Source organism: Pseudonaja textilis, chromosome 1 (genome assembly GCF_049901715.1).
Source record: "Pseudonaja textilis isolate UNSWEBS1 chromosome 1, rPseTex1.2, whole genome shotgun sequence".
Classification (NCBI taxonomy): Eukaryota; Metazoa; Chordata; class Lepidosauria; order Squamata; family Elapidae; genus Pseudonaja; species Pseudonaja textilis.
This window is the reverse complement of record NC_141990.1, coordinates 220,270,890-220,403,492: the sequence shown is the minus strand read 5'-3', so window position 1 is coordinate 220,403,492 and position 132,603 is coordinate 220,270,890. Positions and strand designations below refer to the sequence as shown.

The 132,603-nt window shown below is 39.4% G+C and overlaps 7 protein-coding genes and 1 long non-coding RNA gene across 14 annotated transcripts; 4 read left to right on the top strand and 4 right to left on the bottom strand.

Moving 5' to 3' along the window:
- The first annotated feature begins 2,557 nt into the window (after nt 1-2,557).
- Nucleotides 2,558-20,824, top strand: LOC113441104 (protein lifeguard 3-like). Its single transcript, XM_087920567.1, has 12 exons — nt 2,558-2,687; nt 6,370-6,449; nt 6,853-6,938; nt 7,561-7,625; nt 8,808-8,861; nt 10,332-10,382; nt 12,519-12,558; nt 14,730-14,767; nt 15,868-15,955; nt 16,920-17,015; nt 17,320-17,373; nt 18,561-20,824. Exons 2-12 carry the CDS (start codon nt 6,386-6,388, stop codon nt 18,702-18,704), a joined length of 780 nt encoding a protein of 259 aa, XP_087776693.1. The 5' UTR covers nt 2,558-2,687; nt 6,370-6,385; the 3' UTR covers nt 18,705-20,824.
- An 894-nt stretch (nt 20,825-21,718) lies between these two features.
- LOC148128026 (uncharacterized) lies at nt 21,719-25,985 on the bottom strand. The gene is made up of 3 exons (XM_087920568.1): nt 25,700-25,985; nt 23,452-23,647; nt 21,719-22,646 (listed from the first exon to the last, which is right to left on the bottom strand). Exons 1-3 carry the CDS (start codon nt 25,803-25,805, stop codon nt 22,481-22,483), a joined length of 468 nt encoding a protein of 155 aa, XP_087776694.1. The 5' UTR covers nt 25,806-25,985; the 3' UTR covers nt 21,719-22,480.
- An 8-nt stretch (nt 25,986-25,993) lies between these two features.
- On the top strand, nt 25,994-39,926 carry AAMP (angio associated migratory cell protein). Its single transcript, XM_026707912.2, has 11 exons — nt 25,994-26,230; nt 26,904-27,029; nt 28,152-28,271; nt 30,287-30,426; nt 31,890-32,034; nt 32,243-32,326; nt 32,892-33,007; nt 33,794-33,882; nt 35,890-35,980; nt 37,647-37,801; nt 39,183-39,926. The coding sequence occupies exons 1-11, from the start codon at nt 26,101-26,103 to the stop codon at nt 39,256-39,258; spliced, it is 1,272 nt and encodes a 423-aa protein (XP_026563697.2). The 5' UTR covers nt 25,994-26,100; the 3' UTR covers nt 39,259-39,926.
- Nucleotides 39,927-40,659: 733 nt separating this feature from the next.
- GPBAR1 (G protein-coupled bile acid receptor 1) lies at nt 40,660-48,823 on the bottom strand. Of its 4 annotated transcripts, XM_087920561.1 has the most exons (4): nt 48,135-48,823; nt 46,810-47,076; nt 44,783-45,050; nt 40,660-44,221 (listed from the first exon to the last, which is right to left on the bottom strand). In XM_087920561.1, the coding sequence occupies exons 2-4, from the start codon at nt 46,885-46,887 to the stop codon at nt 44,043-44,045; spliced, it is 525 nt and encodes a 174-aa protein (XP_087776687.1). In that variant the 5' UTR covers nt 46,888-47,076; nt 48,135-48,823; the 3' UTR covers nt 40,660-44,042. The 4 variants fall into 4 exon arrangements, with proteins under 4 accessions (XP_087776687.1, XP_087776684.1, XP_087776685.1 ...); XM_087920558.1 differs by having other exon boundaries at nt 40,660-45,050; XM_087920559.1 differs by having other exon boundaries at nt 40,660-45,046.
- An 8,281-nt stretch (nt 48,824-57,104) lies between these two features.
- On the bottom strand, nt 57,105-72,011 carry LOC113441169 (keratin, type II cytoskeletal 8-like). The gene is given in 10 exon segments (XM_026708017.2): nt 57,105-57,481; nt 59,471-59,520; nt 60,801-61,021; nt 62,132-62,257; nt 64,099-64,263; nt 64,840-64,935; nt 66,518-66,578; nt 67,565-67,773; nt 71,660-71,773; nt 71,775-72,011. Coding segments are annotated over 10 exon segments (1,383 nt in total). The 5' UTR covers nt 71,955-72,011; the 3' UTR covers nt 57,105-57,320.
- A 518-nt stretch (nt 72,012-72,529) lies between these two features.
- LOC113441062 (keratin, type I cytoskeletal 18-like) lies at nt 72,530-88,908 on the top strand. 3 transcript variants are annotated; one of them, XR_015740824.1, is made up of 9 exons: nt 72,538-72,998; nt 80,518-80,600; nt 84,110-84,266; nt 84,562-84,726; nt 84,818-84,943; nt 86,259-86,479; nt 87,521-87,549; nt 88,420-88,593; nt 88,626-88,749. XR_015740824.1 is itself a non-coding variant. In XM_026707855.2 (8 exons), the coding sequence occupies exons 1-8, from the start codon at nt 72,630-72,632 to the stop codon at nt 88,515-88,517; spliced, it is 1,248 nt and encodes a 415-aa protein (XP_026563640.1). In that variant the 5' UTR covers nt 72,538-72,629; the 3' UTR covers nt 88,518-88,908. The 3 variants fall into 3 exon arrangements, 2 of the variants coding, with proteins under 2 accessions (XP_026563641.1, XP_026563640.1); XM_026707855.2 differs by having other exon boundaries at nt 88,420-88,908; XM_026707856.2 differs by lacking the exon at nt 87,521-87,549 and having other exon boundaries at nt 72,530-72,998; nt 88,420-88,908.
- Nucleotides 88,909-89,109: 201 nt separating this feature from the next.
- ARPC2 (actin related protein 2/3 complex subunit 2) lies at nt 89,110-116,745 on the bottom strand. Of its 2 annotated transcripts, none has more exons than XM_087920537.1 (10): nt 116,295-116,745; nt 104,419-104,453; nt 102,251-102,363; nt 99,593-99,638; nt 98,814-99,000; nt 97,506-97,599; nt 95,875-96,001; nt 92,460-92,560; nt 92,025-92,125; nt 89,110-89,560 (listed from the first exon to the last, which is right to left on the bottom strand). In XM_087920537.1, exons 3-10 carry the CDS (start codon nt 102,305-102,307, stop codon nt 89,536-89,538), a joined length of 738 nt encoding a protein of 245 aa, XP_087776663.1. In that variant the 5' UTR covers nt 102,308-102,363; nt 104,419-104,453; nt 116,295-116,745; the 3' UTR covers nt 89,110-89,535. The 2 variants fall into 2 exon arrangements, with proteins under 2 accessions (XP_087776663.1, XP_026563642.2); XM_026707857.2 differs by lacking the exon at nt 116,295-116,745 and adding an exon at nt 116,042-116,267.
- LOC148128025 (uncharacterized) lies at nt 116,411-119,095 on the top strand. The gene is made up of 2 exons (XR_015740825.1): nt 116,411-116,503; nt 117,248-119,095. It is a non-coding gene; the product is annotated as an uncharacterized LOC148128025 (long non-coding RNA).
- The last annotated feature ends 13,508 nt before the right edge of the window (nt 119,096-132,603 follow it).

Genomic DNA, 132,603 nt, shown 5'->3' with positions numbered 1-132,603 from the left:
TGGAACAAGAAGACATAGCCCAATGTCTTTTAGGCAGATTTAAATATTTGCTCAGGCATAGTCCTGATTACCTATGATTTTAGCTTTGTTTAGCGTTGAGCATAATTCTTAAACTATGGCTCCTTTTTTACTGGAAAAAGATGTTTTAGCCAGTTTTTTCTTTTTTTTTCTTCTTGCTTTTTCTTCCTTCCTTCCTCTTTTTCTTTTTCTTCCTTCCTTCCTCTTTCTTTCTTTTTCTTTTTTTCCCCTCATTGTTTGATATGATAATTGCTATCAACTTTCAGAATCACCTGGCCGGGTTCTCAGTCTACTTGTCTCACCTTGATTAGCAAAGTGGATTGTAACCAAAAGAAATCAGGAAGTGAGAAAAGAGTATCATCATGCCAGTGAGGTGGGCTATTCAGGGGATGGTTCCAATACTCCTTCAAAACCTGGAACGAACATTAGTAACTGGATTTTGAGAATGTGTGGTATGTCATTTTGTTAAACTATAGGACAACTTGCAAGTTTCCACTAAATGCTAAGATTAGTAGAAGACACAGTATTTTTGTTGCTATTAGTTTTTTGGCTACATCAAAGGGTTTCCTGACCAGCAAATTACTGCATCAAGTTTTGACTTTTTGCCTTTAAATAAATCTTTGACAACATAGCGGGATACGATAAATGTGGAATAAAAAGCTAGGGCAATGGAGAACAAAAACCAGTCTTTAATTTCATAATTGTTTCAGTTTGTAGACTGATTAGAGGATTTAAGCACATGCAATAGAATTTTTTTAACTTGACAATTTACCATCAAGTATGTTAAATTTGTATTAAACCCATTTTGCTAAACAACACATTTACGTTTTTTATCCTTTCCACTTGATCCCTACTACCTTGGCTTTTAAGATGTTGAAACTGGAATTTGGAAGGTTGAGATTTAGACTACTTCATAACCATGAGCTCACTGAGGGGCCCAGTCGTTCTTCCTTGACCAAAAAGCTTCAGATCTGAAGAAAACCCTACCAATACAATACGAAGAAGCTGGGGCCTACCTAATTCCTGCCTTTACAGTTTAGATGTAGCAATGTCTTTAGTCAAACTTTGATCACAAAATAATTGTTTCAGGCTAACAAGGAACAAGAGTAACAGGAAACCCCATCTATACTTGTGGTAAAATTATAAATAGTAAGAAATTAGGGATACATGATGAAAGAGAATATGAACGAAAAGTTTTTGGAAAGTACAAAACTGCCAGAAGAAATCGCTAGCTTAACCACAGACGTAAATAATTAGTATAACAGGAAAGTAACTACAACTCCCAAGAATACATAGCATAACTACCAGAAGGGGCTTCAGAGTGTGGAATAGAAACATTTGAGCTGTAGAATACCTGCCAGAGGAAATCACTAGGAAGCAAAGCACATGAATATATAATTAATTATAAGGCATATGTGATGTAGCAGGTATAGGGAGTATCTTAGGAAACGTGGGAGGCGGTCCAGAAAGTATAACCTCATAGTACCTCAGCCAATGGGGAATGAGGGAGGATGGGCAGCCAGTGCAGGGAATGTATAAAGATGTTGATTTTAGATTATGAACTTCGTGCTATGACAGCTTCCCTCCACTTATTGCAATAAATGAAACAAACAGACTTCACTGTGACTTGGCTGGTTATTGGCCAGGCAAATTTGCCATTGGTTGTGAAGGAAAGTAGCCGAGAACACATAACATTGAGGTACTCCATCATTCAAGGCTTAAGACATCAAATGGCTGTAATCAAAAGACGGTATAAGCATATAGGTAGGTCACAGGTGAAATATTGAGATTTTGGTGTTCAATGAGCTTGCTTTTTACCTTGCCAACATTTAATGGCCAAACTAGGGGAATATCAGCGCTTTGCAGGAACAACCACAAATCACACATACAGGCAAGCCAATCACAAATAGGCATATAACAATTCTGATTAAGATATACCAAGTCGAACTAAGATCTAGATTGCAATGAATGATCTGAAAGAAGAAAACTGGGCTGAGCAAACGCCAACATCCCAGTGCTGGCAGTTGCTGCAATAGTTCTGCGTTGCTTGCACTGTCTTTTGGTTTGAGCCATTTGGAATCTAAGTCTAAATATCTCAAGAATCCTTAATGTCTCGGGCTCAGGACTGCACAGAATCTGGGGTCCAGGCTTAAAAACCAGAAACCATCTCTGCTGGTGCACTCTCACAATTCTTCGTTCCGGATTCCTATTGAAATAGGAGCTTGCAAACATCACTTTCGCCTCTTAGAGGCACTGGAGTTGCATCTCAGGGCTTCTCCCTCTCTCCCCATCACCTTCTCGAAAACAATAGGAAGTTGATCAAAAAGTCCCTTGGCCGGGGTTCTCCACACGGGCGTATTTCTCCTCCCCGGTTGTCTGAATTCCACCAATCCACGATCGAAGCTCAATTTCAAAGGAGCGGAATTTGGAAAGAGTTTCCGAGGAGGCCTGGAGGAAGGGGACGCGCGGGTAAGGATTCTGGGGCAAAAGCGTATGGGGTCTTGCCGCAATCGTCCGAACAAAGGCTACTATGGCTAGGAGGAGGAGGAGAAAGAAGGGTGGGAGCCTTTCGCCTATGTGAGGCTTCGCTCGGCGCGGAGGCCTGGCTCTTTACTAGGAATCCCTACTTCTTATCTTGTGATTCTAGAACGACCCGAGAGTTCGATCAGGTGGGAGTAGCAACTAGGCTTCCGTTACTGGAGCTTCCCAAATAAGCACACGGTACTCTGTCCGTGCGCTATCCCTTCAATTAGACTGGGCGGAACTCCGTCAGTACATAACCTATCCTGCGCAGCGGGGTGACGGAGGTGGTCCCGTGTAACGGATGCAACTTGAATTGGGAGCCTACGGTGGGTTCAGTATTAGGGCTTCTTCGCTCTTTTCTCGCGGTGCAGTCTGGTTCTTTTGACCTGGCTGGCGAGATGTTGAATAAAGCAGGAAGGAAGGACCAGACCCGGTGTTTATTTCAATTAAGGATTAGATAAGGGATTGAGGGGTTCACTCGAAAGGCATCTCTTGGTCTTTCCTTCTGTAACAAATGTTGGATTTGGGGAAAGGAAGGAGGGGGTCGAAGAAAGAGAGTGAGAGAAGAAAGGAAAGAGAACCAACAGAAGGGACATTCTGAAAAAAAAAATATCCTGAATGAGGTAGAGCAATTGCATAATAACCACTGGTTAGTACAAACATGAATGAATAAATAAATTAGGTAAGGTTTAGCCCTGCTAGACTTGCATTACGTTGCCCCAGGGACTGCTTGGATAAAAAAACACACAATTGCACAAAATTCTCAGAAGAAGGGTAGAATTCACAGGCTAAACAGGTGGTTCCCTATAAATTGTTATAAAGTGCCAACACATTCTGGACCCTAACTTTGAAATCTTTTATCAGAAGATGTTTGAATCTGAGATAGTTTCTTTTAATGGTTTATAATCTTTACCTCAGATAAATATGAACTGTACAAGTGATAGGCCTGTTTCCTTAGTGAATCTGTTGTTATATATCTATATATACACAACAAAACTCACAAGGCCATCACACAGCCCGTTATACCAACATCAACTCCATCAAGCAATCAAGAGGCAGCAGCGCAGCCAACCAGCCCAGCACACCAGCCCCCACCACCAGTATTTATAGAGAGACGGCAGCTCCGATCACACACTGCTTGCACTGGCACGAAGCTGAAAACACCAGCCTGAGGATGGCGAGTAGCACCTCGCCAAAACGTCGCCAAGATACTCTTAATCTTACACGGGAAAAGACCCGAACACACCTAGACCTATATATATATATTAATTAGAAATCTGAAGTTTAAAATGTAATATTGGTTCATGTGATGCAATCAATACAGTATAGTTTCTTTTTTCCAGATAGAATTTTTTTCATACATTACAGTAATTTTATTCTGGAAGGTTCATGGGATTTTTCTAGATGTTTTTTTAGAAAGTATAAGAGCATAACAGAGTTGGAAGGGGCCTTCGATAGAGATTCTATACCATTTCAGACCAGTGGTTGCCCAATCCCTTCTTAAAAATCCCCAGTGTGGGAGCGCCCACAACTTCTGGAGACAAGACTTTCCACTGATTAATGAATATGTATATGAATTATCCATCCTTCCGTGGTGGGTCAAATGAGGACCCAGATTGTTGGGGGCAATATGCTGACTCTGACACCGCTTAGAGAGGGCTGCAAAGTTAATATGCTATTTCTATAGGAATGGTTTGGAAAGCGATACGACAACAGTAGAAAGGGACGTTGCACATTCTTATAATTGCCAAGAAATATTGATGTAAGTCTGGAAAGTTGCACATTTGTCATCATATCACAGCTGTGGATTTTAGAACGGAGGTCCTTCCGATGACACTTTCTCTTTCTCACTTGTGTGAGCTGATATTTATGTGCAGTCAGTTTCAGAAAGTAAAGTTTACTGGCTGCAATCCTTATATGTAAAGTAGTTGTTACCCAAGGGGAAACATATCGAACAAAAATCTAAAATTTGCATGCATGCGTCATATTTACTTTTGCTTCCTTAAAATGGAGTTAGAAACATTCTAACCCACAAGTATATGGGTGGGGGTGGTTTCCTCAATTGCTGTGATTTCATCTTTTTATGGCAAGTAGAAAATAGACCACAAAGAACTGAAAATAAGTGTGTGTACTGAATAGATACTCATATTTATTTAACTGTCCTGTTTTTCTTTCTCTTCATTTCTAATTGAACATTAACGTACATGTTTCTAGCTGATTAATAGCTTCCAAATGTGTTCTCTCTAGAGACGTATCTATTTTTTCTCTTACCTTTACACATGTGTATGCTGTATTTTATATCATATTTCCATAGTAATGTTTTAAATTGCTGTTTATTGCAAACATCTTAGAATTCAGTAGAGAATTGGTGAGATAAACATATTAAATACTTGGTGAGATACAGACATTTGCACTATATAGCAGACTTGTGATGGTTTTACACTGATCAAAAATATTCACTATCAAATCACTCTTAGTTTCTCAGTTCCCTATTTCTTACACTTACCTGTTTGCCTCAGCTTGTTGTTTAGTTCAAATTCCTTCTCAGAACAAATTACAAACTAGATCTCATAAGCAGAAATTTGATTTTGTCACATACCAGTTTTGCGGACAGGCATGAAATGAAATATTGTCAAAAACATTAATGATTGCAGACATTCTGTTCGTTATTCTTCTGAGCAACAGTTTCCTCTGCTTATTTTTGCAAGCAAAGGTTGAACTCACATTTACCATCTCTTATCCTTAGTCATTATTTTTATTTGGGGGAGGTGTGCAGATTAAATGGCCAAATACAGTATTAGGTTTTAGTTCACCTTGCTGCTTGGTGTTGTTGTTTTTTCTATTGAAATTTTATTCTCAGATTTCATGTGTTTTAAAGAAGCTATTCAAAATATTAATTACATCAGTAAAGCAGCTAGCTTCCTTGGGCATACTTGCATCCTAGCACATTATCTCTAGGCTTGGACAACAAAGTTACCTTAGACTAAAGATAGTAATAAAAATCCAGCCATTGCTTTGACATAAACCATTGCTTTAAGGCAGGGGTGTCAAACTCAACGTGTTAAGTCTGGTAGATCGGTCCCGGGTAGATCGGGTCGCATTGAGAGGTGAGACTCAAAGTGCACATTCAGCTCTTTATTGAATATACAGTTCGGTTCAAGACCTGCAAGCCGCTTGGCTTTATTTAGCCAGCCGGCGGCTCGGCGGCCAATGGCAGCGCTTTGAATTTCCCGCGATTGGCTCAGCCAATCGCAGTGGATCCTTAGTGCACCAATCACAGGGATTTAGTTAGCCAATCAAGTTGCGGTCTGCATGGACCAATCAGGATTCAGGGTTTCAAGAATGTTAATATAGAACACAAGGCCTGCAGGCCTGTGAAGTGGTCAGATCTGGCCCGCAGGGCCGTCCTGTTCTACCCAATGTGAACAGGAAAGATTGGGCCAGCATAACTTCAGCCTGGTCCACCTGGTGCAAAGAGGAAAGATCAGGCCAGTGTAGCTTTGGCCTGGTCTACCCAATGCAAACAGGAAACAGTTTGGGGAGTGGTGTCAAGTTGGCCATGCCCACCTGGTTGGCCACACCTACCCAATTGGCCTCCCACCCACCCCACAGTCAACCACAGCCCTGAGGCAGCCCTCAATGAAATTGAGATTGACACCCTTGCTTTAAGGTGTAAAAACAATGGTTTGGACATAGCATTTTATAGAAATAAAACAATTGTGGGTTTTGAACATGAATGTAGTCTATGTTTCATATTGTGTGTGTGTGTGTACATTTTTGCATATGTGCGTGTATTTTAAGCATCTTAAATGTCACTTATTTTCCCAGGCGCTGTACACCAGCCATGAACAACATGGAAACTGTTGGTCCTCCACCCCCCTATGATGACAAGAGGTCTGGAGCTGAAGGTGGGAGAACACAATCAGCACAGTCGATTTACATGAAAGAGCTGTTAAATGAAAATATTGTAAAGGGTTAAGGGACAGGTGAAATTGTGTCGGTAGTTAGGAAAACTGTAACTTAGGACTGTAAAGAGAGGGGCAAACTATAGACAGGAAGTGTTACATGCATATTTTTATTTAGAATTGAGACAAGGCTGTTATTGAGGTTTCAGAGTACTAATAAGTGAATAATAAATTATTTTAAGAAGGAGTAGGTTCAGCCATTGTGGTAATTTGCATCCAGTTAAATACATAAAGCCCTGCTACAATCACGCCTAGGAGAGCTACTATGAATCCATCCTGTCACAACTACAATTGCTGTTTTGTCTCATAGATAGGGTTGATCAATGTTTTCCTCTTCTCTTCGCAGGTGATAGAAGTTTGGAGATGGAAGAAGGGGGCTTCCGAATTGCATATTGGGTGGAAAAAAATGTTCGGCAAGCCTTCATTCGCAAGGTAAGTCTCATACCAGCCCCCGGTTGTAGGCCAGAGCAGGCAATCAACTCCTGAGATTGGCTAAAATAACAAAATCTTACAAATCTGCTTTTCTCGCTTCTTATACTCCATTGAATGGGAGAGGTGTCTGCCTGAGGCATTTTCAAATGTTACCTCATTATTCTGGGCATAAAAAATGTTTCAACCCCTTTTGCTTAGCCTTAGGCAATAGCTCCTGTTTATTTCCTTCAGGTCGTCTTCCTTACATTCTACATATACTGATGCAAACTACAGAATGGACCTGAACAACCTAGGTCTCACCAAGCAGCCTTATGTGGTCTGCTAGTATTTTTTTTTTCATTTAGTCAATAATTGTGCCCAAAGTATGTGCCTCTAAGTGCTTCCAGTGCCTTGCTGCTGCCACTCTGCTAATAGCTAAAACAGCTGATCGACGCACCAGTTATTTCTTGGTTGAGAAAAGATATGGCAAGATGAAAAAAATACCCCATATAATTCAGCAAAAGGCTTTCATTCTTACATCCGTTCTTGCTACCTTCCTGTGGGGGCATCTGAATAGGGTCACCCCACAACTTGGTCTTCGTTTTGCATTTTGAATGGGCATCTCTTTTGTCTTCTCAAACAGGTTTACAGCATCATCACTCTTCAGCTACTACTGACTGTAGCAATTGTTGCCGTCTTCACCTTTGTGTAAGTTTTCATGGGTCCAAGATAGACAAAGCCACCATGCAAGTCAGAGGTCTCCAAACTTGCCAACTTTAAGACTTATGGAGTTCTGGGAGTTGAAGTCCACAAGTCTTAAAATTGCCAAGTTTGGGGACCCCTGATGCAGGTGGACCTGGGACTGAGAATGTGTGATGGGTAATGACTGTTGACACTCCTCCAGACCGGTATGTGCCAGGCAAAAGAAAGAGAAGGGCTACATCTTTCCTCCTTTTTTGTGAGGATTTTTGGCTCTCCCCTCGCTTACTTTACCCTACTACTGCTTCTGATTGTATGAAAATAAATTACATTAACTCCAGGGGAGCAGAGGGAAACTTAGCTCCTGATGCTCCAAAGCCTTCTGAAGCTTGTCATGTTATCAAAGAAACAATGGTGATAACATTGTATGATGTTTCCAGTGGCAGAGTTCCCTCTCTATTTTTGGAGAGTAGATTTTTTTAGATTTCCCCAAAAGCCTATTATGTTCTAAAGATAGGGGTTGGAATTTATTTCTTTATTTTTATTTGGGCTTTTTTTTTAATCCCACCTTTATTGCTTTTATAAATAACTCAAGGTAGCAAACATACCTAATGCCCCCTTCTTCTTCCTATTTTCCTCATACCAAGAAGCCATGAGGTGGGTTGGTCTGAGAGAGAAGGACTGGCCAAAGGTCACCTATCTGGCTTACATGCCTAAAGCAGGACTAGAATCCTGTATGGACTAGTAGAGTTATTGGTATATATAATGCATCCAAGCAGCTGTGAAGAAATGTATTTCCCTTTGGCTCTTTTTTTGTTCATATACGAAAAGCCTACAGTCGTGCAAAAATTTTGGTAAACTTGATAAGGAAATATCTCTTTGCTTGAAGGCCTCTTCTTTGCATTACGTATATGTTTCAGTAATTGCATACCAAAAATACATAGTGAATACGGGCTAATCATCAGCTAGATACAAGCCAAGCTCTGGGTGTGGCCCAGTTAATGGGTATGTATTAATGTTCTTGACCACAAAAGGGGAAATGAAACTATGAAATAATTTTAATGGAATTTTGGGCTAACTTAGGTCAAAAGTGGAAGAATTTTAGCCTGGGGTGCTTGTAGGGAGGCTGGCTGCAAACACCTCATGCTTCAAGTTTACTAATACTTGATCTCATGCCATTCTTCTCCACAGGACTCCTGTGAACACTTACGTGATCAATCACATTCCAATCTATTATGCATCTTAGTAAGTATTAATCAAAATGCCATTGGTGATCTATTGCTTTGCTGCAATCTTTCCTAACTTAGTGCCTTTTAGATAACACAGTCAAGAACTCCAAGCCAGGAGGGAATTTACAGGTAGTCCTTGAATTATGACTGTTCATTCAGCAACTGTTCGAAATTATAATGGTGCTGAACAAACGGACTTACAACTTTCCAAGTGAATTTACAGCCACTGAAGCAGCCCTGCAGATATATGATTGTGATCTAGACTCTTGACAACCTATTTGCACTTAAAATGGGTTGCCAAGTCCTCCATGATAATGTATTTGATATTTGCAATTTTCCCTGCTGACGTTTTTCAGCAATCGGCAGTGAAGCTGGCAGGGAAGGTGGCAAACTGCTCCTTCTGGTTTCTGGGGGCTGACTGGCAAAGGTCCATCAGGATCCTTCAGGATCTTTTTTCAGTGAACATCTTGGACAGTGGAAGGGCTTTCTGCCAGATTGATTTCACCCCATGTCAGGTAGAGTGCTTCTGCCGAGCAGCCCTTCCACTCTCAGAGAAGATGACTGGAATCGTTCATGGCAAAAGCACTACCAATTGCACTTACTTATTATATACCACTTCATGCTGCTTTACAGCCCCTCTGCAAGTGGTTTACAGATCCAGCATATTGCCCCTAACAATATGGGTCCTCCTTTTACCCATTTTGGAAGGATGAAAAGCTGAGGCAACCTTGAGCCGGTCAGAATCGAATTGCTGGCAGTTGGCAGAAATAGCCCGCAATACTGCATTGGCCACCAAGGCCAAGAAGAATTCTAGCCTGGGGTACTTGTAGGGAGGCTGACTGCAAACACCTCATGCTTCAAGACTCCCATATTAAAATCCCTCTTGACTTTCACCGGGGACTTTTGCAGCCAGAATTTTTGAGAGTGATAGCTGCCTGTCAGATGGATTTCATTTCTCCAGTTCAGTGCTAGAATTCCCTTCTCTCAAGAGGACCCCGCCTCCCTCTTGACAGGCAGCTCTTTCCTTCACTGTTTAACGACCCACACAGTCCTGTTTAACGACCCACACAGTTGCTTAATGATTGCACCTGGGAGAGACAGGGTAGCAGTCATTGAGCTAAATGACTGGGCATCTTGGTTAATGACCCTCATGGCATACAACTGCAATGGGCGTGCTCTATTATAGTTGTAAGACAAAAACTTCCTGTACCATAATGAATACTTGACAAGTTGTATAAGATTCTTGGCTCTGTTTTGATTGCCATCACCACCACTCCTAAGTATGTTTGATACCACTTTTCAAATGAAATACGTTCTACCTTCTTAACTTGGCATAAAGCCTCTGGTAAAACTTTAATATACACGTTCAATTGTATGGCTTAAAGGACTTTCACTGAAAAAAAGTTTACTAAATGTAAGAGGGTAGCTTGCTGTTTAGACTTGTTGCCTTTCAGTTTGCAGTAATTTGTCTTTTCTACCTTCCCAGTGGTGTATTTTTGATCTGTTACCTGGTGCTGGTGTTTTGCCAAAAGATCCAGTAAGTATCCCCCACAGGTAACATCTGTGATTTGATGATGCATTACATTCAAAATTTGCTGGGAATTCTAGAATGAAGGATGGAGAAGTGGTTAAAAGGATTGGCATTCTGACTGTGGAAATACAGCCTTGATAAATAATTCCTGCCGTTGTTTTTTTTGGCTCTGCAATAGAAATGAGAGATGTAAAAATGAGGCCTGGATGAGGCACTTCTCTTATTTGCAAATAATGGATGTGCACACATAGCAATCATGTTCATAGGTTTAGGTTTGTTGCAGCTAAAAAATAAATGTCCATGAAAAGCAGAATAACAAGAATCAAAGGGCTTAGAATAGGTAAGCACTGAAAAATACATGTTGCTAAGTGAGACATTTGTTAAGTGAGTCCCCATTTTACAATTTTTCTTGCTACATTTTTCAAGAGAATCACTGCAGCTGTTAAATTAGTAACACTGTTGTTAAGTGAATCTGGCTTCCCCCTTGACTTTGCTTGTCAGAAGGTCACAACAGGTGATCATATGGACCCAGCACACTGCAACTCTCATACATATAAGCCAATTGTCAAGCATCCAAATGTAAATCATGTGACCATGGGGATGCTGCAACGTAAGTGTGAAAAAAGGTCATAGCCACTTTTTTCAGTGCTGCTGAAAACTTCAAATGTTGTAAATCGAGGACTACCTGCAATGCAAATTTTGTCTGTAGGATGGTAATACAGTAGTATTGCAGTGAAGGTGCACTGTTACAACCCAGGGATCCAAAACATTTCAGGAAAAAAAGTTGCGTGTTCAGAAGAACTGTAGTGTAAAACAACTTTCTATCATAGGAAAATACCTATATAATCCCTCTGAAGCTTTTTTTTAATACTGTGTTTCCCTGAAAATAAGCCCCAGCCTGGTTTTATGTGTGCACTTAATATAATCCTTACCCCCAAAATAAGCCGTAGTGAAAGGGTGGGCATGGTCAAGTATGCACAGGCCAATGGTGTCTGGTAGCAGAGCTGATGGTGTCATTTCCTGTGCAATTGCTGGCTGTTATGTGTGCATTGGCAGGGTGGGGCACCCAGCCGAGGTGATCACCCTGAAACCATGTTTTCCCAAAAATAAACCCTAGCGCTTATTTTAGAGCCCAAAATAAAATAAGACCAGGTCTTATTTTCGGGGAAAGCTAAGTATATCCCTTCATCAAAAGGTGTTCATTATTGGCTTTCTTGGTGATGAGACACAAGTTGCTAATTTTCCCTACATATAAATTAGATTTATACCTTCTTTACTAGGGAAGCTCTTAACCTTTTTTTCTAGATGGCTTTAAAAGATTTTTATTATATTACTTTTTCCGGCTATCATTTCTTTTATTTTTTAAATTGTTTGTATCCTTTATTATTTTTACAAATAGCTCAAGGCGGCAAGCATATCCAGCACACCTTCCTCATCCTATTGTCCCACAACAATAACGCAGTTAAAGTCAGGATGCAGAATCTTTTTCAGGTTAAAGATTTCGAGCTACAGTGGCTTTGCTTAGGAATGATGAAACTAGAAATCAAAATGTACCATGTTTCTCATATAATAAGGCCGGGTCTTATTTTTTTTTTGAGCCCCGAAAAAATGGCTAGGTCGTCTTTTCGGGGGTGACTTAATTTCCCCCCCCCCCTTGCATCTTAGGGCAGGCGGCGACGGCTTGGATGTTGACCTCGGCGTTGGTGGGGCACTTTGTATGAGGGTCAACGCAGGCAGCACCATATCCGGGTGTGCAACAAAAGTACTTCCTAACAGCAAGCCCCCCCCACCAAATCCCCCCCCCCCATTTTGCATGTTTTAATATAGGCCTTAATTTGGGGGGAGGGGCTTAATTTCATTTCATACCTATAAAACATGCTGGGACTTCCTATTGGGAGAGGCCGTATTGTTGGAGAAACAGGGTAGCTTTTGAAAATCTTGGTTTGGGAGTTTCCTGTTGCTAAATAACTTATCCGTTTAGCTCTTAAGAAGCTTCAGATAGAACTGTCCTACTAAGGAAACTGCTTGGAATAGAACAAGTGGAAGTCTGGTATATCTTTGAAAAAGTTCTGCCAAAATAATACTTTTTCTTAAAGTGGGACCATTTGTATAGGCACTGACGCATTCTTTGGTCTTTTCCAGGAGACGATTTCCATGGAACATAATTCTTATGACAATTTTCGTAAGTAGTAGTTTGATGTTACAGGTTGGGCTAAATTTAGTAGATGTGATATCCCTAACATGGGGAGACCTGAAATGTTGGCAAAAGAGCCTAGGATAGAGATTAAAGTGTAATATATTTGCATTATTATATTTGCATTATTACGAAATCTTCAAGTAATAATTAATTGCAGATTATTAAAACACTTGGCAGGAAAATGATTTCATTGCCTCCAAACTACAAATATTTCCTTACATTCAGAGGAATTATCTAAACAGTGTATTTTTCTCTTTAAACAAATATATTCACAAAGTTTGAGGGGGGAAAATGGCATAATCTCATGCCAACAATTTGGAATTGGGCTAAAATGGAACACCTAGGCCGTTAACCAGTGCAAGTTTTAGAAATCCTGAAAGATCAGCATTAATTGCCAGTTGCTAACTGCACAATTTAAGGTATTAATATTAATGGCTTATGACCTAATTAAGAGTGATCACTTCTCTCATTACAGACTTGTCCAATTGTTAACATCTCTATTTGGACCCATGAAAGAGTGTTTGAGTTTCTTCTAGATCAGGGGTGTCAAACTTGCGGCGTAATGTGACGTATCGGGACTTTTTCCCCCTTTGCTAAACTGCACGGGGGGCGGGGCCAGCCCCTGAAGCATCTGGCTCACAGGTCGCAAGTTTGTCACCCCATTCTAGATTATGAAACTTTGTGGCAGTACTTTCTGCTTCTTTGTTCTTCGGATAGATTTTTAATGGTTTTCTAAGGAAAGCATCAGTTTCAGTTTTCATTTCGGACTTGTTTGTGGTCTAGAGTAAAATACATGGAAAAATCCCATTGCCAATGAAAATGGGATTAGGGTTAGGTTGGTTGCTTGGTTTCATGGACAAAAACTAATCCTAAGGATAGATTCTTAATAGTTTTCTAAGGAAAGCATTAATGATAGCTTTCTTTTAAAGTTGTTTGGGTCCAGGGCAAAATACATGGGAAAATCCATTGCCAATGAAAATGAAATTAGGGTTAGGGTTAGGTCTAATTGGCATCATGGCCGAAAACTAAGCCTAGGGATTTATTCTTAACAGTTTTCTAAGGAAAATGTCAGTTATGGTTTTCATTTTGGACTTGTGGTCCAGAGTAAAATACATGGGGAGATCCATTGCCAATGAAAATGAAATTAGGGTTAGGGTTAGGTCTGCTTGGTGTCATGGCTGAAAATTAAGCCTAGAGATAGATTGTAAACAGTTTTCTAAGGAAAGTGTCGGTTATGGCTTTCATTCTTGGACTTGTTTGTGGTCCAGAGTAAAATATATGGGAAAACCCCATTGCCATTTCAAATGAAGCTATAGCTAGGGTTAGGGTTAGCGTTAGCGTTAGGTCTACTTGGCCAGAAAACTAATACTAGGGATACATTTTGTGCACTTTTTTAGGGAAACTGTTACAGCTTTTCTTTCAGGCTTGTTTGTGGTCCACAGTAAAATATGTGGGAAAATCTTATTGCCATTAAAAATGAAACTAGGGTTAGTGTTAGGTTTAGAATTAGGTCTACTTGGAGTTATCGCTGAAAAATAATGCTAGGGATAGATTTAAGAATTTTTCTTAGTAAATTGATATTTGCACGTGCAAAACAGGGAGCCAGCCCTGCAGTGTTTTTCATCCACACAGAATTAAATAGAATCTCTAAATTAATGATTCAGATGTCATAAGTGTTATATTCATTCCACTTTTTGGTTACCATTCCTTCAGCAAACGTTAGTGATTTCATCTTATATTTTTCAAAAAAGACAAGTGCTTAATTTTGTATAATTCACTTCACCAGCACAATATTTTGAATGATAGTTGTTTAAAATCTTTGGCTATATAGTAATGATATTTTTAAAAGTATGAAGTGATGTGAGAATTTGATGTGGGAATTTGCTATTATTATTTCAGTCTTCATGGCAGCACAATTTCTATGGAATGTATTTGATTAAACAAACTGCATTTTTAACAGGATTGTTTATTCTTGTCTCAGATGATACAATGGCAATTCACTAAAGATGCTTAAATCTAGGCTTGCTTGTTAATATATGTATGTTCACCTGAAATGGGGATGGGAAAAGTTGCAATGGAATAATAGATATAGCCAATATTGTACTATGTACGTAATGCTTTGCTAATTTTCTGTTCTGTTTTGCTTTTTTCCCTAGACATTGTCTTTGGGATTTATGACAGGCACCATTGCTAGGTACTGTACAAGGGAGTAAATGAGAGTGATAAGTGTACAATGGGGATAAACAAGCTGGATTTCCTCAAAAGATAAGGGCAAAGTGTTGAATAATTATTACTAGAAAATAGATAATAGCCATAGGCTTGGCAAATCCTCTTATTTCCTTAAAAGTACCAACAAGCTCTTTTTTCATTTTGGGTTGAAATAACAATTGCCATCAGTTATTGGGCATTGTGTTAAGAGATTTTATAATAGTTTTGTCATTGGCTGTTGGATGGCTAAAGCCTCTTTTAATATAAAAATAAACCAGATTTCCTCACTTGTGTAAGATTTCCCACTAACAGCATTGTAGAATTTGCATCTGGAAACATTCTGAAGATTGAATGACTTTATTTAAGAATCTGTTGTGAATGTTTTAAAATAACTGTTGAAAAACGGCACAGTAACATTTCTGGAAAAGTTCTGCCTTAACTTGAGTAATATATTTCTTAGTAAGGTGAGATTCGAATGAATCATATGGTGCGTGAGAATATCTTTGAAGTTTCTTCAGAAACTATAGTGTCTTATATTGATGTGAAGAATAGTCAGGTCATCTGTCCATCCTACAATAGTGCCACTAATTGATACAAATTGGTAGTGTTTATTTTTAAGAAAATAAAGAGAATATCTGATTTCTCTTATACCAGTTTTTGCAGTCAATCAGAGAGGCCTTTCTCGATATCCATTGAAGATTGCAAGTAGAAGTTTGAATAGCCTCATTATGATCACTTTCTACATGGCTTATAAGAATTTTCATAATCTTTGTGAATCATATATAAATATATATGAAGCACAAAGCCGAAGACACAAGCCTGAAGATGACGAATGAGATTTCGTCAAAACGTTGCCAAGATACTTCCAATTTTATGCGGGAGAAAACCCGAATAACCAAAGATCCACATACAAATACCCGCGAAAACCTCAGAAAACAAAACCTCACACACAGTATGTATGTATGTATGTATGTATGTATGTATATATACTATATATACTATATATATACAGCATATACAGTATATATATATATAAAAATTGATTAATGATATCCTTCAGGCATTTTTTAACATTGTTTTTTGCAGTATGCATGAGACCAAAGCTGTCATCCTTGCCATGATCATCACTACAGTTATAACAATCACTGTCACTGTTTTCTCTTTCCAAACAAAGGTGAGTTGTCTTTATCATTTTAATATAGTGAAAAAGAGCTTATAAGATAGTCAAGAATGAGTAAAACAGGAGGGATAATCAAGAATGAATTGGTGCAGGATACTGTAGAAAAGTGAGCGGTCAGTATGAAAGAAGTACTCTGAGATTATTTGCTGTACTCCATAAGACAAACTCCCCCCCCCCCAAAAAAAAAAGTGGGTGGAAATGTCTGTGTGTCTAACAGAGTGAAAAATACGGGCTGTGACAGCGGGGTCCTTTTACAGTGCTGAATCCTGCCTCTTCTATCTTTGTCGTTGCCCGTTTTCCTCCTCTAAACCTAGGTGTGTCTTATGGTCAGGTGCATCTTACAGTGTGAAAAATACGGTAATTATGTAGCGAGAACTAATGAAGATCAAATTACAAAAAAAAAGCATATGAAGAAAGAACAGATAATAGATAACAGATGATCAGAGTTGGAAGGGACCTTATAGGTCATCTAGTTCAATCCCCTGCCCAAGTGGGAGACCCTACCCCATTTCTGAAAAATGGCAGTCCAATCTCTTCTTGAAAGTCTCAAGTGATGGCGCTCCCACAACTTCCGAGGGCAAGCTGTTCCATTGGTTGATTGGAAGCTTGGCTTGGAAGAACATGGGTTGAGAAGAAGAGGAAGACCAAATGGGCCATGATTGGATGGAATTGAAGAGATCCTGAAAGAGAAGCAAGAAGTTTAAGGAACAAAAGAAAGTATGTGAAGTAGTATATGAGTAAGTAACTATGGTTTCCAAGGATGGAAAAGGTGAAGAAGTAGTGCATGGTGTTAGTACAAGCTAGATCAACTTACATTTATTTTTTTCTTTTCTCATGACATGCCTTTAATTTCTTTGACTCATTTCTTACTCATTTTGCATTGATTGGCTACTCTATGTATGTATAGGGCAATAAAGTGTGGGTCACTTATGCTGCAATGTACCATTCTCATTGGCAGGTGGATCTCACAACCTGGACTGGTTTTTTCTGTATACTGGCAATTGTCCTCTTAGTGACTTCTATCGCCACCACTATCGTCCTGGTACACAAATATGTAAGTGGCTGGAATGGATGACTGGCTTTCAAAAGTGTGTGCATTAATTAATATTTGCATGTGTTTACATTGGAAACATATCTGCTTTAATTGGGAAACTATGACAGATAATGAATGCCTCCAGTTTTTTCCCCTATAGAATTGTTTCCCCTTCACTTAATTGAGGCATTTTGAAATTGGCCTTAACAAATCCTTTTTATTCATACTGTGTTGTCCCTTAATAATGTCAATGGGGTTCTGATTGACAGCTTAAACTTCCTCTTTAGAGATCTGTAATTAACTGGATCTTACTGATCTTCTTCAGATCTATTGGGTCCATATGCTTTATTCAGCCATTTGTGCCGTCATCTTTACCCTGGTGAGTAAAGAATTACTTTCTATTGCCCCAAGATGCTTTTTATGAAAATAATAGGTGTGCAGCACTTTGAACGCTCTTATATGCTACACAAAATAAGATTATATAGGAAGTCCTCGACTTATGCCCAGAATTGAGTCCAAAATTTATATTGCTAAGTGAGGCATTTGTTAAATGAGTTTTGCCTCATTTTGCAACCTTTCTTGACACAGTTGTTACATGAATCAGTGCAGTTGTTAACTTAGTAACCCTGTTGCTAAGTGAATCTGGCTTGCCCATTGACTGTGCTTGTCAGAAGGTTGCAAAAGTTGATCACATGACCCTCTCCCCAGGACACGGCAACCATCACAAATATGAGTCCATTGCCAAGCGTCCAAATCTTGATTGCATGATCATGGGGATACTGCAACGGTTGTAAGTGTGAAAAATGTACATAAGTCACTTTTTCCAGTGCCCTTGTAACATCAGTCACTAAGCGAACTGTTGTAAGTCGAGGACTCCCTGTCTCCGCATATAACAACTCTGCAGCTCAACTGTCAATGGTTCATTGGAACCAGCCTCTCATACCTGTCATAAATAATAATATGAAATGCATAAAAGATAGATGAAGTTGAAGAAGACGCCAGAAGTGTTTTGACTTTAGCCATTCAAACAAAATATCAAGATTTGTTTGCTAAACCCAAATTACACCTAATAAAGTTGAGCTTTGATATGTCCCAATAAAAGGAAATTGACTATATATACTGTATTAATAGCAAATGGGGAATTTGCTATAACTTGTAAATTATTTGATGTGATAGAATCACTTCTTTGAGCACTTCCAATTAAAATATGGAGTGTGATTAAAAAGTGGATCATTAAGAAGTATCTCCATCCTTGACGTGGATTATAGGATTGTTAAACACTTCTAACTTGTATGTATGTTTTCTGTGTGTGTACCACTCTGGTACATTAAAATTTTACTGTATTAAATTAAAAAAGATCTGAAATTTTGAAAGGAAGCCAAGTAATTCAACAGACAGAGTATGTTGATAGGATTATAAAAAAACTGTTGATGAACACGCTTTAAATGAAAATTAAGGAACTGATGAAGGGTGCATGGCCAGAAATGATTGGCAGGGCACTTGCATCTTTAGAGGTAATTTTTTTTTGAACTATGAGACTAATTGCTTCTTTTTGATTTCCTACAGTTCCTTGCATATGATACCCAGTTGCTCTTGGGGAATAAGAGGTTTTCCATCAGTCCTGAAGATTATGTTTATGGAGCAATTCAAATCTACGTAGATGTCATCTACATCTTCCTTTCTTTTTTAAGACTTGGGAGCAGACGTTAGGGATTTTTTTTTTAATGGCAACTTAAGGAACAAGTTGTTTTCAGAATGTTAGTATATTGGCCTTCCCTCATATGAATCTGTTTTTGAATAATATTATCATATACACATACTTCTAAATTTTCGTATTGCTCTTATTTTGCTATACTGTGTGAAAGCTTTGTATACTGTACGAAAACTCATTTATTGATTATATGGGCTGAATCCAAAGTTCAATAAACTTTGGATAATAAACAAAGTTTAAGTCACCTGAAATAATTAGTACACGGTCAAATGAATGTATGTCCTATGAGATGCATTTGGATTTAATAAGTTTTTCTGTATCAGCATCCATGCCAAAGCTCTTATATGTAGCCATTAAAATTAGAGTAATTATGGTAATTATTCAGTTAACATAAAACAATACAACTAGCATATTAATATAGCATACAGCATATAGCCAGAACATTATTATTTTTCCTTCATAGTATATCTACCTTTACATGTATTATGTTCATAGGAGGCCTTTTCTAGCAGTTATCTTATTAGAATTCTTAAATTAGACCAGAGGTTCCTGTAGGGGTCACCAAACTTGGTAACTTTCAAGACTTGTGGACTCCAACTCCCAGAATTCCTCAGCCAGCAATGCTGGCTAGGAAATTCTGGGACTTGAAGTTCACAAGTTTTAAAGTTTCCAAGTTTGGAAAGCCCTGTTCTAGGCCAAGTGTCATGCCCCTGTCGGAATCTGATTCTGAGGGGGAGGCCGAATAGCTGACGGAATGGGAGTGTGGCTCCGTTGGCTGTGGAAAAAACTGGGGAAGGGCAAAGTCTGGCTGGGCAGAGCAGGGGAGAGGTAGAGCAAGGCAGAGGGAATTCAGAGGAAGATCCAGGCCCACCCCCTCTTCATCCTAGGGTACGCAGGGAGGAACAGAGAAGGGAGCAACGTGAGTTGCATGGCTTATGGGGGAAGAAAGGGCCCTGATTCCTTTCATTAACTGCAGCTGGGAACACAGTGTTTTAAAAGAGGTTGCGCACAGCAACTTGTTGGAAGCAAATTGTGAGTTATCTTTTATTGTCGAGGCTAATCTGGGTTCCTGGCATCTTCCCAATTGTGTGTGTTTTGTTGGCTTTTGAAGTCTGCAATTCCTTATCCTGCCTTGTCCAGTTAATTGCTGTAGTGTGGTTTGTGTGGATTTTTATTTACAGTTTATATGTACTTTGTTTTTGGACTGAATTTTTTCCACTTAAAGACTGTTCTTGGGAGAGTTTTTTCTCCAGCCGAAGGTAACTGGACATTGGGGGTAAAGTTGGGGGTATTAAAGGGGCTCTTCTTATGTGACTGTGTTACCTTTGTGCCGTGCCCCGGGTCATCACACTAAGATTCTGTTTTCCAAAGAGGATTCACTGGGCTGCTGTTGTTTTTCAATGGTCTGACTCCCAATACAGAAGGGATGAATCATTTAGTAACATAATTCTACCCTGCACTTCCAGGAAGTTACTGTACACTATAGAAACATCTGAGAGAGACAGCGTTGAAGATTCAGAAGGTTTTGGGTTGAGACCTCCAGTCTTCCAGCCTGCAGGCCTGTGGTGGGATTCAATTTTTTTACTACTGGTTCTGTGGGCATGGCTTGGTGGGCATGGCAGGGGAAGGATACTGTAAAATCTCCAGAGGTGGTTCCCTGAACTACTCAAAATTTCCACTACCGGTTCTCCAGAACTGGTCAGGAATACCACCTCTACTGCAGGCTGTCATTTGTCATAGTATGATACAAATAAATTGTATGTTTTTATATATATACGATAGTGGCATTTTTATTCGCAATTCCTTTATTAGTTATTGCCACAATGAAATAGATGGCAGGAGTAACTTCCAAGACAGACAGTGTAAAGATTCAGAGGGTTTGGGGTTGAGACCTTCAGTCTTCCAGCTTGCAGACTGTCATTTTGTTATATTACTGTTACAAATAAATTGTATACTATGTTTTTATGTATTATAATACTGGCATTTTTATTTGCAATTCTTTTATTAATGATTGCCACAATGAAATAGATGATGGCAGGAGCAGTCTTCCAGCTTGCAGGCTGTCATTTGTTATATTATTATTACAAATAAATTATATAGTATGTTTTTTCATATATAATACTGGCATTTTTTTTGCAATTCCTTTATTAATAATTGCCACAATGGAACCTGACTTTTTCAAACTGCTGCTTTAAAAAAAAACTAATTTTTACAAGAAAACATTAAGTTGCAAACCACCTTAGATCTATTTATGAAAGTGAGAATCAGTTGTTTGTTTTTTAACATGTATTGGCCATAGAAGTTACATATTAGTTGTGAAGTAGGAGGTGCTCAGATTGCTTTTATATAACAAGTATTCAACTAAGAAAATAGATTTTAAATGAAAAACATGAATTTAAAGAGTATTTGTGTTGGTGGTGGGGAGACATATAACCTATTAATGATAATAAAATCCATGTTCGAATAATGGGAAGTTTTTGGATATTTCCATAAAACTTATTTCCTATAATTATACTCCTGCAGGTTCAGAGAAAGCAGGATCTGGACCATAATGTTCAAAACAGATCTATTTCTGGATTTCTAGATCAGTTGATAGCCCTTTTAAAATCTGCTTATTTATCATTTCCACACAGCAGTGGTCAAGACAAAACAGGCATGAGGGCAAACAACAGTTCCCAGACTAATTAAAATTCACCCTTAAACACTTATCTGTGTCATATAAATTATTTCCCATTATAACCATTTGGGTGAAAGTAGGCAAAGAAAATTTGCAACAGGAAGAACAAGTGGAGAATAAATCTTTCAAAGATTTTGAAAAAGAAGCCTTAGTGGTCTCATTTGCAGTCAATTGTTTTCCTTGTGTAGTATCTAAGCAATGAATGGTTTATGGAACTGACTAAAGTGACGTCTGTTCCTTTTGTCTTGTGTCATAGTGTTACCATTATACTACGAATTGGAAACAGAGTTCAGTTGGGCCAATGTTGCATTATGATGAAATAAATGAACATAAAACTGTAGAAAGCAGAAAGTTTAATAAGATGTAAAAACAGCAGTAACGATTTGTCAGCAATTACTGCAAACGTATTTTTTTTCTAACAATGTACTGTTCAATTTGATGCATTAAAAAAGACCCTATAATTTTAATCACAATTTTTAGGATCCTAAGACTAGGCTAAAACATGCATGTAAAATCTGAGTGTTTAGCTTACCTAACTATTGGAATGGAATCAATTAGCTTGCCAATCACTCAAAATTACAAGTTTGCTTGGATTCTTCTTAAGTATCTGTAATAAACTAACCTGCACTTTAAAGTTTTCAAATATTTAATGAGCTCAATATTTCACATAAATTTTGGTAGAGTAGTATGATCTGGTTTCATTTGCTAGCCACAATGTGAAATGTAACTGAAAGAACAATTATTCAGAAAATGTTGCTCACTAAGTAGAAAAAATAAAGTACAAATGGCTTTGTTGAGTTCTTGTGACCCACATTATATAACTCCTGCAATTTCATCTTCAGTTATCCACATTTAGCAAGAAATCCCTTTGATGCAAGAAAACCATAATACACTTAAAGCAGGCCACTACTTCTTGCTTGAGATACTTCTAATGTTGAGGATTATTGTGGTAATCTTGATGGTAATTTATTGATAACTTTGATTCATAGAAATGCAGATTGAGAAATCACAAATGCTCTGCAGCACAGCGCCATGCTCCAATTAAATATTAAAATTTGAGAATCTGAAAGCAGTAACTTAATGATTGAAGTATACAGTTCAACTGGACTTGGTGTCTACGTGCTTTCCTGTTTTTTGTGTCAAACTATCTTCTTTATTGGCTGCCATCATCTGTCGGCGAGCTTTCATCTGTTTCACACGTTTCTTTTCCACTTGTCTCTTAGCAAGGAAGAAAAGGGCAAATGCAGAGGGCAAACCAATGACCCTAAGGAAATTAAAATAAAGTAAAATCACCTGGGATTTAGGTTGGAAAAGACAAGGGACTCCAAAGAGACAACTAATTCCTCCCCTTGCACTAAGAAAAAAGATGGAAATGTAATTAGTTTTCTATTTATTCAATACAAGATAAGGAATTGGTGAGAAATATAAGGAATAAAATTTTGGAGTGAGAAGATGTAGGTTTTTTTTAACAAACATTTTAAATTAAATTATTAAGTATTATAAAATACAAAATATAAAAGTACATGGAGGAACACTAAGGAAAATGTAGGTTCTAGGCCACAGTTCAATACAGACCTCTGCTGGGCAATTTTTGGCCAGTTGTTATCACATAGATTGATTCTGAAGATAAACATACTTACCATCCTTGGTTTCCAAAAGGAAAAGATACAAAGAATTCTTTTTACTAAGGAGTAGGATTGAATCAAATTTTATAATCTTTCTTTTTTTTAAGTGGAGAAAAGATTTCAGAGTAGGAATGGGAAAAGAAAGCTGTTTCCATTTCTAGGAAGCTCCCAAAGAACAAATTTCCACTGTTAGAATTCTCCAAGATTTTAATACTGTTTCTTCAGTGGCAAAATGGCAAAATTTTGATGAACAAAAGTTGGGCCATTGCAGGAAATTTAAAGGGTGAGAATTATAGGGATTTGCTTCCTTACCTCATTAAAAAAATGCTAAAAGTAAGCCACTACAAATCAGTCATTTTGTCATTGAATTCTGCCCACACAACCTCAGAAGGAAACCATGGGATGTCTACCTTTGGATCACAGAATGATAAAAGCAATGCTCACCAAGCAATAGCAACTGGGTTTGGAGAGGTCTTGAACCTTCTTGGGGCCATATATTCTATATGTCTATATGTTTGTTCAACAGGCTGTGCTTTCTTCTCCATTTCTTCTAAACACCTTCGGCTACTGTGAAAAGACTGAGTGTTCGTTTGCAAAGGCGTTATGCATGGTGACTGTTTCAATGTGGCGGGAAGGAAGCCTGTAAAGGAAGAAAAAAAAGCCAAGATGTGGAAAACCACACTAAACCTGGTATGTACAATGGTTGAAGTGTAGTAATCTGGACAAATTCTGTCCCCAGCCTGAAGTTCAATCCTGACAGGGCTCAAGGTGGATTCAGCCTTCCACCCTTCTAAGGTTGGTAAAACTAAGACCCAGATTGTTGGGGACAATAGGCAAATAATGTTTCTACATTGTAAATCGCCCAGAGTGCTGTAAAGTGCTGTGGGGGCAGTATATAAGACTAAATGCTATTGCTGTTCTTTTCATACTAATGATGGGTAGCTCAAAAGCCTTTCTTGCTCACCTACTTATTTTCCCTGACAGCCCATAAAGAAAAACGTCTCGCCATAATCATATATTTTACATGTAGGATGTTCCAATAGAAATGGAAGTTTTCAGCTTGAGACTGAACTGTGGAGTTCCTGATATGCTGTGAGATTGGTTGCTTGAGGGTGGAAGACATTTCATTAATCAACTAAGTAATATCAGTGCAAATGAGAGGGGGTGGGGCTTGCTGCCAGTTTATATTGAATGCAATAGCTTGCCTTGATGGTTTTCATAAGATGCACTTCCCTCCTAGTTGATTCCCTGACTGGTGTATTGTCTTCTGCCTGATTGTCTGGTGCTAATCCCTGCTTCTCTGAATGTGGGCTGCTGAAGGAGATGTGTTCTAGTCTTTTTGTTTATCCTTCCTCAGCTTTTTGCTGTCTGTTTTGAATGGTGTGTAAATGTGGTTTCTGTAAGTCAACCAACCTTAGAGACACCAAGAATTTCACAATTATAGCATATGGCCATAATTGGACCACTGTAATGGCATAGGGGTGCAATGGCTCAATGGCTAAGACACTGAGCTTGTCGATCAGAAAGGTTGGCAGTTTGAATCCTTAGCACTGTGTAACGGAGTGAGCTCCTGTTATTTGTCCCAGCTTCTGTCAACCTAGCAGTTCAAAAGCATGTAAAAATGCAATTAGAAAAATACGGACCACTTTGGTGGGAAGGTAACTGCGTTCTGTGCGCCTTTGGCGTTTAGTCATACCGGCCACACGACCACAGAGACGTCTTCTGACAGTGCTAGCTCTTTCGCTTTGTAACGGAAGGGAGCACCATCCCCTAGGGCCAGAAACGACTAGTACGTATGCGCAAGGGGAACCTTTACCTTTAGTGGCACATTACGGTACCAAGTGTTAAACAATGGCTGCAGAATACCTATCATACCACTCTCTAAATCAGCCATGTGCAACTTGTGGCCTGGATAGCTAGTAATGTGACCCCCCCAAGATAGTAAATATATATTAAAAAGTTTATTTATATACATCAACTTGATTATGGATTTTATATGCGGCCCAAGACAATTCCTTTCACAGCCCATGCCACTCAAAAGGTTGTACTCCCAGGCTTTAAGTCATGGCTTGCTTAAACCCATGATAAACTCAAATGGGCTGGATGCACATGACAATCTCTTAGCCATAATCCCAGCTTTCCAAATCTCAGTATCTGGCATCTCACTCTCCTTCACACATATAAAATACAGAAAGCCAAAGCTGCCACATTATTTGAACAAATCATTCTCTCTCTTAGCTACTCTACCTCCAGGATAGAAAATATGAGCACAGCCTACGATCGTCCTTCTGAAAAGCAATAAAAATTAGTAAGCAAGGTCTCTCTTTCAGGTGCAGAGAGCCCTGGAGATGACCTTGGAGAAACTATTCTTGAGATTTTACAACACGTGCAGAAACATGCTTTGAGACTGAGAAACAGGGAAAGTTAAGAGGAAGAAACGTCGACTGATTCTGTTCCGATTCTCTGGGATATCAAAAGGGAGGAAAGAACGGAAAAATAACAACCAGGCTTCTCAGGAATCTATCAGCTCCTCTATAGCCTATATTAATACATGTGGTTCGGGTCAAATTTGCAGAGTCTGTTCCAGATCACTCTCCCCTCTCAAGAAACAATGCAACCTTTCCCTCAGCTGGCCCGAGCCAACCTCCCTTCTTTCCGCCATACGGACGCCCAGAGGTCGCGCCTTTCCTACCGAACTTCCGAAAGCAAAGCGATGCCATCTTGACAAGCACCTCCCCCCTACTGCCTGCCGGGTAGCAAACGAACAGGGAGGAGGAACCTGGGACTACAACTCCCATGACGCCCTTCGCCTCCTTGGTGAACGAAGGGCGGTGAAAGACCGAGGGGTGGGAGGATTACACCGACGCTACGTTTTTAGAATGTGAAAGTAGCCAATGAGGGAAAGCGTATTGGCAGCTCCTATTGGCTAGTTGGTGTTCCCGCCCTCCCCCGTTTTTTCGTTCCTTCGTGAAATTGGCACCTGGGATTCTGGCTCCTCCCCCGCCACAGGGGGCGGGGAACAAGGAGAGAGAGAGAGAGAGAGAGTTCTTAGCAGGAGTCGCGTGTCCGCTGACGGTGGGGGTTGGAGTCAGCATGGCGGAGCCCGGAGAAGGGGAAGAGGTAGAGCCGGCGTCCGAAGCGCTGTTGCTCATGACCGGCGGCGATGGGGAAGAGGATACAGAGGAGATCGTGGAAGTGGTGGATCTCGAGCCGCCCGGACCGGGTAAGGGAAAAAGGGGGCGACCGGGAAAGGGACCCTGAAGGGTTTGACACAAGGCACCAGCCTGGAATATGGGCTGTCCTTGTAAGAAATTGGGGGGGTAGGAAAACTGTCCCGGACGTCAGGAAAACTAAGGGCACTTAAAACAGTTGTCACTGTTTAAATTGTATTCTTATAGAAATACTTCCTTTTAAAAGGCAGGCAGCAAAACAAGTAGTGTTTCAGAAGTTTCCAGATAGATTGACTCAGCTTTCCATCCTTCTGAGGTCGGTAAAAGGAGGACCCAGATTGTTGGGCAGCAATATGCTGATCTGTAAACTGCTTAGAGAGGGCTGTAAAGCACCATGAAACGGTATAGAAGTCTAAACGCTATTAGTTCACAAGAAACTTGCAGTCTAACGTTCTTTGTACTTAGTCAAGCAAAGGTCATCTTGAGTGGGAGGGATTTTGGAAATAGAGCTTGGCTATTTCCAAACTGCTTTTTCTCTATTTGTGATGTGCTTTTTTAAAAAAGGAAGCAGACAACCTGTTTTATTTTCATTCTTTAGAAGGGTTCCTGGAGAGATCAAACGGGTTAATGAGAGAATAGAAAGAAAGTTGCTACATCTGTTTCACTCTAATGAAAAAGTTGGCTGATGAGTAATTTTAAAACTATCTTTTCTTTCTCTCCCTGCAGATGATCTGGCTGATGAAATAGAAGATGTGGATTTAGACGAAGATGCTGCTTGGGAGGAAGATGAAGGGGTGGAAGAAGGCATGGAGGCCCATGATGACAGTGAAGTCACATTCTCTAAGCATACAGGTAAGCTATTAAAGGGATAAAGGAAAGGCTTTTCCCCAGATTAAATGTCCCAAATTAAATGTCATCTAAAAGCTCAGGAGGATTCTGCTCATTGGTTATGAACTGCCAAGGCAGGAGTTGAGCAAGAGGTTAGGGGTGAAAATCTCTCCATGAATCAAAAAGATGGATACTTATATATTTTCCATTGCCAGTATTTATGGCAGCCAAATGCATGCACACAGACACATTCTGTGGTGTCTCTTCAGTCATTTTTGCAAGGATGATGGCATGTACAGCATATATACCAAGATTTGTTATGCATATGTGCAGTACGATGATAACAGCATTAGTGTAACACAATTATGGTTGGTGTGAATCACTTGTTTATCACCTACCCATATCAGTACCTTTTAATGGACCCACTGTTACAATTACTTTCATCAACAGTTTAAGGAAAACCTCAGCCTGGCATACAAGGAATATAAACAATTGTAAATAAAAGTCCAATAAACACCTTGCAAAACTCAAGGAAAAACAATCGTCTAGGATTTTCTTATAGGAAAGTTGTTAGTTAATAGCAATTTGTTATGCCAGGGAAGAGGGATTTATGGTGCTTTTCTTTCTTTAGCATACTTTCCACAAGGCTGCTGGCAATAATGATCTATAGGTTACAAACCACAAGAGCTAAACTAAGATCATAGGATGACTTGCTATAATGTGTGAATCAGGCCACTGGCTATTTAGCTTGGTCTGGAACTCCATATTGGCCATTGAAATCAAGCAGCAGGAATGTGAATTTTATTCTAAGCCAAAAATAAAATATGTCTTAAACGACTAGCTATTCCTTAGCAACAAAATGTGAAATTTCTTAAAAGATTAACAACTTGAAGAACTACATCAAATTTCTTTGTTGCTTTTGAAACAAACAGAAGAGCTGGTTTCTATAATAAGTTTGCTAAGTTTCAAAGACAAATCCAATTCTAGCTTTTAACAAATAAGCTAAAGTCTTAAGATAGTATTTCCTGAGAGAGAACCATGTCCTTTCCCAATCTGTCTTTCATTGATTTGATTGTTCTGAATTCATTGACTACATCTGTTTATGAGATTTTTATTTATTACCATTGTTCTGTTAATTCTCCACAGCTTCAGTTTTCTGTGTCAGTCTTGACCCAAAAACCAACACACTTGCTGTGACAGGTGGTGAAGATGACAAGGCCTTTGTGTGGCGTGTTAGTGATGGCGAGCTCCTTTTTGAGTGTACAGGTGAGGCCTGCCAAAGCAGTAATCCCTGCAGGTATTGGCTGGCAACATTGCTTCCATTAGGTGGCATATTATCACACTTACAAAAACAACAGGTAGAGTAAACATATTTCTTGATATTTCTCTTGATACTATGTACCTTTTGAGTGAGTGGCAAGACATCAGAACAGAAGCCCTCTACCATATTTCTAAGATGGATTCATTAGTCCCCACCCTCATTTTTAATTTTTAAAATTTAACTTTAATGTTGGCTTTTAGCATTCATGTCACTGACCACAGTAGACCATGTGGAAATGGTGAATTGCCACAGTTTCCCCAGCTTTGTATTCCTAGATGTGCCTTACTGTGACTGTTTTCCCAGATTTGTATAGGTAGTCCTATACAAGGACTAGTTCATTTAGTGACCATTCAAAGTACAACAGCACTGAAAAAAGTGACTTATGACCAGTTTTTATACTTAACATCATTGCAGCATCCCCATGGATTAAAATTCAGATGCTTGTCAAGTAGTTCATATTTATGATGATTGCAGTGCCCTGGGGTTATGTGATCAGCTTTTGTAGTCTTATGACAAGCACAGATTCACTTAACAAACATGTTACTAACTTAACAAATGGAATGGTTCATTTAACAGGAAATGTAAAAGAGGGCAAACTCACTTTAATGTTTCACTTAGCAATATACATTTTGGGCTCAATTGTGGTTGTAATTTAAGGACCACCTGTATTCCTAGATGTGTGGGGTTACTGTTTATATAATTTCCAGAAATCCTGGCAAGCAGGTGTCTGAGCCTGAAGATATGATGACTCTGCATATCTGAAGTGTACACTCTAGAAAAATTATGTAATAGAATAGTAGTAGCCCTATCGCATTTGTATGCATATACACAGACACTATGTAGTTTATTAGACTGAAATAGGGAAGGTGATATCAAGAGTAATGTACTTATTAACATTAATATTTATATAATGCTTTAAGTCTGCTAGAATTTGTACATTTCATGAAACTATTATATGGCTTCATCATAAAACTTGTGAAGCCAAAACTAACCATGTTGTGGCTTAGTGAAATTATTTACTTATTTGTTGCACTTGTATGCTGCCCAATTCTCAACTATAGCTGAGTGGTTCACAGCAATCAAAAAAAATTACAGTAGCACATAGCAAAAAGAGGGCAAATAAACAACAGCAGAGCAGGGGTCATCTAAATCCTGAGGGAACCTCATTCCAGGCACTGCTACAGAGAAGGGTTCTAAGACATGTCATTGTTTAATTGAAGTAACCTAGTTTGTGGTATTACCTTATTTTACTATGGACAATAGTTTTTTTTCCATGCTATTAGCTTGAACTTTCAAGTGTGTATGATGAAGGGAGGCAATTGGTTTAAGGCTTCAGGTGGATAACCTGTAAAGATGGACAGGCCCAAAATTCCCAGAGAGATTTTTGACACAGGTTAAAATAAAATTTCAGTCAAATATTTCCTGGTCCTACTTTGGCTACAGTCTTGTACTGTTTAGCACAGGAGCAAATGCCATTCAGTAAAATAGGTTTCACCTATTGAAAACATGGAAAGAACATAAAGCCCATCTTCATTCAGCACTTGTTTCTCATGGCCAACCAGATGTCTCTGCAGTGATCACAAGCAGGAAACATCTATTTCAGCCATTGTTCCCCTACTTTCCCTCCAGAAGTAGTATTGAATCTCCCAAGACTGATGGCATGTGATAGACCTGTCCCCATTGAATTTATCTAATCCTCCTTTAAAGCCATCCAAATTATTGTAATAGGTTTGCACTTTTAACCAACATAGAAAGTATGATAGTCATTGATGGAATAAGGAGACACCAGCTGGACATTCTGGAATCGTGGGACAAGAAATAGTAATGCGAAAGCTTAAATTGGGTCTCGATTCACCCCACTTTTGCAGTTGTTTGCCATATAAACCTCTCTTCCACCATTTGATATCTCTTGAGATCTGTTTGCTCCAAAACATGATCATTTTCTTCCCACTGTCTCTAGGTCACAAAGATTCTGTCACTTGTGTTGGTTTTAGTTATGACTCCACTTTCGTGGTCACGGGTGACATGGGTGGATTCATTAAAGTCTGGAGAGTCGATGCCAAAGAAGAGATTTGGTCTTTTGAAGTGGGTGACTTGGAGGTGAGCCTGTGAGTGTCATGGCAAAAGCTTTGCCTGAAAAGGACAACTGACTTTCCCAATGGAAAGCAAAGCAAACGTGATAAACTATGGTGGCATTACCCTTAGGAGTGGGTAATTCATGGGCCACATGAGGAACTGCTAGTACTTTTTTGTAACCCACATAGTTACGCTAGAGTTGTACCAAGGAGAATATTTGTAGCTCAAAGTTGAGATGATGGGTCTTTGATGCTCCCTGAGCTTGATTGTTTTCTTGTAGATGTTTCATGAAAATGTCTGCAAGAAAACAGCCAAGATTAGAGTGCACCAAGGACCCCTCATTTGCTAGAGTGAGTATATTTTATCCTCTTTTTCACTGGTGATGGGGCTTTAAGGAGCAAATTCAATGTAAGTCACCTAAAGACATCCAAAACATCCTTTAGAATCCTCCAACATCCCCTCCCCATAGGGAGATACTTAGGGGACACAATAGATGCCTAAACTTTTGCAGTTTTTAAGATACCAAGTCCACTCTTAAAACCTCTCCAGAACTGAAAATAATATTTTAAGCATCCCAAGAATTTGTCCCCTCTTACACTTGTGAAATGAGATCATCTCTGCTATGCTCTCTATAGCTCCCAAACAGGGTAGGAAGGCAAACATGGTCCAGATTTTTTTTTTTAAAAAAGGCTGTTTCTGCCTACCCTGATTAGCTCCCCTTGCACCAAGGGAAAACACTGGAGAACTTGAAAGACCATAATGTAGTGATGTGCTTAAAATCATGTTCTTGGTTGAAATTGCGCGTGTATTCAAGAAGTTGCTGCTATATGCAGTTTTCTCCTTATTGAAGAAGTTGCTTTCCTTGAGTGTTTTTTGGGAAGTTTAAAATGTGGCCTTTTCAAGAAGTGGATGAGATCAGTTATTCCAGAAGAAAGTTGTCACTACCAGTGAGGCAAGGAAGGAGGGATGAGCATATTACCTCTGCATCTACCACCTCCACCATCCTGTGAAGCTCTCCATGCAATTTAGAAACCTATTTCAAGCCTGTTTCTACTAAATGTATAATAACATCTGGAAGATACATAATAAACAGTATCTTCCAGGTGTTATTTAGTCTAAATGCATTAGAATAACTTGTATGATTATGAGCTTCCTGGGTGATCTTTAGGGAGTCTGTAGCTCTTTAAGATGCTATTTGAATCCCAGATGTTAAACTTTTTAGAGATATGCTTATATTTTAGCTGATAATTTCTCACATTGACAGAGTTCATATTTGGCACTAAGCTATAATGTACATATGCGTTGCTTTGACTTAGCCCACATGAATCTAAGCATTATATTTTTTTATGGTTTAGCATGAAGTGTGACTCTAGCCAATGTAAAGTATTTGAAGTTAAAATAAATCAGGTCATAAATGGAACAGATGAACATGTTTGCTTTCCATCTTTGTTCATTTCCCAATCTGTTGCTTGCTTGCTTTCTTCCAGTGGACAGAATGGCACCCCCAGGCCCCTGTCCTTCTGGCTGGCGCAGCTGATGGCAACTGCTGGATGTGGAAGATCCCTAGTGGAGAATGCAAAACCTTTCAAGGGCCAAATTGTCCGGCTACATGTGGCTGTGTCCTTCCCGATGGTGAGGAATATTGTTTTTGCTGTTAGGAATGGAACTGCCCCATTGCTTGGCACTTCCAAACACATCCTCTATTTCTTTTCACAATCCTGACAAACAGGATTGTGTTGTTTGGAATTTGGGGGTGGGATCGGAAGGTCCTTGGGCCTCTTTAAAATTAAATTTGTCTAGGTCTCCTAGAAAACGACTAACACAAAAATGCTTCATGCAGGGAGAAGGGCTGTTGTTGGCTATGAAGATGGAACAGTGCGCATCTGGGACTTGAAGCAGGGCAACTCACTGCATGTTCTGAAAGGTAACAAATATTACATGGAAGGAAGTCTTCAGAAGTCATGTCATTGAACCTCCAGCTCACTGGAGCATAATACCTGTATCCTGGTCATCTCACTTCTGCATAAAAACTTTGGCCTTTTGCCTGTTTCTGTTGCTTTAGATTTCCTGCAAAGTAGGGTCAGCCTCACAAAAAAACCCATGTCCCCTCCTTTTGAAGGATACTGGAAACAGGATACAGGTTCTCAAGGAAATACAGGATCCAAAGATCAGTGATAGGGCTAGTCAGTTATATATTTCATTTTGCAACCAGCTCGGGTTTCCATTTCTGTATAGTTCAGCAAGCTGGAGATTCCAAACAAAACTTAGCTCTGAGATACTGTACAGTCAGATTTTTAACTGTAACTGTAGAAAGTTAAATAAATCAGCATTTCGAGTAGCTTTGCATCACTATCATGGCATTATGGTGTTTCTGTTCAGGGATATAGGAGTTTTGGAATCAAGATGGTAGCCAAGATAGCTCTTGAAAAAAGGGAAAGGGAACCCTTAACCAGGCTCTTTCACTGGATGTGTCTTCTTTGTCTTTCCAGGTAATGAGGGGCACCAGGGCCCTTTAACGTGTGTGGCAAGCCAGAAGGATGGCAGTCTAATCCTGACAGGTTCTGTTGACTGCCATGCCAAGCTGATAAATTCTGCAACTGGAAAGGTGAGTGCTTCCTTCCACCTTCCTATTACTTGTCCAGATGTATAAAATATCTGCTTGGTTCATTTAGATGAGGTTATTGTGCTGACAATTATACTTTTGTCTCAAATTTACTTCAAGGTTTTAACTTTCTTCCCCATTATTTACCCAATTGCTCGATGAACTCATTTGGAAAGAAGGAAAATGCTACTTCAGAATTACCCAATAAACTTCTTTGGCGAGTGGGGATTTGAACTTGGGCTGCCTAATTCTTGGGCCAGTTTGGTATAGTGGTACCAGGCTAGAAACTGGGAGACCTGGAGTTCTAGTCCTGCTCTAAGCATGAAATCAACGCTTTTGTGCCAGTCGCTCTCTCTCTCTCTCTCAGCCAGTAGCAAACCACTCCTGAAACTAATGTCTGAGTAGAAGTTAGTTTTCAGTTTCTATATCTCCAGATCCAAATTTAGGATGTGGAATTGGAGATAGAAATGAAATGAATTTTTTTCCCCATAGTCTCAAGCTGCATTTCAGAGTCATAGTGTGTGATAAGAGGTGTCTGATTGAGAATGGAGTCCTGATTATAACAGCCATTTTGTAAGCTATAAAGTCCAGCCAGAATTTGTTCATACCCAGTAACGATTGGTGTGTAGTTTTCCAGACTTTTGTTTTGCATTCTTGGTTAAGATGATAGGATTGTTGCTTTTATTACATGCAGCATATTTCTAGCCTGTTCTTCCAGTAAAGTATCAGTCATAATGGACTGCTGCTTGAATGCACAGAAAAGCCTTATTGGCTGTCTCTTTCCTACAGGTGGTGTCCGTTTTCAAGGCAGAGAGCAAGCCTGCAGCTGAGGAGGAGCCAGAATTCAACTCAGTGGAGTCCCTGGGCTTCTGCAATGTGTAAGTACTCAAGGGGAAAGGATATGAGTTTGGTATAGATGGCTGTCTTTTTGAGGTAGACACAGTGAGTAAGAGTAAATAAATAGTCAATTTGGCTCAGAAAGGCATATTGCTTCTCCGACTTGGCTGAGGTTCTAGTCTCCTTCTCAGATCTTCATGATAGCGGATCTGGATACAGACCACAAAGATGAAGGAGATATATATTTTCTGGCATCTTACTTCTTTCTGATTCCAGAAAATAATTACTCAGTTCATCTTTGGCTTTTAGAAACCAGTGGGAGCTGATCACATTCAGGGAAAGGAAGGAATAATTGCCTGTGACCATGGCATGAAATCCTCATTGTGGATTGGCTTGTACTTGGCATTAACTACATGTTTTAAAACCAGAGGTGGTATTCAGCAGGTTCTGACCAGTTGTGGGAAACCGGTAGCAGAAATGTTGAGTAGTTTGGAGAACCAGCAAATACCACCTCTGACTAGAGATTTTACAGTATCCTTCCCCTGCCACGCCCACCAAGCCATGCCCACAGAACTGGTAGTAAAAACATTTGAATCCCACCACTATTTAAAACCATTTTCACTCTTAAGGGTTAGTATGTTGTTTTGAACCAAGCCAGGGAACCTGGCCAAGTCATTTCTAACCATCATCAACGGGTGGGATTCAAAAATCCCAGCAACTGGTTCGCTGTCCAGTTGCTGGGTGGGCATGGTCATGGTGGGCATGACCTACTGGAACTTTGGGGGGGGGGGCATTTTTTGCCCTCCCAAGAGTCTGGAGGCTTCCCTCAGGCCTCTGGGAGGGTGAAAACTGCCTCCCCTGGGCTCTGGAGGCCCTCCGGAAGCCGGAAAAAGGCCAGTTTCCAGACTTTCAGTACTTCTGGGAGGGGCGTTTTTTGCCCTCCCAAGAGTCTGGAGGCTTCCATCGGGCCTCTGGGAGGATGAAAACGGCCTTCCCCAGGCTCTGGAGGCCCTCTGGAAGCCAGAAACAGGCCCATTTCCAGACTCCCAGTACTTCCAGAAGGTCCATTTTCCCCCCTCCAAGAGCTTCCACACGGACGTTGCCCTTACCTGCATCAAAAATGGGCTGTGTGGAGACTCCTGGAAGGGGTGGACAGGGCCAGCCGGTCAGTTCAAATACCGGTTGGGCGAACCAGATGCAAATTTAACATCCGGTTCACCCGAACCAGTAGAATCCCACTTCTGATCATCAATCAGATAGAAATTAAGGGAAGATTGTGGGGAAATGACTTATATGGCCCTGTAACCAGTTCTGTCCTGGTACACATCTGCTGATGTTTCTGAAGGCCAACAACATACAATATACATCTAAGCTTCCACGAAGGGGGGGAAAGACGATGGGAACCAACCCAGATAATATGTTTTTCTGATGATCACTGAATGATTTCCCCCCCCCCCAAAGCCAGATAAATTCTTAGCGACCACCTTGTGTGAATGAGCCCAGGAGCTCTTTAGCAAAGCAAGAAGGACTAATGCCCTGATGATTTATTTAATTATATTACAGGTAGTCTTTGATTTACAACTCTGGACCAGCGTTTATTTAATCTTATTACAGGGAGTCCCTTGACTTAACAGCCATTTGTTTAGCAATCGTTCAAAGTTAAAACAGCACTGAAACCAATGAATTTATGGGCAGTCCTCACAAGTACGACCCTCATTAGCATCCCCACAGTCACAGGCTCAACATTGGGGCTGTTGGCAACTGGCATGTATTTACGATGGTTGCAGCGTCCCGCAGTTGCCTAGAAACCTTTCGAGCTGGCTTCTGATAAATAAAGTCAATGGGGGAAGCTGGATTCATTTAACAATTGCAGCGATACAGTTATTCATGGGAAAAGCAAGGTCATTTAACAATCACCTTGCTTAGGGATGGAAATTCTGGTCTGAAATGGCAGTCGGATGTAAGTCAAGGACAACCTATATCTTTCCTACAATACTGTACAAAGCAAGTTCCAGTTAAAGTCCTTCTCTACGGCTTTCCTGTTGCAGGATGCCACTGGCAGCTATTGGCTATTTGGATGGGACCTTGGCTATTTATGACCTTGCCACGCAGACTCTGAGACATAAGTGCCAGCATGAGGTAATGGAGCACATTGTGATCACTAGGGGGGGCACGCTCGAAAGGAACGTACTAGTCAGAGGCATTCTGGCACAGAAGCACACTACCGTTTGCAGGCTGCTTCTCATAATTTTCTGGGTGTTATTTGAGGTTAATGATCAGGAGGAAGGAACTAGATAAGCCTTCCTTCCTTTTTTGAAAGAAAAGATAATGCGCATCTGACAAATGCTGCGATTTAGGAGGAAACCTTTTCCACGTTGCCTGCCAAAAGTGTGCTTGCGTGCATGCACCCATGATGCAATGTGTGTGCGACTCCCCCGCCCCCTGTGCATGCGCGCGCCTCTGAGCATGCTCATGCAACCCTCCCGCACGCCCCTGCCACATGCCTCTGTGCATGCGCACACGTCTCCCACCTGCATGTCTCCCCCCGCACATGCGTGGCAGATACCCGACAATCGGCTGGCTGGCGGGGGGTGCACATGCATGCGCAATGGGGCTCTTCTGGGTGACCTCTCGCGTGCCAGCAGAAGTGGTTCTGCATACCATTTGCATAAATTCAAACATTGGGAGCAATATGAATCTCTGAGGGATTATCATAGGGCAGCAGCCATCATGGGGGAGGCACACTTCCTGGGTCCCCCAAGGTAAGAGTGGTTAACCAATGGCACCCAAAGCATGCCACTTTAGCCAACTTCATCGATGGACAGAAACAAATGGGGACAGGTGGTCCCTTAACTAGTCAGGTCCTGTGTCCATGACGGTCTTAATAGGTAATAATCAACACCTGGAATTCACCCAGAAGACAATTGATAGCTAGTGCAGATTACATGAGCATAATAGGGCCTGTCAATCACTGTCCACACCTCTGCTCCTGGACTAGCTGTACCTCCAAATTAATCTTCAAGAGCAGCCCAGTGTAAATAGTGTGCATTACAGTGATCCAACCCGGAGGTGGCAAAAGCAAGAGTGATTGCTTGAGAGGCCTGCTGGTCAGGATGGGTGCAACTAGTATATCACATAAACCTGTGCAAAAGCCCTCTTGGGCACAGCTGTCACCTTCTCTTTGAGGTGCACTGGTTTCTCATTGAGAAGCGCAACCCTTTTAAAGACTAGAGATGGGACGTTCTCTGAATTGGGATCAGACAGACAAAGGCAGTCAATCCTTCAGAATTGAGCTTAAATTCATTGGTCGCCATCCAGGTCCACATGGTTTCTAGGCACTGAGTCAGGATTTCAGTAGCATTGGCTGGTTGGTTAGATATGAGGTGTCAAATTGTCTTCAGGCTGACTCAGTCAGATGACCACATCCACCCAAAGCAAGCCCTGTAAGATACTACGGGCAACGTACTGGAAGCCACTGAGATATCAAGGAATGCTAGGATGAACGCACACTGCCCCCATCCTAACTCCATCACAGGTCACTACCAGCCATCACTAGTGGTGTCTCCCTACTGTCCTGAAACTCAGTTGAAACAAGGGTCCAGGGTCTTCTGGAGGTAAAGCCCAACCATTCTCTCCACCACCTTCCCTAGAAAGGGAAGGTTGGAGACTAGCTGGAAATTTTCTGTGAGGGTCCCTTGAGGAGTGGGCACTCAAAAAAAAAAAAAAGTATGATGAATTTTCCTGGATTCATGCCAAGAGGATGGATGGAAATGCTCCTAATGCCTTTTCCATCTCCCATTTGCAGTCAGGTATCGTGCAGCTCCTTTGGGAGGAAAGTTCACCTGTGGTCTACACTTGCAGTCTGGACAGTGCTGTGAGGCTCTGGGACGCCCGCTCGGGAAAGCTCATTAGCGAGTACAGAGGCCACTCGGCTGAAATTTTAGACTTTGCTTTGAACAAGTAAGTACTTCGAGAGCAATTTTAGATTGGAGGTTGCTGGTGGAAGGTGCTTGGAAGTGTCATTGGGTGATAAAGTGGAAGAAGGGATGTAGAAAGTTAAGTTACCTCAAGGTTTAGGCTGAGTAATGCAGTTATATTATTCCAGTATCTGGGCAGTAGAATCTCATAAGAGGCTATGGCTTCAGTAAGGAAATGGGCTCGAACTGAAACGTGGAGCAGGCTGAGATATTCAGGAATTGGGAAGAAGAGATACGCTGTTTCTGGAGTGATTCTTTGCCTAGGTAAAATAGTTTTCTTCTTTCCAATTCCCTCGGTGATTCTCATCGTTTATTTTCGTGTTAGAATTATATCCCATATTTTCCTAAGGTGGCCTTGGCAGTATATACAGTACGGTTTTCCATCCTCCCATTTTCCCCCCATAATAACAATCCTATGACATGCTCAGCTGAGAGAGAATGATTGGCCAAAGTCAGCCAAAGCATATATGTGACTGAAGATGCACTAGATTCCAGGTCTCTGTAATGTCAGCCCAACATCTTAATGACTGCACTACACAGGCTCTCAGTAAAGGCAGGAACAAGAAAATAAAATGGATGATTTTTCAGAACCATGGGCTTAGCGTGGGGTTTCCCAAGCTCTTTGTCTTTTTGACTTTCAGCTTGTTACTTCTATTATATGATTCTTTTTTTAACCCACATTGGTGTGGTACAGATTAACTGCACACCTACTTGGGAATAAGCCCTGCTGAGTTCCATTGGATGGATAAGCATAGACAGGATCGAGATCATAAATGACGGTGATTATTGGTTAATATTTTAAAGGACTTCTCTCTATTGTTTTTGATGAATCTTAGCAGAGGAATTTTTCCTGTTTTTTCTCCTGGACTGCTGCTACATTCCTGCATCTAAGTATTGATTTTTGAAACATACTCATTCCAAGCCTTTTGCCTCATCCTTTAGCCAAAGAGTCTCCTGGCTTAGAAATATTGCCACTAAAATACTGCTTGCCTTTAGATTTATAATAAAAAAGATAGGTTGTGCAAGGAAAGGGAAATGGGATGAAGGAGAAGAACAATAAGCTAATTGTTTAAAAAAACAGTGTTGTTTATAATACCCACTGGGATGAAAGTACATTGCATAATTTGATAAAGAGTTGCTGATAGCTGATAATTGAGGAACCCCCTAAACTAGCTGGAGTTTCAGCAGAAATGATTGCCTTCCTCTTAGGATATCTTCATGTTTTATTTGCAGTATCCTAATATTTTTTGCCTCTCATTTTTTTTTTGGTTTAAATATACATATTAAGGTATACAGTGTATGAGTGTATGCATATTTTAATCCTCTCCCTCTCTCCCCCTCCTCCTCCCCCTCCCCCATTGCAGAGATGCTTCCCTTGTGGTTACTACTTCTAGTGATCGCCAGGCCAAGGTGTTTTGTGTGCAGCAACCTGACCGCTAGCATTTAGGTGACTGGGCACTGCAAGGAAGTGTGCCATGTGACTGACGGCAGATACACCCAAGAAACTATCGCAGGGCGGATGGGGTTAGCCTAAAAACATCCTGCAGGGAGACAACTAAACATTTTATGATCCCCTTTATTTTGAAAAGAAAGCTTTGCCACCCTATCACCAATTGATTGTTGGCGTTTTCTATAAGAGGCTTTAAGTATTTACATCCTTGGTGCTTCATACATAAAGCCATGAGAAAACCCAAGTGGGTGGAGCCTGATTCAGGATCTGGGCAGTGGTAGGTACTTCTCCCGGGTTCAAAGAGGCCCCATTGCACATAATTTCTGAAGACGTGTTCATGGAGGTCAGGGGTATCACCTTCTATGTTCCTCCTCTTAAGATGGGGCAAATGGACTATTACTCAGCCTCTGAAATGACAATAAGGCTCATCCTTCCCTTGGTCATCTTGAGCTTGTGCTTCCCCTTCCAGCAAATCATGTGGATTTGTTCAAAGCTAATCAAATGATGTTCCTGAGATGATGCACAGGCTTTGGAACTCTGGTGGAGACTGAGCAGATCATCCTGGACTTGAATATGTGGATCTCTCAGTGACAATAACAAGACAGCACGTTTTTACATCACTAGACGTTATGACAAAATAAAAAAAAGAAGGCTGTCATCTTGGAGGGCTTGTTTGAATCTGTGGCTTGCTAAACCATGGCTGCTAGATATCTCGTCCGTATGGTAACCAAGGACCAGCCTATTGTCCTGGAATGGGCAAGAGGGAAAAAACATAACAGTGTTGCATTGCCTCATACCAGAAATATGACAGTAAAGAGAGGAACCATGTAGCCATTCATTTTGCGTGAAAATCTTTCAAGGTGGTTCGGTACAGATACTGAACAATGGAAGGGGTATCACACAAATGTTCCCCACTTTCTAGAGAGCTGCTTGTTGCTAAGTAATGTAAACTCAAATTTGCCAAGAACTGTGTTTTCTGTGTTTTCAGAGAAATTTAATTCCAGTCCGAAAGAGAAGGTAAAAAGTCTAAGAATATAAAAGCAATTCTACAATGTGCTTCGGGTGGGAGGTGGTGGCGTGTAAGAAACCCCTACAAGATATAATTGATATTTAAGAGCCTACTCAGCTAGAAAACCAAAAGCTAAGAGTGAAACATCTGTCAGTGATCAGGGTTTGCTACCGAACTGTCCTCTAAGTTAATTAGATATAGTCTGGGACAGTGGTTGATTATGTATTGTGGAGAACATAAGACCATTCAGCCCAGATCATTCCAGATTCTGAAGTTACCTACGTTAGCTGTACCACTCTGCTATATTGCTGTAATGTTCACCAGAAGGCTGGCTAGATACAAGAACCCAATGTGAAGAAGCCAATGTCCATACAAGATCAAGAAAAGACAAAAATCTTCTATTTCTGTTCAGAAGTAGAAGAGGACACTTCTGAGTTTCACACCCAAGGAGCACATCAGAAATCAGGCTCAGTTATTTTTATACAATACAAAAAGAGAATTGCCAGTTAGTTACGTGACAGCCACGCATGTGCACAAAGTAAAGACATCCCATAATACTCTATTAATTAATTAATCTTACTTCATTATCATATACATTGACTACCCCCCAGTATGTTTTTATTGTGCTAATGATAAACTTTGCACTTCCACAGATTCTTCTCCAGACACCTCTAACCATTGCTTAAGCTAAATTTCATGTTGCCTTCCTTGAACCCATTAATGAGTTCACTTGCAAAGTGCCTTAGTTGAGTGACAAATCTACAACCTGTTAGTCTATACAGTAGACATTTATGGTCAATCTATAGAGTGTTTTTTGTCAACCCCTCTTGCAAGATAGTTCAAGCCATGATTTGTCATAATTGTGATGATTATGGCTTACAGCTCATGAAAACCCCAAATCCACAATCTCAGAAAATTAGAATATTACATGCAATCAATAAAACAAGGATTGTACATAGAACAATATCAGACCTCTGAAAAGTATAAGCATGCATATGTACTCAATACTTGTTTTGGGCCCCTTTTGCAGCAATTATTGCCTCAATGCGGCAGGGCATGGAAGCTATCAGCCTGTGGCACCACTGAGGTGTTATGGAAGACCAGGCTGCTTCAATAGTGCCCTTCAGCTGTTCTGCATTGTTTGGTCTGTGTCTTTTATCTTTCTCTTGGCAATGCCCCATAGATTATGGGGTTCAGGTCAGGCGAGTTTGCTGGCCAATCAACACAGTAATCCCACAGTCATTGAACCAGGTTTTGGCAGTGTGGGCAGGTGCCAAGTCCTGCTGGAAAATGAAGTCAGCATCCCCATAAAGCTCGTATATGGAAGGAAGCATGAAGTGCTCCAAAATCTCCTGGTAGACTGCTGCGTTGACCCTGGACTTAATGAAACACAGTGGATCAACACCAGCAGATGACACGGCTCCCCAAATCAACAGAGACTGGAAACTTCACACTGGACTTCAAGCATCTTGCAGTGTGTGCCTCTCCATTCTTCTTTCAGACTGTAATATTCTAATTTTCTGAGATTGTGGATTTGGGGTTTTCATGAGCTGTAAGCCATAATCATCTCAATTATGACACATCACAGCTTGAACTATCTTGCTTTGTATGTAATGAGTCTATCTCACATATTAGATTCACCTTTTAAGTTGCATTATTGAAATAAATGAACTTTTGCACCATATTCTAATTTTTCGAGTTTCACCTGTATATGGTCTGAAAGCATGGTGCTAGAAGTTACCCCTTTTCTCTTGGAAAATAGAATATGTCTCAGTAGGCACCAAAAGAATTTTAAATCTTTCCAAATTAATTTAAGTCTATGAACAGAGTTTGGATTAATATAACAGGACCTAAAGAAGAAATGAGTTGCAGAGCTCATAATTAAAAACAGACAAGGGAGAAAATACAAAAGCCTTCCTCTGCTTAAACTTTGCCTCAAACAACGCTGCCTTTTCAAAAAAAAAAAAAAAAGATGTGAAACGTTTAGTTTTTATTAGATGTGATCGGAGGCCCAACAGCCAGGCCTGAGTTTGCTAACCCCAAACTGCCCTAAGCAACAATGAAGGAAATAGGAAATTGGTTTGATGTTTTATCATTAAAGATGGAAAGTGGGAATTCCTAATCTGGAAGATTGCAGGATAAGAAGTCATAATGGCTCCCAACCTCAATTGTTTTAAAGGGAATTAGACCAATTAAGGTCATGATAACTATATTACCTCTTTAATTGGGACATTTATGCCTTTGGGTCCCAAATATTAATAAGCATAAATGGCAAACCAGTTTGCTTCTGACCTCAAGGCATCTGCTTCTTCTCAGAAAAAGATTAAATGGAGTGTGTAAGTAAACCAGCAGACTTAAAAAAAAGCAGCCCAATTTCACCTTAATGAAATTTGACACCAAGTCATCAATCCTTAATTATTTCTTGCCTCTATTGGCAGCATTTTATCATCAAGGTTCATACAAAGTACAGCTATAACCCTTGTTTCATAGAAATTTAACCCTCCGTTCCATTCAGTAGTTAGTGGAAGCTTCATTGACTTAAGACAGCTTTAAAAAGTTCTTTTATTGCAAACAAGAGCTGGTATTTACACTGAAGAGTTAATTATGACAGGACACATCAAAGGAGCCTAGCATACAATATTAGCTTTATAATTCTTAAGCTTTTTATCTTAGTGTTTTCACCCAGTGAACATTTCTCCATTCTGTTCCCAGCCTTGAGTTGGGAGTTTCCTGCTCAGGTTTGGTCCAAGAGTTCAGATTGGCTGAAACAGCATTCGCAGCTTCCTCACCTGTTTTGCTCCTTACAGTCTCCAGTATCAACTATAGACCTAAGCAATTCAATCTTTGCTACAGAGGGAGCCATTGACGATGTTGAGAATACCAGGAAAATGGGAGTCTGCCTCAGTGTAGTTTTCCTCATCTATAAACATGTGAATAATTGGGCCCTGTCTATCTCGGGGTTGTTGTGAGGGACAGCCAAGACAAGATTAATGGGAAATGGAAGATTTACTTATGTACTTTGCATTCCTTCATACTGAATAAATCTAGATCTTTTCAACAGAGATGATCTTACATTGTATGCATTTGATTTTAGAATGCGGTCAGTGTTTGGTTTTGGAATAATCTGCTTGTGATCCCATTTCACATATTCATATACACCTATGATTCATCGTAAACCCAGCCTACTTGATATACAAATGTCCCAATAGCTTCCCAATATCCTTCAATTGAACTGCAAGGAATTTTAAGGAACAACCGTTGTAACTGAGGCTGCTGAAATCCAGGTGTTATCTTCTATTCTGACATTCTTATAATGCAGAACCAGGGACTTCCTTCCATATCAGGAGAAAGAGGGGTAAGCAGCAGGTCTAGAAGGCAGGGATTCAGGAGGAGGGGATTTCAATAGAGCTGTGTGGGAGAATCTATTCCCAACTGTGTTCATTGTTTTTCAACTTCTCCATTTTTTGATAGCAAATTGAAGTCAATGTGTTTTCAAGGCATTCCAATCTTCTTTTGTGTTCTCAGGACTGCCAGCAAGGAAGAGAAAAAGGAATGTCCTTTCTCTTTCTTCATCCATTTTATATTTAGCTGAACTTTTGAATGGCATTAGATCCCCAACAAACAGTAGAATTCTGACCTGGGTTATGGGAAACCATGACTGGAAGCAAACATTCCTATTTCATTCCAAGCTGAAGGGAAAAGATTGAAGCATTTGTGCTGCTAAATGGATGGATGAGGGATTTGATGACTTCCCACTGGAAAGTATCAGTCTGGAATTGTAGGAGTTTCTGTGTTATTGCCACAGGGATGGTTATTATGTTGTTTGCACCCCTGACTTCGGCAGCAGGTTTTATAGGCTTTCATGGCCATGTCACTCCAAAATTTGGTGTATTGACGATTGCCAAGACTGAGGATGATAGGTATTACAGCAGCACTGGCAGTACCTATGCAGATAAAAATAGCAAGGGTGGTACTCCGCTTTATTTCTAAATACAGTGAGATATTCAAACAAACAATATATGGCACCCAGCAGACCAGGAAGATGAGAGATACACTGGCGATACTCTTTGCATGCCTCAGTTCTAGTTGTTGTTCCAATTCCGATGGGATCTGACTTTGATTCACTGAATTAAGCAGTTTTTTAATGTTTTTAAGCTGTTTTCGGGCTATGCAGAGCATTTGGATACCCATTACAGCTATTGCAAAGATGATTGGGATGATGAACACATAGGTTTCTACATAGAGGTAAGGCTGGTTTAAGACTTTTTCAGTAGAGCAGCTCTCATTGGGCTTCTTTTGGTACCAAGCCAATGGCATGGATGCAAAAGTCAAGGGAGACATCCATGCTAAGCATATGTAAAGACCAGCCCAGCGATAAACCCAGGCCTGGTGGTAATGCAGTGGCTGGATGATGCATATATATTTAGCATAGTGCATCACCAGCAGATTGGCTAAAAAAGACAGGAAAAGGAAATTGGGCACAGCATAATGTGCTAAGCACTGACCGTAGCTGAGACCATCCTTCTCAAATGGCATCTTGGAGACATAGGGAAGAGCTCCCCCAGCCAAGAGGTCAGCAATGAGCAGACTCAGGAAGAACCAGTTGATAGTCCCATGGAGCTTGCGATTGAACAGGATCCCAAGTATAATGAAAACATTGGCCAGAATGATGAAAGCTGACAGGGGCCGAGAGAATAAGGATATAAGATATTCGGGGTCCATCTGAGCATCTGATAAAGAATCCACAATCTTCTGGGCTTCTGAAATAACTTCCTCAAGGAAATAAGGAAATAGTCTAAATTAATAAAACCAGGTGAGATGTGGCTTAGTATGTATCTTTTAAAAAAAAAAATGACTAGCTATAGAAAGAGTTCAGTTATGATGCATTTCTTAGCTATTGTAATACATGTTATGATGAATTACACAGTGATATAACTTCTATAAAAATAAAATAGGCAGCTCTCAATGATGTGAATACCATAATAATGTACTAATTTGTGCAAAACTTCCTTTAGGTAAACCACGTAAAGGAAATCTTACAAAAACTACTACATAAATGTAAAGGATATGATGAACCACAACAGAGAAGTGAATAATTGCCACTCCACGTTTCAGAAATTTAAAATGCAGTTGTATTTAAAATAATCCCACTAATAAATTGTCAACCACAGCTTTATACAGTAATTACTGCCAGAGAAACTTCATAACAGATCTGTTCCAATGTGATTTTTTTTTGTAAATGATGGATGTCGAAACATTCAACTGTTCTATATTTTCCTCAAGAGAACCAGAATAAAATTTGGAGATGGTGATTTTTTTTGTGTGAAAGTACAAAGCAATCTGGTGATAAGGACACCTCTCTTGTGTCTGACAGGTTCCTATCTGGTTTTTATTTTTCTAGATGCTTTTCACTATAAACTGGACAGTGATATGTTATGAAATAAAACACTAGTCTCAAGTTATCAATTTTGTTTCAACTAATACAGGGGTCCCCAAACTCTGGGCTGTGGACGAATACCAGGCTGTGACCTATTTGGAACTGGGCCATGTGACTGGCAGGCTGACATTCATGTGCGTATACACAGCTTGACTTGCGCAAGCGGCAGGCCGGAACCCGTGCACATGTGCACGCAGCTCAACTTGCACAAATTGAGCTATGCACATGCATGTGCCAGCCCGCCACTCACATGGCCTGGTTCCCCTCTCCCCTCCCCGCCCCCCTCCCAAGCCAGTCTACCAATCCACAAAGGTTGGGGACTGCTGCTTTAGGGAATCATTGTGGTTCTGCTCAGGTTCTTTCAGAACATAAAAAACGGGGCCATCAACATCTTCATCCATTTTTGGTAAATGGATGGTCTGATAGCCCCCCCACCGAGCAATTTTCTTATGAATGAGCAAGCCCTACCTCCATTGTAACCATTGTGGCATTTTGGGGATTTCAATCCCCGGTTTTACACATTTAAAGGAATTGTTACTTTTTAACATTGAAGAAAAGCATGATGTTGGCTTAAAATTGCCAGTTTCATTCTGCATGGCCTTGAAATCTAAACATGCCAGAGAACAGATCAGAACAACTTTTATCTTCAAATCTTCTTAATCTTTTCTGGTAAAGGAAATGAGTAAGATAAAAAAATATCTCCCTTTGCTCTTCCTGTGAACTCCACTGTTCCTTAAATCTCCTTTCACACGCCCAGCTATTGCCAAGTGAGGCTTTCATTTGAGGCAGACATCTACTTAGGAAAGCCATTGGAGGATATCCAGACAGATTGCCGAACCTTTAAACTGCTATTCTTTGTCTTAGGACATTGACATGTGCACCATGTTAAGGGTCAAAGGCCATACATGGTCTTTTGGAATGTGACATCACATCACCACACCAAAAACAAACTAGTGAGCAGTATGTAGAGCTCCTTTGCTTGGATTTTTAAAATATCATCCCATGTGCTTCTTTGCATAAATAGCACTTTCCCACTAACTTTTGAAACCAGAAGTTTTAATTTTAACTTACTCAGAAATGTTAATTTTAACTTACTTGGAAATCACCAGAAGCAATTGTTCTATTATAGCTTGACTTCTCCAAGAGCCATCTACTTAGAGAATGCTCTTGCATGTAGCCATGTAGGAGAACAAGCAAGGGTGAGGGAAGGGAGGGCAGACACACTGTGCACTTCCTATCCGTAGTAGTAGTAAAACCTTCCCTCTTCTTAGCAGTGCGGGAATAGGTCAGTTGCTAGGAAAGGTGTCAGGAAATTGGGTTGGGGAGGAGGCTTCCATGGCATCACCTGTGGTTGCAGTCACTCTACAAGCAAAAACCACAAACATCAGGAATGTTATTTTAACAAGCTCATAAAGAAGCATCAAAAGGCACTTAGAAAGAAACTCTTACCATCTGGCTAGGTATAACAGGAGTCAATTAAGCTATTACAGTGACAGCAGGAGAAACCATCCTCAATGTGTTACCACCTAGTCTTTCTCAAGAGAGAGAAAATGAATTGGGACTTTCTTGATGGAAATGCCCTGAACATTGAGAGAGGGAGAAATGTGGAAAATCCCACTTGTCCTTTGAAAGGCCAGGTAAAATAATCGTTAAACCTTCTGCACTGTTGAACCTGCTTTCCAAATTTCTAAGGCCTGAGAGATGTTTCATTTGGTTTTCCCTGATCGGAAATGGGGACCGCAATTCACATTTACATCACTAACATTTTTATTTTTTTAGGCTGCTGGTAGTTAAAGACTGAGGCACAAGTACTTTCTTGGGCAGAGGTATTATCTCACAGGTTAAAAAGTAATAGTGGAATATTACACTTGGATGTTCCCATTGCTCATTAGTTTCTCCCTTTTCAAATGTAAATCCTACTGATTAGTAGAATATTCAAATAATTGTAGCTTAGGATATATTGTGGGAAAAGCACCTGTAGAGTACAATTATGCTTTTTTAAAAACTTTGCAGTAAACTATATTGTATTGTACTCAGTAGGGCTTAACATCTGATGATTATGCCAAGAATTGAATGAAAAATCCAGTACTGAAGCAGCTGAAATTATCTGAGAAATATATATATATATATATATATATTTGCATATAAACATTAATATTATTCCTTGGAAGAATCCCAGCTCAACTCCCCTCCCCTGTATTAAACATAAAGTTAACACTGTTTTAGAAGTGTTTTCCTAAGCACTCTTTTTAAAATTGTATTATCCCAAAGCAATGTGTACAATGGGATAATATGATTCACACATGACAGGAACTGTCATCTGACAATGTTCAAAAAGGCTACTGGAGGCTTGTGTGCGCTCAATCCCAATCTAAATTAAAAACCCAATACTGTATTCAGAAAAGGCTAAATTAACTAACCTTTTGCAAGTCTCCTCTAGACACAACAGGAATCCTGTGGACATCACCACTCATTGCATCCAAAATGTAAGAAGGGAGTCGGCATGCTCTGTTTGGGAAGACTTTCTTCTCTGCCAAAAGATGATCTTTCTTCAGCTTTAATACAGTAACACCACCTCCTTAGCCAACCCAGAGAGCAGAGTTTCTGGTAAACAGGAAGAATCTAGATTGCTATCAAAAGACAATGCATCTGTTTCTTGTTCACGTCCCTTATTATCTGCCTAACCCAGTCTTGAACACTGCTTCCTTCTAGATGCTCAGCTGCCTCCTGGTGGCTCTCAGCTATGATAGAAAGTGCATTATTGCCAGCAAAAAGATGGAAGAAAATTCTTTTTAGCGTGGGATGCCATCAACATCTGCTTGCTGAATAGCAGACTGGTAATGTTATACTATTTGCTTTAGTCATCATTTTAACCTAATGAACCAGTTAAAATCCATCTCTAGCTTTGCTGTGATAAAGACTGGGATGTCCCTTGTGCTCTCTGCCACCTTGAGATTTTGGGTCTTGACAAAAGACCAATTAAGAGAGAACAACCTTTGGGTTTTCAGTCTGAAAGATGGGGGAGAAGCAGCCATTGATCTTTGTTCTGCAAAGTAACTAATATATAAATAGAATATATAGTAGATGTAACTTAAGTAGGGCAACATGACCAATGTATTGCAGTCTCCATGTTAAAAATTCATTTTGGACACCAGATGTTTGAAATAGCTGCCTAATTTGGGGATTTTTCTCCTCCCCCTTCCTTTTTAAAAAAATCTGATTTGCCTAATAAAAGTTTCTGAAGAACTCAAAAGTCTGTCATTTCTATCAATTGAATTTTAAAATAGATATTATTTTGTAAAAGATTCCTCTAGAGTGCTTTTGTTTTCATAAAGGAAAACACTTAAACAGAACTTAAACTGAGTTTAGCACTCAGCTCAGAAGCCCCAACCAGATCTTTCTTCCTCTTCTGCTTTTATTGAGCTTTTGTTGATACTCTTTTAAAAAATATTTTATTTTGCAACCATTTTCCAGTGGTGGGATTCAAAAAAATTTACTACAGGTTTTGTGGGCATGGCTTGGTAGGCATGGCAGGGGAAGGATACTGCAAAATCTCAATTTCTATCCCACTCCAGGGAAAGGATACTGCAAAATCTCCATTCCCTCCCCACTCCACTAACCTGCTTTCCAGCTCCATTCTCCTGTGCAAGGCAACAAAAGAAGACCCAGCCAATCAATTGGGATTCAGGAGGCAGAGAATAGATGGGGGAGGGGCCAGTCAGAGATGGTATTTGCCGGCTCTCTGAATTACTCAAAATTTCCGCTACTGGTTCTCCAGAACTGGTCAGAACCTACTGAATACCACCTCTGATTTATATCAATCTATATGCTTGGTTTACTGTAGGCTGTTACAGTAAACAGGTAGGCTGTTATTTCATTCTCAAATAAATAATCAGAGAAGAATGACACTCTTTTCTCCATTTTAGATATGAGTTCAGCCAAAGCAGTCCTACCTCTCTCTTTTTACAGCTTCTACCCCTCACACTCTGCCTTCCTGCTGAATGCAGAGGGAGATTGGAAACTCTGGTTATTCGCTATAATTTAACTATTCTACAATTCATAAGGTCCATTTTAAACTGTTCACAATTGTATCTTTTCATTTTGCTTTTTTGAATCAGTGTTGATGTCTGGTGACAGACTGGACAAATCCCCACAGTTTCTTGGCAAGGTTTTTTAGAAGTAGTTTTCTATTACCTCCCTCCTAAGGGGGAGGGAGGGAAGGAGAGAGAGACTGGCCTATGATTACCTAGCTGACCTGTGCCTAAGGTGAAACTAGAACTTACCATTTCCCAGTTTCTAGCCAGAACCGTAATCATTACCTAAGCTGGTTCCATATCTGGAATGCCATAAATGCCACCCACACACCAAGGGTGATTTTGGTGATGCAGATAAATACCGTGCTTATTCCAGAGATGAGGGTTTTAGGATATAAACATCTCCTACCTCATTTACAGTGTTTTGGGGAGAATAAAAATAAATGTTCTTCCTTAACCGAAGGAGGAAAAAAAAATGGAATCCAGTATCCATATGATGATCTGGGTCCCACAGGACTATGAAAATGCATGTCTTCCTACAACATATTGAGCTACAAGCTATCCAACTCCATTTTAGCCTAGTGTAAAAGTTCTGTGAAGCAGGCATTATCTTTTAATTGGTAATCCACCTAGATGCAAGCAAGTTTTTTTTTAGTCCACCACTGGTTGAATGCAATAGAAAAATAATAATAAAAGTAACAGGATGTGACTACAAGACTAAAGCAACTGATTCCCACAGTGGTTTAAGGAACAGTGCTTCCATTTATAGAAATACAGTTTATTATCATTTCTCTACAGATAGTGCAGTGCTCTAATTTCCATAATCTCTCAGCCTGCATGGCTACTGGCCAGGGATCCTGACCCTTAAAGGGAATTAATCAGAGAGGCTGACCAGTGATTGCCAAGTACTTTTTTCAGTCTTTTATCTGCCTTTTATGTTCCTGTTATATTCTCAACCCCCAGTCACTGAAGAAATTGGTTATACATATAAAAAAATCATAATGGTAAGTCTGTTGTTATTGTCATCTACATGATTCTTTTGAAGCCTTCCTAAATATTAATATCTGCTTTTATCCACATCTTGAAAATTAAACCATCTCTTCCAAAATTGTTCTTAAATTTCCTATGAACTCAAAACTACATAGATTGAAGTAACCCTAATTCCTATAATGTTTCTGTTTCCTTCTATCTCTTGGTAAAATTTCAGAATTTCAGAAAAGCTCTTGAAAGACACCCTCAACAACTTTAGAGTCAGATTGTTATTTGTCAGCCAAAGTTTGATCATTTCTGGTTTTTAAAGGAAAGGGCCTTTGTTTCTATTTTATCTTTATAGGATGACCATACGACCTATTCTTGGAGGGGAGAGCAAGACAGTCAACTGACATTTTAGCCCTGCCTCTTCTTCTGCTTCTCCCAAATGATATAATCCATATCTGCTTTGCTTTCACCTTCCATTTCTAGAAGCCTTCATAAAAAATGGTGTCAAAAACATGATTAGGGAAATGATGGGTGTAAAAAGAACTTGGGAAATCAAGGCTAATTGACAGAGCAAAATATTGGGGGGGGGGGGAAATGGCAGAAGTAGAGGCTGACCTCCTGACCCCTTACTGGTCACATCAAGTATTGGTCATTTGAGTTCGCTTCTAAGATAATAGATGAAAGATAACAGGTTTTACACATCTTAAGACTATTCTTGGTAAATGCTTTTTCTAAACCAGTACAGGTAATGATAATAGAAGGCACTCTCACTCAGGAAACATGGCATAGAAGCAAAGAAGAAAAACAACTGTTATCTGAACATCTTTATGTTACAGTTAAGTATAAATGGAGATGTGGATTCAGTCATTACTCTCTTCTTCAGATCCTTCGCCAATTTTCTCTAGATGACTTCCAGGAAGAAAACTCAGCTTTTGTTTATTCAAGAAGGCAAGTCTGTTTTACAGGCTTTAGTCTAGCTGAGGAGGAAAACAATTCAAAACATGAAAGATCTAATTGATGAATCTAAAAGTCACCAAATTCAGAGCTATCATTATTGCTTTGGGAAAGGAATGGTGTCTCAGAGAGTTAGGGCTGAAGGCCTGTGGCCAAGATGTCTGGCTTCTATCAGAGGGAGAAAGTCAGCCAAGGAAGCCTGGACTTTTAAATTCAAAATCTTCAGCAGGATCAAAGCAGTTGATTGAAAAGCATGAAAACAATTCTCTGCTCTACCTCAAGTATGTGTTTGCTTCCATTTGCAAAACAGGCAAGAGTTCCATAAAAGACAAATGTATTATTGAAACTACATCGCTTCCAAATGTAAAAAGATTGCTTCCTTTATTCCACAGTTGGGGTCTTATAATATGCTAATCTAGACTAAAATGGAGCTCTGTGTTTCATCATACTGTGGAAATTCAGCCACTGCTTTCACATGTTGGGTGAATATTAAACCTCAGTACAGCTTGTTTGGGCATATTGCAATATGACAATAACAAAAAAGCATTTTCTTAATCCAAGTTTATGATTAAATATGAGGCCACCCTGTATGAATGTTCAGTTCTGCCTGAATGTTATTTATGCTACATCATTTCCTGAAAATTGGTTTATACTTTCCGTGTCACTGAACTGTGCTTTTGGTCTGCCACTGTAATTTTTTCACATATTTCCACATATATCCATCTTCACTTCTGAAGAGGAAAACATTAATTTCTAAGCTTGTTTCTCTTGTGCTCTTTGCCATAATAATTTATTTAGGCAATTTCAGTTTGTGATAAAGCCTCACAAGAACATAAAAACCAATTCACAGGGCTTGAAAGAAAATTTGGAACTTGGTTTCATATATGCTGACAGCTGTAATAATCTTATATACACACAAATGGAAGGACACATTAATCTCCACAATGGAAAAACGAATGGAGAAGGCAATAGAGTTGGCAGATATGGCAAAATTGATTATTCTAATTAAAGAGAAAATTCTATCTAGTTTTGTTTTGGAAACCACTTCTGGACTTTGTACTCAAAACTAAAAAAATTAAAACTTTTTTTTGTTGACTATATTGGCTTTATTGTTATAGAAATGACTTGAAATTATTTAGAAATAGAAAGCAAAAGATTGACATACTTTTTTCAATAGGAAAACATCCGCTTTGAATGTAGATAGTCCAAATTCAGGCCATAACACAAAAACTCCCAAACAGTAACAAAAACATTGTGAAATACATTAATGTTCTAACTGAGGATAAAGCATTTTCTTGAGTTGCTGTTTCTAAAGTAAGTATAAAATAATGCGTCAGAGAAAGATATGTGAAAAATTTCAAAGTCTGTGCATTGTTTTAAAAAGGCAGCTCTCTAAAATAGGTTTATTTTATCTTCCATTTAATCCCCACTTGAATGTTTGTGAACATTTTAAATGCAGACTGATACTCTCTTCTTATTCTGTGCATAGTGTTCCTCAAGGGCTGACGTAATGCCATACTTCCATTGCAAAGGTCCAGTTAGCCTTTTAAGGACAAATAATGACTTTAGCTTCTCAAACTGTCCTGAAGCATTGCCTAGTCTGTTTTTGAAGTGGCCAAAGTGGACAGTTATCGGTAACATTCCAAATATCTGGATAAAACAATTCAGCACCTATAGAAGGAACAGATCAGACATCCAACCCTTGCTTATCAATGGAGACCGAGTGGAGCAAGTGGCTAGTTTTAAGTTTCTGGGTGCTACCATAAAAGAGGACCTGACCTGGGGTGCCCACATTGCAGCCCTGGTCAAAAGGGCCCAGCAGAGATTATACTACCTGAGACTTCTCAGAAAACAATTGAATGAAAAATTGCTGGTGATCTTCTACCGCTGCACCATAGAGAGTATCTTAACTTACTGCACCTCTGTATGGTTTGCCAATTGCACAGTGGCAAATAGAAAAGCACTCAAAAAAGATTAATGTCATTGCCCAAAAGATCATTGGTTGCTTCTCCCCTCTTTGGAAGAGCTTTATAGCCCCCACTGCCTTAAGAAAGTTCAAAACTTTCTCAAAGATCCATCTCATCCTGGGCACCCTTTTTTTGAACTATTGCCATCTGACAGACTGTACAGAATAATAAAAACAAGGACAAATAGGCTGAAAAACAGCTTCTATCCCAGGGCAATAGCTCTTTTGAATGCTGCTGTATAGTGCAGTGTTTTCAATTCAATGTGTGGAGTGTACGGGATGTGTGTTTGTGCTTATTTTCATGGTCATGATGTGCACTGAAGATGGTGCTTGATTTCATTGTACGAGGTGCAATGACAATAAAGTAAACTAAACTAAACTAAACCAAACCTTTCTATTTTCCAAGGAAAAGTTCTGTTCTTGGTCTAAAATAAACTTACCTACATCACTATAAACAGGGTGGTAATACATTGTCCATGGCGCCTTACAAACTTTCAACTTTCAGTACCCAGTCATAGTTATTGTCACAAGAAGAGCATGCCCTGTTTCTTATTTCTCTGCTCTGTCAATCTTAGGATTGACATGGAAGACTTAAATACTGAATAGATACCACACTCCTTAAAGTAGGGAGAGGAACGTTATGGAGCTCCAGCAGAACTACAAGTCTCAGCAGGCCCAGAGGCATGCTGGGAGTTGTATTTTCACAAGGTGGGGTGGGGTTCAGGGTCTCTTACATTTTACTTTCCTGCCAGTTTTCATATTGCACTGTAAATTAGTAGTCTCCTGTGTTCTTAGCCCTTTGAACCCTCTTATAAATTGAAGGGATAGACACAAACAGGCTATAAGTATTTTCACAACCATTGCCTTTCCACAAAACTCTGGGATCTATTATTCTATAAGAATATGTAGGAATCTGCAGTGTAATTCCTGCAACCTCCCTTATGTCTTGCTTTCTTCTGACACGATCATCTACACACAAAAATATCATTCCCAGGTTCTTAGAAGAAACTGTTACTTTGTAACATTAACAGAAATGTATACCATAAAAATACCTTAACTTCTGATCTTTCACATAGACACGGCAGGAATTTAACTGATAATCTGTCAGAAAGAAATAAGAAATACTTATCTAGGATCAGCCAAGCAGGAAGCCTTGTTCAGCGTTCTCCAAAGGACCAAGTACATCGTAAAAGCAAAAAGCTTATTCAAGGAGACAGTCAATGATTAGTTTAACTGGGCTGGTTTGTTTGGAATTCTATATTTATATGATTATTAACTTCACTTGATATCTTTCCATTTTTGGTATATTTCCCTATCCCCAATAAATTCATTTTTACATCTAGATTAGATTAGATTAGAAGAACTTTATTGTCATTGTACAAGTACAACGAAACTGTGGATGCACCCCAGCAACTGTTCGCAATACAATAAAACCAACGCTCCTAAAAATGAAGATAAGAAAGATAGAGTACCCACGTCTCCATTTGCAATTTGAGAGTACAATATCTATGAATATACACAAAATATACATCCAACACTGACTGTAACGCTTAGCTGAGAATAATACACAAGAGACGGATTGTACTGTAATATCTTATTATACTGTACATCTGAATGGAATATTGAGATTTCACATTTTTTCACATCTTAATGAGGTAGTGACTTCGTGTTTATTTGTGGTTCGGATGGCCCAGGGAAAGAAACTATTTGTTAGTCTAGGGGTGTGGATTTTATTGACCTAAAATGCTGTCCAGACAGCAGCAGGTCAAAAAGATAATTGCCAGGGTGTGAGGGGTCTTCTATAATGGCCTTGATTCTGCTTTGGCAGCGGGACCTGGCTAAGTCTTCCAGGGAGGGCAGAGGACAACCAATGATCTTCTGAGCTGTGTTTATCACCCTCTGTACAGATTTCCTATCCTCAACTGTGGAGCCTGTATACCGCACACCCAGACAATATGTCAGAATGCTCTCCACAAAGGCTTTATTGAAAGCCAGCAACAGCTTCTTATCCAGATTGTTCTTTCTGAGAACCCGCAGGAAGTGCAGCCGCTGCTGAGCCTTCTTCACTATGGCCTTGGTGTTAGGGGACCAGGAGATACCAGCTGAAATATGGATGCCAAGGAATCTGATTGTAGGGACAGTTTCCATTTGTTCTCCATTGATGATGAGTGGGGCATGGTCCTGTCCATGTTTCCTAAAGTCCATAATCAGTTCCTTGGTTTTATGGACATTTAGTGACAGATTGTTCTGTGAACACCAGATAGACAGGTTCTCTACTTCTGCCCTATATGCTCTCATCCTGTCCAGAGATGAGACCAATCAGTCGTGTCGTCCGCAAACTTTATGATGGTGTTTGTTGCGTGGCTCGGTGAGCAGTCAAAGGTGTACAAGGCATATAGCAGGGGCTAAAGATACAACCCTGGGGGAAATCAGTACTGAGTGTAATAGTGGAAGAAAGGTGAGGGCCAAGTCTAACAGACTGTGGTCTGTCAAAAAGTTGTTAATCCAGGAGCACATGGGGGTGGGGACCTGCAGATTATACAGTTTGGTTATTAGTATATCTGGGATGATAGTGTTAAACGCAGAGCTGTAGTCCACAAAGAGCATCCTCACATAGCTCCGTTTGTTCTCCAGATGACTCAGCGCTCTATGAAGTCTGATGGCCACAGCACCCTCTGTAGATTGGTTTGCTCTATAAGCAAACTGATGTCGATCAAAGTGGCTTTTATATACAACACTGCATGGTTACACAAACTTGACCAAGGCTGGTTTAGTGCTATGTTTTTGGCTTTTGACCTGGAAGATCCAAAACACTTTTCTTCCAGGTAAGTCTGACTAAGAGCTGGTAGGAAGACCAGACTGATTAATGGCTGCTTATAATTATATTTTACCAGGAAACCCTTAAGAGTTTTTAAATAATTCCCCGGGTTTGGCTTCCTAGTCATTACTAGATGACTCAAAATAACTCCTGAAATACTTCTGGACCATAAATTTCATCACTTCTACCACTCTGGATCCAAAAACATCCAAGGTCAAGATTGGGAGAAACTATAATTGGGTATAGCAAAGAGCCATAGGAAATGCTTCAGTACAGTTAACAAATAACTGAGCTGCAGCAGAAGGAATGCTATTCATCCACATATAGGTATGTATTCCCCCCCTTCAGCTACTTCCTGGTATATTCTTCTTTTTGTGCTTTTTCTTTTTCTTTTGCTTCTTTTTGTTGCAGAAACGATCTCTTTATCTTAAAATTTTCACTCTTGTTAAAACCTGAGAATTTGTGCTCTTGGCAAACTTCTTTGTATATGTCTCACTTAGGAAGATCAAACTTTCCTTCCTTAACCCAAACAGAGGATAAATATATGATACACCCTATAACAGGAAGTCAGAATGTGGGGTTGAGCAATGCTGTGCCTACGGCTGCTGATAAAACTCATGCAAGAAACTGAGACCAACAACATTTTTCAGGAGCTTTAATGTAAATTGGTAAATAGAACATATTATCTACATCATTTTATTCGCAAGGTCAAACTGAGCCATTGTAGCTTGAAAAAAACACAGCATTGACTGGGAGAAAAGGTGGAGGCATATGAAGTAGGTTATCATTAGAAGCTATAAAAACAATCCATTTGATGTATTTAAGATACCTTGACTTTTTGCTGCTTCTATTCCAGTCACTTCTCTGAAAAATGACTGACCTCTGAGATGACTTTCCCATCCTTGGTCTCAATGGTCTTGATCATCAAAGGCCTCTTCAATGAGCTGTTGTTGGAGACCGAAATCCCTGAAACCCCAATGTGAGAGGGAAGAGTTATCCCTTGATTCAGGAGTCCAGCTGCAGAAGCAACGGATGGATTTCAGAATTTGATCGAGAGATCAGAGGAGAAGGAAGGTCTTAGTGAAGAAGTTTCTGATTGGCTCACCAAAGCAATTTGGCAGAAGAGGAAGTCAGCAAACTTATGCAAGTTAAGTCAGCAGGCCAATATAACAACAACAAAAAAATCCTCACAAACAAAACAAAACAAAAGGTCAACTGACTGCATGCAATAAGCAAGAGCTTGCTTAAAGTTTCCTTCTCCATTCTGCTGTCCTTCAAGTGTGTTGGGCTTCATCTGTTATTATTCTAAACTATGTTGATTGGGCTGGCATTGATGGAACTTGTTTTCCAATATACCTGCTGAATGATTTCTTGGAGAAAGATGGTTTTGGCAGAGAAAGTCAAATGCAGGCGATAATTTCAGACTGAGGAATACTTAATCAAACACTGATTCTTGACACTCTGCTAGACTCACAGAAGAATCTAGAGTTCTGGTCCATTATCTCATATAGGCAATGCAGAGAAGTTAATATTATGCAACAATCAAAAGAATTAGATAAGTTGATTGAAAGGATTATTGCAGCATCTTAGCAATAGAGAAACATTTAGGGAATAACTTTGAGAAGAGGTTTTACATATTTCTGCCAATTCTTGGAGAATACTTTGGTGGTAATTGCATGCAGTATGAAGCAGCAGCAAAATATACTACATGGAAGGCTTTGGTTTCACCCATTTCTTTTAACAGCAGAAGGCTAAGTGGCTGGCAGTTCTATTATCCCTAATTCCATGGGCTTGCACCGAGTCAGATTTAGAGGCAGAAGAAACACCTATACTTCTACATTGGGCTAATTTCCCATTCAGTCTTTGGATGAAACCTGCAACTTCAACATTTGAATTCAAAAAAATTCAAAATTCATACATTTGACATTTGTTTTACATCCGGTTTATTTCAATGTTGGCTGGTTTCAAACATCAACTGTTAAATACTACTTCCCATTGCATATTCTTTGTCTGGTTCTAAATAACATTACATGCCCTCCATTAAATGCTATCAATAGATAGCAGTGGTTTTTCAACTAAGTTTTGGAGACTTCAGAGCTGTCCTAAAAATGTAACAGCAGTTTTTTCAATGAACTAATAATTGATACATGTCTTTCAAAATCATGTTGCCCAACACAGCAGATGCTTTTTTTTTTTTTTACAATGCATCCCAATAGATAATGGTGATGCTTATGTAGCTAGAATATTCCCCAGACATTCCTCCACCATAGGGAAGAAGCACATATGTTGAGATCTGTTTGAAAACTTAATGTTAACTACTGCCACTGTTTATCACCGATCATTAGTGCTAAACTGCATTGCACACCAGTTTTTGAGCTTGAAAATTAAGTATCGTTGCAGCATACAATAAGTGGTATCTCTATCTAACACAGGGGTGAAACTCAAGGCCCGGGGGCTAGATCTGGCCTACTAGGTATTTAGATCTGGCCTGCAGGACCATTCTGGAAACAGTGAGAGACTGGCCCGCAGTGCTTCTGCCAGCCAAAAAGGAGCCCTTCTGAGCTCCGTTTTCACTGGCAGAGGGTTGCAGGAAGCTGTCCCAGCCAAAAACGGAGATTGGGATCCCATTTTCTCTGGCAGAATACATGGGCCACCACAGGTGTCCCTGACATAAATGATGTTGAGCTTGAGCTGGCCACAACACAACCTGATGCAGCAGCCCTCAATGAAATGGAGTTTGACACCCCTGATCTAACACATAATTTAAAATTCAGGGGTATGGAATGGCAAAGGTGGCAAAAGAAAATTTTAGGTAAGACCTTGCCCTCAATTTGTTTCAGCTTTTTTCAGGACATAAAATACCCAGATGAAACTCAGGACACTGCAAAAAGTTCACAGAGAATTGGGAGGTAGAATAAAGCTTCCACAATACCGAAAACCTCAGAAGGTCAGCAAAAGAGAGATGCTTGGTTTACCTCAACCCAGCAGAACAAGAAGACGGCTTACCCAACTTGTTAATGGCATTGACTTGTTGTGGTGGAACCTGAGCAACCATCCTGGGAGAAATAAAAAGAGCACGTTTGTGAATTTGGAAAACATGTAAGCATGGGTTCTTTCGAGAAAAAAAAAACCCTTATCTTATTGGTGTAGCCTGTAAAACGGGTTCTATGTTCAGTTTTGGGAACCTCCAAGTAGGCTGGGGAAATATGTCTGAAACCTTGGAAAACTTCATTAGAATATGCTCTCCTAAAATGCTCTTGTTGCCCCGTTCCAAATGACAGTAACTGTTCTGACCCAACCGGGTTCCCAAAGAGGAAAAACAGACAAAGGCAGCAGCCTCCACTTTTTAAGGTTTAATAATGAATTCTGTTCCTTTACAGATAAAAGGCTGCTTTCCACTAATTAGCTCTGACAAGAAAGAGCCTTTCCAAGTTGTTTGTCAATACTGCCAAAAACCCAGAGATAAGAACGAATTTACAAGGTTCTCCAAACACGAACTAAGACGTCCACAAGTTAAGCTTCAGAGCTTCTTTGCCTTCTGCAAAGAATGCTTTTCCAAACCTGGCTTTTATCCTTTTGAGGGAGGGGCCATTACCTTGCAGCCTTACTCCCAAGTTGCCTGTGCTGCTGTAATTGTTCTTTCCTCTGAGTAATCCTTCGTGCATGTGCACTTGTCATAGGCTCCTTGGGAACCTCCTCATCACTGCTGCCAGCCCTCACAATCTCTGAAGGCAGCAGTTCATCCCCTGATAGTCCTGGCCCTTCATCAGAGTCCTCGCTCTCCTCAGCCATCTGCACCTGCTGCAGACTAACCACAACATTAACAATCTAGTGTCACAGCTGTATTTCTGCTACCTGTTCTTGAATGCTTCTGTGTCCCAATTACCTTCCTGCAGTGCACTTTTTGCTGTGAATCTAGACTGTTACTGTCATTTGGGAAGGGATAATCAAAATGTTCATATATTTGCAAACCAGCAGATGACAGCATCAAAAAAACTATCCAAAGCAGCATACCGTCTACAGAAATTGTCCCTTCCCTTTTTTCTTAGATCAACCTGCCTCAAAATCCTCCAGCTGTCAGCTCTGAAAGCCATATTAGCACCAGAATAATAAAGATTATTAGAACCTCTAATAAAAGGGAACTTTGAGAACATGCCTATCTCGGAGTTATTTATCGGAGTTAAGGCTTTCTGGAATGCTGACACCAGCACTATCTGGAAACTGACATCTAACCTTTTGGGAGGGCCCTAGGCTGAAGAAAGTTTCCCTAGGCGATCAAATGTAGAGGAACCAATTCATACCCATGCACAAAAAGTCCAAGCTGACTCTTGCTTACCGGTTTTCTTCTCCTTCCAGCAGCTTTCTGTAGGTGGCAATTTCTATATCGAGGGCCAGCTTGAGGTTCATCAGTTCTTGGTATTCTCTCATCTTGGTGGCCATATCCTGTTTGGCCTGCTTCAGGGCCTCCTCCAGGTCTTGGACGGTACTTTTAGCACTTTGCACAGCCTGATCTCCTTGTTCTTCTGCTGAAGTCACAGCATTTTCCAGGTTGGCTCGCTGGGCAGGAGGAAAGAGGAACATTTCAGTTCTCACTCTCTGGGTGGGAATGCCTTATGGAGAGTTCGGTAACTAAAAAAGAAGCAGCAAGGGCTCAAAATCAAAGGCTCTTTCTTTAAGTATGGTGGGGAAAAAACCTGGCCTCTTCTGAGCGACAGCTGCTTGCCTTCCATTCTGCACGGTTATTCTGAATAGTCAAGAAGACTGTGAAGAAGTTTCAAGGGAAACAGCCTTCCAATGAAGAAGCAGCTAAAAGCCAGCCAGGAAAAGAAGCCAGTGCAGACGCTGTATTGAACCCAAAGCTGTGCAATGTTTTTTTCAGCTCAGAGTTGTGCTTGATCTTTGAATGGTATGACCATGTTTGGCTTCCAAAAAGCGGTAAGACCAATGGTTACTTCCAATCTATTTAATAATTATTGCTGTTGTCACATCAGCAAATATTATTAGGTAACCGCTGTTAGAGGGGAATAGTAATTTGTTTGTTTTATATCTCATAGGAGCTCCGCACAATTTACACAAGGATCACTCATCATTTTAACTTCCTAACAACCCTCCAGGACTTGGGCCAAAATCGCTCAGCATGTTTCCATAGATGAATAGGCTGCATCCAAAACTTTGGAGGGGCAGAGGTTGTTTATCCCAGTGCCTATTCCAAACGACACAAGCCACACCACAGCTTCACACAACCTATGACCCCAGACAACATTTGGGGTTAGAAGACCTTTGGAATGAAATGATGGCCTCCTAGATTCACCTAGTAGTGTTAATGGAACAGAATAACATTTACAGCCGGAACTTTTGAGGAGCCTCTCCCAGTAGTAAGAAATTGTGCCCTCTTGTGTTTTATTTTTAAAAAGGAGAGGACACTTGCAGCTGGACAAATTAAAGACACATATGAGCAGAGTTACAAAACAGAACGAAATGAAACAGCACAGAACAGCAATCCAGGGCTGGAAGGGACCTCAGAGGTCATCTAGTCCAAAGGCTGGTTCGCAGAATGGGTTGTAGGTAGAGTATCTGTAGCATTTGCCAGCCAGCTTTGTGTGTTCTCTGTTGTTATGAATATTTCTGTTTAGGACTTGGGATTCTATCTAGAGACTGGCAGCTTACCTGATTCTTTAAGGCCTCAATTTCTCCATTGACATGCTGGGCATAGCGAGTCAATTCGGCAATTTGACCTTTGATGCTTTTCATCCCATCATTATGTTTCCGAGTTTGCCTTACAATGTCATCAATCTGGAAGGTAAGAGAGGGATAAACAGGAATCGTTATGCTAATGTATTCAGAGGAGTAAGACACAGAGTCCATCGCAAGAATACCAGGTCTGAGGTGGACAAACACATAGGGAGATTTCCCACCTTCAGATCTTCCAGATATGTGGGATATCATATCATATACTGGATTCCTTCTAGCACAGCGGTTGCCAACCAGTGGTCCATGGAAGGGACCACTGGTGGTCCGTGAGACAATTTTGGTGGTCTGTAAACAAATTATTTGCATTTTTATAGTGCACTATTTATCTTTTTAAAAAATTCATATTAGTGGTCCCCAGGATTTAAAATTATCAATTTAGCACTCCCTGAGGTCTGAAAGGTTGGTGACCCCTGTTCTAGAACAATCATGGGATAAAATCTAGGGCAGGGAAGGCATAATTAGAAGTCAGAGAAGTTTCAGGCATCAGACAAAGTTCTTTCTGGTTGTGCAAAAGATTGGGTCATGATACTACAATCATGTTCAAATACACATATGCTTTGTTATTACAACTAGATGAGGACTGACTGGCAGTAGAGGATCATACAGCATTACTGGCTCTGAAATATTACAATATTGGAATGAAAGAATTATCCTGAAAATTCAGACATTGGTTGAAAGACTCAGGTTGGAATTAGAAAAGTTTGTTGTTAAAAGAATTGCCGAGGCAGAAAGTTGCAGCTGTGATGAGTGTAACAAGATTAATAATGAATGGTGGGACACTACAGCAAGAAGAAAGTTACAAGTTAGAAGGACACTAGCTAAGGCACATAGACATGAACGTTGGTAATCTCTAGCTTATTATATGGTGGTAAATCACACACCTCTTCTGATAAAAAAGCTTATTGGATAAACATGCAATTTATGAAGGAGGGTAAAGTAGAAAAAAACAATCAAAATAAATGTGTCAAGGAATCAATGATTGATTCTTAGGGTGTTAGCTTCAATAATCATAACATATAAAATTTGTGTTTATGTATTGTTCAGGGCAGTGGTGGGATTCAATTTTTTTTATGACCGGTTCTGTGGGCATGGCTTGGTGGGTGTGGCAGGGAAAGGATACTGTGAAATGTCCAGAGGTGGTATTTGCCGGTTCTCTGAACTACTCAAAAATTTCCACTACCAGTTCTCCAGAACTGGTCAGAACCTGCTGAATACCACCTCTGGTTCAGCGTCTTGATTCCTTTAGCTGCTGAGACCCTTTTGCTCCAATAAAACAAGCTGAAAATGTCATTTCTCATGTCTGGTGGTCTTTATTGGCTTCAATGCCAGGCTAGGACTCATTTTGGGAACATGTCAGGCCTTACCTAGAGGTTTACAATAGCTTAGTTGAAATAGCAGAAGCACTTATATACCACTTCACGGTGTTTTACAGCCCTCTCTAAGCAGTTTAGAGAGTCAGAATATTGTCCACAACAATCTGGATCCTCATTTTATCCACTTCGGAAGGCTGAGTCAACCTTGAACCAATGAGATTCGAACTGCTGGCAATTGGTATTCAGCAGAAGTAGCCTGCAGTACTGCACTCTAACTACTGCGCCACCACGGCTTAATAAACCTCTGCCTCATGCAAATCCTGAAATACTTTCCAAGATTCCACTGAGCTGCCAAACAGTGCCAGATTCTTTTTTCCTTGTTTCTAGAATCTGATCATTCTGTTTATTTGAAACTGAAACTAGTTTGCTTTAATCTTGCAACAGTTTGTATTGGGAAGCTGGATTTCTCACTTTAATATGAAAGCGGTATCAAAATAAGACTGCCCTTTACCAATGTTTCCATGTTATACTTTCATAATGTGGATGCAGGGAGATAAGTGAACCAGTTACCTTGTTTTTGTACCACTGTTCAGTCTCATCACGACTCTTGGCAATCATGGTTTTATACTGTTCTTTCACCTCATCAATTATGTTCGTCATTTCCAGTTCACGGTTATTGTCCATCTCCACAGTGACCATTGCATTTTGGATCTGAGATTGCAATTCCTTGATCTCCTGGATGGGGGCAGGAAAGGCATAATAAGTTGTGTATAACATTGCAATTGTAGTCCCTTTTGGTGTAGAAGTTTAATCATGAGGTAGAATTTGATCCCAGCCACTGCATTATCTGTTCTTTCCTGAGTGTTCTTGCAAGAAGCTACTAGCAAACAAATGAAAATGAGAAAAATAATGTTCCTGATCATTTTCATCACATATAATCAGGGGTGGGTTTTTACTGGTTCTGTCCACCTCTGTAGAACCAGTAGCTCTGAAGAGCAGCAGACACAGAACCGGTTCTCTGTCTGCTGATGTTTTTGCCCACCCGGGCTCTTACCTGATCTTTATTTCCTGATTTTTCAACTTCAGCTGCCGAACGAGGCACAGCTGCAGTTAAAAAAGCAGGAAAAGAGGGCTGTTTCAAAGGCTACGTCTCTGCACGCAGTGTGCTGATGACGATTTACAGGCGTGTGCGCTCACAGCTTGCAGGGAAGGACATCGTAAATCCCGAACCAGTAGTTAACCCTGTTGTATCCCACCCCTGCATATAATGAATACATCAGTCATTCGTTCATGTTTGTCTCTGGTACTCACCTCTTCAAAGAGCTGTTTGAGGTATTTAATTTCATTTGTGATACTCTCCAGCTTGGATTCAACATCTACTTTCTGCAAGTAAATATCATCCAGGTCCTGCCAGAAGAGAACAGCAGACAGCAGGATTCGCCTCTGGATGCCTGTCTTGTTCCTTGAATCTCACTAAGTACTGTATGAGGTGGAAGTTTTCCAATTTTTGAGTTAATACAAGGTCGAACACATGGCCCTAAAACTTTTGGTGAGCTTCTAATTTGTCTCCAAATCATAATATTTAATATGTGATTAATAGGGAGAATTATTAAAATGCACTCTGTGAATAATCAAAATGATAGCATGTAATTTAATTATAACTACAGTCATATTTCATTCTGTCAAATTTAGTTTTTTTCCTGTTCTTATTCCTTTTTTTATGGTGGCCCCAGCTTTTTATGCAAAATTCGGTAAGCCTCTACCTTTTCAACCTTTCAGAAGTTCATCATTACCCAGGTGTTAGGATAGAGATAAGATGTCTGGAGTTGGTTGTGGGGCCTCCCAAGGAGAAGACTGAGGCACTGGGTTTTTATTTGGGTTTGTGTTTTTTATAGTGATTGTGAGTCTGCCTAGAGTTGGCTTTTTTTAAGGTGAGCTTTTAAACAAATACAAGGAGTCTTACAACAGTTCATTTAATGACCGTTCAAAGTTACAATAAGCACTGAAAAAATTGACTTTTCATACTTACGATCATTGCAGCATCCCCATGGACACATGATCAAAATTCAGATACTTGGCAACAGACTCACATTTAAGATGATTGCAGTGTCCTGGGGCCATATGATAACTTTTTGCAGCCTTCTGACAAGCAATGTCAACGGGGAAGCCAGATTCTCTTTACAACCATGTTACTAACTTAAAAACTGCTGTGTATCTTAACAACTGTGATTCACTGTGTCAAGAAAGGTTGTAAAATAGGAAAAACTAATTTAACAACTCTTTCTCTTAGCAAGATAAATTTTGGGTTCACTTGTGGTTGAATACTACTTGTACAGTTGCAAAGATATAATGCAAGCACGCAGGGGGTGGATATGCAAAGCTGAGTCACAATATTATACTTGGGTAAAGGAACATGCAAAGGGCTTTGAACTGCTTGAAGGGATTCAACAGCTTTTTCCAATGCTGCATTTCTCCAGAAAGCAAATTTCTCTGTTTGGCTGGAAGCCTGAGCCATCCTGCATATAGCAAAACAATGCTCTTTTCAAAAGTCCTGGAAACTTGAGCAAATCTACGCATTTTCTCTAGTGTTCAGGAAGAAAGAATAGTTCAAGTGAACTTCACTTTGTTCTCTCTAGTTAAAGTTAAATGAGAATGGAAATCGAGTCAGGCTACTATGTCTATGCATCTAACCATCTATCCACCTTGTGTGCACTTTTCCTATTTCACAGAAGGGTGTACAGTGTGGAAGCGAAAGCAGTCTCCCTTCCGTCATACCAACAGCCCTCTGTCCTACTGCTCAGCAAGAAAAGAAAAAGTAAGGGGAATGGGTGAATATGGGGAAAGGAAAGCTGACACTGAAAACAGTTTGAACTCCTCAGGAAAGAAAGTTGTATGAGCTGGAAGTTGCAGAAGGGAGAAAAGCAATCCCAGATTAATCAAAGGTAAGGAGATCTTGTCCCACTAATTTTTAGTGCACCAGTAATTTCACCTTTTTCGTCACCACAAACTCATTTTCCAATTGGTTACGGTGATTTATTTCCTCTTCATACCTATAGATTAGAGGACAAGAGACAATAGTTGTAAAGTGCAATGGGGAACCAATTGATGTCAGTGTTGAATGGACATGTACCAATTACCAACTTCCTTTTCTCTAGCCTCTACGAGACCTGTCTTCAAAGCATCCAACTTGTACCATTTTATATTAATGTAATAAAATAAATAGGAAACTAGCTATTTATAGTTGTAGCACTGGGAATTCAATAGGTGGTATATTAAAACTGAACTGAGGTAAAATAAGATGGAACATAAAATGGCTTTCCCAAATTTTTCATCTCATGTGTGGGCAGGGAAATGAGTGGGAAATGATTTTTTTTCCAGGCCAAAGAATAAAGGCTCAAAAACTCCACGAGGGCACAATCATCAATTATAGTAGAGACATTTGCACTGCTACTGAAAATGACCCGGAGCTGGATTCCCCTCATTCTATCTTCCCTTGGGATTTAATGGAATGTGGGAAGCCAAATGTCAGTTTTCTCCCAGCCCACCGAACTGGAAATAGATAAGCTCTCAATGTTTCAAAACCTCTTCTATGTAAATGTTCTGTAGAAAAGCTAAAGTATTCCAGTATCTGTTGTGCATCAAATACAAGACCTATTTATAAATAAATTATTGTTCAAATTCTTGCATCCCTTGTTCTCATCAGTGTAATATAATGGCTAGAAGCTAGTCTCTTCTGGGAAGGAAGGACAGTTTTAGTAACAGACAGATCTGGTATCAGGCTGTGTGCATTTGAAAATCAGTTCTTACACAAAAGTGGCTGCAGATGGATTGGTGCACTACCCTTCATTATACTCACCCACCCTGAGCACTTTATAACTAATGACACACCCACCACATTCTACTCCTAAGTTCATTGAAAAAAAGCCTGCTCCCTTGAAAAAAATTCTGAAGTCAATTCCTGACACACACATATACTCATGCAGACAAACAGAATATTAAACAACAAATCTCCCATTAACTCTCATGATTTGCTCACTGGCTTTTTAGTTCCTCCAGAAATGTCTGTGTCTGGTCCAGCTCATGTTGCAATTTCACCTTATCTTGATTGAGCATGTCTATCTGCTGCTTAAGGGGCTGGCTGTGGGCTGTCATAATATGCCCCACATTGGATTTGTATTGGTCTTTGCCCTTCAGAAGTTTCAGCTGTGTCTCCAGCACTTTGTTCTGCTGCTCAAGCTTGCGCACCTTGGAGAAGGAAAACAGAGAGATAAATAAGCAACTGAAAAGAGAATCAGGAAAGGCATTTAAGATGCAAGAGTTTTACTTGGCTATTTATGTACATTCCCACATATCCACCATGTAAGATTCTGTGGAATTTACTGTTAAGCACTCATTTTCAGTTATTTACACTTTTGCTTGCCTCCCACATATCAGTTAAACTTTAACAGATGATCTCCTTAGCAAATTCTTGCCATGGAGTTTTTTTCTCAGTATAAAGTCACAACTGGTCCAGAATGCGGCACTGTGTACATTTTCTGCCACCCCATTATTCACCTGTGTTATACTGTTGCTGTGTGAGCTATACTTGATTATGATCATGAACCATCAACTTGTTCCTAATAACCAGGGGTGGGATTCAAATTTTTTAACAACTGGTTCTGTGGGTGTGGCTTAGTTGGTGGGCGTGGCTTGGTGGTCATGTTATTGGCTGGGTGTGGCCAACTCAACATCACTTACATCGAGGCATGCATTTCCTCCCTTGGCCTCTCATGACTGTGGGGATGCTGCAACAGTTGTAAATGTGAAAAGTGGTCATAAGTCACTTTTTTCAGTGCCATTGTAACTTTGAATGGTCACTCCACACAAGCAAAGTACCAGCAAAGGAGGGGGAAAAAACTCCAGAGATGTTCTTGAGACAGGAAGTCTAGTCCTGCCAAGAATGTAATAAGGGTTAATGGAGAGGCAGTTTCTGTAAGCCACACCAGAATGTTTCCTTCCTGCCTTCCTTACAGGATTAGGCCAGTAATTTCTTCTAACAACAGGTTCTCCAAACTGCTTAGAATGTTAACAACTGGTTCTAGAGAACAGGTGCGAACTGGTAGAATTCCACCCCTGCTAATAACCACATAGTTAAATTTTCTCCATGCTTCCTAAGTTAGGCTTTTAACCTTGACCTTCAGCACTTCCAAGGATCCATCCCTTAAGTAACTGTGTCTAACTACCTTGCTGCTGGTTATCCCCAGGGGTGGACGAACCAGTATTTCTGCTGATTAGTTGGCCCCGCCCACCGGCCCCTGCCCTAGTCTGTCCTATATTTTTGTGTTTTGCAGCCCAGCTGATTCGTGTGGCACAGCGGATTGCCACACATCAGCTGTTTTACTCACCGGGGCTGCAGCAGAAGGTAAGTTTTAGAGCTGAAAATGGGCGGTTTTCAAACGCTGCACGAGCGAACCACACACTCACCGAGCTGGTTGTTACACCAATTGAATCCCACCACTGGTTATCCCCCTTTTGTCTTTTCTCCCACCTTTCCCATCATTACAATCTTCTACAGGAAGATAACTCTTTGTGTAATGTGCCCGAAGTAGGAAAATTTGTGCCTCAAATCAGAACTCTGGGCTGATTCAATGCCCCATTAGTTTATTTCTTAGCCATCTATGATATTCTCAGGAATCTTCTCCAACACCAGAGTTCAAAGGCATCAATACTCTTCTACTTCTTCAAAGTTCAACTTTTTTCTTCCAAACAGTATCACAGGAAATACTGTTATGGCTTGTATGATTCTGATCTTTGTAGTGGTAGTGGGATTTAATTTTTTTTTACTACCGGTTCTGTGGGCATGGCTTGGTGGGTGTGGCAGGGGAAGGATACTACAAAATTCCCACCCCACTCCTGGGGGAAGGTTACTGCAAAATCCCATTCCCTCCCCACCCCACTAACCTGCTTTTCAGCTCTGTTCTCCTGTGCAGGGCAACAAAGAAGACCCAGCCAATCAGCTGGGACTCGAGAGGCAGAGAATAGATGGGGGCAGGACCAGTCAGAAATGGAATTTGCCGGTTCTCCAAACTACTCAAAATTTCCACTACTGGTTCTCCAGAACTGGTCAGAACCTGCTGAATACCACCTCTGCTTTGTAGTGATAAAGACATCAAAATATTTGAATATCTTTTCCAAGACGGTCATGATCTACCAAGTGATAGTCTCTGGCAGATATCCAGGCTGTTCATTCCTTTATTGTTGATGGTTGATCCCAAAAGGCAGATAACTATCCACCACTTTGATCCCTTCATTGCCAGTTTTAAGTGGGTCATTCTATGTTTTGTCATTAGTTTGGTGATCAGTTGCATTGGCTTCCAGATTTTTCTGAGTGGAATTCAAGACATTGTTTTTCACCTTAAACCTTTGAAAGGTACAGAACTAGATTATTCGTGGGGTCACCTTTCCCTGCCTGTTCCACTAGGTCTTATAGGGTGGGAGGTTCCAAGTCACTTCTCTTAAATCTAGTGGAACCTTGACATGCATCTTCTCATTACCTTTTCCTTGCCCTTTGGGATATCCTTACTCATTAGATTCCACCCCTTGGGTCTTCCAAAAAGACCTAAAGAAAACCTATGGGACAGTATGAGACTGTTGCACAGAACCATGCCTTGTGGATATATGGGAAAGTGTTGTTGGAAGCTCTGCAATTTTCTGTATTTTTGTTTTTTACTTATTTTTTTACTGTTTACTTGTTTGCTGTCTGAAATTGGAACAGCTATATTGTGTAACATACATAAATACGAGAATCTGCAGAGGGTTTGAAACAGAGATGGTATTCAGTAGGTTCTGACCAGTTCTGGAGAACTGGTAGCGGAAATTTTGAATAGTTTGGAGAACTGGCAAATACCACCTCTGACTGGCCCCACCCCCATCTATTCTCTGCCTCCTGAGTCCCAGCTGATCGGTTGGGTTTTCTTTGGTTGTCCTGCACAGGAGAACAGAGCTGGAAAGCAGGTTAGTGGGGTAGGGAGGGAATGGAGATTTTGCAGTAACCTTCCCCCAGGAGTGAGGTGGGAATGGAGATTTTCAGTATCCTTCCCCTGCCACACCCACAGAACCGGTAGTAAAAAATTTTTCATCCACCACTGGTTTGAAAGATATGTGCAGAAAAAGGAACCCCTCCAAGGATTCTATCTCTTTAAAGTTTCTTTTCAAGCTAGTAACCATGTGACCACAGTGAAAGGAGAATTAACCCTGTTTGCTGCACCACTTTGGTCACATTACCAATGCTCAGTTTGGAAACCTCTTAAGATACACTGCTTTGCACCTTTTCTCTTGAGTTATTCATGGAAGGAAGGATTCCTGAAAACTGTTATTTTACCCTCCCATCTTGTGTCACTACTGTCTCTGTGTAGGTTTATTATACCTTTTTCTTCTTTTTGCACTATTTGTACTCTGCTCTGTGGCTGCTGGAAACTTTATGCCAGTGCTTACCAAATCTGGGTAAATTATCCAAAATTGGGTAAAAGGATTTTTTTTTGGGGGGGGGCAGGGAATAACAACACATGAAACCCTAACCCAACCACAGGGACTTTTAAAAAAAGACTTGCTTGTAGGCGGCTTTGGGTAATAAAGGAAATGGTCTGGGAAGCAATCTACTGATTTTGGTTGCATCCTTACATTGTTATGGTCGCTTTCTATTATATTCGATTTTGCTTTAAAGATTTTTTTTTTAAAAAAATAAGCACCATTCTTTTTGCCATCAAGGTAATAAGCACCACAGTTCTTAAACTTTAATGCAATCCTTGATGACTTTATGGAGATATTCAAGTGGTTTTCTGCGTTACAAAATATAAGAGAAATTACCACTAACTTTTTTCCCCCTGGATTTTATTTCCTTTGCAGTCTGAAGTACAGCTTTAAAACTACCGAGATTAAAATGGTGTCCCAGCTTAACGGAAACACTAAACGAGACAGACAACTTGGAATCCACGCAGGTCTGTATCCCAAATTTTTAGACATCCTTTCCCCCCCCCTTTCAATACCCTCCTTTGTTACGCGGAAGGCTCCAACTCGGCACAGACGGAGTTACGCTTCCCTCTCCCACAACGCGCTCGCCTGCATAAGTGCATCGGCGCCTGCGAACCCGCACCTTGTCAATGAAGGAGGCGAACTGATTGTTGAGCCCCTTGATCTGTTCCTTCTCTGCCGTGCGAATCTGGTGCAGCTTGGGGTCAATCTCCAAAGCGGGAAGCGAGGGGGGGGAGGAGGAGGAAAGGCGTCGAGGTAGAGAGGGGAGAGTTGGACAAAGCACTGAAGGAGCCTCGGTAGAGTCCCGGCTGAAAGCTGCCCGAACTGGCTCGGTACAAAGAGCTTCGATTCGGAAGGGATCCGAGGGATCGACTGCTAAAGCTCGTACGCCTCGGGCCATAGTAAGTGATGCTCATGGTGCAAGAGCGCGCTTGGGAGTCTCGGAAGAGGCCACTAAAGCGAGACACGGAACTTCGGTGCCCCGTACGATATAAATAGCTTACCTGAGAAACTCTCGGCCCCGCCCCCTCGGCGTATCGTGGCGTTTTATTGGCTGAGATGAACGCCCACTCAATCGTCACCTGACCTTCGCCGGTATTGTATCCCCGCTCCCTCATTTGCATACCTCATTTGCATTCCCAACAAGTCACGCCCGCGCCGGGATACCTAGAGCGGCCGGACTTATCCCAGAGACGAGTAAGAGTCTTTGTTCGTATACTCCAACCCCACAGCGGCTGAGTTTTGCACTTCTCCCGACAGTCCCCGTAACCTGTTTTTCCAACGGGATCTTTTATGTGGCCTCTAAACAAGTTACTTGAAAGCTGTTAGTGAAGGCTGACCTAAAGGCGCCTGTTTCTACTCTGGTCACTAAAAAAAAAAAAAAAAGCTTATGCAAATAGGGCGCTCCTTTATTGGCTACTTTCTCTCCCTGCATGCAAATTGCGAGGATCGGCGGGCGTTGTTCCACCAATGAAAAATCCCAGCGTTTTCTTCATTGGCCGACCGCTACTTGGGCATGCAAATTAGAAAGCCCGCCGATATAACCAGGCGATGGGGCACCCAAAGGGCGCTCAGGTAGTTTAGGTTGCCCAATGGCTTTCGCTCTTCCTCATCCTTGGAACGGCTCCGGACGGCTCTTCTCCGGTTCCTCGAATAATGCCTCCGTGCGGGGCAACTCCAGCGGTTCCGACGTTCTGTTAAGCCGGCTTCGTGCGGTGCTCCCGGCAGCCCGACTGAGCGTAGCGGCGGCTCCTTCTTTGCTGGGCCCGGCCCGGCAGCAGGAGGCGCTGCAGGGGTTGAACGAGCGCCTGGCCGGCTATCTGCAGCGGGTGCGGGGGCTCGAGGCGGCCAACCGAGCCCTGGAGGAGGAGATCGCCGCCATCCGGTCTAGCAGATCTGGGACGGTTGGCCGTAAAGACTGGGAAGCCTGCGAGCAGCCCCTGGCTGCGCTGCGCAAGCAGGTGAGGGGAGAGTAGTAAATAGGACGGGTGTGTGTGTGTGTGTAAGAGTTCCCCGAATAATAGAATTATTTTATTGGCCAAGTGTGATTGGACACACAAGGAATTTGTCTTGGTGCAAAAGCTCTCAGTGTAAATCAAAAGAAAAGATACTTTCGTCAAGAATCATCAGGTACAACACTTAATAATAGTCATAGGACACAATTAGAACAGAATAGAATAGAATTCTTTATTGGCCAAGTGTGATTGGACACACAAGGAATTTGTCTTGGTGTAAATGCTCTCAGTATACATAAAAGAAAAGTCAAGAATCATAAGGTACAGCACTTAATAATAGTCATAGGGTACAATCGGCAATCAAATCATACTAGGAAACAGTTAATATAAATCGTAAGGAAACAAGCGACAAAGTTAACAGTCCTACAGTCACAAGTGGGAGGGGATAGGTGATAAGGAGTGATGAGATTAATAGTAATAGTAATGCAGACCTTGTAAATAGTTGGACAGTGTTGAGGGAATTATTTGTTTAGCAGAGTGATGGTGTTCGGGGAAAAAACTGTCCTTGTGTCTAGTTGTTTTGGGAGTGCAGTGCTCTACGGCGTTGTTTTGAGGGTAGGAGTTGAAACAGTTTATGTCCAGGATGTGAGGGGGTCTGTAAATATTTTCCCAACCCTCTTTTGAAGAGAAGAAGCATTAAAACCCCCAGAGCAAATAGGATGCAAAGAAAGAAATGTGGCTCCGGCGAGCACTTTGGGGACGTGCTGGAGTTTGAGCAAAGGATCATCTTCAACCTGGCACTCTAAAAGTACCTTAGTGTTTGGTTCCCTTGATTCCAGCCTCTCTTGAAATTATGGGGATCGAAAGAGAGGCTGTGGGATCAAAACAATCATTGTCAATGATTGGATTTGGGTCACAAAGTAATGGCCCAAACCCCAGTGGGAGGGAGAGGAGGCAATCAGGCATCGACTGGTTATAGCTATTCATTTTACTGTGTTATTTTTTTACTTTAGCTTTTCTTCTTAACCAAAGGTGAGTATTGGGTGGCCTAAGCATATCCAGTTTTACTCTAATAGTGATTTTATAATCTATATCTCTCTATAATCACAACACACAATAGATTTTAAATAGGTGCAGGAGCGATGCGTGCTGCCTTGGGTTAAAAATAATTAATACAAAAACTAAAAATGCTACCGTAGTCTTATATGTTCTTGGAGCTCTCCCTGTTGGATTTCACAGACTTCTTTATCGTATCTGTATCCCATGGCAATCATAAAATAGACTCTTGGTGGCTCATAACACAACAAAAGTACCTAATAATAAAAATGAAAAGTACAGAAGTATGCAGATGACCAGATAAATGTTCATATTTTAAAGAAATAGTGAATCAGGATCATCTGTCAAATCTAGATGAGTCAGAGGAACAAGCTGGACATAAAGGAGTTGCAAGAAGGATGGTATTCTAAATCTCAAGTATTGGTATTTCAGAGTATTTCAAAATGCTATTGAATAGCTTGTTCTATCTGGTATTTCCAGATGTGTCTACTCCATCACCCAGGCGATGCTGATTGGAGGACAAAGATTGGAGAAAACTGTTCCAGAGTCTTTGGAATCCTTTAGATACTGTTGTAACCTCAAAACAATTCTAAGTAGTAGATGAAACTGCAAAACTTCATCATTAGATGGGCAATTAGTAGAAAAGGTTAGAATAAACACATTCCAAATTCTTTGTAGGAAAGGGAAGAGGGAAACTGCATGGGAAACCAACATCTTGTAAATGATGGGCAAAGAGATATATTGGGAAATGGGCTGCAGAGCTACAATTGAAAGATTTAAATTGGATGCATATTTTTTTAAAAAAGCAATATGAAGAAGTGGGAACATCTCTAAGGAACTTTAGAAGACTTTAGAAGAAACTTTAGAAGAAGTACAACTTGCCTCGTGGTGTAACTGGAACAATCTGGAACTGAACACACTCAAAACTGTAGAAATGGTGGTAGACTTTAGAAGAAACCCTCCCATACTACCACTTCTTACAATACTAGACAACACAGTATCAACAGTAGAGACCTTCAAATTTCTAGGTTCTACTATATCACATGACCTAAAATGGACACCTAATATCAAAAACACCATCAAAAAGCACAACAAAGAATGTTCTTTCTGAGCTAACACAGAAAGCTCAAACTGCCCAAGGAGCTGCTGATCCAGTTCTACAGAGGATTTATTGAGTCTATCATCTGCATCTCTATAACTGTCTGGTTTGGTTCTGCAACCCAACAGGACAAGCAAAGACTTCAGAGGATAATTAGGACTGCAGAAAAAACAATTACTACCCACCTGCCTTCAACTGAGGACCTGTATACTGCACGAGTCAAAAAGAGGGCTGTGAAAATATTTACAGACCCCTCACATCCTGGACATAAACTGTTTCAACTCCTTCCCTCAAAACGACGCTATAGAGCACTGCACATCAGAACAACTAGGCACAAGGACAGTTTTTTCCTGAAAGCCATCACTCTGCTAAACAAATAATTCCTTCAACACTACTGTTACTGTTAAACTTCTCATCACTCCTTATCACTCATCCCCTCCCACTTGTGATTGTAGGACTGTAACTTTGTTGCTTGTTTCCTTACGATTTATATTGACTGTTTCCTAGTATGATTTGATTGCTGATTGTACCCTATGACTATCATTAAGTGCTGTACCTTATGATTCTTGATTCTTAACGAATGTATCTTTTCTTTTATGTATACTGAGAGTATTTACACCGACAAATTCCTTGTGTGTCCAATCACACTTGGCCAATAAAGTATTCTATTCTAAAAAAAACCCTTGACTTAAGATTAAAAAATACAAACAGTAACTACCTGGGGGATGAGAAAGATGCATCCCTACAGTGAGCTCCTTTGATTTGTTTGCAGCAAATGGGGATCATTTGGTGAATTTGTTGTGACTGTACCAAACAGTTGGGTGATCTCTGTTTCTATACTTGCAGCAACCATTCTTATCATCACAGCTCCAGAGGCTGGGTTGCAGGTCTTTTGGAGGGATGAATGGCTTGTTGTTTTTCTTTTAATTCTCATTCATACGAACAGCTGGATGATTCTTTTTGCAGGTGCTTGAACAAATGCACAGAATTGGAAGGTCATAGGCAGGTGGGGGCAGGGAGTCAGGTTAAGGGGAGTTTTATTATTTCAGGACCTACTGCAGCTCGGGGCCATGGTGGTGATCTTTGTTCCTTGCTTGTCTTATGAATGGCAGGTTGGGTTGCTTTGGAAAATATGGGGAATAGGTGTGGTATAGGTATAAAACTGTCCTTAGTTGTGACTATGTCCTGCTGTAATCTGTTTAAAAGCACCCATGCAAGATACCACACCCTGTTTTCAACCGGATTTTGCTATAAACTAATATTTACTTGAATAAACCCCAAACAAGGAAGGGAATTACATAAGAGGGCAGCCCAAGTACAGGATGATTTTCCATTTTTGCCCAAGACAAATTGTTTTTTTTTAACTGTTTTATTTTTTCTCTTCCGTGTACAGTTACCAAAATAAAAAAGGATCTTGGATTCAGACTCACATTATATCTGGTCTGTAATGATTTATCTGGCATTCAAATTGTTCTCAGCTCCTGGTAACCAGAGATCGATTTTCTCCACAAGGCTCCATTCCTGAGCTCAGGTCTTCCAATCCTGCTCCTATCACCATTGTAATGGAGCCCATGTGGCTGCATGCTATCCTTTTCTCTTACCTTCCATCTTTTCCAGGGTTAAGGGCTTTTCCAGAGAGCTGAGTCTTATGTGGTTAAATAATGGTGTAAAAAAGATTGCAATCCTATCCTCTAAAATGCCCTTTTCTCCTGCCTTAAAATGCAATCGTTTTAGTTTACTTTAAGGTTACCAAGTCTGGGGTGCAAAATAAAGAATAGAAAATTAGAATAGAACAGAACAGAACAATAGAATAGAATTATTTATTGGCCAAGTGTGATTGCACATACAAGGAATTTGTCTTCGGTGCAAAAGCTCTCAGTGTACATAAAAGGTATAAGTGATAAATCATGATCATAGTCATCGTAAAAATACATCATAAATCATAAGATTCAACACTTAATGATAGTCATTGGATACTAACTAAGCAATCAACATAAATCATACTAGGAAACTGAATAAAACAATATAAAGCATAGTAATACAACAACAAATATACTCATAGTCATAAGTAGAAAAGGAGACAGGTAATAGGAAAGATGAGAATAATTAGTAATATAGCCTTACTACCATAAATAGTTTTGACAGTGTTGTGGGAATTAGGTGTTTAGCGGAGTGAGGGCATGGGGGGAAAACTGTCTTTGTGTCTAGTTGTTCTGTTGTGCAATGCCCTATAGTGTCGTTTTGAGGGTAGAAGTTGAAACAATTTTGGTCCAGGATGTGAGGGGCCTGTAGATATTTTTACAGCCCTCTTTTTGACTCGTGCAGTATACAGGTCCTTGATGGAAGGCAGGTTGGTAGAAATTGTTTTTTCTGCAGTCCTAATTACTCTCTGAAGTCTGTGTCTTGTTTGGTTGCAGAGCCAAACCAGATAGCTACAGAGATGCAGATGCAGAGTCAATAATTCCTCTGTAGAACTGTATCAGCAGCTCTTTTGGCAGTCTAAGCTTTCTGAATTGGCGCAGAAAGAACATTCTTTGTTCTGCTTTTTTGATGACATTTTTGATGTTAAGTGTCCATTTTAGGTCTTGAGATATTATAGAACATAGAAACTTGAAGGTCTCTACTATTGATACTGTGTTGTCCGGTATTGTAAGAGGTCTGGTTGACAAAGTCTGGGTGACAAAACAACCACCACCACAATGAAAACCCATGAAGTCATTTATTGGTTAACTAGATGTTTGCAATGTGGATCTGGTCCTCTAGGTTTAATTGCTAGTCTTGAAAGTCAGTTATTTTTACCATTGCAGATTTGTTTCCTGGAAAATTATATATCTATTGCATTGTTTTTCACTCTTTTGAAGAATGCAAATTTCTACTCAGTTGATTTTTGGACTATTAAAACGCCAAGACTGATAGGTGCTGAAACATGCAGCAGCCAGTTTAGATCAATGGCAGACATTCATACATTTTTTCAACAACAACAACAATAATAACCACCAATATGTCATGAGCCACTTATTGCTAGTCTGCAATAGCCAGTCTCACCTAAAAGTTCCCAATGGTCAGACCAGTCCTATTTTACGTTATTCATTCTACTCGTCCACTTTTAAATCAGGACAAGTTGTTCCTTATAAGAATCATAAGAATGCTGACATAGTTACTTCTGGGTGTGTTTGGAATACAAATCAACAATGTGTTAAAATTTTATTTATTCACATTTCTATCTAACCCATCTTACGTAAGTGTCTCTGGGCAGTTTACAATAAAAGAAATAATATTGTGATGTAAATCTGTTAAAATGTAAATACCTTGATCAAAAATGTGTGGCCTTGGATAGATGGGAAAAAATGAAGTAACTATATGTGAAAAATTTACAATGGACCCTAGAAAACCAAATCCAAGCAGAAGGAAGATTCTTCTTTCAGGCTGAATCTGGTAAAATGACAATGGGCTCAATTTATCTCTGAGTGATGACCAACACCCCCCCAAATTGTTTTAAATTATTCAAAATGCGAGGGAGTTATCTTGATTTTTGAAAGCATATATGATCCCCCCCTCCAATCTATGGATAAAATAACTTTATCCAAAAGAAACATTTGTTTTTTGGAATAAATAGTTTCCCCAAATGTCTTAAGATTATATGTGATTGTTTTCTCTCTTGGATGTGGAGAGATAAATATCCCATATAGAGCAAGTATACCTACTATTCAATTCATAATGAATTAAAGAATGAATGAAATGAATAAAATAAAATAAAATAATCTGATGTAATAAGTCATTGGACAGCCCCAAGTTGCCAGTAGAGGCTGCTGATCGGCTAACACTGAAGCCTTGTCCTTTGCATGGGAACCTGACTGAGGCTCAGGCCTTGCTGCCTATATTTTACTTTCAAGAGATATATTTAATTAGAATAAATTTTCTGTGAGAATTCAATTTATTACAATTTACAATCTCACTTGATTTAACTACAGCTCCCGAAATTAATTTTTAGCTCAAAGCTTAGCCATGATTCATAATCCTTTACAGTGATATTTCAAATTATTCATAATTCATTAATGATATACTCTATTAGGACATTCATGATATTTTTAAATCCCTTGTGTGCTAATATGTATTTTACTTATTCTTTTTATGGGTCATTTATTTCTGTTTGCTTATGCTTTTTCTTGAAAATGTCTATAAAAATACCTGCAACTTTTCTCTCACAACCAGAGTTTCATACAGATTGTTTATTTTTGCAACAAGGATGATGTTTAAAGCTTGGGCACCTGGAACAGCAGGCCTGATTTAATACGCTGTGAGACATGATCCAGTTGAGATACTATCAGCCTGTAGAATAAAGTTAATTAATGTGACAGAACAATTTGAATGTTTGAGTTATTGATATCTTAACAGCTAGGTTATTTATCAACCACCAGATGGCATTTCATAAGTGACTCACTCTGGTCAATATAATAGTTAATCCTCCCTTTATTTTTATAACCTGGGATATGCAGATCAAAACAAAGATATTAGTTTGCTTTGCAAATATTTCAAATTATTTGGACAGCAACCCAGTGTTTGATTACAAGATCTGGCTGGTTTCAGCAGGAGTTAAGAAAATGAGATTGACCTGGAGGAAGGCATAATAAGTCAAGACAAAGTCACTAGAGCTAGTTAAATCAACCTTACATTTTGGACTACCTAACTCCATATTGTTGACCCTTGATTGGCAAGAATTTCCTATGGTTTTTCCCATCTTATCTAAGAATCTATGGAATGAACTTGAATGCATGTCACACACTCTTTTGGAAATAAGAAAAAAAAAGTTTGAGAAATTGCAAGGCAAGTCTCAGTGCAGCTGTAGTCCAAATACAATAGGATTTGTTTGCTACAAAACTCTTCTGAAGGCTTTCTGAAGAGTTTTGGCTTTCTATTTCCACAAGAATCATTACGTTCAGGAGTTTAAATTAAGTATTCTAATGAAGACACCACTCCCTTAAAAGACATTTGTGTATCTTCTGATGGAAGAAGAATGCTTGACAGTATGTACTTTAGATTAGATCCCAGCCCTTCGATATGACATATGTCATTATTCAAATGATACCTTGCTATTTTATTAGAGTTCTACACATAACAGTTTTAAGTAAAACAATGTTTCTATAGTCTCACAATTCATACAAAGAAAAATCAGGCATACGCCAATTATTATTTTTAAAGGAAGGAACAAATAAACCAGCTGTTTATTTGGACAGATCTAAAACACGAGAAGAGGGTAAATTTGGCAAGAGTACTCTTTATCTCGAAGTAAAACCGAATGAATGCAATGGCACTCTTTTTACATAGGTTGTGCCATGATGTTATATTTTAAGAGTTCTGTCTCTCTGACAGGTTGAAGAGCTGAATATGGAGAATGTCAGGCTGCTTCTGCAAATTGATAATGCCAGGCTGGCAACAGATGACTTTAAGCACAAGTAAGCAATAATGTTCTAGTACCTTTGTTTACGCTGTCAGTAAGTGCTGATAACATGGCTGCCTATATACATCATGGCCTTGTTTTGTAATCTATTATTAATTATATTTGATTTTCCCATTCCAAAATTCTGATCTGTGCAGTTCAAGAATAAACACCTATTTGGCTTTGAATTAGAAAGCTCTGGAACAATGTTTAAATCAAGCTTAGGCTACCTCTTGGAGGCCAAGGGCTACATTGAATCATTTGGGGAAAAACCACTTGTATTTTAAATTGCAGGAAACTCTGTGTTGACTAAAAAGGACTTAGTTGCAGGATAAAAATTTTTGAAGAGCTGATTCAGTTTTTCAGAAGTCTGAAATATAGGGTGCTAGTCTTGTCCCCCAAATAAATAGTTTATTCAGCATCTTGAGAAGTTGTAGTTCCATTAGCGAAAATGTATAGTAGCTGCCAACTTGGCAGAAAAAATGAGATACTGTGTAAATATAAGTAGTTGTCTACAGCCTCTTTTTCAGATCTGTAGTAATAATTTATGTTAAAAAGAGACATGCAGCCTAAATTATGGTTGGAAGCATATATTACCCTTATTTATAAAGAACAATCAGACCCACAAAAAATTCAAAACGATAGACCAATATCACTTTTAAATGTACATTACAAAATAATGGTTACAATATTGGCGGAAAGATTAAAGACAGTATTAAGTAGAATTATCCACACTGATCAGAATGGCTTCCTCCCCCATAGGCAAATAAAAACAAATACAAGAACCATTATGGATATATTAGAATATTATGAAGTATATTAAACCAATACTTATGAAGTATACTCAAACCAATGGCATTGATATTTTTAGACGCCCAGAAGGCTTTTGACAACCTGAATTGGAACTTCCTTATTAAACAACTGATAGGCATGAAATTTGGTGAAAATTTTATAGGATTTATTAAGACAATTTATAACATGCAAACCGCAAAAATATTAATAAATGGGGAAAATACAGATACCATAAAGATAAATAAGGGAGTAAGACAAGGCTGCCCCCTAGCTCCTCTACTGTATATATTGGCAGAAGAGACTCTCTTAGTACAAATTAGGCAAAATCAAGAGATTAGAGGACTAAAAATTAAAAAAGAGGAATATAAACTCCAGGCATTCGCCGATGATATGGCATTTATATTAGAAGAACCCTTAGAAATGAGCCCTATACTACTAAGAGAAATAGAAGAATATGGAAAGGTGGCAGGGTTAAAAATTAACAAAAAAACAAAAGTGTTAACAAAAAACTGTACAAAGGAGCAGAAGGAAGAAGTAGCAAATAAATCAGGTATGCAGATGGTAAATAAAGTAAAATACTTAGGGATCTGGTTGACTGCTAGATGTTCATCGATTAAAAAAGATAACTATGATAAGTTAATCATGCAAATAGTTAAAGATTTAGATAATTGGGCCAAATTGCAGTTATCGCTATTGGGACGTATTTAGATAGTAAAAATGAATAAAAACTGTTGTTCCTGTTTCAGACAGTGCCAGTCAAGTTGGAAAAGAATTTTTTTGTAGAATTAAACAAATGTATATCTAAATTTATATGGCAGAGGAAAAAACCCAGAGTGAAATATAAATTATTACAGGATGCCAAGAAAAAAGGAGGATTTGGGCCTTCCAGATTTTGAATTATATTATGATGCTGCTATAGTAAACTGGCTTAAGGATTGGGTTAAATTAGAAAATAGAACATTATTAGTATTAGAAGGTTTTGATCTCCAACTTGGCTGGCACGCCTCATGTGGGATGGAAAATCTAAACAACATTCATATTTCCAAAGGCACCATGTAAGAAATGTGTTGTTCAATATCTGGGGAAAGATTAAAAAAAACCACTACCCAAAGGATCCATTGTGGCTATCTACACTGGAAGCAGTCACATATCCAAATCTATTGGATTATGAAAATATTGTCAGGTATAAAGATTTACTATATGATACTGGAGAGCTTAAAAATAGGAACCAAATACAAATTCAAGGAAAGGAGATAGCATGGTGGCCCTTTGCACAAATATAAACCCATTATAAAAAAGACAGAGAAAAATTTGGCTTTAATATGACCCCACAAGAATTAGATAAAATATGGCTAGGAGAGGAAAAGAAAACAATTAGTAAAACATATAAATCTTTTGGATTACAAATTAAAAGAAGAAATAGTCACAGAATCTATGATAATTTGGGCTAAAAACATGGGTCATAGTATTGAATAGTATAGTATTAGATAAGTGGGAACACATCTGGCAAACAAATTACAAATTAACCCTGTCAGTTTCATATAAAGAAAACTTATACAAAATGGTTCATCGCTGGCACCTACCTCTTGCGAAACTGGCTAAGATGTTCCCCAACCTATCACCCAACTGTTGGAAATGTAACTGTGCACGAGGAACATTTTCACATGTGGTGGACTTGCCCATGTGTTCAGAAGTTTTGGAGGAATATTAGAAATTGGATTTTAAATATAACAAAACAAAATTTAAAACTTGAACCCGAAACCTTTCTGCTAAGTATGAAAGTTTTAAACATGGAGAAAAAATATCAATATTTAATTTTGCACATTATAACTGCGGCCAGAATAACCTACGCACAAAACTGGAAACTGTTTTTCATTCCTTCAGAGGATAGATATGGTAATTAAAAAAAATACATGAATGTGCTGAGATGGATAGCCTAACCAAATTGTTAAAAAATAAACAAGATAGTGACTATTATGAAATATGGAACATTTGGTATGATTGGTTAAAGAAAAGGTAATATTTGATATTTGGATAAGTTATGGAAATGACAGAAGACGTGCATTTAATTATAAACTACATAGAGAAATTAAAACATTAAAAGAACAATGGAGTTATTGTAACAAGGCAGATCATGTCAATGATAAAGAAAATTTTTTTTAGCCATTGCTCAATATATGCTGTAAAATTGTGTGTGTGTGTGTGTATGTATGTGTGTGTGTGTATATATATATATATATATATATATATATATATATATATATATATTTATATATATATATATATATATATGTTTCTGAGGTTCTAGGTGGTTGTTGGGGTTTTCTCCGCGTAAGATTCGAGTATCTAGGCACGCGTTTCGATGAAGTCTCATTCATCATCTTCAGGCTTTGTTTCCGGTTCTGTGCTTCTCAGAGTGATCTGAGAAGCACAGAACCGAAACAGAAGCCTGAAGATGATGAATGAGACTTCATCAAACGCTGCTAGATACTTCGAATCTTACGCGGGAGAAAACCCAACAACCAAAGATCCATATATACACACACACACACACACACAAATATATATATATATTTATATTGATTTGTCTGTTTTAAATGTATGTCAAATGAATGTTTTTTTCTAGAATAAATTTTTTTTTAAAAAGAGAGAGATGCGTCTACACTGTTATGCTCTTCACCCTGAATGGACTATGTCCTGTATTTCATTTGGATTTCTTGTCTCCCATTCTAGGTTGGAAGCAGAACAGGCTGCATGCGACACTGTCCAGAAAGACACGCAAGGATTGCGCAAAATAATAGATGACACCAACTTCCTACGTTTGAAGCTAGAAGGGGACCTGGAATCCCTCGGAGAGGAACTAGCTCATTTGCGCAGAAGCCACGAGGAAGTAAGGCCCATCTTTGCAGTTCCATAGTTTCCAAAAACAGCTGTCTGTCTCTAGTCCATCAGCATACATGACCTCTTAAAAATGTCAGAGAGTTTTCCTCTTAAAAAATGTCAGATGTGGTTCCCACCCACTCCCAACCAGAATTCAAGCAAAGAAGAAAGGGAGGTAATTGTAAACATAAAAGAACCTGCATTTATAATAAATTTATTGCATAATACACAGGGTTGGTTCCAGTAGGTGATAGGAATTAGGGTGTGATGTTGGAGGCTGCTTATTCCACTTCTTTCCACTGCAGGAGGTAGAGGCTCTCACTGCTCTAGTGGCCAACTCTGATATAACCGTTCAAGTAGACAACCCACAGAAGCATGACCTGAGTGAGATTATTGCTGATATACGCAATCAGTATGAGCAAATGGCTGAGCAGAATCGTGCCGATACCCACGACTGGTACAGAACCAAGGTGAGGACTGGCAGAAAGTGGCTAAAAGAAACAAAGGCTGGACTTTTAAAACATTCACCTACTCCATGTCTGCTGTCCCTGGCTCTTGCAGGTTGACTCCATGTCCCAAGAAGCCAGCATGAACACTCAAGCCCTTGAGCAGGCCCGGAGTGAATTGTCAGACCTTCGCCGGCAGTTGCAAAGCTTGGAGATTGAACGCCAGACTCTCCAGAAAATGGTAAGAAATGCTCTCTTCCCTTTTGGTCTCTGTAACAGTTCTGGATCCAAAGGCGTTTTTCCTTCCAGAATAACTGAATGAGTGTTAGAACACTCCACAAGTTGTTGAGTCTTGTTTAACAGAATCACAGAGTTGGAAGGGATCTTGGAGGTCTTCTACTCCAACCCTCTGGTCAAGCAGGAAACCCTATACCATTTTCGACAAATGAAATTAGGCTGCAGTTGTGGACCCATGTAACTGAGCTTACATCTTTAGAAAATCAACAGCATTTATTTTATTTTCACTTTGGGCCAGGAGCATCATCATCCTGAGGATGAGTCCATCCTGAAGCCTTGTGCTCTTAACTCATTGCACAGCTGTGTCATTTTTGACCGTCATCTGTTTTGTACCAAATTATTTCTGGCTCAGCTGTGGCAGCAGTGTGCGGTGGCTACTGCCGCCGCCAAAAAAGCTAATATAATCCTTGGTTGTTTAAAGAGAGGCATAGAATCAAACTCAAAACGTGAAGTATCAGTACCACTTTATAAATCCTTAGTAAGACCACATCTGGAATACTCCATCCAGTTTTAGTCACCCCATTGTAAATGTTGAGACTTTGGAAAAAGTGAAAAGAAGCAACTAAGATGAGTACAGGTCTGGAGACAAATGTATGAAGAATGGTTGCAGGGACTGGATATAGTCAATGTAGAGAAAAGGAGGACTCGGGGTGACATGATAGCAGTAGTTCAGTATTTGAGGGGCAGCCACAAAGAAAAGTAGAGTCAACTTATTTTCCAAACACCAGAAGGCAAGACAAGAAACAATGGATGGAAACTACTCAAGGAGAGAAGCAACCTGGAATTTCCTAACAGTGAGGACAATTAACTAGTGGAATGGCTTGCCTTCAGAAATTGTAGGGGCTTCATCACTGGAGATGTTTAAGAAGAGACTGGACAGCCACTTGTCTGAAATGGTATAGGATCTCCTGCTTGACCAGGAGGTTAGACCAGAAGACCTCCAAGCTCTGATTCATATTAAAATATTTTTTTAAAAATCAGATAATGAAAACCTGTGGATATTCTGTTTCCATATTTGCAGGGAATCATGCCTCAATATACTTGGGGGGGGGGTTCATAGCTCCAGTTGTCCTAACTGATCAAGTGGAATGCAGCTTTAGAACCCTCTGTAGCAAAATTTGGGATGTGGGGGATGAGTTGCATACAAGCAGACGTATGACTCCAAGTTTAGACATGGGTTTGTGCGTATTTTTCTTTTAGATCCCACGGCGCTTGTATTTTTCAGCTCTAGATTAACACAAGGTACTCTTATGATACAGGTGGATGCTTTGGAGAATACACTGAAAAACACAGAAGATCACTATCTCAGTGGCCTGGCCAATCTGAACCAAGTTATTGCTAATCTGCAAGAGGACCTGGCAGCCTGTCGGGCTGATCTGGAGACACAGTCACGAGACTATGAAACACTTCTGGACCTCAAGACAAAGCTAGAGAATGAGATTGAACACTATCGTGTTTTGATTGAGGGCGTAATAGACAGGTGACAATGGGATGGATCTCTTTCCCCTACTCATCTTTCTTGGGTCCTAACCCATTTTGGAGAATTAAATGTCTTGATTATTCTACTAGCTCCACAGAAAGTTATACGAAACTTCAGCCAAGGGTTGATGCAGGGTTGACTAATTTTCTAATATTAGCCATTCAATGGAGTAACTTCATAACATAACTAACAATTAAAGTAGCTACAGAGTGAGCCCTCGGAATATTGGTTTATTTAAAATAAAACTTTAATATAAATTTGGTCCTGCATTGTGATATAAGACTTTGCTTACTCAAAGGGAAAACTTTAAAAAAAATGGTTATCCAAATGCAGGCTTTGTGTACTTCTTCATTTACAGATAACAACAGGGCAGAAAGTACTGTCAGGGTAGACATTTCAAAATCTGGATAATTCTGATCAGCAAAAGAAATGTCACAAACTCTTTGTTGCTCTTAATGTAGCAAATTAAGGCCGTAAAAGTAATTAACAAACTTCTCTGCTTCCCCATTCAGATATAAATCAGTTTTTCTATGACTCAAGGCATGATTTTTTTCCATTTCTATTTAAGGTTGCAGCCAAGTATAGGGTTGAATAAGTGCTAACTTAACTATTCTCTGATCAGTTCAGATATGAAGGGGAGAAAACCATTCAGCTGATCAGTAGAATACATATTCAGATACAAAGAAAGATTGTGTGTATTTTAGAATGGCACAGATAAAAAATAATCTCAACAGTCTTTCTTTGCCAACCTTTACAATGGAGCTGGTCTCTAGTGAATTTTATCCTATTGAAAGACTCTTGCAGGATTTAATTGTGGCTACCTTGTGAAGTCATGAATGAATAAATTTGTCAATTATTCTAAAATCCTTAAATAGCACCTAGAAAATATCCTGTCTTCACAAAGGTAGCAGGTGTTTGTAGAAGCTGATCTCATGGGTGTTGTGACACAGGGATAAACAAATACGTAGCAGGAAGCACGCCGGGTAAGCAAATTGTTCTAGTGACAAAACACACAACATTTGCCATGTTTTGTATTTGCAGAGGGGATGTGTTGAGCTCAGGAAAAGCAGGTAAGTAGCAGTGGAGACATTAGCACACATAGCTATCTGCTTCTGGCATCTGCAATTTGTCATTCTCATGGTTCATTCTCCTGAGCTTTGGTGCTGTTCTCCACAATCATCATTTTAAAAAAATGCAGAGGCTAAAGATTGTTGGACTGAATCAGTTCAAGTCCACAGGGACTGTAAGCCTTTGTTCTTGCCAGACAACAGCAGTACTACTTTTAGAGAGTCAAAGCTTGATATGCATATGCTCACAAAATCAATGAAGCCAGTGCATTTGATAATAGCTTCCTTCCGAGAAGAGGTGCGTGCAGCCTCTATATAAATATAGAAAGATTAACAAAGGACTCTTGTTTTTTTTTTTAAATTTCAAAGTCAACATTGATTCTTTTAGATACACAAGACAGCACACACATAATTTCCTATCAGTTATTCATTCAGTTAGCAAATCTAGCTTTAAAGGATCTACATAATCTGGTTTAGATAATGGGTCTATGCTTGACAAATGTTCTTCCTAGTCTGTAGTTCTTATCTGCTCCTTATGGCCTTTCCAATCACCTTCCCCATATGTCTCATCAAATACTAATTAATGGGAAAGGACATGGACATACAGCGTACAAGTTTTAGGGAAACCTAAGATTACAAATGAAAGAGGACGATCAGTGTAAGAGGAATTTGTTATCCCTTTTTCCTGCATGCTGTCCTTCCAGCATCCATGCAAAAGGTATTAATATTCCCAGGTCTGCTAAACTCTTGGGAGGTGACTCTTGCTGCTGCTGCTGCTACAACTGCTAACTTGTAAAAATACAGTACTATAGCTAATTTAATGCTAGTTCAAACATGGTCTGTCTCTAATCAATGTTTTTCTACTTTCTGCAGAGATCAGGAGCCAAATAATTAAAAAGGTGGTGGTCATTACACACGAAATTGTGAATGAGCAAGAGGTGACCCAGAGATCTGAAGAAATAACTCAATAGGACTTCCTAAGACTTTACTCTACCATCAACAATTTTTTTCTGTTGACTAAAATAACAACGAGCAATTCAACATCCTGTTGCGATATTTGCTAACTGAGTCATGTTGAGTTTTTAAAAAAATATAATAGAGATTGAAGGTTATTTAAATAATCTTATTGCTGCTGATATTGTGCTATTATCTCTCTTCTGCTCTTCACAATCTTTTGAATGTGGGTATAATTCCTATATATTTGAAAGGAATGGAACAGGCAAATCCATATATATCCTCCAAAGACACAAAAGAAATTCAAGGGCTTCAATGTAATTTTTTTCATAGTACATTCTGATAATTTCCTACTGTATTGAAAATACAACATAAACCTGAATTACAAATAAAAAGCATATCATTCGCTATAATAGCATTTTACTTCTTTACCTGTATGAAGTTTCTGGTTCAAACTCATCAGATTTTTTTCTTCTTTGCAACCTGAGATTTTTATCTATTGAGGGCATGTATTAAATTTTATATACATGGTGTTATATTTCTCTCCCATAACCTTTTCTGATTCTGTTGAACACAAGTAATAATGAATACCCCATTAACCATGCTGGGTAAGATAGAAAGATCTCCTTTATTAATGAACCCAACAATATTTCTTCAGATACAGGAATTGTGAACTCAAAATACTTGGAAGAAAAACAAGTTAATATTGCATTATTACCATAAGAAATACTGCAACTCATAACCGGTAAACATATTGCAAAGCAAAACAGCTCGAAAAAAGGGGAGCAGGAAGAGGGGAAAAAAAGAAAGAAAAATGGATCAAAATGGAATTAAAGGATGTTTTCATTTTTTTTCAATTAAGTCCTTGCAAGCACAGCTCGATGCCACAGATCACTTTCCAAACTTGTATAGAAAACATCACCCGATTACTTCCTTAAGAGCCCAGAGAGGTGCAATATTAAAAAGCTACGATTATCAGGTAGCAAGTGCTCCAGCCTTCTACCGCAGTTGTCCGATTCCACCTTGCCTCAGGCTTTAACGGGATGCAAAGGTCTTCCCCCTGGCAAGAAGTTTGAGAGTACAGGGTGAGAGTGGCTCCAGCAGACCTCCCTTATGATTTTGAGGTTCTAAGACTTACCCATGTCCCATTCCTTTTATCCAGCAGCATTCATTCAGAAGATCATAATCTTACATTTCAGACTTAAATATCTACTATTAATATTATTATTGCTAACATAAAATTTCTCCAATGAGCACGAAGACAGGAATGGAGTGGTTTGATGATCAAAAATACATACTCAAAGGGCATTAGTAACTCATAGCCACTAGGAATGGTGGCAATCTAGTACATTTCATATTTCTTTCAAAATCAATACAGCTACTTTGACCCCTTTCATATTCATTTCATCCCAGTCTTGCGTTACATCTGTCCAATAGGACTATAAATTAGAGATGAGTGCATATTAAAGATATTTTGAACGAAATGTCCTTGTATGTGGTACAGGTAGCCCCTGACTTGTGACCATTTAAAGACAGTTCATAGTTGCAACCTGTACTCATATTTATGACGGTTGTACCACCCCTGCAGTCATGATTGCAATTCGGGTGCGTGACAACTGGCTTGCATTTACGATTAGCTGCAACATGACATGATTTGCCACTTTATTGGCAGTTTTCTGCAAAAAAAAAAAAAAATCTCCACTGGGGAAGTTGGGTTCATTTAGTGTGATTGACTTAACAATCGTGATTCGCTTTATGACTGTCCTAAATCTGGTTTAGGAGATGTCAATGTTCTTTTGTTTATAAGGTTTTCGGGTGTGGGTGTGTTTATATCAGGTCAGGGTCATTGGGAGGTGAATTGCTGGTGTGGGGAGAGTTGAATGGGTTGAATGAGGTTTGGGGCTGCCTTTGGTTGGTTGTGCGGTTGATTTGGATTCTGAGGAGTTCGTAACCCACACAACTCCACCCCCCCACCCCCCGAAGTTCAATTCCCAATTATCATGACCTGATATAACCTCCTTATCACAAGACCCATTGATGACTCACACCTGACCCATCACAAGACTTGACACACTCCCACCTGAAGCCCTTATAAACAGAAGAACATTGACACTGACATCCCCTAAACTCCACTGAAGATGTTACCTAGCCTGGTAAGGAAACATTGAGAAACCAACCCACAAGCTCGGAGAATGAACCTTCACCCAAGCTACAAATATTTGCCACTATTGCAAATTACAAGTATCTTTTGTTGTTTTTCTTTCTAATTTTCAATAAAAATAGCGACTGAAGTAACCTCGGGTCCTTAAAGCTTTTTATTTTAAAGAAGAAATGAACAATTATCTGTACTCATGAACACCCACACATCTTCACATCTTTTGTACTCCGGTTCTCTTGTTAAGATTAATGTAGCATAAATTTTCAAATGAAGGGAATAGCAAAAGAACCATAGTGGCAGTATAAATAATATCTAGTTGGGCTGATAAATATCTTACCAAAAAGAGTTCATATTCATAATTCAAAGATGAAAGGAACTCAGGGATATAAAGCATTATCCCCCCAAGTAAGAGAACTTTATTTTTAATTAGTGAATAAGACTTAGATTTCAGTCACTCTCAGCAATAATATCAGGTGAAGTATTATTTAAAGTAAATGCCATGAACGTAAAAGCCTGGAAATAGGATACAAAGGAGATACTAGAAAAGCTAAAAACATACAAATTATGTATTGACACTGTAGCCTGCAAATATTTTGGATTCAAGGATATAGCTACTAACTCGGCAAGATAATACAATGGAGGCTGAGTTCTACTTCATAAAGAGCTTGCTAAAGTAGTTACATTTTAGATAATCAGTTATAATTTGACTTGTAACATTTATTCTTCTGGAAAATTAGCTCTGTGATCTATTTTGGTAAAAGCTCACTTGTTTGTGAATGTATCTCTGATTCAATCTCAGATCAGTTGTGATTCAATCCTATGTGACATTAGTGAATTATTTTATTTTGATCATCTATCCATAAATTACTGCACTAGGTTAGCAGGAAGTTTAATCAAATTATTTGATTAGCTGAACCACAAATAAGGGAACTTTTTGAGAGATACATACAAAAATACATGCACAGATGTAGATGAAATATGAGCAATAATAAAATGTTAAGTCTATGTTCTTTACATTTAGTCTAGTTTTTAAACAGATCTAATTTATACATGCATTATCCTGGTTTTAACACTAAAACGTGATTATATGCATTGTGTTCTTCAGGACTGCATTGTATCAAATACTGAATAGATCATGTAATGCTAAGAAAATTCATGTACTATCCTGCAAATTTTGCAAGAATTTAAAATCGTTTTACTGCTTTTTATTGTTTTTAGTTTTGAATGATTTTTGTTGTGTTTTTATTGTACAATTTTGTGTTTTTCACTTCGTATGCCATTCAGACTAACATATTTCAGATGAGCAGCTATGCAAGTTTACCCAATAAATAAACCAGAAGAAAGAAACTGCCCCTTTAAAACTCACGTGATTGTTTTCATTTCTTTCTTTTCTGCATCAGGTCGGGCACGATTCAGCACTTTGAGAAAATCTGATGTTTTTGCCCTCATGCGCGTGTGAATGTAAGCCTGCATTAAAGAAGAAGAAAAACATATCCAAGGGCTCTTCATAGTTCTTAACATTCAAGTTAAATGTCAAGTGCAACAAATTAATATGACATGATGTTTTACTCAGAGTAGCTTTATGGTTGTTTGTCCATAGAGAATCTTGCCAGACTAAAGTACAATCTGCATAACTATCAGATATACCCTGTGAACACATGACCATGCGGATGGTGCAATAATGGTAACTTCAAGGGTGGGTTGTAAGTAACTTTTTAAAGTCTGTCATAACCAGTCATTTCATTTTCTCAAACTATGTTAGGCATTTGCATCCCTGGGACTCTAGATATCATTCCTATACCTTGGAGCATTTGATGTGATAGTGCAGATAGTCCCGGAACGTGTGGATCAGATTTATGGTGTTATCTCTTGCGGCAGCGTTGGTATGGCGGGGAAATAACACTGCAAAGAGAAGGCATCAAGAAATGTTTATTCTTTAGAAATCATTGCATAGCTACATTAGACAATTGCTAAACTGACCCATCTTATTCTTTGGCCCAAGATTCATTTGCATCATTTCCGTAATTAATAAAGGTATTTGTACAGAATGGATATAATCAAGTCCTCTCCAGAGTGAAAACCAATTACCAACTGCATTTTGAACATTTTAATTGTGTTCAGGTAGATAACTAAGATAACACTGAGCCCAACATTTTCTTTATGCAGATTTTCATTAAGTAGAGTCAGAATTCAGCTTGCACTGATAGAAAGAGAGAGAAAAAATTACAACAACCTATTTGTAATAACAGTGCTAAGTTTTGATCTCATCCGTATGCAGACACTGAAATAATTCTTGGCAGATTTTGCAATCTTTTTTCCAAGATTCATGACAACGTTTTAAGTTAATCCTCTCTCATATGATTTATTAAAACAAGTTCAGTACCTTGATACTATTTCATTTTCTCTTTGTTACAGTGGCATGGGAAACTTTGCTATTTCAATGAAATACACATTCAGTTTGACAAGGATGAAGGTCCCATCTCAAAATATACAATTCTGAAAATTCAGGGGTTTAACATTGTCCAAAAAGCCTTAAAAGGATAATAAATGATTTCACAGTACAAATATGGAAACTCGAGATAGATAAGAAAGATATGGGAAGAGAGAAGCAAGGTTAGCATGCTCATTTTCCCTCTGCCCACCCCACAAATCATACAGTTGGGAAGGGGCCTCTTAGGACAAGTCCAACTCTTTTCTTAGTGCAGGTATCCAAGTTAAAGTACCTATAAGCGCTGTGCATTTGGGCCCTACATGAAGACATCCTCTGGTGGGAAGCTCCCTACCTAACTATAGAATTGGTTTTACCATACAAGGGCTCTCAGCATAGCATTCCAGTAACTAATTTTTCCACATTCTGCCTGTCTGTCAATAGAGAAGAGTTGACTTTCTTTTGTGTGACATCCCTTCATGTACTCCATGTTTCCCCATAATTATTCACTGAATGCCTTTAACAAATGCCGAATATGATATCTCTGAGTTAGACAATATTTTTAAACTGAACATTTTGTGCAGCGATGACACACTAAAAAAAGCTAAAGAACAAAAAGATTGCTCATGCAAAAATCAAAGACTTTCCAGTGAAAAGAAACTGTCATTCTCTGGTCCCTGAGAAATATTATAACTGACTACTATTATTACTGCATTCTCTGATGTTATTCTGTATTTGGGCTGTCACAGATATGACACAGCCTGTACCGGAATAAAATGCTACATGACTCCCAAGTTTCAACAAGTGACTTTCGCTGTTTTGCAAATCAGCTATAATTCATGATGGGCTGTGCCCAACATTGTATTACGGTTTTAGGGAAGCAAACATAAAAACTTATCTCTCAACTTATTACTTTTTATGTGCAGAGATTCAGAATATACTAAATTTTCCTAACTTGAGTGAATGAATAAGATGGATGCACATGACACAGCAAGCATATTTAACCTATGATCTTTCTCCCAAAGTTGCTGAACTAGATCTTTAAAACTATTCAGATGAGCTAAAAATCAGGATCAAAGAATCATGAAACCTTCTTTGAGTAACATTAACCTGTAAGATCAATCATTAAGACCGGATCAGAAATCAGACACTCAGATTCTGAAAATCCTCATCACAAAACATAGCTTGGAGTTCCTCAACAATTCATTTAGCTTAAGAAATAGAATACTTTATGATTGAATTATATGGTCAGGCAATCTTCAAGGTCCACGGACAAATTCCTTACAGATGGTTTCACAGGTATTTTCCTGAAGACAGTTGGTCCTTTTTAGGAGAAGTACTAAGTCCTAGTGCTGGTTGATCAATTTATAAATTTACCAAAGCCAAATCAAGTAAACTTTATTTAATCAATGACCAGCTCGAAGACAACAAAAAGACAAGTTGCACAGAAAGTACAGAGCTACAACCCTGACCTAAAAACATCTTAAGCAGAATAAGTAGTGTAATAGCATATCACAACACCAATAGAATAAATCTCAAGAATATAAAATTGTTAGCATTAAAGCTATAATCCCAGAGTCAAAAACAATAAAACTGAAACCCATACAAAAGCCAAAAATTAAAAAGGTAGTGTTTTCACAATGTAATCCGTACAACTACAGAAAAATGAGACCCCCGAGGGGGTGTGTATGTGTCAACATAATTATCTCTGTACCAGCTTTTGCTTTATTCCCATTGTGTCAATGTAAAACCTAGCTTCTGAGCAGGTAATGGGGGATTTCAATTGCTCAAAAAGGAACTTCAAAAGGTATTTGTCCAATTTTCCAACAGGATTATATAACAGAGTAAAATTAAATCAATCTGATGTCCTATAAAATCCACTGACTGTATATACCTGCCTATGTGGTGTTAATGAGCTAGAAACACTCAGCCATTTACTACTACATTATTTTATATACAGTGTAGTAGTAAATGGCTGAGTGTTTCTAGCTCATTAACACCACATAGGCAGGTATACACAGTTAGTGGAATTTTAGCGTTAAAGCAATCTAGAAGGCAAGATGTTATGTCTGGCTTTAAAGAAACTCTTCCTTAGCTTGGGAAAGATGAGAGGATATCAAAAATTTGCTGGTTTCCATACACCCTTATCAATCTAAATTCTATTATTCTGGGACAGCCTATTTATGTTACCTGATGCTCCGTATCATTCATTCTTAGGATAAGAAGTTGTATAGCCCGATTGCATCCCAACAATATTAAAAATAGTGCCAAAAGCCTACATGATGCAACTTTTAGCTCCACCACCAATTTCCAATTTAAGAAGTAATCAGCAAAAATTAAAGGTGTCAACCCTACTGGAAAGAATTGAGTTTCCACCAATAGTTAGCCATCAGCCTCCAAGATTATACCTGTATTTTGGGAATTCCTGCCTCTAATCTAACCTGGGCATTTGCTCTCCTGGTAAGGGCAACAAGTATAACTCTCAAGAAAGAAAATGAAAGCAGATTTCTTTTCTCCAAGTATCTTGTCAACAACTGAAGCGTGGCTCAGTGATAGTCTATAGAAGCAGTTTCTGAGCGCATTTGCTTAAGTAGTGACCTGAAATGTACAGCTATACACAAAGCGTAGTAAGAATTGTGTATCACAATGCTCTAAAAGAAATGTGTGCAGCTTTGTTGTTTGGAATATATAGAAAGGGTAATTTCTTAGAAATAAAAGAATATTTAGGGAAAAACAGCTCAAATATTTACCATCCAATCCTAGCCTGGCTGAGAACAAGTTCACTTACCAAATGTGATATATCCAATGTTATCTCCAACTGCTGCATCTGTATCTTTCAGTTCCAAGGGGGGCTCCCTGTGACTGAAGAGCACTTGAGGGGCTGTGTGACTGGCACGACGGCCCTCCTTAAATTCCTAGGGTAGGAAAAGGCATGAGAGTGTTGAGATCATTAAAAACAACACACTGAAAATATGGAATGCAAGTTTAGTAATAAAAACTATTTGGTTAGTTGCTATTTATTAGTTAATATGAACATACCTGATCATTTCCTTGTCTAAATCGTAGTGAGAAAAGAAGTCACTTTTCTTAACACTGATGTAACAAAATTCAAAAGCTCAGGTGTAAGAAAGCCCAACTCCTTCAAACCCTCCCCAAATAGTTTTATTGAGGGATGCATAAAATCATGTGCACTACACGTGTCATGACTTTACTGATAACTAAATTATGAGGTGTTATAAAATATGCTATATTTCATCAATGATGTAAAGGAAATAATTTTACTGTTCTCCTCAATGTTCATTTTATTTAGATTTAAATGATATTTTTGTCCTATTTTTTTTCTTTTCATCATTTAAATTTATTCCTCACATTAAAGGTCTTACACTTGAAAAAGAAGTCTTCAATGTTCTTCTTCCTATACTGTATTTCTTTCACTTTCCACTAATGCTGCTTCCTACTTCCCTTGCTCGAGCAATACAGAATTCACTTTTTATAAATGCATAATTTCTAGAAAGAAAAGCAGATGCTGAGAGTCAAATTAATTTGGAATTACAAGCCTTTGGCTGGACTTTTTTCTTCTTAATCCAAATTATGAAGGGATTCTAACATATTCTGCATTTGCATTTTTATATTATGTCCCAGGGCTGAACATGATGAAATAGTATTTGGCTGTTCTATTAAAATGAGAGTAGAGAGCCCCCTCCCGTGGAACAGTTTACCTCTGAGCTGTGGGCGGGGCCCCAATCTTTATGGGCTTGGAGAAGGCGAAAATGTGGCTTTTCTGGAGGACCTTCGTATATTAATCACACATACACACTGTTCACCTTTTCTGTAATGCTAGCTTCTCTGGTTACTCTTCTAAGTAATTTTATCCTGATTTTTGCTTTTGTTATCTTGATTTTTGCTTTTATTATGTAAGTTCTATAAATGGCTTATGTCCAAAAGGTTTCAGGTGATCAGATAAATGTTATAAATAAATTTCATAAATATGTAATCGAAGCCACTGGACTGAAAACAATTCAGGAAACCCAATAAGAAAGTCTCCAATAGCCGATACTGGGATAGCACAAAACAGAATTGTGCCTCAACAGAGCAATTCTCTTCTTCATCTTTCATTCTGCCTCCTGCAGGAAATGTTGCCAGCCAGGCAGCTGTTCAGAGCAAACAGATAATGTCTCAAGTGAGCCTTTGCTTTTCTATTCAAGCTCCCTCTTTTCTTCAGCCTTCATGCAGATAGCAAGACAGATGGTAAATATTCTTTTGATTTATATAAAAAACAGGTAAATTTCAAGAGGCACCAGCAATAGCCGTTAGTTTTAATGGAGAAGAACTTCACTTTAAATTTGCAATAGCAAACTTCTGAGAATAGGAACATCAATCACAATCTACTAAATCTTTACAGAACAGAAATGGTCCTACCTGCATAAACACCTTTCCAATCACAACATCATCGTCATCCTTAAATACCGTGCTGAAAACCACTGTGACACGATCTTTCTTTGATTCCACATACCTAGAGAGAGAGATTAAAAAAGCCATGGCTTATGAAAGTTATTTCAATACTAAGAGCCCAGAGGATTACAAACAGAAAAGTTTACTGATAGTTTTATAGTGCTAGTGACACATAACTCAACTTCCATGAGAGTAGACACAACGTCTTGAGAACTAGTACAGTACCACTTTGCAATCCTTCATCCTTTTGGCATATGCATTTTGGGAATTTTGAGAAAGTGGTAGGAACACCACCACAAAACAAAAGGATCTTTCACAATATGGTGGTTGTTATGAACATGGACAGTCAAAAACCAACTTCAGTGAAAAGCTAATTGCTCAACAGAGAAAGATCCTACTCCCAACTCTTTCCTTCTCTCATCCTCAATATGTCACAAAATAAAACTAGTTGTCATTCAAGATCCTTTCAAGAATTGTCCCTCTGCCCACTTCTCTTTTCCTTTCCTTTCACACTAAAGCATCTCATTGTTCTCCATGGCTTTCCTCAATACATTCTTCCCTTTTCAGGTTAGCCCCCCAAGACTCTGATTTTGCTACTTCCCCCTTCAGCTTCATGAGGTCACCTGCTACAATCCATTTGGACATTTTCCCAATATGAGCTCCTTTATACAAAAGCAAAGATTACAGGGTTAGGGCTTTCTTTTTATTCTAGGCAGCTATATTTTTTCAAAGCTAAGCTCACTGGACTTTTTGAGTTCCTGGGCATCCTCACACAGCAGTTGGGGGATAAGGCTGTGGAATGAAAATGGGCAAGACTATTTTATTTTTAATATGGTACTACTGTATGCCTATTTTAAGATCTGCACTTCAGGGATTCTCTGATTCAATAGCAAGAAAATTTCAGTTTTTAGCAATCAAGGTTGGAGAAAACTAAGAGCAATAAAATGGGATTCAGGAACCATAGGCTATCATTTCTACTCCAATACAGTGTTTCATGATTTTAAACCAACTGGTATTAGTGTATTGTATCCTACATATTATAATGTATATGGGAAACCTGTGTATGTTGATTTGTACTGCATGTTTCAGTCAGGCTTTAGCTTTAACTAGCTGTCAACGTTTATCTATAGAAAGTTTTGTCATTTCCTATCGAAAAGAGCTTTTGGATGCCAAATAACAATGGATAGATGAAGGTGAAATGTTCTGGACATCTTAAAATCTGAGGGTCTGGAAACTGACCAAGTCACAGGGCAAGAAAAAGACAGTACTTCTTACATTGTCTCATCATCTCGGTAATGGATGACAGCTCTTTTCTCTCCATCTTTGCCTTCCTCTTGGAACTTGAAATATTTCTCAAACACAGAAGCAAAACAGTTGCGTTTTAGCATGCCTGCTTGGTGGACAATGGAGTCTTTGGCAGCCGGAAGGTTTTCCAAATCATACAACAAAGAGACATTGTAACCTAGAACAGGTAAATAATAAGAATATTTGCACATTTCCTTTTCGATCTTAATTCTTTCTGGAGAAAGCAATGCAATACTGGCCAGTCATTTACAGATTCTTTCCAATTCCCCAACAGGAAGATATTCAAATAAAGTATTGGCAAGATTAAACATGCTTTCTTCCTTCAATCAGGCAACTGTTTCTCCTCTTGTCACCCACTGTGAGAGAAAGCAATTCTTATCCTTGCATTTTGGGACAAATGAGTGGGAAGCAGTACTGTTGAAGGTAACCATGGTTTTCCAGAGCTTCTGAATGCCTGTCACTCTCTTTACACAGTACAAAGAATCCCTAACTAGATATGCAGGGCCTTGCTTGGGGGTGGATCCAGAAGCTTATGCTACAGAGAAATAGAGCTCTGATGTTCTCAGCCCTCCATGTGGAATACTGAAAGGAGGCGGGTATTTTTTAAAATAGCACTGCAACAAGGAGAGCCCAACTGTGAGCTGGCTTGCAAACATGGAGAACAATTTCACTGTTTGAAATGCAGAGAATAATTACAATTTAACAGCAGATTGAATCGGAATCAAGGCACAAATTATGCTGAGGCTTACCAGACTCTGGAGTTACCAAGTAGTTTCCATACACTCTCTTTAATAACTAGGAGACAGAAAATAAATATTATGCACTTTAACATGTCTTTTTATTTGATTCCTTCAGAATTTCTCATCCTTAAAATCTCTAAATCTTTTCTAGTCAATTCTAGGACAAATCATTTTTAGATGTTAGATTTTAGTTCTAATCATCTCAAAAAGCTGTAAGATTTTAGTTCTAATCATCTCTTAAAAATTCAAGCAACAGTTATTAAAGAATGGAGATAGATCTAAGGCACAATGATAGTTATAAAAAAAACCTAATTCACCATTGTTACTCTATTCTCATTTTGGAGATTCATTTAGTTATTGTTCAACTCAAGATATGACACATATATAAACTTCACAATGTATTGCCTCTAATGGGAACATAATGTCTGCTTTCATTTCCGAAAAATGAGAAGCCAGGAAGGTGAGAAATAAATTGGTGAGCTGTATACAACCGAATCTACCAATAAGGTATTTGTGATACAATTTGCATAATGCATATTGTCTCTGTCTTCATTTTCTCCAAGGAGGAAATGAATATAATATGTCCTTCAAATATTAGTATTTATCATACTCAGGTCTTGAGAATATGAAATTAGGCTTCTCCTTTCAAGTTAACAAAACTGCAATTTAGGTTATCACCCCATAAAATATCTCCAAAGAATTCTACAGTGTTTTAGCTAAATACACCCATGTTTGCTATCCTGAAGTTATTTGTTGGTCAATGTGTTTTTGAACATGAATTTAATATGAATACAGTAACTTTATTATTTATCATAATGCTTTTATCTGAAAAAAAAGGCAAAAGGGAGAGGCAGAGATTTTTCCAGTATTTGTGGATTAAGCACTAGAGCCTATCATACCCTGAACTGGAAGAGAACTCTTTCTCAGAAGCAAAACAATCTCAAACTGACTTTCTCAGACAAAACAGGCACCAGGTTTTCAGAATATGTACAGTGCGTTGGCATGGGCCTTAGCTCCTGGGCTTTCATACCCGTTGGTACTTCTTAGGTGACCCTCAAAACGATTCAAGCAATATTATAAGCTCCTATGTAAACTGACACCAATTGCAGCACGAATGCTACAATTATGAAACATTTGAAAACCATTTCAGGAACTGAGTCACACTTTCTGCTGAGACATTTAACCACAAGGCACAGAAACGAGTAGTTTTCTTCCATAAATGGCTATCTTCAAGAAACCTACAATTTAACACAACTTTATCAATTCATTCTTCGGGAGCAGAATGAGCTAGATTTAAGCAGATCCATAGTATGAGTCTCTCTACTCTAAACGGTTCACTAGAAGCTTCTAGGTTTAACACAGAATACACACTCTATTATTTAATAGTAGTGCCCCAGACAACAGAAGGACTGAGGTCCTTCTCTCCATTTAGTTTTTACTTTGCTGTCAGGACCAAAGTTATTAACCGAAACACAGGTAATGTTGGAAATTCAGCTCAGTAGATAGGAATACCAAACTGACACTGGTGATTCAAACATTAAGCAAGATTTTCCTGACTGATACTTAGATGGGGGTGAGGGGATGGGAGGAGACAGAATTCCTCAGCTGCAGGCTAGATAGGGAAGTTGTAAAATACATCATGGCAGAATGTCTACAGAGATTCTCAAACATTCAGATCAAAGGTGCTGTATCCCAAAGGTGCTGTTTTAAAAAAGCAACTGGACTTTCTTGATTTTTTCCTTTGAAAACATTTTGCTTCTCATCCAAGAAGCTTCTTCAGTTCAGTTCAGTTCATTTTGATGAAAAGCCAAATGTTTTCAAAGGGGAAAAAAACCAAGAAAGTCCAGTTATCTTTTTTTAAAAAAAGCATTTTTTTTTCATTACATGGATGCAATCATGAGGAGCTATGTTTGACTTGAAGATATATTTACCATTGTTTCATACTTGGAAACAAACTTTAATTTGTTTAAGAATATGTTTATTCTATAACTGTTACAAATATGGACATACACCCAATGCACTTTAGACTAATGGTCTCTACTATCAAATCATAAATAAAAGCACAATTATAACTCAATTAAGTCAAGCCAATACTGTTAACGAGAAGATCACTAAAAGGCTGAAACAATATATACATAAACAGCTGTGTGCAATTAAACACTAAATATGCCTTCCTTTGAAGATACACACACACACACACACACACACACAATATTTATTGTTCTATGGAAGAGTGGCATGAAACCACTGGACTTTCAGCAAGTCAGGAAAAGGAGAATGTGTAAGGCAATACTTTCAGAAATATTGGACCTAAACAACTGAGTCAGACCTGACATCCTAAACATTGTAATGTCTATGTTAAAGCACTGCATATTTTATATTACTGATTGTATATGTGCTCACCAGTTTATCTTCCATTTATGCAAATCAAATTTTAGAACACTCCTTCTTAGCTGGATGCATCTGTTTAGTTATTTAACTTTCTTAAAAATTCACATATGACCAACCCACTACCCCTAAAGCCTTAAGGAGGAGGAAGCAAATACTAATAGCAAAATGCATTTAAATAGAGATAATATTAATGACATAATGGTTAACTTACAAAGAACTAATTGATGAATATGGGGAAGCTTTCATATAAGACATATGCAATACGTCTAATCTCACCTCATCAGCGCCATGTTCCTGGAGCTCTTTGTAGAATTTCAGAGAAATACTGACCATAACCTTTGTCTTATCACCATTTGGATTGGAAATATGGTAAAGGACTCCATCAAAGTCTAGGAAGAAAAATTTGAAAATTTAAAGTGCTTCCATATTTTCAATTTAGGTATACATTTGACAATGAAGCTATCTAACAAAGACAAAACAACTGTTTACATTGTGAATCTGTTATCAGTACAGAGTCCATAAAATAGAAATAAAAAACCAATTACATGAATCCATTACCTATAAAGTTATGTTAAAACCTGTTACTTGTAAAGAATTAATCAAGTTAAAATTGAAATATAATAAGGATGGACAAATCAATCCAATAGTTTCTTCTAGTTCAGGAGTCCCCAAACCCTGGTCGGTGGACTGACACTGGTCCGATGCATATCAGAAACCGGGCCACACAAACCAGTGAAGCCTCATCCGCAGGATGCAGGCAGCACATGTAACCACACCCCCTCCGATCTGTGGAAAAACCTCTCTGGGATTTTTCTGAAGACCCATAAAAATTCTTACGTTTATACACACTGTAAGCAAAAACACAACATGCCTTTTTCTGCAGTTTTCTTTAGATATATATATATTTCTATGCTAATATGCATTTTGGATATAAAACTAAAAAAATAAAATTCAGAGTATGAATAATAAAGGGCGTCTAAATTTCAATCTCTATGTTAATTCAAGAAATGTGAATTAGGAAAGGCTGCATTAAAGATAACTGAGCACCTTCATCTTTCATACCTGCTAGTGCCAAAACAATCAACTTCACCAAACTTATGCCTTTCAACCGCATTGAACTACAATTCATGCCACCCCAAGCAATGACTAGCATAGGGGACCATATATTTCAACATATCCAAAGCCTTCAGATTAAAGGCGGAACAACTGGAGAAAGTAGAACCAGGATGATCCGAAGGGATGACATGTCTTCCCTGGAACATCTGGAGAGAGTCTAGGGGCTGAGGACAATGCTGTCGCAGGCCCCTCCGACATTGGGGGAAGTGTTCAACCAGATGGGGAGCTGGCTGCCCTTCATGAATGCAGGGGGGAGGACTGGGTGTAGATAGGCAGTAGCAGTAGGAGGCAATAGATCAGTGGTGGCTAACCTTTTTTGGGCTCCTGTGCTGAAAATTGTGCATGTGTGCCAGCACCCAGAAGGCAATGTGCAATGTGCCCCCCTGCACGATTCTGCCCCACCCCCTTACCTGCACTGAGCATGAGAGTGCCTCCCAGATGATTTTTGGCCTGTTTGAGGCCTTTCTCAGACTCCCAGAGGCTCAAGGGAAGCTGCTACAGCCTTTGCTGGCTGAAAAATGGGCCCGTTTTGTCACTTCCGGTATTTCCGGTGATGAAACGGGCCTGTTTTTTGGCCTGCAAAGGCCATAGAGGCTTCCCTTGAGCCTCTGGGAGGCCGAAAACGGGCCAAAAGTCAGGTGGGAGGTACGCGCATGTGCAGTGAAGTAAGTTTGGCTGGGGCTCGCATGCCCACACAAATAGCTCTACGTGCTACCTGTGGCACACGTGCCATAGGTTTGCCATCAGGGCAATAGATCCTCCTCCCCTATGTGATCTGCAGGCGCAAAGCGTAGTGGAGGGAAGCTCAGAGGAGATTTGCAAGGCTTGTAAAGTTGCCCCACCACTCCTTACAAAGAATACCTGCCTCAGGGTGATTTAACCAGAGGCCGGGGAATGTGTGTTGTCAAGAACAACAGTTTGTCTCGATATTCACTCCCCTGACTTTTGAAAACCTTGACTTCAACTCATGTTTCAGCCTCTGGATTTGCCTACTTTGCTCTGCAGACTCTAACTCTGGATTGTGGCTTATGGACCTTGTTTCGCAATTTCTGCACTGGGTTTGTGGATTTTGACTTTCTTTCTCTTTGGGGCTTTGGTTCTGATGACTATTAGACCCAGCTAGTGAGACTGGGTTGCACTGAGTGTTGTTGGTGGTTTTGCAGCAAAAAATAGAGTTTTACCAACACCTCCAGAGGACCATCTGTTGTGTTTAGCAGTGCGATAAACAATGTAGTTGGTGCCTGCATCCACCAATGTGACCTGAGTCAGAACATTTCACTTCCTTTTACACCAATACATTTTTAAAAATTAAAAAGTGGAGAACTTACCTGCGAATGTTACTTCTACTGCCTCTGGTTTGTTTCTAGGGAAGGGAGGAGGAAAATAAAAGATGAATTACTTATAAAAGACTGAAAGGAGTGAGCAAGTTTGAGAAAGGCTGAAGTTTAGGTTTTCCTCTATAGTACCCTTTCAAATATACTCATTATGCATTTGTCATGTTCTAGCTTTTAATTAAATCCTCTCTGCCTCTACAGTGAAATGGACAGAATTGTAACTTAATACTGCCAAATACATTTTCATAGACTGAAGTAAATAGAACTCAAATACCCCTTTCCTCTCATTTGTATAGGTCAGCGGTGGCTAACATTTTTGGCACCGAGTGCCGAAACAGGAGTGCACGCGTGCGCCAGAAACCGGAAGAGCAGCTTCCCGATGTGTGCATGCATGAGCACTGGAAACCGGAAGCTAACTTCCCGGCACACATGCTCTTTTGGTTCTAATGTGCATGTGCGCACAAAGACCAGCTAGCTGGTGTGCACACGCACTCCGGGGAGTGCTCTTTCGGTTTCTTAGCACATGCTAAGATCAACAGGCCGGAACCCAGAAGAGCAACTGGCGACAGCTGGCATGCCCGGAGAAATGGCTCTATGTGCCACTTCCAGCACACGTGGCATAGGTTCGCCAACATGGGTATAGGTGGTCCTTGACTTACAGCAATGAGTTCACATTCACAATGGTCTCAGAATGGGTATTTTACAACCTGCAACATGGAGTAAAGCAACCAGCTGTAGCCCACCCACCCACCCTGTCACAAAACTGCATTCTGGCAATTGGCAACCTGTTTGCATTTATGACTGACTGCCAAATGCCCTGGAATCATATGATCATCATTTGCAATCCTCTATGCTGGCTTCCCCAGAAAATCAATGAGTAAGTGGGCAGGGAAGGTTGCAAGTAAAGGGAACACTGTATTTGAGATCCATTACCCCCCAGTACATTGAAGGTTTCCCCCTCCTCTATGTAGAGGGAGGGAAAATGCTCCCCCGTGTTGGAGGAATGGAGACAAATATTGTGAAAACACTAGTTAATGCCACTGTTCTAAGCCTTAAGAATGCTGGCATTTGCTAGTGTTTCCCCTGACAGAGGGGAACAAATGTTGGCATGTGCTGTCATTTCCCCTGTGGGGTGAAAATACTGGTATTTGCCCCTCCAGAAGGGAAAAGGCTAGCACACACCATCATTGCAATCGTTCTCTCCAGAGAGGAGAGGGACTGGATCTCCCAGCTGGGATGTGTGTGTGGAGGGACTGGTCAGGCTCCCTCTCCATCCCACTACACTGGGAGGCCTGGCCCTCTCCTCAGTGCTCCACTTAACGACTTGTGCAGTTGCTTAACAACTGCAACTGGGATAAGCGGGATTGCAATTATTAAATGAAGTAGCCATGTGACATCTCACCTAACTGTCACTTTGCTCAATGACCAAGATTCCTGGGCCCATTAGTGGCTGTTAAGTGGAGGACTATTTGTATAGGACAAATGATGTCCTATGAAACCTTTAATGATAAAGGTTTCTGATATATTTTTGTCTGGATTAAACAAACATATAGAGTTATAAAGCAGTTTTGGAAGACCAGAGTTCCATATGCCATATCAACAAATTTGAGTACTGCTTTCCTGACTCTGATAAAATTTATTGTTTGATTACTTACAAACACAGCTACATTGGTTTACCAGCAAATTAGATCTAGGTATGCACACAGCTGCCTGTTCCATTACTTTGTTTCAAATGAAGCTTTCAAATACTCTTCAAGGGCAGCCTATGTAGAGTGCATTACAGTAGGAGGTGACCACAGAATGAATGATAGCACAGAGCCGCCCAATCCAGATATGGACACAACTGGTACACAACCTGAAGCTGTGTAAAGGCCTTCCTAGCCACGATGGCCACTTCTTCAAGCAATAGTCATGCATCCAGAAAGACATCCCAATTGTGTACAGGGTCTGTCTAGGGCAATGCAACCTCATCCAGGACCAAAGATGGTAAATTCCTAGATCCCAAAACCCCAAGCCACTCGGTCTTAAGAGGATTGAGCTGTTGTGCCCCATCCAGCCTCCAGGTACTTAGACAGGATGTTGGCAGCACTGTCTATTTCATGGGGGTGGAGATTTAAATGGATGACTTTACTTAGTGGCTTTGTGTAGATGTTAAATGGGATTGAAAACAGTACCACACCCCAAGGCACTCAATAATTTGGGGGCCAAGAGCAGGATGTCTTGCCCCAAATTAAAAGCAAGTGACACTGGCCATTGCGAAAGGAACAGAACCAACTCGCTACAATGCTCTGCACTCTCAATCCCCACAGCTATTATCCAGAAGGAAACTATGGTCAATGCCACTGAAGGCTGAGAGGTCTGGAAGAGCAAGGATGGACATATTATCCACATCCTTTTCTCACTAGAGAAGACCAATGAAAAATAGAAATAACAAGCATAACAGACAATAAGGCATGGATTCTGAAAATTAGCAACACTCTTTTTATACTAATTATAGAAGATCCATTTCAAACTTCCTTGTTTTAGCATATAACAATATACCGTCTATATAGTGGGTGCTTATAATTCAGAATTATATATAATGAAGAGGCAAAGTATTATCTTGGTGAAATCCCCTTTTGCCTATATCAATAGGTTCTCCAAGCAATTTCTTCAAAGAAAATACTGAACCAAATAGCGAGACTAGAAAAGACTCTCTGCACAACCCTCTGGTTTTCCCTCCCCATAACTGTGCAAAAAAGGGTAGGTTGGATGCCTTCTGCTATTAAAAGATAGTGAGAAAATGGTTTCCTTACCCAGTTTCTCATGCCATGCACAGAACATAATTGCTTGCAACCACTTCCTGTTACAATTTAACTAAAATCTTGTATACTCTTCCTGTTTGTTTATTCTAGCTGGAAAGTTCCCTGGAATTTGGAGAAGGACTGTGTCATTCCTGATTTATCACCAATTAATGCAGCAATTTACTTAAATAACAAAAACACCTTGCTAGATCAGTGGTCGCCAAACGGTGGGCCGGGGACCAGTGGTAGTCCATGAGAAAATTTTGGTGGTCTGCAGAGAAATGTCACCCCCAAAGCAACCCCCAAAGCAATTAATATCAGGCTGCTTCTGCTTTTTCTGCAGAGACCCTGGGAAAATTCCAAAAAAAGTCTGCAGGAAAATCCCCCACCCCGTTTTTGATTGTTCTTTATTTGGGATTGCAGGATATCCTCTCTCTCTCTCTCTCTCTCTCTCTCCTTCCCTGAGAGCAGAACTGAAAAGCAGGTTAGGAATGTGGCTGCCTTGGAGAGGGTAGAAGTGTGTAAGGGACCTCTGTGTGTATTTGTGTATGTGTGTCTGTGTGTGTGTGAGAGAGAGAGAGAGAGAGAGAGAGAGAGAGAGAGACACATCACCGCCAGCCCTTTGAGGTTAGATTGGATCTCTCTCTCTCTCTCTCTCTCTCCCCCACCAACCTCAGCAAGCTACCATCACTCAAAATTCATATTAGTGATCTGTGGGATTTAAAATTATGAGTTTGGTGGTCCCTGAGGTCCAAAAGGTTGGCGACCCCTAGGCTAGAGGACTGTATACTAACACACCTAATAAAGACTAAGGAAAAGAATTAAAAATTTATTCCTGCTTGGCCTCTTTCAACAAACACTCCGATATAAAGATCTCTGGATTCAAGAAGGCAGAGTAAACAATATCAACCTATCTATAGTCCACATTGTTCTGATAATCACCAGATACAGACATCTTATCTACAGATGTTCCACTATGAAAAACAGTAATTAATGTATGAAGTCTAAGCCTTTGTCCCATTTATAGTGGATAAGATAAAGTGGTGCATAAAACATTAAAATTAAGATGTGGGATCTTAATTTTACTTTGGACAACATACCACATGTTCAGTACAATTCTTATATTTTCCGTATAGACTTTGATGGGGTCTTCTGCCAGACTATAAAAATGTGTTAGTCATACCCAGAGAGATTCTAACATGTATTTATTGTATTCTCTGGAATATTCCTATCATATTCACTATATATTCACAACTCTACAAAGATAAATTATAATTTTGTATAAGCTTCTTTTCCACTAGCAATTCCATTTCCCCTAGAATCACGACCAGTTATATACAGCATTTCTTGTCCCCAGAAGAAAGCAATATCTGGGATTTCATTTTCAATCTCATATTTGCAATCATATCAGCTAAATCCAAACACTAGACTTATGTTTCAAAACCAATCTGATTCTTGCATTGCACAAGTATAAAAGACACACTGTTTAGGTGAAATTATAAAAGACTACACTTTCATAAAGCAAAATCTTGAGTATTTAACTATATTTTAATGAGCCACTGTCCAGTTAAGAGCTACATAAAGCCTAGATCATTTATTTTCACAACAGCAAAACATTATACAATTAGAATGTTGTTTTATATAATTGGGAGCTACTGGAAAGGAAATTATAATGATTTTTTTTAATTTGCACTATATCTTTTGAGATCCCATAGGACAGCAAGAAAGTACTAATAAATAAAATGTGGCTTTAAATGTAATAATTGAAGCTGATACTGGGCAATTGGAAAACACTTAACATTTCCAAGATTCATTATAAATGTATCCCTTGGGCAAAAAAGCTGGTAATATGTATCAAAGATTCCTTATATGTATATCCTGCATAAAAGAGAATGCCTGTGAATGAAAATGTGCAGTCCAAAGACATGTTTAGTAATATTAGTTATTTAACCATATTTAGAACAACATGCAGGTAGTCTTCAACTTACAACTGGTTGCTTAATCACTGTATGAAATTATGACAGGCCAGAACAGTGCCCATAAAGCACTTCTGGGTGTTGTAAAATGCCCCTTCAGAAGAATAGGTTCACACTTAGAAACTTGCCATTCACTTAATGATCATGAATTCACTTAATGGTTGATTCTCTAAATCAGGGGTGTCAAACTCGCGGCTTGCCGTCCAGATGCATCACACACTGACCATGCCCACTCCCGGTTTAGCAAAGGGGGAAAAAGTTACAATACATCATGTGACGACAATGTGTTGTCACGAGTTTGAACCCCTTTTCTAAATGATTGTCTCCCAAAATGTCAAAAAATTGGGACCAATCATATGGGTACCTTGTCTTACAACCATAATGACTTACAACCAGAAATCTGGTCCAACTACAGTCGTTCAGTTGAGGGCCACCTATACTATCAGCATTCCATACAACATGCCATAAATATTTTTCTGCACTAAAGTGCAGAAAATGCATTAATAATACACTGAACCTATTTTTTTTTTTACTTCCAATGGCTATTTTTCCAATTTGTCTGCCTTCAGATAATCAAATTATCTTACAAGATTGGGCTCATTCTAAAACTTATAAACCAACTATTATTTTCTTCTACAAATTAGTGAAAACATACCTTATTTTTCATGAGCTTCCTAAAGCACAAACTACCTGAAATATTAAAAGATATGGACTGTTTCTTTTTGCTGCTCTCTGCTTGAAGGAACAAACTAATAAGGTATATAAAGCCAAAATACCACTCAGCAAGCAGCTGCCTTCCTATTTCTCACTCTCAATACAAGAAAGATGTGTTTTGACTAGCTCATCTGAATTCAAGAGGATAAAATCAGCAGACCATTTTTTGGCCAAAGGTGGTTCTCCATTTTTCTCATTAGCATAACAAACATTATCTTTTTAAAGTATTCCTTGAATCCAAATGGAAGCACATCTACCCTACTGCTGGGATGAGAAAGAGGGATCTGGTTGGTCTAGTTTCTTCCTGCTGTCCTTTTTCTCTCTTCAATCAACCATAATTGCATACTATTTTTATATGAAATTACTGTACTTTTTGAATTAGATTGCCCCGATACTCCCAAACCCTCTGATTGAAGGTCCTGGCAACTAGCATGGCTTTAAACAAGCACATATATTAAACCATCATCGAATACTCATTGTACAATATATCTGTCTACACCAGGCTTGTCCAACCCGCGGCCCAGGGGCCGCATGCGGCCCAGGTCGCCTCGTAATGCGGCCCAGTGCCCACCCCAACCTTCATGCCAGAGCCAGCGAGGAGGAGGAGGAGAGGCAGGTGCGGGGCGGGGCGAGGCGAGTGCCAGGCCAAGCAGCAACAGAAAAGGCGGGCGCCATCAGAGCGCCACCTCCTGCTGTTGCTGCCGCTGCCCCCGCCACCGCTTCTGCCCCCGCCGCCGCTTCTGCCCCCACCACCGCTGCCGCTTCTTCCCCCGCCACTGCCGCTGCTTCTTCCCCCGCCGCTGCTGCTGCTTCTGCCTTCCAGTCCTGCCTCATCCAGCCAGGCCATTTGCAGGAGGAGGTAGAGCGTGAGGCGTGGTGAGCTCCCCGCAAAATTTGGCTGAAAATAAACCGTGATAAAAACCATGATAATAAAACCATGATAAAAATAAATAATTTTTAATAAATAATAAAATATCTCACTAACTTCATTTCCAAATGAATTTAATATGTTAACTATGTTTTCTATGGTTTTTTTTGGATGATCAGGTATCGTTACTGTTATTTTATTTTATGTGCGGCCCAAACCAAATTTTCATCTTCTAATGTGGCCCAGGGAAGGTGAAAGGTTGGACACCCCTGGTCTACACCGATACAAGGACAAACTATCAGTAAGTTACAGAATGCAAAGAAAAGAACAAAATGGGGTCCAATACATATATGAGTTATGCATGAACAATGCAGCCTAGTTAAGGAGATTGCAGAATTCACAATTAATGTCTGGTCCAAACCAGAGGGAGGATTTCAGGATGCACAAAAGAAGGGGTATACTGGGTTTTGGAATACATGGTACTGGCAAGCTCACATGTTACAATCCTAAGCAAAATTAGTTGGGGAAGAACCTTTTGTTCCAAATAATAAACATACATGCAAAATCAATCATATTTTAAAAAAAGAAGGAATCAACATGAACATTACATTTTTGAGGAGGAAGATGCATTCCTTTAATAAAACAAAAATATTGCTCATTCAGCTACCACTTTGCCATCTCTTCAGTTCAGTGGTTCTAGTACATTTACGTATTCTTTATACAGCAAGCTGACATCTCTCCAATCAAAGGATTGATTGAAGCCTTATATAAAGTGTTCACGTGGCAATAAGAGGAAACAGTTGCATTTTCAATTCACAGTATATTTCAGCATCAATCACCTGAATTAAATGCCTAGCAAGGATTATAACATATGTTGCGTTCTTTTTCATTACATTTCGTTTTCATTCATTTCAACATTTTTCTTTGATAAAGTTGTTATTCAGAAAATAAATTCTAGAAGTTACACAAAGAAGGAAAAGCAAAATGACATGCAAAAAGGGGGGATTGTTTTTTACAATTTAATATGCTTTACAAATTACACTCTTGCCTTCCATTCTGCTCCAACTAATTGCAGCCAATATATTGATAAACATTAGGAATTGCTTCTGATTTCTATTTCAGTCCTTTTATTTTTTCTCTCTTAGAAACAGTAGTTTAAGATTTTAAGTTTGCCTTGTTGCGTAATAAAAGTGTTGCAATTGCAACTGCATATTGAAGTGTCTCAGGAAAGAAATTACATATTCCGAATGATAGCATAAGCATTCACTTTACTGACATTCTTATACATTGTAAAATTCCTTATGAGAAAATGACGACAACTGCTACTATGAAGAAGTTCTAATATTAAAAACTTCCATTTGGTTATTTTTAGGAGACTTTCTAAGAGAGTTTGCAGACAAACCAATGACAACTGCCAATATTCAAGCTCTCCATCATTTGTGATTATAGCCACCAAGCAAGTGTTAACTCTTGCCAACCACATAGTGTTTCTCCATTATGATCTATCCCTAACCTAATAGGCCTGGCAAATTTGACAAATCTTTCACTTGTTAATATTTTTAGATAACCCGATTTTGTTCTAAATTGATTACAGTAAATTATTTATAGTTAGGCCCAAATTGAATCTGATATTATAAAGCTTAAAGAATCATATGCAGTAAAAATAAAAAAAACTGAAATGATATTCCAGGGACCAGCTCTGCAGATAGATTATCATGAAATCTTAAATGCTACACTTCTTCACAAAAATTCAAGATATTTCATTGTGTGTCACTTTCTCATGTTAATTCTAATGTGGGAAAGACTAACATGTGCCCTTTATAATTACACTACAATTAAAGTGAAAATTGCTAAATAAAGCAGCAGGGTATGACTTAGCACATCATAAGAGGTGTGGGCATAATGTTCGCAAATCAATACATCCACCAACACTGGATGATTAGCATTCTGGGCTGCTCTGATGCTGTCTTTAATTTTTAAGAGTACCTATTCATTAATGTTCTTGGAACTGATGGATGAAGTCATACAAGTGTTATGCAAAAATGCACCGGAAGCTTGATATAAAGAAAATGAAAACGAGATATAGTTCCTAGAACATCTTTTTTATTTTGTTCTCTATTATACAAATTTAACAATCCAGTTTACATTTGGTGGTTTGAGCCAACAGTGAACATAACCCTTCTATAACACGATACAAAAGAGATAAGGAAGAATGTCCTTGCTCCTCTATCAAATAAAGGGAGGGAAGGGGTTCCAATTTTTTAACAAGAAATGTAATCATTGAATCACAACTTTTACATATTAGTCTGACTTTATTACTGGATTTTAATCTAAAAACACACTACCAGGAAACCAGCAGCCCTCAAATGTAAGTCAAATTTTATAATCACATTACTCAAGTGCATTATAGCCTGCCTATTTTGTTACAGTTACTTGATTCACTCCGTTCATATTTGCAGTTATAAATAATCTTATTATTTTAAGGAGACTTAAACCAGTACAATATATTGTTTTCTAATTTAACAGGTATAATGGGCTATTTTTTTAAAAAAAGAGTACTATGAATATTGATTTTTTTTCTCTCCAATAAATATAGGAAACAAAGCTCTCTATACACACCCATTAGGTGTATTTTAAGAGATGACTCAGCTTGAAGCAAATAGATTAGCATTCAGTTCAGTTCTTTGTCTTGGCTCAGAGCTTGTCAGAACATGGTTTCTGTCCTTAAAAATGCAGAAGTAATAACTTCCTTTCTGTTTATATACTAGTAGTATTAATGCTTGTTCTCAAGAGTGCTTAACAGATGTATTAACAGATAGATGTGTTATTCAACTGGATACCAATAAATATTAATCTCAAACATAAAAATTAATAAAGATATTTGAATTAACCAGAGTAAGACAGTTAAGCATGCACAACTGCATGTAATAAAGGATAATCATAAACTCTATAGGACCTCCATCATTCTTCTGGCAAACATGAATTTAGTGCATAAAAGACAGCACATTCACTTCTTTTCTGCAATCTTCAGAAGTATCCACTGCAAGCAACAGAGGAATTTGCACACACATTTACCTAAAGCAACATCAGTGTGAAAAATGCATGCCTACAAATAAGAAACTTCCAACAACGTGATTCTCCACAATCTCACCTTATTTGGGATTGGAGCTACAAACATACCGGTATGAATATTCGGAACCAGCAGATATGGCTACAGCTAATAAAACAGCTGAATTACATATAGGACTGCACATTCCCCTACAGACTAGCAAAAGTTTCAGGTCATCAACAGGGCATCTCTTATGATTCCAACAATAGATGCATAGGACATGAACAGTTACAATAACTACATTCTCCAAGGCTGAAAATACAAATGACACTAAAGATGATGAAACTACCCAGAGATGTTAAAAGAGTAGTTGGCATTTTTTAAAATAAATCTAGATTTCACCACATATTATCATCACAGGATATACTGTAGCGTTGTATTGCATGGAAAAGCCTACTTATGCATGACAATGAACTTAAAAGCACTGCAAACTCAGCTATATCTACTGCATTAGAGAAATGGCTCTTTTCCATTTAAACCATGAATGTATCGATTGATTTAACAGCTTTAGTTAAGCAGGCAATACTTTATGCATAGTTGGTAGATACAATATTTTTTTCAAAGTTAAATTTAATGTTATCAAGCTTAAATTTATCCAAGTTAAGCATTAAAGATAGGCTTCTAATAAACACTAGAATATAACATAATGCTGTCACAAATATTTAGAAGAAAAGTGACCCAAACTGACTAAAGTCATTTTTAAGTATTATTAGAGGGGTATGTAATAGACTGCATCCTAATTTCCAGCACACCAATTAAAATTGGGGGTGGGGTGTGTGTGGATTTTTGATGAATAGTGAAATATAGATTTTATTTTTATCCCGCAAGGCGTTTCTTGATTATTCATTGTAACAAATCTCTTGCTAGATAGGTTGGGTAGACAGCTACATCATGCAGAATGTTTTCAAACCACAACATACACAAATGTTGTGTATACCACACACAAAACAGCCAAGAGACTAGAAGATCACACATCAGGGAATAGATAAAAGGCAAACCACACCCCAAGATACATTCAGTAGGCAAGAAATGGGGGGGTTCATTTTTTTTTTTTTTGCATTTTTCAAGTGTGAATATCAAGACCCCACTGTCTTGGTTTTCTTAGATGCCTCACTCTCTCCTCTTGAGAAAATGCTGAAAACGCCCAACTTTGCTATTGGGTTAAGTGAAGTATTATATTCTAGAACAGGGGTCTCCAACCTTGGCAACTATAAGACTTGTGGACTTCAACTCCCAGAATTCCTCAGCCAGCTTTGCTATTGGGTTAAGTGAGGTATTATATTCTAAAACAGGGGTCTCCAACCTTGGCAACTATAAGATTTGTGGACTTCAACTTCCAGAATTCCTCAGCCAGCTGGCTGAGGAATTCTGGGAGTTGAAGTCCACAAGTCTTAAAGTTGCCAAGGTTGGAGACCCCTGTTCTAAAATGTATACACCGTTCACATAAAGGTGGGAATGCACCAAGGTGTTTTTTTTTTTAAGGTGATCGACTCAGTTTGCCAGGGAAAAGGCACTTTCTGAGGAACAGAATAAAAGCAGCAGCACGTGGACATTCTCAGCCATCCAGGTCCCGGTTGTCCTTTTTTTCATGGTTGGAGGAGGGAGGGGGAAGCACTTTTGGGACAAGCAGCACGTGAGCAAAAAAAAAAAAAAAAGCCCAGGAAGCCGGGCAACAATGTGGTGCGAGTCACCCCTATGAAGCGCTTCCAAAGTACGGTACTTCTTTTCCTTAAAAAAAAAAAGAGAGACTTCCACCGACTGAATCCCTTCCGAGGCCCGGAAGGAGAACTACCAACGTGTTGACAGTGGGAGGGGAGAAGTGCCAGAGAAACCGCGCCTCTCCGAGCTGGGCTTGAAGGTTCAACACCGAGTCGTTTCGAAATGGCGTGGCCTGGCTCCGCGCCCTTCCACCTCCATCGGGGCCAAGACTCCGTGCCTCCCACCCACCCGGAGTCCCATCAGCGGGCAGGGCGAGTCGGCTGGGGGTTAAGGAAGCTAGGCCTGATCGTATTATCCCCGTCCGGTCACTCGGGAGCCCTGACAAGCCTCCTCTTCCTTAGCAGGCAAGCCGGCCAGTGGCGGCGCCTGAGCCCCGAGCCCCGAGCGCCCGTTCCCTTTGGCCTGCCCGCCCGCCCGCTGCCACTCCCACTCTCCCAGCCTCTCTCACCCAGCGGCCGCGCTATCGAACTTGAGCGCGAGCGTCTCCTCAATGATGCGGTTGTTGACCTCCAGCAGGATCATGGCGATGGCGACAATTGAGGAGGGGTACGGAAGCCGGGCGGGGGAGGAGGTGGAGGAGGAGCGGGGGGGGGGGAAACAGGGAAGGGGAAGAAAAAAAAAAATCCACCTAAGCCGAGGAGCGCGCTGCACCGGGGACCCGCCCGACTCCAGTCGCTTCCGCCACTAAGGGCCCTACCCACCTTCTCCGAGCCGGCACTGTGCGTCACTTCCGGGGGAGGAGAGAGAGAGAGAGAGAGAGAGAGAGAGAGAGCGTTGTGCGCACGCGCCCTTTCGCCTCCTCCACCTGAGACTCGCCTCGGGAAGTGCGGAGAACTTCTCCGCGGGCGCTGCTCTCTTTGCTGAGCTGCGCGCGCGCAGATGACTTAATCGCGAGCCGAGCGTGCCAAAGGTGAGGTGTACGTGCTTGTTGGGTCGTCTGTTCCCCTTTGACGGGATTGGATAAGCCTCACTTTTCAAGAGAAGAAAATAGAGATAAAGTTGAACGGTTAGAGCCCTCGGTGCTCGCTCGCTCTCAGAGGGGTGTAAACTTGAGTTGGGAACGCTGAGCAGTCCACAGCCCTCACTTTCCACAAACACGCCTGCTTGCTTTTCCTGACCCTCCGGCGCATGCCAGCCGCACAGGCGATCTGGATCGGGCACACGTGATTTTTGTGCATTGGCAAGTGGAGAGATTTCCTACCTGCAAATAAATTATTTCTGTATCGCGGAGTATTCCAGGTGTGCAATTGAAGCGACTACTGCATTCTGGATTTTCACCGATTCTTATTATTATTTCTTGTCCTTTTGTATGGCAAGAACCTTAGGTTAATAATTGTATTTCATAAAGCATAGTTCCTGTTGAGGGAGCAAATACAAATAAAAGAATGTATGCCTTTCTCACTAAATGATTGGAACGTTAAATAAGAGGGACGTGTGTTATTTATTGTATTGTGCATTCAGGGTGTAGTTTCTAGCAAATAAAATAGCAAATATTGACAGACACTGAAAAAGTTAAAAAGACGTGAGATGATGTGAGAAACAAAGAGCGGTGGATACTTGGCTGGTATTCTTTCCCATTCATTAGGTATTTGTTAATTTATAAATGTAAAAAATCCGTTTGTAATGAAAAGGTTTGCTTATCATTTTGTTCCAGAGGGAAAGCATTATGATAGAAAAGTCCTGCTTCCTGGATGTCTATGGAGATTCTAAGTCACACAGGTCCTGGTTGTCCCAAAGGTGCTTTTTCAAGAGGCAACTGGACTTCCTGGTTTTTCTTTGAAGACGTTTGACTTCTCATCCAAGAAGCTTCTAAAGCCTTTGGGACTTTAGGGACACCCTGCTTTCTGGGTTTCTTCACGCGACACAGTTTAATTGACAGGACTTAGAACATGTTGACTCTGCCTGATCATATTGGATATGCACAAAGTTATGAGAGCGTATATAGTCCCTCAGATAATCAGGCTCTATTCCATGAAGGACTAGTTTATAGGACATGACCAATAATTTAAATTGCACCCAGAATCCCACTGAAAATTTTGTACAGATTATAATGCAGAGGTGTCATGTGGGCACATTGGAATATGGCCATAATTGGCTATACCGTTGCATTCTCAACCAACTCCAGCTTCTAAAGTTTCAAGGTCAGTTTCACATTGGGTGCTTTTCAATCAAATACAAGATGACCGAAGCATGAATGAGTGTTCTAAGAGTTTCTCAGGCCAAATATGGGTGTTGGCTTACTGTATGAACCTTCATGGCCATTGTTGCCATCTGTTCCAGGAGCAAGAAGATTCTCAAATTGTGCCTCAGTCCCAAAGGGGGAAGTGCACTCCCACTCAAGACTAAAGATGAAATCTCCAAATCTGGGTAGTCCACATATGAGTAGCCATTGTTAGAGCTGAACGTAGTGTTTCTGTCCAGGCAGACAAGGTCGTTTTCCAATAATAGTATCACCTGGTTGGCCTAATGTTAAGATATTACAGCTAGGAATCATCTACATTATGGTGATATCCAATCTCAAGCTAACAGGGTTTGTAATTAATCACTACATTCACTGTTGAAGAGTATGCCAGCTCTGTTTGGTAGAGATCAGAACATACAAAATGGGTGGAAAGGGCCCTAAATGAAACTACGAGATAAGTCATGGATTATCTAAAACTGACCTCAATACAAAAGGTGGATTATCTAGCTGATATTCCCACTCCAAAGTCCTGATGGGAAAAGTGCTGTGCAGAAAGAGTGGGTTAAAACCGTTAAAGCAACATCTACAGAAACACACCAGTTAACAGTCAACCTCCAAGGTGGAGACTGAGATAGAGGAATAGCTTCCTCAAAACTTCTGCCCCTCCTAACAATTAACTGCCAACATGATCCTGGAATTTGGAAGGCAAGTAAGGAGCTACCAGGCAACTGGGTACAACCACATCACTGTCTGCCACCTGCTAAAGAACAACCTTGGCCTGTATGGAAATCACTAAATATACTGCAGGCCAGGTAGGAAGATCAAAGGACAACCTAAGACACAGATGTCAAACTCGGTGGTGTCACGTTGCCATCACATGACATTGTGATGTTTTTCCCCTTCATGGAGCTGGGGTGGTCATGGCCTGCATGTGAAGAATCTGGCCCATGGGCCACCAGTTTGACACCCATGATCTAAGAAAACGGGGCTTCCTTATAGAAGATATTCTGTGAATGTAGAGAAGAACAATCCATCTCATATATTACAGTGTACATGTGAAGCTCGAAAAATTAGAATATCATGCAAAAGTTCATTTATTTCGGTAATGCAACTTAAAAGGTGAAACTAATATATGAGATAGACTCATTACATGCAAAGCAAGATAGTCCAAGCCATGATTTGTCATAATTGTGATGATTATGGCTTACAGCTCATGAAAACCCCAAATCCACAATCTCAGAAAATTAGAATATTACATGCAATCAATAAAACAAGGATTGTACATAGAACAATATCAGACCTCTGAAAAGTATAAGCATACATATGTACTTAGTACGTGGTTTGGGCCCCTTTTGCAGCAATTACTGCCTCAATGCGGCGTGGCATGGAAGCTATCAGCCTGTGGCACCACTGAGGTGTTATGGAAGACCAGGATGCTTCAACAGCAGCTTTCAGCTCTTCTGCATTGTTCAATCTCATGTCTCTCATCTTTCTCTTGGCAATGCCCCATAGATTCTCTATGGGGTTCAGGTCAGGCGAGTTTGCTGGCCAATCAAGCACAGTAATCCCATGGTCATTGAACCAGGTTTTGGCGCTTTTGGCAGTGTGGGCAGGTGCCAAGTCCTGCTGGAATATGAAGTCAGCATCCCCATAAAGCTCATCTGTGGAAGGAAGCATGAAGTGCTCCAAAACCTTCTGGTAGACGGCTGTGTTGACCCTGGACTTAATGAAGCACAGTGGACCAACACCAGCAGATGACATGGCTCCCCAAATCAACACAGACTGTGGAAACTTCACACTGGACTTCAAGCATCTTGCAGTGTGTGCCTCTCCATTCTTCCTCCAGATTCTGGGTCCTTGGTTTCCAAATGAGATGCAAAAGTTGCTCTCATCAGAAAAGAGGACTTTGGACCACTGAGCAACAGACCAGGTCTGTTTTTCTTTAGCCCAGGTAAGACGCTTCTGAGGTTTTTGTTGTTCAGGAGCGGCTTGACAAGAGGAATACGACATTTGAAGCCCATGTCCAAGATCCGTCTGTGTGTGGTGGCTCTTGATGCACTGACTCCAGCCTCAGTCACTCCTTGTGAAAGTCCCCAACACTTTTGAATATCCTTTTCCTGACAATCCTCTCCAGGCTGCAGTCATCCCTGCTGCTTGTGCACCTTTTTTTTCCACACTTTTCCCTTCCACATAACTTTCTATTAATGTGCTTTGATACAGCACTTTGGGAACATCCAACTTCTTTTGCAATTACCTTTTGAGGCTTTCCCTCCTTATGGAGGGTGTCATTGATGGTTTTCTGCACAACTGTCAGGTCAGCAGTCTTTCCCATGATTGTGATTCCTACTGAACCTGACTGAGAGACCATTTAAAGGCTCAGGAACCCTTTGCAGGTGTTATGGCTTAATTAGCTGATTAGAGTGGGACACTTTGAGCCTAGAATATTAAACCTTTTCACAGTATTCTAATTTTCTGAGATTGTGGACTTGGGATTTTCATGAGCTGTAAGCCATAATCTTTTCAATTATGATACATCACGGTTTGAACTATCTTGCTTTGCATGTAATGAATCAATCTCATATATTAGGTTCACCTTTTAAGTTGCATTACTGAAATAAATGACTTTTTGCACGATATTCTAATTTTTTGAGTTTCACCTGTATACAATATCTTTCAACATGTACTGAGGAAGACCTCATGCTAGCAAAAGAAAATGCTCTCAGTGTGGCCCAATATTGTGCGAATAGTTTTAATCTTATTTATTTTGCATACTTTTTACAAATGCTATATTTCTATGAACCATTTTATACCTATTTTACTTTCGTTGAACGTTACATGTCCATAATTTGAAGGTGCTTTTGATACAAATTTTAAAAAAACACATATTCACTTTTTTTCTAAATATATACATGCTATTTGATGCATACATATTCCATGGTGAAATTTTGAGTTATTGAAAAAACTACAGTTGATTGAATCACACATTGTATTAAGTCATAAAATAGGTTCATACAACATGTTAAGCCAAAATCAGATTATATTATAGCATGATATTGAATTGGACTATTATAAACCTTCTTTCTTTTGTTGGTTTAAATACATTCCATTAAATACATTCCATGTAAATATCAAAGAAATACCTGCTTTGATTTCTATAAAATTATACTTCAATCCTATTGTGCTCCTGCCATATTTGCTATCAAAATATTTATAGTACCACTCCCAAAGCAGATAGAATCAACTGATACTGAAACATTTGAAGTCCCGAAAATTTATTCCAATATAACATCAGATGTTATTTTTATAGGTATAAAGCTTTTGTTGTTTTTGCTGATTAGAAAGTGACATGTTTAATGTTTGGTTTTATCTGACATGACTGCAGCAATGCCCTCAAAAACAACTTGGATGATGATAAAAATTGTCACCCCCTCAATGGGAAGGCTCAACTACTTCATGTCCTGGGGTATATGGTGATTTGCTGATTTATGGATATCCATAATTAAGACAAGAAGACATGCTGCCTCCTTCTAGACTTGGATGGAAACTGTCAAGAAATCCAGAGAAAGCAAGCCTCATGGGCAGACATGCCAATGGACAAGGATGAGAAGTTTCTGTCCCTTTCCTTCTGCTTGAAAGTCTAGTGGTTGTGGCTTCTGACAGCAAGTCCACATAGGAAGCTACAGAAAGGCAGATAGGATGCCAAGTTCATAGAGAAGTTGATGATACATCAAAATGTACTTTAGGACCCTACCACCACAATGTGTATACAGACAGACAGGATGTAACAGATCATTTGAATATGCACAACACTATTACCTTTATTGTTTGGGTGCCTCATATTTCAATGTGAATGCTGAAATAAGTGTCATTTAATGCCGTATGATGAATATTCAGTATTTGATTTTTGTTTTGCAAGAGTATAAATGCTGTTGCTGCAAAATAAATTTCAACAGAATCCCAATTTGAAATCTTCAACTTTGGAAAAAAGATCAGGCATAATCTTCCAACGGCACTGAACCAACATGGCTTCAATGAACAAAAATATGCCATCAATTTTTGCCCTATTTGCATTCACTGTTCTTTTTTTAAAAAAGTGTGGCATTACCCTCTTTTGAAATGCACCAGATGTGTGTAATTCAAATGCCTATATGGTGCTCAGTCTGACAACGATTATGCATACCTAACTTAGAGTAAGTGTTATTGTGTAGTCAGGATTCTTGGAATTGGCTTACCATTAGCCAGATGGCAGTTATAACAATGTCAGCTCTGCAGTGACCAACTAATTAGCTTACAGTGTTTTCAGAGCTTTTGTCAATAATAATAATAATAGTTATATTATCCCATACTCTTGATAAATATCTCCTCCTTTCTCCAACAGTTTTTTTTTTCCAGTAAGAGAACAGGTGGAGACTAGTTTCCTTTGTGTGTAAAAGGGTTTGCCTCATGGGAAGATTGTTCTCCTTTTTACTATTAACAAACCAAATAAATATTTATTTGGATACCTAACAGATAAAAACTATTTACTCTGAGGAGGGATGGGTGGGATAGAATTAGTAGATTAGTAGATCTAATGTTAAACTAAACTACTAAGTCAACAGTTCCTGCAAATTTAGCAAATATATCAAACATTGAAATGCCTTAGTAGTCTCAGTCCTGGGTGTACTTCATGTTGCTGTATTCTTCTGAATTTAGAAACACCTATATGTGTATTCAGACTTCATATGAACTTACTCATAAGTAATTCTTCATTGAGTTCAAAGAATCTTACTCCCAGTAGCAAATATACAGGAAAGCCTTTCTCAATACCAAGAGGACTTAGACTTATATACCGCTTCATAGTGCTTTACAGTCCTCTCTAAGCGGTTTAAGAGTCTGCATATTGCCCTCAACAGTCCGGGTCCTCATTTTACCCACCTCGGAAGGATGGAAGGCTTAGTCAACCTTGAGCTGGTGAGACTGAATTTCCTTCCAAACTGCTGGCAGCTGGCAGTCAGCAGAATTAGCTGCAATACTGCATTCTAACCACTGCGTCGCTGCAGCTCTCAACCTGGCATCCTCAGTGTAATCAAACTGATTCAGTTACTCCCATTCCTATAAGCATAATGGTTGTGGAGATGGGTTTGTTCTCCAATATATGTATAAAGCCAGATAACATACTTCGTTTATGTTATGTATGGGATAAGTCAACTCAAAAGTTCTCACTTGAGGCACAAATGTCCAGGCTCAATTAAAAAATAATTGGTGAAATTAACAATCATGATATAGACGATCCATACTTGATGATCCAGATATGACAACAATAATGAAATAGGTCTAAAACATACAACAGTGACAATACACTTAGAAAAGAATATATAGCATAGTAATTAAATGATTGTCATTTAATATATCCATAATGTGCTAATATAGAACAAACTCAGTCTTATACTATATACTATTAAATCTAACCAGGCTCAAATTGTCCTACTTTGGACACCTTATGAGAAAACCTGCTGAAGCTTCTGAATAGGAAGGCAGCCCCATGTAGATATGCGAGAAGACTAAGACATGAGTAACAGTCTGTAAGTGCTCTAACTAATTGTTTTAAGTAAGCCACAAAGCTGTTGGCCTGGCATCATGTGGGTTTGTATGACTGTTCCTGGCTGAACCATTGATCAGGATTTACATGCTTCCAACAATGCGTCTGCAATCTCTTGGACCCTTGGTGTGATCGCCTAACAGTAATGAGGAGACCATTAAACTGCATTAAGAAACCATGCAACATTATTTTTCTATTTACCTAATTACACATTATATGTGGTCCTTTTCAACTTGATACTTTCCAGATATGTTGGTCTACCACCACCCATCATTTTTTAGCCTGGGCAACCAGTGGCTACATGAACTTTGGAACAATGATTTTAGAAAGCAGCAAGCTGAAGAAAACAAACACTATAGAATTGTTACTGCATCCATCAAACCGGCATTTTGTCACACATTTCTATTTTAAGGACCTGTGCAAACTGCCTGACTATGGCACAGAAAGAGAGAGACAGAGCTTGTAAGGAACTGAGAGACTTCTCAGCACATATGTTAATTTGCACATTGGAAATAAGCAATCTGTTGCCTGTTGGTGTTGAGGGAAGCAACTCCCCTCAGCTTGCAAATGTGACCTTTTGCTCAGGTTTAATGCTAGTGCTGCCTATCAAAATACAACTTCCATTGTGGGATGGTGCAAATCTGTGCATAGATACTTGTTGACTGTTTGGATTATAAAGCTCATTGATGTTGATCACCTTAAATGCAAGAGGATAAGGTTATTTTAAAGTCAATGATAAGGCAATCAGTTATAATCGGAGCTGGGAAGCCTTTCATAAATTTGCCCTGGCAAGAGAGAGTACTCAGAACACGCCCCTCCCTCAAAAGATCAACATGGGATAGATATAGAAAAACACAACTTTTTTTAAAAAAAATCATCACCAATAATTGAAGTCAATTAAGAAAACTACAGAGTTTGACTAGCCAACACCAATCTCTCTCCCATTTCTTCTTGCAAGTCTCTGTTTATCCTGGGGGAAAAAAACCTCTTTGAGGGTTCTTCCTTCATGGTCTGGACCTGAATCTAATCACGAAGTGATCATGAAGTAGATAGAGGTCTGTCAGTATCCTCCACTGAGATGATATTTGCTGTTGCAGTCCCAAGCAGCTGCTGAATCTTCCAGGAACTGAATTTACAGCTTCTGGTACATTACGTCCTTTGACTTCTGAAGAACAGCCAGGAACAGCTTCTATTAAGTTGGATTTCACAGCCAGGAAGAGATAGACCACTTTGACCTACTCGGTTCAAATCAGGCAAAGGCAAGGTGGACCAATGCCCATCCCCTGAACCCACCTGAATTCCCTGTTCCAAAAACCCATGGCTTCAGAAGGTCAGGAAGCACAGAGAGTTGGCCCAACTGAAAAATATTGGTGACCAGCTATCAATAAGTAACCCCATCTCCAGAAGTGGTATTGAGCAGGTTCTGACCAGTTCTGGAGAACCAGTGGCGGAAATTTTGAGTAGTTTGGAGAACCGGCAAATACCACCTCTGACTGGCCCCACCCCCATCTATTGTCTGCCTCCCGCATCCCAGCTGATTGGCTGGGTCTTCTTTTGTTGCCCTGCACAGGAGATCGGAGCTGGAAAGCAGGTTAGTGGGGTGGGGATGGAATGGGGATTTTTCAGTAACCTTCCCCTGGAGTGGGGTGGGAATGGAGATTTTACAGTATTCTTCCCCTGCCACGCCCACCAAGCCACACCCATAGGACCAGTAGTAAATTTTTTTGAATCCCACCACTGCCCATCTCCCTTCTCTCTCTTTCCTGAACTTTTAGAAGCCGTATCTCCCACCAGTTCTCAAGAGTCATGATCTTACATTGGAAAGGTACTCAGTCTGCCTTCCTCAACCTGATTCCCGATTCATTTATTATACTGTATTTCATATATAGGGTGTATTCTCAGGCCCTTTTATTTTTTTCCCTTGTTGTTTCTTTTCCTTCCTCAGCCCACATTTTTTCCTCCCCTGCTTAACTTTTGATTCCCGAAGCTAAGGTACATGGATGAATACCCTCCTCTACTTTTCCAAAACATGAGTTCTCTCATCTAAAGTTTGGGGAAGTTCTGGCCCCCAAGAATTCATCATTGCTGTCCACTCAGTGCTACTTAGATTCTACTTTTCCAACAACTGCTACTTTCCTCCTTCCTGGTTATTTCTTCTTGAAATACTTCATTGTGTTGTTCCTTAGTAATATCCACCCCAGTGGTGATATTCAGCAGGTTCTGACCAGTTCTGGAGAACCGGTAGCGGAAATTTTGAGTAGTTCAGAGAACTGGCAAATCCCACCTCTGACTGGAGATTTTACAGTATCCTTCCCCTGCCATGCCCACCAAGCCGTGCCCGTAGAACCGGTAGTAAAAAAATTGGAATCCCACCACTGTTCCACCCCCTTTCTCAGAGATTTGAGTGGTCTTTATTTTGGTGTCCATATTCACTCTAGAATCCATAGTTTTAAACATTTTGTCATTAAAATATCTTGCTTATGTAGAGGTGGTTCCTTGAATAAAAAAGTGGCTTCTGAAATTCAATTACAGAGTCCCACGCAGAGGACAAATTTGTACTGTGGACATCTTGACTTGTAGCTTGCTTTCTTAAGCATGTTACTAGATACTTCCATTCTGATTAGTAGCTGCATTTCTGTGCAGAGGAAAGGACTTTAATTCAGAATCAATAACTCTGATTCAGTCTCTAGTTCTGTAATATACTTTCTTGGGGGAAGAATGGAAAAATATGTGCAGGAAAGTATAACTTACAGTATATTAACTAAATTATCCCATCAAGGTCTTTCCACTTGCTCTGTCTTGTTCTTAACTTTAGCATTTTGACCCTGGCTTTTGCTTTCTTGGGGAAAAGAGGTTGGCTGCATTCCCATCTCTGTTATTTTTTGGCACCTGATTTAAAAGCTCTTCATGATTCAGTGGCTACAACTTCAGTTCCTTGTTTTGTAACTCAGAACGGTGGGGCTCATAAAACCAAGTTATGCATATAGTATAAAGGTTTGGCAATGTAAGAACATAGCTTTATTGGTTTAGAAATACATTCCTTTGGCTTTGATTTCAATAAAGATTCTGGATGGAATTTTTTCCCCCCAGAACTGCTTGGTCAGAACTGGAATATACATTTTCTGTATCCTGTACAGAAGTGGATTCGAAGCTGTATAGATGCAGATAGATAACTCAACAAGACATCCATAACAAAGTACATTTATTAGATCATCAGGTATCCTCATAACTCACATTTGTGATGAAGTTCTTCTTTAATGACCAATCCTTTGTATATCTGCCTTGTAGTAAAAGATGGTTATCTCCTAACCCATCTCGTAGTGATAGAAAGCAGCTGCCATGAGTTAGTGAGTTCAGGCAAAAGTGAGGGAAACTCCCCCAACCCATTGAGGGTCAATTTAGTGACCAATCGGGATTACAGATGTGGTCACATGATATGAACTACATTTCCTAGGATACCTTTAACTACATTTACCATGATGCATTCCCTTAAGGGGACAGCTCATAATTCCTAAGTAACTATCCAATTCCCATAGACTGGCTGATACAGCACAATACAAGATGCTGGTTTTGACCTTTAAAGTCCTATATGATACAAAACCAGATTACCTGAGGGGGTGTCTCTTCCTAGTTACATCCACCCATCCCATCAGGGCCAGCAGAAGAAGCATGCCCAAGGCCCTATCTGAGAAGAAGTTCTATCTGATGGCACCCAGGAGACATACTTTTCCTGTTCTAGCTCCTCCTGCCTGGAACACTATTCCCTCTAAGGTGAGGTTAGCTCTGTGACTGTTAGCCTTTCAGAAAGTCTTGAAAACATGGAGAAGGCTAAAAAAAGAGGAGAAAAAAGAAGAAAAATAGAAAAGATAGAAAAAAGAGATAAAAAGGCCACTTCAGATCTTTATGGCAGTACAATTGTAGGTTTACCTTTCTCTCTAAAGTTACACAGTGAGTCCCCTTCTTTCTATGATCTATCCTGTTTAATTGTTATAACCATAGATCATAAGTTCATTTTTTTGCACAAAAAGTCCATTATGGGTTTCCAGTCAACAATAATCATAGATATTGTCTTTTCCCTGATCAAAGAGGTCAATCAAAGAGGTCAATCATCAAGTTCTGTCATCTTCACCATTCTTCCTTTTTAGGTGTTGCCAGATACTCCCCTCTCTGTCTGTGTATAATAATATGGCTGCAGTTATCATTAAAAAAAAAAAGTTCCATGACTTTTTTTTCAATTGTTTCAACTTCATCAGTCCTAAAGCAAAAAAATGGATTCAGTTGCATATTAATTTTTAAAATTCTCTGAATCAGTGTGTGCATCTGAATACAAAACCTTCTAGCTGTTTTGCACACCCACCAAGCATGGTATAATGGCCCTTCTTCAGACTTCCAACATAGACCCGAAATACCTTTATACATCCAGACAATTTTTTTGATGTCATATACCAATGGCACATCATTTTATAAAAAATAATTATGATTGTAACATAGTGTAAATTCCAGTCCTTTTGAATCATAAATTTCCCATTGTTTAAATTGTACATTATTAGCAAAAAATTAGCCCACTTACCATATATTTTATTAGTTATTTTCAAATTTCAATAAAAGTATATACATTTTAGCAATCACATGTTCATTATTTGTACTCAATTCTGTTTCAAAAGAAATCTTAAAATATACAATATCTTTTCTAAATTCTTTTGTCTATTTTGAATCTTTCTGATAACTAAAATGAAAAACCATTTACAGCTCTCTCTACCTTCGGATGTTCTCTTGATTTCATTATGTCTTCTCCTCGATGCAATTTTAGTATCTCATAGTATGTTAATCATTTCTGTGTGTGCCTATTATTTCTCCTCTATAAAATGCTTTTTTATGCTGGGAGCCACAAAAGTGTTTTCAGGCACAACCTGGATTTATATCTATTCCATATGCTCAACATGTCATGTTTAGCATAATGATTTTTTAAAATCTACATTAATTAAGACTAAAATGAAAAAGAGCATGTTTTATTTTTGTAACTGCAATAGGAAGATTTGTAACTCTCTAAAGATTAACAGATTTATAACAATTCATGGATTAGAGCAGTGGTTCCCAATCTTTGCTACTTGGTAGCCCAGCAGAGGGGGCCAGAGAGGAACAGGGCCATACGAACTGTAGGCCAGTGCGCACATAGCTTGACTTGTGCAAGCTGAGCTGCATGTGGGTTTGCAATGTGTGCCAGCCTGCTGTTCCCACGTTGGGTTGTGCACACATGTGCATTGGCCACTGTTTACAAGGCCCAGTTGCAGATAGCCATGGACCAGTAGTGGGCTGCGGGCTGCTGGTTTCAGTCCCCTGGATTATTATTGGTAGGAATGTAAGTCACCTAACAGTTGGGTTGGAAAATATATAAGCCAGGATAGACATATAAATACTGTCTCTTAAAGGGAATGCTAAAATTGGGTTGTTCTGTTCTGTTGTTGGTAGTTGCTAGTTGCTAACTGTCCTGTCCTGTTGCTGAGAGTGTTGCTGTTCCTTATTGACTGTTGTTGATCATCGTTAGTCTTGGATTTGATGTAAGTCTGTTACTGAACTGTTTATGATACCGAACTTTGTTATTTGTATTATCCCTGGACTGAAAACTGACTGCTTTAATTGTGAATGACTTGGACTATGTTTGGACTTTGCTTAACCATTTACTGGAAGTAAAACCTACATTTTACTATAAAGTGTGGCTGTGTGCTGTTTGTGTGTTATTGTTCACCACTCTCACTATGTCTCCCTGTGTGTGCTCATTCTCCTAATGGGGAATTACCTCAACAATTATGAAGTCATAGCACAATACATGCAAAATATACCACAGCAGTTCTATTTATAATATATGTAAATGCATGCATAGAGTATTAACAGACCGAACAATAAATCAATTTGGCTAATTTTTCTGGTTCATTTTATTTGGTGTTTCCTATTTTAATGTAGAGATGCTCAGAAAAAAAAGATCCAACTCTTGATACATTACAAATAATGAAAAAAGTGGGATCATTGTTATATTTTTCTAAAAAAAAATTTGTTTTGTTTTGTTATAGTTGTTTAGTACAATATTTCAATCAGCCATAAACATTTCTTACTATTTGAATATCTGTTAGATTAATCAACAGTTCCCTCTGCTGGTTAGAAGGTGCTTTGTAAACAACTCAGACAGTTCTAATGAGGAAGAATTGCCTTGGACATCTTTCTATAATTTCTCTATTCCTAGCTCTGTTACTGCTTCGTATCCATGTGCTGAAAGGACAAAAATTCTGATAAACAATTATAATTCTAAAACCTCACAGCACAAAGTTCAGTGCAAAGTGAAAACTTCAACATGTTCCACAATTTGTCCCATGTTTTCTATGAATGCTGGCCTAGAATCTATAAATAATATAATCTATCAATCATAAATTACATTTGAAATAATTTAAACTTCAGATTGGCAGGCCTTTGAGCCAGAAATATATTTCCTTCAACAAATTTATTCAGAGAAAGATGGAAGAAAATATGCAGTGCATTTCATACTGGTTTAGGACTACTTTACTTGACTTCCATTCACCAATTATTGAGGCTTTCTTTGCATTCTTTCATTCTTTTCATGTATGTGATTTTATAGCTGAGAGAAGTCCTCCTTTTGAACTATGATCCGAAACTTGTACCTTTTCACAATTAATATATCAGATTCTCACTCAAATTCTGTGCCTAGATGGGGGATTTAGATAGAAGACCTTATATAACCATTGGATTTATCACATGTTTTGATAATTAGTGGCAGGGCCTGGAATTAGTCTGAATGGGACCACTGTGCTGGTGTTGGCCAGTAGCCACGAAAATATCTTGTGCCTCCTAACAGCAGATAGTAGTACTGTATAGCTAACGTGGGTAAGTTCAGAATCTGGAATGATCTGGACTGAATAGTCTTAAGTTCTCCACAGTACTTAATCACACATTTTATTTTTTTATTATATTTATTTATTTATTTTGTCAAACAATTATTAGACAACAGTATAAGTATAAACATGGTAATAAACACATGAAATGGATACGAACAAGAAAAAATAAACAATAGGACAGGGACTGTAGGCACGTTGGTGCGCTTATTCACGCCCCCTACAGACCTCTTAGGAAAGGGGTGAGGTCAATAGTAGACGGTCTAAGGTTAAAGATTTGTCTCTTATTCCTCTCTGCCATTCCATGAACTTCAACTGTGTTTCCATTCCTGATCTTTTAGAGTAAACCAGAGAAACTGTTTGCCAGTCTGGGGAGGGAAATATTCTAAACATTTTCAGTTTCACAATTTAAATGCACTCCTTTGATAGGAGTCTAAGGAATGCTCCCCTTATGCTAAACGCCTTACTTGAAAATAGGCACTGTTTGTTCAAAAAAAAAAAAAAGGTTTAACAGAACAACAGAGCTGGAAAGTATCTTGGAGGTCTTCTAGTCCAACCCACCTGCTCAAACAATAGATCCTATACCATTCCAGACAAATAGCTGCCCAATCTGTTCTTTAAAAATCTCCAGTGACGGAGCATCCACAACTTCTGAAGGCAAGCTGTTCCACTGATTAATTGTTCTCACTGTCAATTTTCTCCCTAGTTCTAGGTTGGATCTCTCTTTGATAAGTTTCCATAAGAAGAGAGCTTTGAATCACATAAATGTTATTATGCCTGTGATTAATTGTTGTGAACGGCTGAAAAAGTTGTCACAGTGTTATCGAGTATTTGTTAGTCAAGCATTTAGCAAACTCCTAGAGCATGGGTGTCAAACTGGCAGCGTCACATTGCTGTCACGTGAAGTTTCATGACATTTTCCCCCTTCATGAAGCTGGGTTGGGCACGGCCTGCCCGTGATGCATCCGGACCACAGGGCGCCAGTTTGACATCTCCGTGCGGGTGGTCTTGAGATAAACTGCAACCACAGATCGAGTGAAACCATCTTGCAAAGCAAAATGATTTTTGTGTACTACTCAGAAGGTCATTTTCCAGCTATAAAAATACATGACAAAATATGTTGTACAAATGAGAAGTCACTTCTGAAGAGATTGTCATGTGCTACTAATAAATACACTTCTCAAGATAAGTTAATGAGCGGTCTTCTATTCCAGCATTCATGCTATCTAAATGCTCTTGATAAACAGGCCTTGATTGAAGAAATGTTTTCATGTCCCTTGTTCTCTGTATCTATTAATCAGATAGATACTGCCCCAGAAATACAGATTTCATCGCAGTGATGGATCATATATCAGTTTCTTCCCAAATGAACATCTCCAGAAGCATGCAAGACCATTTGGGGACTGATTACACACTTTACATCAGTGGTGGGATTCAAACATTTTTACTATCAGTTCTGTGAGTGTGGCTTGGTGGGCGTGGCAGGGGAAGGATACTGCAAAATCCCCATTCCCTCCCCACCCCACTAACCTGCTTTCCAGCTCCGTTCTCCTGTGCAGGGCAACAAAAGAAGATCGAGCTGATCAGCTAGGATTCAGGAGGCAGAGAATAGAAGGGGGCAGGGCCAGTCAGAGGTGGTATTTGCTGGTTCCCTGAGCCACTCACAATTTTCACTAATGGTTCTCCAGAACTGGTCAGAACCTGCTGAATACCATCTCTGCTTGACATACTCAGTAGGCGAACAACCACTTCCGAAAGGATTCTTTGTGTGCTGTGACCACCATTTTTTTTAAAGACACACATGTACTGGTATCTTATGAGCCAGGAAAATTATGTATAGGAAAACTGCTTATTGAATATCTACCCCCATTTCTATCTTCACACCTTTATTCTGTCTTAATGCTTCTGCCTTTAATGCTGTTCCTCTCATTATTATTGCTTATATTTCATGCATCACTCATTGTGGTGATTTCTACTGGAATGCTTTTAAATGAAATGTTTATAATCCTATTATGTAAAAGATGTCACACAATTATATGCTTCTATGCTATGGAAAGGGTGGGTGTGTTTGTGTAAAAAAAAACAACCAGTGATCAAGGAAGAGGGAAATTAGATATGGAAGAGAGCATGATTGCATTGTAAATTTCTCTATAATAAGACAGGAAAGTTGCAAGATAAGAGTCTCACCAAAAGCCCTTTGGTTTCTTTGTAAGATTGTCTTCCACAGTTACCAGTTTATATTGCTGTTTGTTGCCAAATTTCACCTCTCCTTTTCTAATCTTCCCACCTAGAGATGTAAGTGAAACATTGAGGCTCAGCATTCGAATAAGAGCATATGAAAGTCACAA

What these genes read in the sequence shown, in the direction of transcription:
- LOC113441062 (XM_026707855.2), top strand. Translation starts at nt 72,630, where the DNA reads ATGGCTTTCGCTCTTCCTCATCCTTGGAACGGCTCCGGACGGCTCTTC. An exon ending in ACGACTGGTACAGAACCAAG is followed by an intron (nt 84,727 to 84,817) that starts GTGAGGACTGGC and finishes TGGCTCTTGCAG; the next exon opens with GTTGACTCCATGTCCCAAGA. An exon ending in GCCAGACTCTCCAGAAAATG is followed by an intron (nt 84,944 to 86,258) that starts GTAAGAAATGCT and finishes CTTATGATACAG; the next exon opens with GTGGATGCTTTGGAGAATAC.
- ARPC2 (XM_026707857.2), bottom strand. Translation starts at nt 116,115, where the DNA reads ATGATCCTGCTGGAGGTCAACAACCGCATCATTGAGGAGACGCTCGCG. An exon ending in TTCGATAGCGCGGCCGCTGG is followed by an intron (nt 104,454 to 116,041) that starts GTGAGAGAGGCT and finishes TCCCTTCCCTAG; the next exon opens with AAACAAACCAGAGGCAGTAG. An exon ending in AGGAACATGGCGCTGATGAG is followed by an intron (nt 99,639 to 102,250) that starts GTGAGATTAGAC and finishes TCTGTCTCCTAG; the next exon opens with TTATTAAAGAGAGTGTATGG.
- LOC113441104 (XM_087920567.1), top strand. Translation starts at nt 6,386, where the DNA reads ATGAACAACATGGAAACTGTTGGTCCTCCACCCCCCTATGATGACAAG. An exon ending in GGCAAGCCTTCATTCGCAAG is followed by an intron (nt 6,939 to 7,560) that starts GTAAGTCTCATA and finishes CTTCTCAAACAG; the next exon opens with GTTTACAGCATCATCACTCT. An exon ending in CCAATCTATTATGCATCTTA is followed by an intron (nt 8,862 to 10,331) that starts GTAAGTATTAAT and finishes CTACCTTCCCAG; the next exon opens with TGGTGTATTTTTGATCTGTT.
- GPBAR1 (XM_087920558.1), bottom strand. Translation starts at nt 46,887, where the DNA reads ATGCAAGAGCATTCTCTAAGTAGATGGCTCTTGGAGAAGTCAAGCTAT. An exon ending in TTGCTTCTGGTGATTTCCAA is followed by an intron (nt 45,051 to 46,809) that starts GTAAGTTAAAAT and finishes TATTTCCTTGAG; the next exon opens with GAAGTTATTTCAGAAGCCCA.
- LOC148128026 (XM_087920568.1), bottom strand. Translation starts at nt 25,805, where the DNA reads ATGGGAGTTGTAGTCCCAGGTTCCTCCTCCCTGTTCGTTTGCTACCCG. An exon ending in GCTTTGCTTTCGGAAGTTCG is followed by an intron (nt 23,648 to 25,699) that starts GTAGGAAAGGCG and finishes CTTCCTTTACAG; the next exon opens with GCTTCCTTCCCGCCACATTG. An exon ending in AACCCAGTTGCTATTGCTTG is followed by an intron (nt 22,647 to 23,451) that starts GTGAGCATTGCT and finishes TAATTTCCTTAG; the next exon opens with GGTCATTGGTTTGCCCTCTG.
- AAMP (XM_026707912.2), top strand. Translation starts at nt 26,101, where the DNA reads ATGGCGGAGCCCGGAGAAGGGGAAGAGGTAGAGCCGGCGTCCGAAGCG. An exon ending in TGGCTGTGTCCTTCCCGATG is followed by an intron (nt 32,035 to 32,242) that starts GTGAGGAATATT and finishes TGCTTCATGCAG; the next exon opens with GGAGAAGGGCTGTTGTTGGC. An exon ending in TTAGACTTTGCTTTGAACAA is followed by an intron (nt 37,802 to 39,182) that starts GTAAGTACTTCG and finishes CCCCCATTGCAG; the next exon opens with AGATGCTTCCCTTGTGGTTA.